Source organism: Pleurodeles waltl, chromosome 7 (genome assembly GCF_031143425.1).
Source record: "Pleurodeles waltl isolate 20211129_DDA chromosome 7, aPleWal1.hap1.20221129, whole genome shotgun sequence".
Classification (NCBI taxonomy): Eukaryota; Metazoa; Chordata; class Amphibia; order Caudata; family Salamandridae; genus Pleurodeles; species Pleurodeles waltl.
The window spans coordinates 23412341-23556519 of NC_090446.1; the positions used below are offsets into that span (position 1 = coordinate 23412341).

Genomic DNA, 144179 nt, shown 5'->3' on the forward strand with positions numbered 1-144179 from the left:
TGCACCTAACCTTCACCAAGTGAGGGTTAGGCATATAGGTGACTTATAAGTTACTTATGTGCAGTGAAAAATGGCTGTGAAATAACGTGGACGTTATTTCACTCAGGCTGCAGCGGCAGTCCTGTGTAAGAATTGTCTGAGCTCCATATGGGTAGCAAAAGAAATGATGCAGCCCATAGGGATCTCCTGGAACCCCAATACCCTGGGTACGTAGGTTCCATATACAAGAGAATTATAAGGGTGATCCAGTGTGCCAATGAGAATTGGTAAAATTAGTCACTAGCCTGCAGTGACAATTTTAAAAGCAGAGAGAGCATAAACACTGAGTGTCTGGTTAGCAGAGCCTCAGTGATACAGTTAAACACCACACAGGGAACACATACAGGGCATACATTATGAGCACTGGGGTCCTGCCTAGCAGGATCCCAGTGACACATAGGCAAAAACAAACATAGATTAAGTAAAAATGGGGGTAACATGCCAGGCAAGATGGTACTTTCCTACACAACCCCCCCCCCCCCCCAAACGAAGGACAATAAGGCTAACCTTGCCCAGATGAGTCTTCATTGTCTAAGTGGAAATATCTGGAGAGTCCATCTGCATTGGAGTGGGTACTCCCAGGTCTATGTTCCACTGTATAGTCCATTCCCTATAGGGATATGGAACACCTCAATAATTTAGGGTTTTCACCTTTCATTTGTTTTAGCCAAAGTAGAGGTTTGTGGTCTGTTTGAACAATAAAGTGAGTACCAAACAGGTATGGTCTCAACTTTTTTAGTGCCCAGACCACAGCAAAGGCCTCCCTCTCTATGGCAGACCAACGCTTTTCTCTAGGGGTCAACCTCCTGCTGATAAAAGCAACAGGTTGATCCTGGCCCTCAGTATTCAGCTGTCATAGCACTGCCCCAACCCCTAAATCAGAAGCATCAGTTTGTACAATGAATTTCTTGGAGTAACAAGGGCTTTTTAGCGCAGGTGAAGAGCACATGGCCTGTTTGAGCTCCTCAAAAGCTTTTTGACAGCTAGCTATCCACAATACCTTCTCAGGCATCTTTTTGCTAGTGAGATCATTAAGAGGGGCTGCAATGGAGCCATCATTCTTGATGAATCTCCTATAGTACCCTGTGAGGCCTAAAAAGGCTCTCATCTGGGTTTGAGTTGTAGGGGGAGCCCAGTCCATAATAGTCTGGATCTTCCCCTGTAGTGGTGCAATCTGCTCCCCACCTACCAGGTGGCCCAGATAAACCACTTTTCCCTGCCCTATCTGGCACTTTGAGGCCGTTTGTTAGAATATGCTCTCTCAGGATCAGATTATACAGGCTTTCATAGTCAGTCACCTTACTGCCATGTAACCAACCCTCCAAGGCCTTCACTGAACAGTCAACAAAATCTATCCATTCTTGAGAGGACTCTTTTCTGGTGTCTCTGAACTTAATCCTGTAATGTTCAGTGGTTAAGCCAAATCCATCCAAAAGTGCATCCTTCAAAACTTTGTAGTTATTGGCATCACTTTCTCTGACAGTAAGGAGCCAGTGAAAGATAGCCACAAGATAGCAGCCCACTGCCTTTGAGGGACCAACTGTACCATACAGGCCCTCTCAAGTGCAGCAAACCACTTGTTAATGTCATCCCCCTCCTTGTAAGGGGGGAATGTCTTATGCAGGTTTCTGGAATCTTGCTCTCTAACAGGATTACTATCTGAAACACTGCTGCTGCCACTATGGGGAACTAACCCCATTCTCTGTCTTTCCCTCTCTATATCCAGGGATTCCCTGTCTAAGGCCAGCTGCTGCTGTTTAAGCTTCAGTCTGGTCTCTTCCAGCTTCCTGAGTTCCCTTTCCATTACGTTATCCTCAGGGTGGGAGGCTTTGGAATGTTTAGATACAGAGGAAATGTGGGAATTGGCAGAGAGAGACCTGTCCCTATCTGGCTGGACCCTAGTAACCTGGCCTTTAGGAGTGAAAGATGCCCTACTAATGTGTGAACCTCTCCCACTGCCAGTGTCACTAGGTGGCCTGCTAGATATCAGGTCTTTGTAAGAACCCTCCCAAATCTCTTCAGGGAACTCCTCTGAGTCTGACTGGGTACCTTCCCCTCCTACCTCCTCTTCCTGAGATGGGCCAGACTGGTTCTGGTCACTTTGTTAGAGCAGCTTAAAGAGAAACTCTTTTGTAGGATTCTTACCAATACTTAAACCTCTTTCCAGGCAGAGACCCCTCAAACTTTTACAGTTTAAACTTTCATAAGTTGCTTGAAAAAAATTGGGAGTAGGCTCTACTGCAGACATGATAGAAAAGGTTTAAGACAAAGAGAGAAAAAGTTTTAGAACTTTTGAAAGCACAGAGAAAAACGTTTTCAAACTTTTTGAAAAGTTTTTAAAGTTTTCATAACTTTTCAGAAACTTAGTAGAAAGTTTTAGAGCAGAACAGTAAACTGTTTTGGTTCAATGTACATATATTGAAATACTTGGTATATGTTTTTCTTACAAAAGGCACCAAATGACAAAGTGGTAAAGCAGTTACAAGTACTTATCCCACCGCTGCCACCAATGTAGGAGGCTGGCCTGGCTTATAGTGGGTTCCTTGTGTTACTTACACCTTGAGCCAGGTCCAGTTATCCCTTATTAGTAGATCAGAGGTGTTCTAGCAGCTTAGACTGATAGAGGTAGCTATAGCAGAGCTGCTTAGGCTGAACTAGGAGACAAGCAAAGCTCCTACTATACCACTTATATCATTTAGCCCTATATCATAAGAAAACACAATCCTCGGAGTTACTAAAAATAAAGGTGCTTTATTTTAGTGACAATATGCCAAAAGTATCTCAGAGGATACCCTCACTTAGGAGGTAAGTAATATACACAAATTATATGTACACAAACCAAAAACAGGTGAGTAACAGTTAGAAAAGTAGTGCAAACAATGTAGAATCACAATAGAATGCAATAGGTAGAAATAGGCCTAGGGGCAACACAAACCATATACTCCAAAAGTGGAATGCGAATCACGAAAGGACCCCAGGCCTATGGTAGGTTGTAGAGGGTTGCTGGGGCTGTTAGAAAACACTAAGGGTGTCCAAGATACCCAACCCCAAGACACTGAAAAGTAGGAGTAAAGTTTCCCTACTACCCAGAAAGACAGTATAGTTGAGATAGGGGATTCTGCAAGAACAACAACTGCCAGCAAAACACTGAAGAAGGATTCCTGGACCTGAGATCCTGTAAAGGAAGGGGACCACATCCAAGAGTCACGCAAGTGTCCGGGGGCAGAAGCCCACTAAACCCAGAATGAAGGTGCAAAAGGGCTGCATCCGGGTGGAAGAAGCCAAAGATTCTGCAACAACGGAAGGTGCCAGGAACTTTTCTTTTGGTCAGAAGATGTCCCCCGGCATGCTGGAGGATGCAGACTTGTTTCCACACAGAAAGATCACAAACAAGCCTTGCTACCTGCAACAGTCGCAGTTGAGGATTTTGGGAGCTGCCGGGGCCCAGGAAGGACCAGGAGGTCGCCCCCTTGGAGGAGGAAACATAGGGGGCACTCAGCAACTCAGAGATTCCCCGCAGAAGCAGGCAGCACCCGCAGAAGTACCGGAAAAGGCACTTATAAGATCTGAGGACAGCGGTCAACTCAGAGCCACAAAGGAGGGTCCCACGATGTCGGAGTCAAACTCAGTTAGTTGAGCAACGCAGGACGGAGTGCTGGGGACCTAGGCTAGGCTGTGCACAAAGGAAGTCTTGGAAAAGTACACAGAAGCCCGAGCAGCTGCAGATCACGCAGTACACAAGATTACTGTCTGGCGTGGGGAGGCAAGGACTTACCTCCACCAAATTTGGACAGAAGGGCCACTGGACTGTGGGAGACACTTGGACCCAGCTCCTGTGTTCCAGGGACCACGCTCGTCAGGATGAGAGGGGACCCAGAGGACCAGTGATGCAGAAGTTTGGTGCCTGCGTTAGCAGGGGAAAGATTCCTTCGACCCACAGGAGATTTCTTCTTGGCTTCCAGTGCAGGGTGAAGGCAGACAGCCCTCAGAGCATTCTCCATCAGGAAACAGTCGAGAAAGCCGGCAGGATGAGGCGCTACAATGTTGCTGGTAGTCGTCTTGCTGCTTTGTTGCGGTTTTGCAGGCGTCCTGGAGCAGTCAGCGTTGATCCTTGGCAGAAGTCGAAGAGGGAAGTGGAGAGGAACTCTGGTGAGCTCTTGCATTCATTATCTGAGGAATAGCCCAGAGGAGAGACCCTAAATAACCCACAGAGGAGGATTGCCTACTGAAAGAGGTAAGCACCTATCAGGAGGGGTCTCTGATGTCACCTGCTGGCACTGGCCACTCAGAGCTGTCCCTTGTGCCCCAACACCTCTGTATCCAAGATGGCAGAGGTCTGGGACACACTGGGGGAGCTCTGGGCACCTCCCCTGGGAGGTGCTGGTCAGGGGAGTGGTCACTCCCCTTTCCTTTGTCCAGTTTCACGCCAGAGCAGGGCTGGGGGATCCCTGAACCGGTGTACACTGGCTTATGCAGAGAGGGGCACCATCTGTGCCCATCAAAGCATTTCCAGAGGCTGGGGGAGGCTACTCCTCCCCAGCCCTTCACACCTATTTCCAAAGGGAGAGGAGGTAACACCCTCTCTCAGAGGAAATCCTTTGTTCTGCCTTCCTGGGACCAGGCTGCCCAGGCCCCAGGGGGGCAGAAACCTGTCTGAGGGGTTGGCAGCAGCAGTTGCTGCAGTGGATTCCCCTGAAAGCAAGTTTGGCAGTACCCGGGTTCTGTGCTAGAGACTCGGGGATGCATGGAATTTTCCCCCCAATACCAGAATGATATTGGGGGGACAATTCCATGATCCTAGACATGTTACATGGCCATGTTCGGAGTTACCATGGTGACGCTACATATAAGTTTTGACCTATATGTAGTGCACACGTGTAATGGTGTCCCCGCACTCACAAAGTCTGGGGAATTTGCCCTGAACAATGTGGGGGCACCTTGGCTAGTGCCAGGGTGCCCACACACTAAGTAACTTTGCACCTAACCTTCACCAAGTGAGGGTTATACATATAGGTGACTTATAAGTTACTTATGTGCAGTGAAAAATGGCTGTGAAATAACATGGACGTTATTTCACTCAGGCTGCAGTGGCAGTCCTGTGTAAGAATTGTCTGACCTCCCTATGGGTAGCAAAATAAATGCTGCAGCTCATAGGGATCTCCTGGAACCCCAATAACCTGGGTACCTAGGTACCATATACAAGGGAATTATAAGGGTGTTCCAGTGTGCCAATGAGAATTGCTAAAATTAGTCACTAGCCTGCAGTGACAATTTTAAAAGCAGAGAGAGCATAAACACTGAGGTTCTGGTTAGCAGAGCCTCAGTGATACAGTTAGGCACCACACAGGGAACACATACAGGGCATACATTATCAGCACTGGGGTCCTGTCTAGCAGGATCCCAGTTACACAGGCAAAAACAAACATACAGACAGTAAAAATGGGGGTAACATGCCAGGCAAGATGGTACTTTCCTACAGTACCTCACAGTACCTATCAATTTAAAGAACTCTCTGTGCAGAAACATGTTATGTAGCACCAAGAGACCACAGTTGGGTCCAAATTTAAGGATGGCCATGCGCCATCTAATGCCACCTTAGTGTCATTTTTCTGACGATAATTTGGCGTTAGATTGCCAAGCGTGCAGAGCCATATCTACAAAGTGGTGCAATGCATGCATTGTGCCACTATGCGTCCTTTTGCACCACATTATGCATGCGCCATGCAGAATATAAGGAGGCCTGCAAAAATGACACAATTAAATTTACAAGATTTCATTGTGCCATTTTTGGTGTTATTTTTAACCCCTGCTGAAAGCAGGGGTTAAAAGGATGCACCCATTGAAATCAATGGGCCTCCTTGCACTTTTTTCCACTAGCGTCACAATTTTTGATGCTAGTGGAAAAATATTAGACTCCTTTGTTCCTAATACCACCATGGTGGGCCGTATCTTATATATGGTGCATGCATGGTGGTGTTAGGGGGATGCATGGGTGCACAAGAAAAATGGTGCTGCATTGGATGCAGCGCCACTTTTCTTAAATTCAGCCCTTGGTATATATTCCTTTTGTAGTGAGAAGGCAGGGCTTGCTATACAGTGCTTCTTTATTATGTTGCTTCCATGTCACAAGGAAGAAGTATAATGTAGTTAGGTCAGTAGGACATCCCTCAAGTAGCAAGTACATGTCTGCTTAGCCCAAATATCTCTCAGAACAAGCATTCCACGCTGATCAATCACAACGTTCCACTCACGCATCGCAAAATTCTACTAACGCTTCGTCACTTAGGGAGGCTGAGATGTGACACATGGCATGGAGTACACAACCCATTTACATATAAGGTCAATGTAAGTGCCAACGTAGCACATCCCCTTCACGTATAAGGACAACATACGTGGACAACAAGCACTGGTAACACACACAACCACCTGTTCAGCAACCAATAAAATCAAGAGTAAACAATCTCTAATTTTGCACAGCTAACTGGGACTGACTGGTTGGATTTCTCACTTGCCTATCTTCACAGATGACAATACTAGAACAAATACATTCTCACCTTTCTCATCACTTTTCATGGTTCCTTTGAACTGCAGGGCGGTGTAAGAGTCAGAGTCTTCCATCTGTCTACCTGTAATGGATTTTGTATTGAACAAAATTATCCTCCAGGCTTCGCAGCAGACACTCACCACACACGAAGAGGAGGAGACACGTGACATAACGTGAAACAAACAAGGTCACTCTCACACATCGGGGCTGCGTTTTGGTCAGGTTCTTGCCATAAAGGGAAGTAAGACCTGTGTTCTGGACTGTAAATGCATTCATTTACCATGCTTTGGTTGGAAGAGATGGAGCAGGTTACTCACCAAACAGTCAACAGTGTCTAGGCACTTGAGTTTGTGTCTCTTTCTGCAAATGCTGCAAACATGTCAATGAAGGGTGGCAGCTTGTAGCCCTGGCTAGCAATTTACTACACCTACTAACACCTTTGCTCATTTTAGTCTCAAGGTAATGCAGGCATCAGCAGGAACATGATGCAAACTGGGCTCTCAGAGGCCTGTTTACCTACTTGATTCTTAATACAGCTCCTTGAAAACCCTGAGCAAAGGGTGTCAGGGCTTCACAGCAAGTGAAGCCAGCTGCACATACCTCCAATGAGTGAAGTGGGATGTTCTGACTTATTACACATTCTTCAACTGATATCCAAATATACATAGAACACAGGTACATTATATGAAAGCAATTACACCTATTTCCAAAGGGAGAGCGTGTAACACCCTCTCTCAGAGGAAATCCTTTGTTCTGCCTTCCTGGGACTAGGCTGCCCAGGCCCCAGGGGGGCAGAAACCTGTCTGAGGGGTTGGCACCAGCAGTTGATGCAGTGGAGACCCCGGAAAGCAAGTTTGGCAGTACCTGGGTTCTGTGCTAGAGACCTGGGGATGCATGGAATTGTCCCCCCAATACCAGGATGGTATTGGGGTGACAATTCCATGATCCTAGACATGTTACATGGCCATGTTCGGAGTTACCATGGTGGGGCTACATATAGGTATTGACCTATATGTAGAGCACGCGTGTTATGGTGTCCCCGCACTCACAAAGTCTAGGGAATTTGCCCTGAACAATGTGGGGACACCTTGGCTGGTGCCAGGGTGCCCACACACTAAGTAACTTTGCACCTAACCTTCACCAAGTGAGGATTAGGCATATAGGTGACTTATAAATTACTTATGTGCAGTGAAAAATGGCTGTGAAATAACATGGACGTTATTTCACTCAGGCTGCAGTGGCAGTCCTGTGTAAGAATTGTCTGAGTTCCCTATGGGTGGCAAAATAAATGCTGCAGCCCATAGGGATCTCCTGGAACCGCAATACCCTGGGTACGTAGGTACCATATACAAGGGAATTATAAGGGTGATCCAGTGTGCCAATGAGAATTGGTAAAATTAGTCACTAGCCTGCAGTGACAATTTTAAAAGCAGAGAGAGCATAAACACTGAGTTTCTGGTTAGCAGAGCCTCAGTGATACAGTTAGGCACCACACAGGGAACACATACAGGGCATACATTATGAGCACTGGGGTCCTGTTTAGCAGGAACCCAGTTACACAGGCAAAAACAAACATACAGACAGTAAAAATGGGGGTAACATGCCAAGCAAGATGGTACTTTCCTACAGTACCTATCAATTTAAAGAACTCTCTGTGCAGAAACATGTTATGTAGCACCAAGAGACCACAGTTGGGTCCAAATTTAAGGATGGCCATGCGCCATCTAATGCCACCTTAGTGTAATTTTTCTGACCCTAATTTGGCGTTAGATTGCCAAGCGTGCAGAGCCATACCTACAAAGTGGTGCAATGCATGCATTGTGCCACTATGCGTCCTTTTGCACCACATTATGCATGCGCCATGCATAATGTAAGGAGGCCTGCAAAAATGGCACAATTAAATTTACAAGATTTCATTGTGCCATTTTTGGTGTTATTTTTAACCCCTGCTGAAAGCAGGGGTTAAAAAGATGCACCCATTGAAATCAATGGGCCTCCTTGCACTTTTTTCCACTAGGGTCACAATTTTTGATGCTAGTGGAAAAATATTAGACTCCTTTGTTCCTAATACCACCATGGTGGGCCGTATCTTAAATATGGCGCATGCATGGTGGTGTTAGGGGGATGCATGGGTGCACAAGAAAAATGGTGCTGCATTGGATGCAGCACCACTTTTCTTAAATTCAGCCCTTGGTATATATTCCTTTTGTAGTGAGAAGGCAGGGCTTGCTATACAGTGCTTCTTTATTATGTTGCTTCCATGTCACAAGGAAGAAGTATAATGTAGTTAGGTCAGTAGGACATCCCACAAGTAGCAAGTACGTGTCTGCTTAGCCCAAATATCTCTCAGAACAAGCATTCCACGCTGACCAATCACAACGCTCCACTCACGTATCGCAAAATTCTACTAACGCTTCGTCACTTAGGGAGGCTGAGATGTGACACATGGCATGGGGTACACATCCCATTTACATATCAAGTCAATGTAATTGCCAACGTAGCACATCCCCTTCACGTATAAGGACAACATACGTGGACAACAAGAACTGGTAACACACACAACCACCTGTTCAGCAACCAGTAAAATCAAGAGTAAACAATCTCTAATTTTGCACAGCTAACTGGGACTGACTGGTTGGCTTTCTCACTTGCTTATCTTCACAGATGACAATACTAGAACAAATAAATTCTCACCTTTCTCATCACTTTTCATGCTTCCTTTGAACTGCAGAGTGGTGTAAGAGTCTTCCATCTGTCTACCTGTAATGGATTTTGTATTGAACAAAATTATCCTCCAGGCTTCGCAGCAGAGACTCACCACACACGAACAGGAAGAGACACGTGACATAACGTGAAACAAACAAGGTCACTCTCACGCATCAGGCTGCGGTTTGGTCAGGTTCTTGCCTTAAAGGGAAGAAAGACCTGTGTCCTTGACTGTAAATGCATTCATTTACCATGCTGTGGTTAGAAGTGGTGGAGTAGGTTACTCACCATACAGTCAACAGTGTCTAGGAACGTGAGTTTGTGTCTCTTTCTGCAAATGCTGCAAACATGTCAATGAAGGGTGGCAGCTTGTAGCCCTGGCTAGCAATTTACTACACCTACTAACACCTTTGCTCATTTTACTCTCAAGGTAATGCAGGCATCAGCAGGAACATGATGCAAACTGGGCTCTCAGAGGCCTGCTTACCTACTTGATTCTTAATACAGCTCCTTGAAAACCCTGAGCAAAGGGTGTCAGGGCTTCACAGCAAGTGAAGCCAGCTGCACATACCTCCGATGAGTGAAGTGGGATGTTCTGACTTATTACACATTCTTCAACTGATATCCAAATATACATAGAACACAGGTACATTATATGAAAGCAATTACACCTATTTACAAAGGGAGAGGGTGTAACACCCTCTCTCAGAGGAAATGCTTTGTTCTGCCTTCCTGGGACCAGGCTGCCCATGCCCCAGGGGGGCAGAAACCCGTCTGAGGGGTTGGCACCAGCAGTAGCTGCAGTGGAGACACCGGAAAGCAAGTTTGGCAGTACCGGGGTTCTGTGCTAGAGACCTGGGGATGCATGGAATTGTCCCCCCAATACCAGGATGGTATTGGGGTGACAATTCCATGATCCTAGACATGTTACATGGCCATGTTCGGAGTTGCCATGGTGACGCTACATATAGGTATTGACCTATATGTAGTGCACGCGTGTAATGGTGTCCCCGCACTCACAATGTCCGGGGAATTTGCCCTGAACAATGTGGGGACACCTCGGCTAGTGCCAGGGTGCCCACACACTAAGTAACTTTGCACCTAACCTTCACCAAGTGAGGGTTAGACATATAGGTGACTTATAACTTACTTTTGTGCAGTGAAAAATGGCTGTGAAATAACGTGGACGTTATTTCACTCAGGCTGCAGCGGCAGTCCTGTGTAAGAATTGTCTGAGCTCCCTATGGGTAGCAAAAGAAATGATGCAGCCCATAGGGACCTCCTGGAACCCCAATACCCTGGGTACCTAGGTACCGTGTACAAGGGAATTATAAGGGTGTTCCAGTGTGCCAATGAGAATTGGTAAAATTAGTCACTAGCCTGAAGTGACAATTTGAAAAGCAGAGAGAGCATAAACACTGAGGTTCTGGTTAGCAGAGCCTCAGTGATACAGTTAGGCACCACACAGGGAACACATACAGGGCATACATTATGAGCACTGGGGTCCTGCCTAGCAGGATCCCAGTGACACATAGGCAAAAACAAGCATAAATACAGTAAAAATGGGGGTAACATGCCCGACAAGATGGTACTTTCCTACACAACCCCCCCCCCCCCAAACGATGGACAATAAGGTTAACCTTGCCCAGATGAGTCTTCATTGTCTAAGTGGAAATATCTGGAGAGTCCATCTGCATTAGAGTGGGTACTCCCGGGTCTATGTTCCACTGTATAGTCCATTCCCTGTAGGGATATGGACCACCTCAACAATTTAGGGTTTTCACCTTTCATTTGTTTTAGCCAAAGTAGAGGTTTGTGGTCTGTTTGAACAATAAAGTGAGTACCAAACAGGTATGGTCTCAACTTTTTTAGTCCCCAGACCACAGCAAAGGCCTCCCTCTCTATGGCAGACCAACTCTTTTCTCTAGGGGTCAACCTCCTGCTGATAAAAGCAACAGGTTGATCCTGGCCCTCAGTATTCAGCTGTCATAGCACTGCCCCAACCCCTAATTCAGAAGCATCAGTTTTTACAATGAATTTCTTGGAGTAACAAGGGCTTTTTAGCGCAGGTGCAGAGCACATAGCCTGTTTGAGCTCCTCAAAAACATTTTGAGAGCTAGCTGTCTACAATACCTTCTAAGGCATCTTTTTGCTAGCGAGATCATTAAGAGGGGCTGCAATGGAGCCATAATTCTTGATGAATCTCCTGTAGTACCCTGTGAGGCCTAAAAAGGCTCTCAACCTGGGTTTGAGTTGTAGGGGTAGCCCAGTCCATAATAGTCTGGATCTTCCCCTGTAGTGTTGCAATCTGTTCCCCACCTACCAGGTGGCCCAGATAAACCACTTTCCCGTGCCCTATCTGGCACTTTGAGGCCTTGATAGTGAGGCCTGCTTTTTGCGGGGCCTCCAAAACTTTCCATAGGTGGACCAGCTGATCATCCAAGGTTGAGCTAAATACAGCAATATCATCTAGATATGCTGCACTAAAAGCTTCCAACCATTGCAGGACTGTGTTCACCAACCTTTGAAAAGTGGAAGGTGCATTTTTCAAACAACATGGCATTACTGTGAATGAATAATGCCCTCCAATGGTTAAAAATGCAGTCTTGGGTTTAGCATCTTCTGATAACCTAATCTGCCAAAACCCTGCAGTTAGATCAAAAGTGCTTAGATACTTGGCAGAAGTCAGTGTATCTATGAGCTCATCTGCCCTGGGTATAGGGAGAGCATCTGTCTTGGTTACTTGGTTGAGCCCTCTATAATCCACACAAAACCTCATCTCTCTTTTCCCATCTTTAGTGTGAGGTTCTGGGACAAGTACAACTGGGCTAGCCCAGGGGCTTTCTGAAGGCTTAATCACCCCTAAGTCCAACATTTTCTGTACCTCTTGTTTAATTCATTCCCTGACATGGTCAGGCTGCCCATAAATCTTACTTTTGACAGGCAAGCTGTCTCTAGTATCAACAGTATGTTCACACCAAGTAGTAGTACCTGGTATAAGTGAAACGAGTTCAGAAAACTGACTTAAGAGATTGACACAGTTGTCTTTCTGTTCAGCAGTAAGACAATCTGCTAAGACCACTCCCTCCATTAAGTCATCAGCTTCAGTGGTGGAGAAGAGATCAGGGAGAGGGTCACTCTCTTCTTCCTGTCCATTATCTGCTGCCATGAGCAGGGTGAGATCAGCCCTGTCATGGTAGGGTTTTAGGCGATTGACATGGATCACCCTAAGGGGACTCCTAGCAGTGCCAAGGTCTACCAAATAGGTAACCTCACCCTTCTTTTCAACACTTAGATGGTGTCCACTCCATTTGTCCTGGAGTGCTCTTGGGGCCACAGGCTCCAATACCCACACCTTCTGTCCTCTGTGGTACTGAGTCAGGCCAGCCTTCTGGTCATGCCATTGCTTTTGCAGCTCATGGCTGGCATGAAGGTTTTTACTGGCCTTTTTCGTATACTCAGCCATTCTTGATATTAGGCCAAGTACATAGTCCACTATGTCCTGTTTAGGAGCTTTTAAAGGTTGTTCCCAACCCTCCTTCACAAGAGCAAGGGGACCTCTTACAGGGTACCCAATGAGGAGTTCAAAGGGGCTGAAGCCGACTCCTTTTTGGGGTACCGCCCTGTAAGCAAAAAGGAGCCAAGGTAACAGGACATCCCATCTCCTTCTGAGTTTTTCAGGGAGTCCCATTATCATACCTTTGGGAGTTTTATTAAACCTCTCAACCAGACCATTTGTTTGTGGATGGTAAGGAGTTGTGAACTTGTAAGTTACACCACACTCCTTCTACATTGCTTTGAGGTATGGAGACATGAAGTTAGTACCTCTGTCTGACACCACTTCCTTAGGGAAACCCACCCTCGAAAAGATTCCCAGGAGTGCCTTTGCCACTGCAGGAGCTGTAGTGGTCCTTAAGGGGATGGCTTCAGAATACCTAGTGGCACGGTCCACTACCACAAGGATGAATCTATTGCCTGAAGCTGTTGGAGGGTCAAGGGGGCTAACTATATCAACCCCTACCCTTTCAAAGGGCACCCCAACCACTGGAAGTGGAATTAAGGGGGCCTTTGGAGTGCCACCAGTCTTGCCACTGGCTTGGAAGGTCACACAAGAGCGACAAAATTATTTAGTGTCCTCTGACATATGAGGCCAGTGAAACAGGGGGACAAGTCTCTACCAAGTTTTCTTCTGGCCCAAATGCCCAGCCAAAGGAATGTCATGTACCAAGGTAAGAAGAAACTCACTGTACTGCAAGAGAATGACCAATCTCCTGGCAGCTCCAGCTTTAGGGTTCCTTGACTCAGTCTACAAGAGGTTATCTTCCCAATATACCTTATGGCTATCACTGACATCCCAATTCTGCTGTTTGACAGCTTGCTGTCTTAGACCCTCTATTGTGGGACAGGTCTGCTTTGCCACACTCAGCTCTTCCCTAGCAGGCCCCCCTGCAACCAAAAGCTCAGCAGTGTCTGCTGCCAGCTCCTCTGGTGTAAGTTCTGCACAGGGAGAGGATTCCTCTTCCTCAAAAAGGGAATCTTCTGTAGACGGAGGGATAGTGGGCAGGGATTTATCCTTTCTACCCCTAGCTTTTGGGAGCACTTGGTCAATTGTTCCAGGATCCAAGTTTCCCTGTCCTTTTTGCTTCTTGGCCTGAGCCCTTGTCAAAGCAAAAATATGCCCAGGAATGCCCAGTATTGCTGCATGAGCCTCCCACTCCACTTCTGCCCGAGCTGATGTTTCCAAATCATTGCCCAGTAAGCAATCTACAGGTAATTCAGTGGCTGCCACAACTTTCTGTGGACCAGTAACCCCATCCCCCAGTTGAGATTCACAACAGCCATGGGGTGGCTAGGAGTGTTGTAATGAGCATCAGTCACTTGGTACTGTTGACCAAGTAGGTGTTGATCAGGGTGGACCAGTTTCTCTATCACCATATTTACACTGGCTCCTGTGTCCCTGTAGGCCTCAACCTCCACACCGTTGATTAAGGGTAGTTGCTTGTACTTACCCATATTAAGGGGACAAGCAACCAAGGTGGCAAAGTCAATACCACCATCAGAGACTAAAACATTCTCTGTGTTCTCCCTAACAAGACCAACCCCAACTACACTGCCAATAGTGAGCCCAGCTACACACTTGGATTGGCTATTAGTAGTAGACTTCCCACCACCACTGCTATTACTAGGGGCACTAGAGGTTCCAGTTGGGGTTGTGGTGGTGGGAGGTTTGGTGTTTTTCTTTGGACAAGTGGAATCACTTGCCCAATGGCCTTTTACTTTACATAAATAACACCAAGGCTTTTTTTGATTGTTTGAAGAGGATTTGGACCCGCCACCCCCAGAGGATTTTTGTAGGCCTGATGAAGACTCAGAATGTTTTTTTATCTCTGTCCCCACCATTGTCAGAAGACTTACCATCCTTCTTCTTGCCATCCTTGTCACCCCTGTATGAACTTTTCTGTTCACTCTTGTTCTGACCCATTTGTCTGCCTTCTTTCCCAATGCTTTGGGAGAGGTCAGATCTGAGTCTACCAAGTACTGCTGCAACAAATCAGACACACAATTGTTAAGAATATGCTCTCTCAGGATCAGATTAGCATCACTTTCTCTGACAGTAAGGAGCCTATCCCTACCTTTTCCAGTGAAAGATAGCCACAAGATAGCAGCCCACTGCCTTTAAGGGACCAACTGTACCATACAGGCCCTCTCAAGTGCAGCAAACCACTTGTTAATGACATCCCCCTCTTTGTAAGGGGGGACTGTCTTATGCAGGTTTCTTGAATCTTGCTCTCTAACAGGATTACTATCTGAAACACTGCTGCTGCCACCATGGGGAACTAACCCCATTCTCTGTCTTTTCCTCTCTATATCCAGGGATTCCCTGTCTAAGACCAGCTGCTGCTGTTTAAGCTTCAGTCTTGTCTCTTCTAGCTTTCTGAGTTCCCTTTCCATTAATTTATCCTCAGGGTTGGAGGCTTGGGAATGTTTAGATACAGAGAAAATGTGGGAATTGGCAGAGAGAGACCTGTCCCTAACTGGCTGGACCCTAGTAACCTGGCCTTTAGGAGTGAAAGATGCCCTACTAATGTGTGAACCTCTCCCACTACCAGTGTTACTAGGTGGCCTGCTAGATATCAGGTCTTTGTAAGAACCCTCCCCAATCTCTTCAGGGAACTCCTCTGAGTCTGACTGGGTCCCTTCCCCCCCTCCTACCTCCTCTTCCTGAGATGGGCCAGACTGGTTCTGGTCACTTTCTAGGAGCAGCTTAAAGAGAAACTCTTTTGTAGGATTCTTACCAATACTTAAACCTCTTTCCAGGCAGAGACCCCTAAAACATTTACAGTTTAAACTTTCATAGGTTGCTTGAACAATTTTGGGAGTAGGCTCTACTGCAGACATGATAGAAAAGGTTTAAGACAGAGAGAGAAAAAGTTTTAGAACTTTTGAAAGCACAGAGAAAAACGTTTTCAAACTTTTTGAAAAGTTTTGAAAGTTTTCAGAACTTTTCAGAAACTTAGTAGAAAGTTTTAGAGCAGAACAGTAAACTGTTTTGGTTCAATGTACATATATTGAAATATTTGATATATGTTTTTCTTACGAAAAGCACCAAATGACAAAGTGGTAAAGCAGTTACAAGTACTTATCCCACCGCTGCCACCAATGTAGGAGGCTGGCCTGGCTTATAGTGGGTACCTTGTGGCACTTACACCTTGAGCCAGGTCCAGTTATCCCTTATTAGTAGAATAGAGGTGGTCTAGCAGCTTAGGCTGATAGAGGTAGCTATAGAAGAGCAGCTTAGGCTGAACTAGGAGACAGGCAAAGCTCCTACTATACCACTTATATCATATAGCCCTATATCATAAGAAAACACAATACTCACAGTTACTAAAAATAAAGGTGCTTTATTTTAGTGACAATATGCCAAAAGTATCTCAGAGGATACCCTCACTTAGGAGGTAAGTAAGATACACAAATTATATGTACACAAACCAAAAACAGGTGAGTAACAGTTAGAAAAGTAGTGCAAACAATGTAGAATCACAATAGAATGCAATAGGTAGAAATAGGCCTAGGGGCAACACAAACCATATACTCCAAAAGTGGAATGCGAATCACGAAAGGACCCCAGGCCTATGGTAGGTTGTAGAGGGTTGCTGGGGCTGTTAGAAAACACTAAGGGTGTCCAAGATACCCAACCCCAAGACACTGAAAAGTAGGAGTAAAGTTACCCTACTACCCCAGAAAGACAGTATAGTCGAGATAGGGGATTCTGCAAGAACAACAACTGCCAGCAAAACACTGAAGACAGATTCCTGGACCGGAGATCCTGTAAAGGAAGAGGACCAAGTCCAAGAGTCACGCAAGTGTCCGGGGGGGGGGGGGGCGCTGGAGCCCACTAAACCCGGGATGAAGGTGCAAAAGGGCTGCATCTGGGTGGAAGAAGCCAAAGATTCTGCAACAACGGAAGGTGCCAGGAACTTCTCTTTTGGACAGAAAATGTCCCACGGTGTGCTGGAGGATGCAGAGTTATTTCTACACAGAAAGGCTGCAAACAAGCCTTGCTAGCTGCAAGAGTCGCGGTTGACGATTTTGTGTGCTGCCGGGGCCCAGGAAGGATCAGGAGGTCGCCCCTTGGAGGAGGAGACATAGGGGCCACTCAGCAACTCAGAGAGCCCCCACAGAAGCAGGCAGCACCCGCAGAAGTACTGGAAAAGGCACTTAGAAGATCTGAGGACAGCGATCAACTCAGAGCCACAAAGGAGGGTCCCACAACATCAGAGTCAAATCAAATCAAATCATTAGCATTTATAAAGCACGCTACTCACCCGTGCGGTTCTCAAGGCTCTAGGGACAAAGGGGGTGGTTATCGCTGCTCGAACAGCCAGGTCTTTAGGAGTCTCTGGAAAGCGGAGTGGTCCTGGGTGGTCCTGAGGCTGGTGGGGAGGGAGTTCCAGGTCTTGGCCGCCAGGAAGGAGAAAGATCTCCCACCCGCCGTGGAGCGTCGGATGCGAGGGACGGCGGCGAGTGCGAGGCCAGAGGAGCGGAGGGGGCGGGTGGGGACGTAGAAGTTGAGGCGTCTGTTGAGGTAATCCGGTCCCTTGTCGTGGAGGGCTTTGTGTGCGTGGGTGAGAAGTCGGAAGGTGATCCTTTTGCTGACTGGGAGCCAATGCAGGTGTCTCAGGTGTGCGGAGATGTGGCTGTTGCGGGGTACGTCGAGGATGAGGCGGGCTGAGGCGTTTTGAATGCGTTGCAGGCGATTTTGGAGTTTGGCGGTGGTCCCAGCGTAGAGGGTGTTGCCATAGTCCAGGCGGCTCGTGACGAGGGCGTGGGTCACGGTTTTTCTGGTGTCGGCGGGGATCCAGCGGAAGATCTTGCGGAGCATGCGGAGGGTGAGGAAGCAGGCGGAGGACACGGCGTTGACTTGCTTGGTCATGGTGAGAAGGGGGTCCAAGATGAAGCCGAGGTTGCGGGTGTGGTCTGCGGGGGTCGGTGCGGTGCCGAGGGCCGTGGGCCACCAGGAGTCGTCCCAGGCGGACGGGGTGTTGCCGAGGATGAGGACTTCAGTTTTTTCAGAGTTCAGCTTTAGGCGGCTGAGCCTCATCCAATCTGCGACGTCCTTCATACCCTCTTGTAGGTTGGTCTTGGCGCTGGCGGGGTCCTTGGTGAGGGAGAGTATAAGTTGGGTGTCGTCGGCGTAGGAGGTGATGATGATGTCGTGCTTGCGTACGATGTTAGCGAGGGGGCTCATGTAGACATTGAAGAGTGTCGGGCTGAGTGATGAGCCTTGAGGTACGCCGCAGATGATCTCAGTGGGTTCTGAGCGAAACGGAGGGAGGTAGACTCTTTGGGAGCGGTTTACGAGGAAGGAGGCGATCCAGTCCAGGGCCTGGTCTTGGATCCTGGTGGAGCGGAGGCGGGTGATTAGGGTGCGGTGACAGACGGTGTCAAAGGCAGCCGAGAGGTCGAGAAGAATGAGGGCGACTGTTTCACCGTTGTCCATCAGGGTTCTGATGTCGTCTGTGACTGAGATGAGGGCGGTTTCAGTGTTGTGGTTGGTTCGGAATCCGGTCTGTGAGGGGTCGAGCAGGTTGTTGTCTTCCAGGAAGGTGGTCAGCTGTTTGTTGACGGTCTTCTCTATTACTTTGGCTGGGAAAGGCAGAAGGGAGATGGGGCGGAAGTTTTTCAGTCCAACTCAGTGAGTTGGGCAATGCAGGACAGAGTGCAGGGGACCTGGGCTAGGCTGCGCACAAAGGAAGTCTTGGAAAAGTGCACAGAAGCCCGAGCAGCTGCAGATCACGCAGTACACAGGATTACTGTCTAGCGTGGGGAGGCAAGGACTTACCTCCACCAAATTTGGAAAGAAAGGCCACTGGACTGTGGGAGACACGTGGACCCAGCTCCTGTGTTCCAGCGACCATGCTTGTCAGGATGAGAGGGGACCCAGAGGACTGTTGATGCAGACGTTTGGTGCCTGCGTTAGCAGGGGGAAGATTCCGTCGACCCACAGGAGATTTCTTCTTGGCTTCCAGTGCAGGGTGAAGGCAGATAGCCCTCAGAGCATGCACCTCCAGGAAACAGTTGAGAAAGCCGGCAGGAGGAGGCGCTACAATGTTGCTGGTAGTCGTCTTGCTACTTTGTTGCGGTTTTGCAGGCCTCCTGGAGCAGTCAGCATTGATCCTTGGCAGAAGTCGAAGAGGGAAGTGTGGTGAGCTCTTGCATTCGTTATCTGAGGAATAGCCCAGAGGAGAGACCCTAAATAACCCACAGAGGAGGACTGGCTACTGAGAGAGGTAAGCACCTATCAGGAGGGGTCTCTGATGTCACCTGCTGGCACTGGCCACTCAGAGCTGTCCACTGTGCCCCAGCACCTCTGTATCCAAGATGGCAGAGGTCTGGGACACACTGGAGGAGCTCTGGGCACCTCCCCTGGGAGGTGCTGGTCATGGGAGTGGTCACTCCTCTTTCCTTTGTCCAGTTTCGCGCCAGAGCAGGGCTGGGGGATCCCTGAACCGGTGTACACTGGCTTATGCAGAGAGGGGCACCATCTGTGCCAATCAAAGCATTTCCAGAGGCTGGGGGAGGCTACTCCTCCCCAGCCCTTCACACCTATTTCCAAAGGGAGAAGGTGTAACACCCTCTCTCAGAGGAAATCCTTTGTTCTGCCTTCCTGGGACCAGGCTGCCCAGGCCCCAGGGGGGCAGAAACCTGTCTAAGGGGTTGGCAGCAGCAGTTGCTGCAGTGGAGACCCCGGAAAGCAATTTTGGCAGTACCCGGGTTCTGTGCTAGAGACCCGGGGATGCATGGAATTGTCTCCCCAATATCAGAATGGTATTGGGGTGACAATTCCATGACCCTAGACATGTTACATGGCCATGTTCGGAGATACCATGGTGACGCTACATTTAGGTATTGACCTATATGTGGTGCACGCGTGTAATGGTGTCCCCGCACTCACAAAGTCTGGGGAATTTGCCCTGAACAATGTGGGGGCACCTTGGCTAGTGCCAGGGTACCCACACACTAAGTAACTTTGCACCTAACCTTCACCAAGGGAGGGTTAGACATATAGGTGACTTATAAGTTACTTATGTGCAGTGAAAATCGCTGTGAAATAACATGGGGGTTATTTCACTCAGGCTGCAGTGGCAGTCCTGTGTAAGAATTGTCTGAGCTCCCTATGGGTGGCAAAAGAAATGCTGCAGCCCATAGGGATCTCCTGGAACCCCAATACCCTGGGTACCTAGGTACCATATACAAGGGAATTATTAGGGTGTTCCAGTGTACCAATGAGAATTGGTAAAATTAGTCACTAGCCTGCAGTGACAATTTTAAAAGCAGAGAGAGCATAAACACTGAGGTTCTGGTTAGCAGAGCCTCAGTGATACAGTTAGGCACCACACAGGGAGCACAGACAGGGCATACATTATGAGCACTGTGGTCCTGTCTAGCAGGATCCCAGTGCCGCAGGCAAAAACAAACATACATACTGTAAAAATGGGGGTAACATGCCAGGCAAGATGGTACGTTCCTACAGTACCTCACATTACCTATCAATTTAAAGTACTCTCTGTGCAGAAACATGTTATGTAGCACCAAGAGACCACATTTGGGTCCAAATTTAAGGATGGTCATGCACCATCTAAAGCCACCTTATTGTCATTTTTCTGATGCTAATGTGGCATTAGATTGCCAAGTGTGCAGCACCATATCTACAAAGTGGTGCAATGCATGCATTGTGCCACTATGCGTCCTTTTGCACCACATTATTCATGCGCCATGCATAATGTAAGGAGGCCTGCAAAAATGGCACAATTAAATTTACAAGATTTAATTGTGCCATTTTTGGTGTTTGTTTTAACCCCTGCTGAAAGCAGGGGTTAAAAAGATGCACCCATTGAAATCAATGGGCGTCCTTGCACTTTTCTCCACTAGCGTCAGAATTTTTGATGCTAGTGGAAAAATATTTGACTCCTTTGTTCCTAATACCACCATGGTGGGCCGTATCTTAAACATGGCGCATGCATGGTGGTGTTAGGGGGATGCATGGGTGCACAAGAAAAATGGTGCTGCATTGGATGCAGCGCCACTTTTCTTAAATTCAGCCCTTGGTATATATTCCTTTTGTAGTGAGAAGGCAGGGCTTGCTGTACAGTGCGTCTTTATTATGTTGCTTCCATGTCACAAGGAAGAAGTATAATGTAGTTAGGTCAGTAGGACATCCCACAAGTAGCAAGTACTTGTCTGCTTTTCCCAAATATCTCTCAGAACAAGCATTCCACGCTGACCAATCACAACGTTCCACTCACGCATCACAAAATTCTACTAACGCTTCGTCACCTAGGAAGGCTGAGATGTGACACATGGCATGGAGTACACATCCCATTTACATATAAGGTCAATGTAAGTGCCAACGTAGCACATCCCCTTCACGTATAAGGACCACATACGTGGACAACAAGCACTGGTAACACACACAACCACCTGTTCAGCAACCAGTAAAATCAAGAGTAAACAATCTCTAATTTTGCACAGCTAACTGGGACTGACTGGTTGGCTTTCTCACTTGCCTATCTTCACAGATGACATCAAATACTAGAACAAATAAATTCTCACCTTTCTCATCACTTTTCATCCTTCCTTTGAACTGCAATGCTGTGTAAGAGTCAGAGACTTCAATCTGTCTACCTTTAATGGATTTTGTATTGAACAAAATGATGCTCCAGGCTTCGCAGCAGAGACTCACCACACAGGAAGAGGAGGAGACATGTGACATAACGTGAAACAAACAAGGTCACTCTCACGCGTCGGGCTGCGGTTTGGTCAGCTTCTTGCCTTAAAGGGAAGTAAGACCTGTGTCCTGGACTGTAAATGCATTCATTTACCATGCTGTGGTTGGAAGAGATGGAGCAGGTTACTCACCATACAGTCAACTGTGTCTAGGCACTTGAGTTTGTGTCTCTTTCTGCAAATGCTGAAAACATGTTAATGAAGGGTGGCAGCTTCTAGCCCAGGCTAGCAATTTACTACACCTACTAACACCTTTGCTCATTTTAGTCTCAAGGTAATGAAGGCATCAGCAGGAACATGATGCCAACTGTGCTCTCGGAGGCTTGATTACCTACTTGATTATTAATACAGCTCCTTGAAAAACCTGAGCAAAGGGTGTCAGGGCTTCACAACAAGTGAAGCCAGCTGCACATACCACCATTGAGTGAAGTGGGACGTTCTGACTTATTACACATTCTTCAACTGATATCCAAATATACATAGAACACAGGTACATTATATGAAAGCAATTTAAACTTTATGATAGATTATAGAAGGTGTAGGGTCTCTACCTTTTGTGCATGGTCACCCCAAACCTTTAGCCTTTTGCTGGACTCCATACGTTTGCTGGATTTAGACCTATGTGCTGCTAACTAGTAGTAAAGTGCTTGTGCTCCCTCTTTAAAAATTGAGAATTTGGTTCATCTCTCATTTAGGTATTTAACTTTTATATATTGTCACAGTATATGTAGTGGAGATACACCCTGAGCATGAAAAATTAACTGTCGCCTTTAGACAGCACCACTTATTTTGCTATCCGTATGTGCAATCGGTTAAAATAACCCTTTTTGACAGGCAAAATGCTCCCTTTTAAGTATTAGTAAGACACCCCTCTGTAAGCCTTGTAGTCCACAAGATAGGGTGCTTGTTATTTAAAAGTGGAACATGTAGAAAATTAATATTGCCATAACTATACGGTGACAATACCCAAAAATGTATTTTAACTGTGGCAGGCCTAATTGTCCTATGTTGAAAAACAAAGTGCACCCTAAAATACTAATGCTGGTAACTCAAGAAAAGGACCAGCTATAAAAATATTTAAACCACTATTTTTATTAGCTATTAAAAATACCCAGTGGTGAAGTTGTATGTTATATATATATATATTAAAGTATAGTTAACTTTAAAAAAATTACCTTTTTCCTGCATGAAGTATTTGAGGGCTAATTTGCATTAACTTGTCAGCCTCCTCCAGCCTGTGCTCAACCTTGAATAGGTGTGACCAAGGTGTGAATTGCCTCAAAGGAGCAAACGGTAAGTTGGCTTGAATGAGCAGAAATGGCTCATCTGAACTCCGTAGAATATTCAGGGTGCGGGCTATGGGCATCCTGAGACATTGTTCAGCACTCCGTCCAGCATCCTTTTGTATTGCTAAAGTTGCCCTAAGTGAGAAGGGTATGCCCAGACGTGGGTCCCTTGCTCACTGTGCCACTGGATGCAAGCTAGCCTGGCTGATGCAGGGTGATACCCTGAAACCGGTCCCAGCATGCTTGTTTCCGGTCCAGGGAGGACCTGGCCTGGCAGTTTGGGCTGGACTGTTCCCATGAGGAACAGGGTCAAGACTGATTTGCATACGGCTGGGTCCAAACTGGGGTGGCATGGTGAGCAAAAGAATGGTGGATTAAATCCAGATCTGTGACTGGGGGTGAGTGTTTGCATTGTTCAGCACTCCGTCCATCATCCTTTTGTGTTGCATCCTGGACACCACACTGTCAAATCCTGCTTGATAGGTCTGTTGAACCAAATGCAACACTTGAGGTGCACTTGAAAGGGAGAGAACAGGAAGCTAAGACAGGTCTTCTGGATCTCATGTCTGGTTGCTTAAGGACCCTGCTTTTGTCCTAATAAACCTCTGGTCTTTGAGTTTGTTGAGGATACAGTGCATGCCCAAGACACTCCCCAGACCTCAAAGCCCAAGTTTAATGTGGCCAAAGATTTCCACCACCTTGAAAATGCCTTGACACATGGCATTTTAAGTAAGGCAAACAGGATCTATCAAAACAGTGGGTAGAGTTGTCCCTGTAAAAGTAAACACCATTGGTTAGGAAGTGCCTCCTAAAAGTTGGTGTCAGGAATTAGTGTGGCTCCCTAGAGCACCCTCGTCAGAACACTTTATGAACCTGCCGAATATCAGAAGAGAAATGGATCTGCAGTCTGTGAGAGAGAATCTCTCCCTTCTATACCCAGGACTCAAAGAAGGAGCCCTGGCCTTTAAGTGCTGCCCCAGGGAACCTCAGATGTGATCTAGAGGACCTGGTCCAGAACCCTAGAATGTAAGAAATTAAAAAATTAAGTCAGAAAGTAGAATTGTTGACAAACCTAGTTGTCATATCCAACCTGTGCACCATTACAATGAGCCTGAAATTGCACCTAGGTCGTGGTCCACTGTGACCATAGATTATCATTGATGCTTAACTTTTCCTTGGTGCTATTTCTACTTAAAACCTCCAATTTCATGTTTCCTGGAATGGATTTTTGTCATTTTGTTGTCATTTTGTTTATTACATTTTTTTCTACATTCAGTTTTGGATAGAACTAAAAAGAAAAACCAAGAGGTGCATAATTTTGTAGGCATGTGCTTGATTGAGCAAAGTGGCTAAAAACCATTGGCAACACCAATAAGTCGCAAAGGCAAGACCTATTGGCTTTGACAATGCTTTGTTTTGTTACAGTCAGTGCTAATTACAGGCAAGACATTTGAAGCCTTGCTCTGCTCTCTCCTCATACCCTCTTTCCTTCTCCCTTTCTTGGTTTTCTCTTGTCATCTCCTGCCCCTTGCCCATCTCACAGACTTCTCTGTCTTACTTTGTACATTCTTTACCTATTTTCTGTTTCTTTCACTCCTCCTTCTATTCCCACTTTTCTCTAGCTCAGGCACCCTTTAACCTCTGGATTTCTTTTCAGTGTCACAGTTCGGTCATCGCCCCGTGTTCTTTCTGCCACTCCCTTTTGTCCCTCCTCTTTCAGGCTATTTCCTTTCATCCATCTCTAATCCTCTCCTCTCAGAGGTTTGCTGAGCTACAGACCCCTCAGGAGAGGACTGAGAGGGAGGTGATCTGATGTGTGCTGCATCAGTCTGTGCTGGTCCTGTGGCTGCGCATCTTCACTGGAGGCTCATGATGGTTCGTATGACACAATATATGTAAATCTTCCTTTAGGTTTGTCCCGACATGTTACAGCCCGTCCAAGAGTTGTAGGCTGCTCTGCAGATTTGTAAAAATAGGTGATCATGGAAGCCTTCAAATTTCCGATTTATTTTGTACACGTTTACACACATTATGTGGACAATTCATAAAAAGCACTTTAAGGCACATTCTTTAAAAATCAGATATGAAATAAATGATGAACTGTAAAGTAAACACAACATTTTAGATGCTATTTCACAAGGTGGGATATGGAAATCATGACTGAGAGAGAGCAAGATAAATGAGATTGAACTTAAAGACTGGATTATAGACAGAAGAGAGAAAGATAGCAAGAAAGAGTGAGAGAGAATTATGATACTTGATGAATTAGAGAAAATAAGTGAAAATGAACATAAACACATACATAGGCTCAAAACTGCTGTAAAAAGGGAAGATCATGCACAATTATAAAACCTTTAGGTAACAAAACAAACAACATAGGGAAGTGTAACATCAAAGGTAAATAACTTGAAGGAAAATGTTTACAATAAAGGAGAACATAAAGAGCAAAGACTGCAAAGTGTGCCCTATAAATGGAACAGAGAGTGACAGTTAGTATGGAAGGTACAGAAGGGCAGGTCGGCCTTTAGCTGAACATGCCAAAGAGTCATAAGGTGAGAACAGGGAAGGAATGTTATTGATCACTCATTAAACAGAACTTTGTAAAAATCCAAAGAGCAAAACTGGATGTCAAAGTAGAGGATGTAGTGAAAAATGTGTAAGGTGGACAAGAAGGGTAGATTCAAGGAGGAATGGACACCATTTAGGGCCTGAAAAGCTTATATAAAGATTAAAGCCTTGGAGATACTTAAAAATGAATAAGAGGAAGAAAGAATAGGAGGTAGCTGTGTAGTCACAAGTGAAGGGCTGAAAGGATAATGTATGTGTGTCATCTTTGCAGAAGTCACATATGGTGGCAGTGGGGTGGGGGGACTGACACAGGGGGCCGAGAGCAGAACCTCAGGGAATAGAGTAAAGACATGACACCAAATGTTGTAACACCGGGAAATATAATACTGTGCTAATGTTTAAAGCAATGCTAGAAAAGAGCTACTAAAGAACAGCATAAGATTCGTCTAGTGAGAAAAGACTGGTGACTAACCTGTTAATAGTCAGTCTGCTACAACATCCAAAGCTAGAGAAGGTTCCACTAACCCATAACAAATGCCATTCTGATGAGTAAAAATGTCATTTGAAGAGCCAAAGGAGGGGATTTAGTACAGTTAACCATATGAAAACTGAATGGCAGAGGGGATATTAGAGAACAGCAATCAAACAAGCATTGGTTAAGCCAATAGGACTGGCTACTTTACATGTGAAAGTGCTTCTCCATTTACTGGTGAGTCAGTGTGTTTGTTATGTGGTTGTGTAATAAGATGATTGTGAAAATAAGTCAGTGGTTAGTGAGTGCATGGATGACTGGATGGATGAATGAGTGTGTGACATGGCGTTGTGACTGCGTGCATGTATGTTTGTGTAATGAATGCACAGATGGAGGGGAAGATAGATGCAAGGGTAAATGAGTAAATGGATGGATGCAGACATGTTACAACAATCTTATAGGCTGAACCTTTAGAGAGGAGTAATGAAGTGAGAGGCAACCCTGGCTCAACCTGTGTCATCACTGCACCCGACCATATTGTGTGCCTGTAACTCAGTTACTCTATGTGTGAACCATGGACCTCACTTAAGAATAACCAGAAATGGTCTAAAACAATGTACATCACTGAACAGTGAGCAGAAACATGCCAACAGAACAATGAAGGTTTAAGAAGATACAGCACTACACAGAACCATACTTACAAACCTTGCGCACACACAGGGTGCTTAGCACATGGTGCATTGGTGTGTGACTGCTCTAGCTTAGGTTCTGTTCTGAAAGTGCATCCTTCCAGTACAAACGTCTATGCCTAGACCATTTCAAAAACATTTCACACATTGGTGGTGTGCTTTACACATCTAATGCACACATGCAATGTGTGAAATTCTGGGAAAAAAAAGATTTTTCTGCAACATTTCACCTATCTCAGGCATGTATTGTTTACGTAAAGCCCGGTCTGCAATTCTAATAGACAGGACTTTGAATAATAATAAAAAATATGTATTTTTGCTGGAATGCCAAAGTACCACCCGTGTAATGCCCCAATGATGCAAAGTGGTGCAGAGCAGTGCAAAGCACTAACAACCAGATTTAAGAAAAGTGTCTTGCACCCCTCAGCTCCCCCCTAATACCACTATGTATGCGCTGTATCTAAGATATGGTGCAAGATGTTGGTAGTTTGGGAACTAGCATCAGAAATGTTTACGCTCTTTCAGAGCATTGCAGGATTAGAGTGAAAAATGTTGACTCTAATCCTGCAAAGCCCATTGAGGCCCATTGTAAACAATGGTGCGCCTCCTAAAGGTGCCTAGAAACATGATGAGAGGATACCTGTTAGACTTCTTTGTGCTGTTTTTTCAGCCCCTCTAATGGGTAATGTCCCCCTTGCATACACTATGCCTGGTGCAGGCATAATGTGGCACAAAGGGTTACAAAGTGGTGCAATGCATGCATTCTGCCACTGTAAATCTGGCACGGCGATTTTGACTTCTTTGGGCCATATTAGCATAATAAATGATGCTAAAGTGGAGCAAGGAGTCGCTAGGCTCCCTTAAATCTGCCCCTAAAAGAGGCAGTTATCCAGCTCGAAAAAAGGTTTGCACTGAAAGGTAAATACCCCTTTTTTGACATTTTGAAGCCACTTTACGTCACTTTGTGTGACTTTGCAAATAGCACATATACATATTGAGGCATCTATAATCTAATGATCCGTGAGCACCCTTTGTCTCACACCAAAAGTTACAGATTAAAAAATATCTGCAGCAAATTGCAGGGAGGCTGAAACTCAAACTCAGCATCATTAAAATGTATGCCCTGAGCTTTACTGGAGCTGCTGTTTGACGTCATGCTGCATTCTCAGATGATGGACTCCTCCAATAAATTTGCCAGTTTCTTTAAGATAGTAAGGCCCATATTTATACTTTTTAGCGCCGCATGTGCTTCAATTTTTTAAGTGAGCGCCGATTTTGCATCAAAAAATTACGCAAATGCAGCGCTAAAAAAGTATAAATATGGGCCTAAGTATGCCCTAGTTTCTGTGCAAACCTGGCCACAACAAGTAAGAGTAGGCAGCCCTGTAGTACTAATTCTCCAAGTATTAGATTGCTGCCCAATTGCTACATGCAAAATACAGATGAGTGTTGGATTATCAAAGAAGTCATATGGGATGATTGACTAGATTCGTTTGTATGTTCAGACTCATAGCTACCCTAATTATAAATGGATGGAAACCCACTCCACGACTACTGTTTTAAAATAGCATCGACCATTCATTGCACCATGGAACTTCTCTTTACTTTTGGGCCTATCAACAGTTTCTGGTTCGACTGTAATGCTTTAAAAGGCACAATCCCTTTTTGTTATTATTTACTAGGGATTTATTTGCAGCTGGTGCAGAGCGTCTCATTGTTGTAATGGGAGAAGACAAAGCCATTTTACAGACTGTGCCACTGAAGCGTCTATGAAGTTGTTTATATTTTTGCTTAAGCTGCTCTTCCTTCTTCTTTTGTGCATTTATGTTCATGGTTTTGGCCTGTAAAACAGGAATATTACAGTTTGAAAATATGCATCTAAAACAATGGCCCATATTTATACTTTTTTAGTGCTGCATTTGCGTGATTTTTTGATGCAAAAACGGCGCAAACTTACAAAATTCCATTATATTTTGCAAGTTTGCGCCGGTTTTGCGTCACAAAATGACGCAAATGCGGCGCTAAAAAAGTATAAATATGGGCCTATGGGCCATATGTACAAACACTTTTTCCCATAGACACAGAATGGGGAAAAACCTTTGCTACATCTGGCCTTATGTGTTTTGTAACTATGCAGACGTATCATGAAGCTGCAATTAAACAAAACGCCGGTGGGTGACACTGTGGCCATACAAAGAGAAACAAAGCTAAATGGAAAATGCCAATTAAGGAAGGGTGTGATGAAAAGAGAAAGAAACATGGGAGTGATGTCAGTTAAAGACTATCATTCCAAGACCAACTCCAACAAGAGCATACATGGTGGACCCTAGCAAATTAAATAGGAGTAAAGCGGGAAGTGCTCAGATATTGGGCATGCTTCTTGACTTTGTTGTAAAAATAATGACACCTTCTCCAAATGGTGTGCTGGTATCCCTTTAATGGACCTGCCAGATGGTGACCTTTGCCCTAGCCAGTGTAACACCAACTAACACCAGGGATTTGATAGCAAACATTCTTCCCTGCCTTTGGAACCAAGGCAACATAGAACCTTAGAACAAAGGGTCTACTTCCCCCCTTCATATATGAATCACAAAGCATTCTATTAATGGGTTACAATGGAAACTAAAATTGTAAAGCATGCATACAGAATAAAGATGTAATAATGAAATAAAAGTACACCCTTTCATGACCTGGTCTGAATAAATGTAAATGTAGAAGAATACCAATTAGAGCTTCTAATAACAACCAAGGGTTAACATAGATCACTCCACCAGGATACTAAAATGTTCAAGCTCAGGCTGATTCTTTTATATAGTCCTTCAGATATGAGAGTGGTTTTCTTTCTCTCCTCCCTCTACGTCATCCTCTCTCATCCAGAATCCTGATACACTTTCATCAACAACACTTCTTCTTACCTCACTAACTGGATCGGCTTCTGACAAGCTATCTATTGGTTCAGCTACCTTATTCCCAGTCAACATGAACCCACTACATCCTTCTTCCTCCTTCACATCCATTTACAATTCCTCGCAACTTCCTCCTCTCTGATAAAATGCAACTCTGCCTTTGATCCACTTGGTCCCATTCATCAACACTACATACAAAACACTCACTTAGATGACTTTGAACAAACCACAAAATGCGAACCATCCTCTTCCCACACATCCATCCTTTACCTTCACCCAGTCCCCAGTACGAGTGTCTGAACCTCTGCACTCTTGTAAAACCTTTTCTATACTGTTACCATCTGCCAACCAACTTGGAACTAGCTTTTTTCTGACTTTGCGCCCCCTCACTATTTCAAAAGGTGATTTGACAACAACTTTAAGTACCATAGTACGGTGGTCCCAGACAGCTTCTGGAAATGCTTCCTTTATATTGGTGCCACATTTCACAGCCAACTGAATAGTCCCTATAACCGTGCAGTTTATTCTTTCCAAAAAGCCACTGGCCTGTGGGTTATAAAGGGTCGTACGATGATGTTTAATCTTATGCAATGTCAAACATTCCCTCATTTCAACACAAGTCAATTGTGTCCCGTTGTCTATAATTACTCTTTGAGGAAAATCTTCCTTTCCAAAAAGTCCGCTCAAATTAGTAATGGTGTTTCTTGTGGACACCTCTTTCATAAACATGACTTCTATCCATTTTGAATCCACATCGACCAACACCGTGCAAAACCTACAACCCAAACGCACTCCTGACAAAGGCCCAATAAATTCCACAAAGATAGTCTGCCACACCACCGGATCGTTAATGATTCCCATCACGACTTCATTCCTACTTTCAACCTTTTTTTGCTCTCTTTACATTTTATACAATTCTGCACCCATTGAGCAGTTTGTGTGTCAACGATAGGCCACCAAAAGTTCTCTTTCACTTTCCTTTGAGTTAGCTTTTGGCCCAGATGCCCTTCATGCGCCAATTGTATGTTCTGTCTTCTTAAATTCTCTGGCAGTATACCTCTGTCCCCTCTCATCATTACACACCTATCACTGATTGACAACTCTTCAAATATTTTTATGTATAATCTCACAGACAAGGCAACTGCACTTTCTCCCCTTCCACCTTTAGCAATCCTTTAATCACACTCTGCACAACTTTATCTTCTGCCATCTCTTGTACCCACTCTTCTTTTGCAAAGACACCCAGACCGTGGTGCACCACATCTGCCAACCATGCTACAAACGTTTCCTTTTCTTTGTTTATGTCTTACACCAACTGACACCAGGGATTTGATTACAAACATTCTTCTCTGCCTTTGGAACTAGAAACAACATAGAACCTTAGAACAAAGGTTCTACTTATGACAGACTTCAACAGAACGACCTAGCAGAAGTAAATGAGGAGGGTAAACATATGGAACCACAGTTCACAATTTGGAAAGGAAGGGCGCAAACATAGTAACCATAAAGAACAATTGACAAATTGATACAAGGCTAATACATTAAATGGTCAACATTTAACAATATTTAAGAAATAAACGGAATTCAACTCTATCCCATTATTGATCCCAGAATCTCATACATAAAAACCTTAAGTCTTCTATTGCATGATAGCCTATTCCATTAGGATTATGGGACAGAAGTACTGTATGAGTGTTTGCTGACAGCAGTTTGCGTGTGTGAATGACCTGGTACGGACTGGCAGGCCTGCACGAAAAGAAATGTTAAAATTGTGTTCATAAACATTAACAATAATGAGTTACAACAACAGAACATGTTGTCCTAAACCTCTGGCTTTAGGAGGGCCTTCTTTTATGGCGGATGTGCACATGTACAGAAGGCAAAGGGAGTCACTCACAGTGAGGCGAGTCAATGACAGAAGTGGGCTGACCCTCTGTCCCATGCTGTATACTGTGGTGGGCAGAAACAGATTTGAGTGACAATTTAAAAGACCAGTAGGTGAAGAATATGGGCTAAAGCCCATATAAGAATGTATTTTTTTTTATTATTGAAAAAAACACAAAAGGTCTTGGGTAAATCCAAACCGAAAAATGTCGGAAATTGGCTCTGGAATGAGTGTCTGCTGGGTTTGAGAAAAAAAATCCAAAGTGAGAATAAGTAACATATTGAGGTGAAACAATGAAGTGAAATAATTACATTTTTTTATCTAAACAAAAACAATATAGGTAGATTTTAAAGTACTGGTGTCAAAAGAAGGTATTGAGGGAAGACAGACAAAATGAAAGGTCCCCAAAGAAGAAAAATGGAACAAGATATAGGGACATACAAAACTGGCCATCTCTGTCATCAATAATAACCTGGAAGTGGAAAGTCCACACATACTGCTTTTTACTCATTAAAACTCTTGTTCACACATGAGACAGATATTTTCAAACATTTTTACAGGTGTGGAATTAGAGGTTTTATACAGAAATACCATACTGAGCACAAGATTTAAACATATATTTAAAGTAACAGGTAAAACACAAAGGAAGATGTTAAATGGAGAAAAAATAATGGGGCAAACTGGAAATTCCTATTTTAATGGGATTTTTCAAGTACATTGTAACATTGAAACATGCAACTTAAATTCGGAGATTGAGCAGAGTTTGTCATAAGAGAAAACATAACATTGAAATAATCAAGAATGATTGCTGACAATTTTGTAAAACAAAAATTTAAGCAATATCCTGCCTATGGGGAGAAGATAAAAGAGAGGAGCAGAGAAGGACAACACTGAAATTCTATATGCACAAGATATTAGTATTTATCAAGGATGAATGCAGGAAGCTGTGAATCTCATGTGTGCTGATGGGTTTGGAGTTGAACCAATAGGTCCTGGCATATTCTAGATTGATAATGGTACATGTGGCAAAGAGCAGGGAGAGATGCAGACAGAAAATAATAATCTCACACCATACCAAGCAGTATCCTGACCCCTCCCTTGCATGGATGGATATTTATGTTAAGAAGAGTAAGCAGAATGTGTGATGCTCTGTAATAAACATGGGCTTTCTTTTCCAGCCACAATTTAACATCCCTGCATGGCCAACTCAATCTCTCAGTTGTGTTACAGATGCTTTGCAGTGTTCACGTGTTCTCTACGTTTAAAGGTCTCCCAATTCCAACAAAGATCTAACAAATGGATTGCTCGTGGAAACATTCAATGTTTAGTTTGAAGGTCTTCTGCGGGAGAGTTTCTACACAGGGAAGGCTTCAGAATTCAAACTGGAAGGCTTTCTTCACACATATCCATTGGTTCAAGGATAAACAGGAGGTGCGGTGGATCTCTCTCTTTCTGTAGGCACCACAGCTGTGTTTCTGGTTCGATGAGTTACCATTTTGTATCTTTATCCTGGTGGAAGTCAGAGAGCAGAAAACAGGAAGACTCAGTGTTAATTCAACAGATGTCTGTGTGGTGGTTGTGGGGGGTGTATGTGTGCAAATTCACATGTTCCTGTGTGTGTTGATATGAGTGCAATCATGTATGCTCTGTGGTATAAGTGTTTGTCATTTCAGTTCTGAACTTTTGTGTCCATCTCTCTTGAACTGGCATAACAGCCTGTGCACCAGATTGGTCTCAGTACACCTAATCTTCCATCTCTACCTCTACCTGTGAGTTTTGAGTAGAAAAACTAAGAACTATTTGGGCATGAGTACAGAATACACATCTTCTCAAAGCTTCCAGTACATAAAGAGGCTCCTAGCTGTGAGACAAAGAATCCAAACACATAAGTCAGAAAACTATGATTTCCCAAGAGTGAAATAAAAATCACAAGCATGTCCTGGGGATTGAGTGTACTTCCCTTACCCTTGCAATGAAACCTCAAGATTGAAGGATTGATTCTGGTGTGGACAATGAGTAGAATTTGGCATTTTGGTGATGTACTACCATTAGTTGTGCACAAAATGAATGGGGATGTAGACTAAATCTCATCTCCCTCAGCTGAGGTTATGCACATATTTCTCACTGTCTAGTAACCGTCCATTCAGTGAGATGATAAATATTTAGAAACTGTTTCTAAGCACTTCATTCTTATTATTCATTGATCATCATGTATGTCATTAAACAGTCTCAAAGCACTCCTTTCATATTATCTAATGAGCATAATATTATAAGGTTCAGTGCTAATTGATAAACCTGTATTAATTCATGGACGATGATTCATGAAAGCACGGACCAAGATTTGTTGAGATTGTTGGGCAATCTTGACTATAGCAGTGTCCCCACAGAGATACAAAGCACTGACAGACCACACATGATGTTTGCATATAATCTCCTTCCCAAATGAAGATCTTTTTAAAGAGAAGTTTATAGGTCAAGAGAAAAGAAAACTCCTTTGAGAAATTAGATTGTCTCATGAAGGGGATGAGAGCTGTTGTACTAATGAACATCAACGCCACCAATATTGTAGTACAAGAGTTTCAAAGGCAAATATTGAAGAACAAAATATTGAACAATAAGTGTAGGAAAGTCATTCTTTTTGGCATGGTCACTCTCACTTTTTGCCTGCTATCAGTATGCGTAGAATGTTTTCACTGGGAGCCTGCTAACCAGGACCCCAGTGATTGTGCTCTCTCCCTCTAAATTTGGTTGCCTAGCACTTTGCACACCCCACAATTGGCACACTGGTGCCTCCTTATAAGTCTCTAGTATATTGTACTTAGGTACCCAGGGCATTGGGGCACCAGGGCTTCCCCATGGGCTGCAGCAATTGTGCACCCACCCACTGGAGCCCATGAAAATGTGTCTGCAGGTCTGCCATTGCAGCCTTCATGAAAAGGTGCATGCACCCTTTCCCTTCAGGTCGCTGTAAGTCAACCCTAAGGTAGGCCCTACTAGCTCAGAAGACAGGGTGCAGGTTCCTGTGTGTGAGGGCACCCCTAAGTGCCCCTACAAACTCCTGCTCCATTACACTGGACTACGTAAGTGTGGGGAAGCCATGTTATCCATTTACTGGACACAGGTCACTACCTATGTCCAGCTACATAATGATAACTCTGAACCTGGGCATGTTTGGTATCAAACATGTTGGAACCATATGTCAATACTGTTGCCAGTATTGATTGTATGATTCAGTTCACTCTGGTGCCTCCTTTCAGTTCCCTCCCCACAGTATTGCTCCTACCAGTCTTCTATGGTTTTATGGGCAGCCCATGCTGCTGCCACCCCTCAGACATGTTTCTGCCTCCCTTCTGCTTGACCATCTCAGGCAGGGGAAGGCCGAACAAAGGATTTCCTGTGGGAGAGGGAATCAACACCCTCTCCCTTGGAAATAGGTGTTACAAGGCTTGGGAGGGGTAGCCTCCCCAAGCCATCGGTTTGCTTTAAAGGGTACATTTGGTGCCCTCCTTGCCTAAACTGATTTGCACCAGTACAAGGATCCCCGGTCCTTGCTCTGGCACGAAACTGGACAAAGGAAAGGGGAGTGATCACTCCCCTGTCCATCACCACCCCAGGGGTGGTGCCCAGAGCTCCTCCAGGTGGTCACTTGATTCTGCCATCTTGAAACTAAGATGTGCAGATGCCCCTGGGAGCATCTGAATGGCAAGGTCAGGCAGGTGATGTCACAGTCCCCTCCTGACAGATGGTCACCTTACTAGGTGACCATACCCCCTTTTGGGGCTATTTAGGGACTTCCATGAGGGTGGATCACCAGATTCGACATGCAAGATTCCACCTGGACTCCTCTGCATTGTTTACATCTTCTGGCTACTGGAACCACAACTGGACTCTTCAGGAACCGACAAAGCTGCAACTCCGGTGATGACCTCACTTTGCAACATTGTTTCTCCGGTTCCTTCCATCAACTGCAACATTTCCCCTGCTGTGCATCTTCTAGGGTCAACAAGGCTTCAGCCTACACCAAGAAGCAAGAATCTCCCTTGGAGTGAATGAGTCACTCCCCTCCATCTGCAGGCACCACCTGCAAAGACGTCCAGCTGCATTGCTCTGCTCTCCATTGGAACTGCATGGATCGTGCATCACAGGTGGTGGTCTGGAGTGGGCCTCTTGGTCCTCTCTCCCAGCTGTTCAACTGGGGATACAATGAGCCCTTGCACCTCCTTGCAGGACAGTACCCCTGTGCACTGCGACTCTTGCAGCTACCAAAGCTTGTTGTCCCCTGCTCCAAGGAATCTTCAGGATCGTAGTAGCCCTGGCCCCCTGCACTTCTTCCTGCCAAGCACAGTCTCCTCTCTGCTGCTCCAGTGACGTGGAACTCCTCTTTATTTGTGCCAACTGGGCCTCACTCTGACTTACTGTGCCTGCTGCCAGTGGATGCTGTGACTGCTTATGTTGGCTTTCCTGGCTGCCGAGAGTCACCCCGGACTCCCCTCCAAGGGTCGAGTCCCCTGGGCCTTGCTGGTCCTCTTCAGCCTTGAAACTCTTCTTCTGCGCCTCTTGCGTTTGCCAAGGTTTGTTGGTGGTTCTCCAACAATGCATCTGTGACTGGGGGTGAGTGTTTGCATTGTTCAGCACTCCAGCCATCATCCTTTTGCGTTGCTAATGTTCTCCAACAATACCAATTATCTGCAACCCAAGGACCAATGTGGGACACCATCTGCACCACTCCAGGGACTCCTTTTCAGCTACTGGGCTCCACAGCTGGTCTTCTTCTTCCCCCGTCAGCCTGGTCCTTCATTCATAGAAGGCTGGACTGGACTCTGTCCCCTTCTTTTCAGGTCCTCTTCAACCAGAATCCACTGTTGGTTTCTTCTAGTCTGGTCCTATTCTTGTACAATATTTTTTTCAAGTCCTCCTTTTAGTCTTTGGAGAGACGAGGCACTTACCTCTGCTCTCCTGGTACTCACCTCTTGGGGGTCTCTAGTTCTTCCAGCTCCCCTCTAACAACTCCACATCCTGTGGTGGGGGACTGTATCTTGCATTCCACTTTTAGTATATGGTTTGGCACTCCCCTAGGGCCCTATCTATTTTTACTCAGTATTGCCAATGCTTGTTGTTTCTATGCTAATTGCTGATTGCTATTGTGTATATAATTAGTGTGTACTAGCCTCCAGTTGGGGGGAACTGCCTATATGTATTCTAGTTTTGTTTTACTATAAAGTACCTTTAATTTTGTAACACTGTGGGGTTCTTTCATGTGAGATAAGTTGATGTGTGACTATAGTGGTATTGCAAGAGCTTTGCATGTCTCCTAGATAAGTTTTGGCTGCTCAGCTACAGCTACCCCTAGAGAGCCCTGGCTTCCTAGACACTGCCTACGTTTCACTAATAAGGGATAGCTTGACCTGGTATAAGGTGTAAGTACCATAGGTACCCACCACATACCAGGCCAGCGTTCTACAATAAGTGCATGTAGGGCAGTATAGGTTTACTGTTTCTAACTCCATATCTACGTAACGTGCTTGCATATCTGTATGTGGAGTTTTCTATGAAACATCTAGTCTTCCTTACCTGGCAATATTTGTCCCCAGTATTTTCCACCAATATAGTGAGTTTGATATTCAGGGTCTGAAAAACACCTCTTGTTCTGCACTAACTGTGATTACTTTAAAAGAGGTCAATGTGAAGAACAGTTTAACAATGAGCTTAGTTTATGACCACAAATCTATGGTTATTCTTGTATAAGTGCATCCGTTTTGTAATGTGTTTTTTTACTTCACAAACTTTGTGAAGTTGGGGAATGTGTATACAAAAGGTGCTGGTGAAAAATCCCACAAAATATTTTCTTTTCTGAGAAAATCACCACTACCTACTTGTAATTAGTGAATTACAACACAGGATATTTTAGCTGAAAAAAATGTGTCAACACTAAAGTTTTAGGAGTAGGTTTCTCCTCAAATGTTTTCCTGTTTGGAATTTTGTGCAAAATCAACATGCTTTGCATCCTTTGGTAACGTCTGTTAATTTGTCTCATGGCCACATAATGCTCCCACCAAAAAGAAATAAACAATGAAAAGAAATATGGCATTCTATCGATAAGACAAAACTCTTTTGAAATATAGTTTGTGCAAACAGGTTCTAAAGGTTGGCATTCCCTCTCATCCCTTCACATTCCATGCATCGGTGAAGGAAGAGCCCTTACCAATATCTGACAGATGAGAGTGTTTACACTCGCAACCCCTGGTTTCTAAAGATGGACATCCTTGCCTACAGTGTAAATCCTGTCTAACATGCTGAGGGCCTGTGCCCCTCAGAGTAATGTTTAACGTGATCAAATGACCGTGACCAGTTCTGCTTTCTTTATTACTAACCTGGAGGGAAATGTGGCCCACCACCAACACCTCTGTTTCCATACATCACAAGTGCACTCAGCAGGTTTAAAATAAATACCTCCAGTGGAGGGGTGGAGGAAAGGGGGGTAGTAAAGAAACTTTACAATAGTGCACACAAAGGCTAATCATTCTGCAATCATTTTATTTCTTGTATAATTGTCAAGGATGTTAGTGTTAAAATTAACTACTGTTTCTCTTGCCAAAATGTGATTTGGAAACTAAATCCACCTATATGAAGAAATTAGGGTGTTTCAATTCTGTGACACAAATATCAAAAATATGATGTATAACTGCATTTCAAATAGAATGATATGTACATTTTCTGGCACCGTTATTGATGAATAAGAAGTGCGGATGACACACGTCATATGCCACCAAATGATAGCTTACTATCCATAATATCAAGCTTGAGCGTCTGATTGTTTGCTTGTTAGATCCTCACACTCGCTGGTGGTATCATGCTTCATCATTGGGTCTCATCTTGATCCCTAAAAACCAGGATGGGCTCAACCATATTCCAGGGAGCACTTTGAATATTTTCCTGCCAGGGTCTTAAAAATAAAAATATCTCAGACCACCTTGGTACCCCTTTATTATTAGTGTTCCTGGTATAATTAAAAACTGTAGACGGGATGCCTATGAAGGTATTGGTCGTACACCCTACATAAAAGTTGACATGTTTCAGCCCTAACGGATATTGGCTATAGAGGCCAGAGCTGTAATCAGTACTAGGGGTACTGTATGCCCCGGTACAATGTCATGCAGAAATGTCAGTCAATCTAAAACCCTTTCCCATGATGTTCTCATTCTGGGTCCCTAAATTTTCAGGATGTTATGCTTCATGGGAGAAGTGGGGGGATATGCTCCTGTAGTCACACATTCATCAAGGGTGTTGTTACCTGTATCACCTATTCGGACTCTGTTTCCTCCCCGATGACATACCTCAGCCATGCTCATTTATTCAAAACAAAGTCTCGACCAGGATCACTGCTGAGATCAAAAATGGTAGAGGGAAAGAAACCTCATTTGCCATTCATTGATTAGAATTTTTAGGAATATTATTGTTGCCTTTACAGACCCAATCACTACTACCGGCCTGTAAGAATAAATAGATACTTTGTTTCTCTACTTAGTTAGTTAGTTACTGGTTACTAGTTTTCAGGTGATGGTTCTCTAGTCATTGTGTGTGATTACTCGGCTGGATTATAATATTCTGTACACTTTATTAATAAAATAGTAACAAGCTTGGCAATCTCATATGTGCAGAAAAATCTGTTGTTAATAATTTTTAAATATAGCATGGTGAAGATTATTAGTGAAGACTAATTTATCCCAATAAGAATTTGCGATTAATTTGTAAAGATTACACCATTGAGTGTGCTTGCTTTGAAACATATGGTATGAACAATAATATTGTTCTCAAGTGAGCTCTAGGAGTTGTTATAGATATCAACATAGCACGCATGCGGTGCATCTGATTTGGTTCTTGGTTATTTCCTCTTTTTCTCAAGATTCGTCTTGACGGTGTCAAATGTAGATGGTGCGTCATATGACACATAACACTGTTGTTTTATGTTATTACAATCTCTCAACCTAAAACTGTGATTTGACTAACTTGGTGAATATTATTGACTGCAATTGTATGTATGTATTACCCATAGGGAAATTGTATCCGTTACTTTGCTGTCTTTTAATTTATTTTGTTTTAATTTTGCACCTTATGCCTCGCTATTTGTCACTGGGGATATGGTGGAGGAATTTGCATATTATCTCAAAAGAGGTTGCAATTTAATGTACTATATTTCTAGTCCTGAAGAAGTCAACTGGGATATAAATATCCAGAGGCGAAACACCTGACCGCTGAAAGATTTGCTGATGCTCACCTTTAGTTGAGAATAAAGGATACGAGAAGATAACTCGCAAAGGAGTGGATTCCGAGTACTGTTGCAGTGCTCGAGATTATTGTTTACTTTCATGGACATTGTCCTTCTAAAGAAAGCTTTATGGATTTTCTTCACCTTTTGAGCAGCCAGTGAAAGTACTTGATAATATCTAAAACACATGTAGTTGGAATATCTGTAACTAAGTGTCTGTGCTCCGAAATTGCCCAGTGTCCATTTCCTCTCCACTTCTACTAGTACCTAGGTTTGTTCTTTACTGGTCACAAAAATACTGGTCACAATTTGGGACCATATTCTCCTACATCTGGCCCACAATTCTTAATTGTCTAAACTTCTCTCACTAAGTCCATTTCTCCTCAGCTATGTCTTTTATTGGATGCAGCCAGTTGTGCTCAGGAATAATCTATACTATTTGCTTTTCCATTTGCTCTCATATCTTCAATTTCAGCAATGCAAGACTTTGGCAGTTAGTTGTTCTTGACTCACCAGAGCTATGACCTGCTGTGATGGAATCATTCAGGATCTTGATAGATTTTTGATTGCTGTGGAAAGAATTGGTACCAAAGAAGGACAGTGTAAACCTTGTCTCTGTGTCGCAGATGGCTAGCAGAAGTGTCACAACAAAAGTGTGGTTGGTATCTTGTGTGCCAAGTGTGAGCAGAGCCTGGCACACCAAAGCCCTCATTACGAGATCGGTGTTTTTTGGGCACACCCGCCACCAGACCGCCGCATTACGAGTCACAAAGTGAAAATGCCGTAAAACAGGCCAAAATTCGATACCGCCAGGCCAAACAAGGGCGTGAGACAGGCGGTTCCACCACTAGCACCGCCACTACGTCACAACTCCGCCCACCATATTACAATGCACTTTTGTGCACGGTGGTACCTGCATGGCAGTGAACCCTTGGCGGTTCGCACCACCGTGCATCATCCAATAGGATTGCGTTGCTGCATTGGGGGACTGGGGCCCATGATGATCGTCGCTGGCTGTAAGGTCAGGTACGCAGGGGCTGTCACCACAGACATCGACCCCCTCCTAGACGACCCCCTCAATGTGGACTGCAGTGTGGCTCAGTCAGGTAGGTGGGTCGACTGTAATGGGAGAGTGGAGGGTGCCTGTGTGTGAGGTGTGCATGTGTGTGTGCATGCATATGTGTGTGTATATGGGTGTGTGGACATGTGGGGGTGTATGTAGGGGCGACAGGAATGTTTATTCCTGCCGCCGGGTGCATTACCACCAGGGTTTTCATGGTGGGGCAACCACAGGAAAACCCTGGAGGTAAGCACCCTCATAATACGATCAGCAGTGTGGGGCATGCTGCTGGCCCTGAGGAGGCCCCCACTGGCTGCAGCGGTCCGCCCGCACTGGCAGGCCTGCTCCTAATACAGCGGTCTACACTGCCAGGCCCAAAGTGGTGAGACCACCCTCTCCACTGCTGTGGTCCTCAGACCGCCTTAGTCGTAATGAGGGCCCAAGTGTGAGCATCCCAGATACTAAACATGCTTTGTGTATAAAGCTGGCTCAGGCTCTTCTAGAATGGAACATGTCTCACATCAGCCAAGTTTCCAATCCAAACAGTGTTTGGGCCCAAGTGCATCAGGAGGCAAGAACAATCCACACTCCTGTGACATGAGGTTTGTTCTAAATTTTGTGTAATGGGCGGTGATCTGAATGCTTGGTGTGTTTTGGATGAAGGAAAGATACACACAACAGGCAGCATATCCTTTTAGTAGTGCACAGTAACACTACTCCCCGTAACAGGATAGACTGAATTTGCAGGCAGCATTCAAATATATCTGATAGGTAATTCAATTCAATAAATATTGCCATTTTGGGCTGCGCTGCTACCCATACTTTGCATTCAACACATTTCTATAGATGTAATTTTAATGCACACTATATCCATGTTTGGTGCCACACTAGCAGTGCTGATGGGGTCTTGTTGGGCTCAATTGCAATTGGTTACCCTCTCTACTGTAACATTTACAGCGTTTTTTAAGAAAGGTAAGGGCACAAGAAAAATGTTGCTGAGTGTGCATGTTGGAAAATGGGTTATTGGTAAGGGCAGGTAAGTACCTACACTTAGCAATAGGACACCAACCTCCACTTAGGTGCAGTTAGGTCTCAGTAAATTAAACCCAGCTCAACCCTTGGTAACTTGGCAATGAGCGACAAGACTTAACTTAGGAGACAAAGCATAAAGCATTAAAATATCACAAAACAGTAATTAAATAAAACACAGTAAACAGTTCAAAAATCCGACACCAAAATGAATAAAATCGGATAAGGAAAACCAGAGATATGATTTTTTTAAAGAATGAATGCTTTCTAGCGCATAGAAGCAACTAGAGCTCAAAGGGTTAAAAAGGTCACACTGGAAAGGAACAAAGTCCTGAGTTCAGGCCACCCATGAGGTAAGACTGTCAAACTTACTTTCAGAAGTGTTTGATTCAGGAAAGTGGTCCACAGCACCAGCCAAGGGTTCAGAGGCTCTGGTGTGCCTCTTGGGGTCTGGCACTACAACTCCCAAAATGCACCTCTTCAACTTATGGAGTTGCTCCAAACGTCTCCAAACTTCTGGATCTTCTTCCAGAGGTTCTTTTTGTGTCCTTGAAGTGTCCACAACTTGATCCAAGGTTCCAGGAGCTCTGAGTTGCTCCTAGGGAGTTGGGACTACAATTCCCAGAATGCACCTGGTCAGAATCCTCAAATGGCCACTGGACGCTGGACAGCTGGGCTCTGCTTGCAGGACTTGATGCACGGGACTCAGGGCAGCTCCTTTGTACCTGTAGCAAACAGGGAGTCCCTTCTTGAAGCAGTAGAAGACAGGTAAAGTCCTTTCAGTGGTGAAGCCCAAGTGTGCATCTGGTGCAGTCCTCCAGAGAGCAGTGTCCAGGTGCAGGTCAGGGGTCCAGCAAGGCAGTCCTTCTTCTCCTGCAGTTCTTCCTTGTGGGAATCTGATAGGGATCTGAAGTGTGGGTGCAGGTCTGCCAGTTTTATCCTTGCTCCTGGGTAAAAAACAGGGGGGGTCCGAGTTCTCCAGTCAGGGGCAGGGTTCTTCCCCCTGTGATGACCACCTCCTGGGAAGTTTGGCAAAAATCAATCCCAGGGAGCAACATTCCTCAAAAATCCATCATGGCTGAAAGTGATTTTTGGAGGTTACATCTGCATGAGCCCACCCACTGGTGTGGTTAAAAATCCTAAACATACCCCTCTCCTGCCCTCTCCTAATTTAATCAATGGGGCACCTAATTGTCTGGGTTTGCAGGATGTGAGGGTGTTGCTGGGTTGCTCCAATGCCCTTCTCTGCCTTTAAAAACCAGTTTGGCAGCCCTCGCCCATTACTGCTTCACCATCTGCTGAGGTGAGATCTCCTCCCACAGGCACATCTCTTTGTGTGGAGCCAGGCCATTTCACACCTTATCAAGGCAGCCTGGCCGCATTTGGCTGATGTGCTTAGGGTTCGATCCTGAGGCAAGGCTCCCTTCCAGGTGGGAGAAACTCGTATTTATCGCCACTGTGGTTGCTAGATCTCTTTTGTTAAGAAACTGGCGATCTGAGCTGTCTCCCATTTGTCAACAATGGCGGAACAAAATGACGCAAGTCAAGAATCAGGAAATGCGATATACTAATAGAGTAGGAAGCGGTAAAAAGATTTCACTGATTTGGGGTGAATGTTTTTTAGATAAGCCTGGGTGAATCTGCCTATGGTTAAATTCACTATTTATTACTGAAAGAGCATGCATAGGTATTTATTTTCATTGTAAGTGGCAATGTATTATTTTTGTTACTAATTTGATCGATCCTGAAATCATTTTTTTTTAAAAAAAGGCAGGCTGGCCAGGCTGCCAGAGGCTGACCAATCAGAGCACAGCAGCAAAAACACTGCAGGGCTGAAGTTGGCAACTTTTTAGGTAAAGATTAAAACTCTTTAACAGAACAAGTTATATTAAATCCAACAACTGGAAGTTGTGGGATTTATTATAACAATTAATTTGATACCAAACTTCTGGTATCTGTTACTTAAGGGGACTTTTAAAATTAAAATAAAGTCTCCCCATTCTAGCCTATGGAGGCCATTCACTACAATGAGGAAAAAACGAATTTGGCTGTTTTACCTCACCAGGGCTTATAAAACTATTTGTATAAGGTCCCTGCTTATAGTTACATGGCACCCAGCCCTAGTAGTGCATAGGGCACACCTTAGGGGTGACTTATACATAAAAATAAGGTAGTTTAAGACTTTGGAACTACGTTTAATTCCAAAGTCGAATTTGCATGTAACTTTAATTTAAAAGCAGCCAGCAAGGCAGGCCTGCCTTTAAAATGACACTTGTGACCTATGGGTGCACTACCTATGCTGGGGTCCCTAAACCTACATGCCTTACCATATACTAGGGACTTATAGGTAGGTTGACTTAGCCAATTATAATTAGCCTAATTTGCATACTGATTTTACACAGAGCACAGGCCCTGGGGCTGGTTAGCAGTACCCAGGGCACCATCAGAGTCAGGAAAACACCAGCAAAAAGTGGAAAATGGGGACAAAACGTTAGGGGGGCTCTGCAATCAGCCCTGTTCTCTCACAGTGCACATATTCATTTTCATTTATGTGACAACACTGAGTTTGCCTTTAATCTACTCTTTAAAGGGGTGCATGGGTGTCCCCATCAAATTTTGTATGACCTTCAGAACATATTTAGGTGTCATGGATGGTTCTTGTTTAAGGCCAGAAAGAAAACATGATGCTTTCAATGTACCATTTGGGCACCTAGGCTCAGGTGAACAGGCTGGCGGTGCTCCCATGGGCATTCTGACCGCGGCTGTAGATACGGGAAACCGGCGGTGTCCCGCCGGTTTCCCGCTGCCCAAGGGAATCCTCCATGGCGGCGCTGCAAGCAGCGCCGCCATGGGGATTCCGACCCCCTTCCCGCCAGCCTGGTTCTGGCGGTTTTGACCGCCAGAACCTGGCTGGCGGTAACGGGTGTCGCGGGGCCCCTGGGGGCCCCTGCAGTGCCCATGCCACTGGCATGGGCACTGCAGGGGCCCCCTAACAGGGCCCCACCAAGATTTTCAGTGTCTGCCAAGCAGACACTGAAAATCGCGACGGGTGCAACTGCACCCGTCGCACCCCTTCCACTCCGCCGGCTCTATTCGGAGCCGGCATCCTCATGGAAGGGGGTTTCCCGCTGGGCTGGCGGGCGGCCTTCTGGCGGTCGCCCGCCAGCCCAGCGGGAAACTCAGAATAACCGCAGCGGTCTTTTGACCGCGCAGCGGTATTCTGGCGGTTCCCGCTTGGCGGGCGGCTCCCGCCGCCCGCCAAGCTCAGAATGACCCCCATAGTGTGGTGTAATGTCAGTAATGCTTCCAAACTTGAAGTGGGGGGGGGGGTTCTCAACACCAGGTTGTGGGGACTCGTTTATGAGTCAACAGTAACATGTTGAGAATGCACAGATGCAGTGTGGACCGAGCAACATGTTGAGACCGCACAAATGCAGTGGGGACCCAGCAACAATATGTTGAGACTGCACAGATGCAGTGGGGAGCCAGCAACAGCATCTTAAGACTGCACAGATGCAATGTGGACACAGCAACAACATGTTGTGACTACACAGATGCAGTGGGGAGTCAGGAACAACATGTTGAGACTGGACAGATCTAGTGTGGAGCCAGCAACAACATATTGAGACTTCACAGATGCAGTGTGGATCAAGGAACAACATGCTGAGACTGCACAGATGCAGTGTGGACCCAGCAGCAACATATTGAGACTGTACAGCTGCTGTGTGGACCCAGCAACAACATGTTTACACCGCACAGATGCAGTGTGGACCCAGCAGCAACATGTTGAGACTGCACAGATGCTGTGTGACCCCAGCATCTGTGCAGATGCACAGATGCAATAGGGAGCCAGCAACAACATGCTGAGACTGCACAGATGGTGTGTGGAGTCAGCAACAACATGCTGAGACTGCACAGATGGTGTGTGGACTCAGCAACAACATGCTGAGACTGAAGAGATACAGTGGGGAGCTAGCAACAAGTTGAGACTGCACAGATGCAGTGGGGGGCAGAAACAGCATGTTGAGTGTGGTGCTGACCCTTTTGGAGGTGATATATATGTGGTGAGGAGGAGGTTAGAAGGCACAGACATAATTTCTTGAGCCCTACACATCCTAAAGACATTGGACGTTTTACTTCCTGACTGCAGAGTTTTCTTTCTCTACTTTAATTATAGATTTTGATTATCTTGCTGTCTTAATTTGTAATGTTTTATCCTTTTGTAAATCAAGTACCTAATGACAGGTGACTGGTGCCTTCCAGTCTCTGCTTGTCTAGAGTGTGGAATCTTCTCAGTTCTGGGGTGAATTTTAACCTCTAACCTTCTGACACTGGGACATGATTCTAGTGCCAGGCTGCCCATTCTGCCCCTTGGCACTTCCCAGTCAAGCTCCATGCCAAGGGGTTCCTTTCCCACCCCTCTGCTCAATCATTGTTGATTTCACAACCATAGAACATTGTCATAAAAGTGCAACACAATCACTGCAGTTTCAACTGCTCATCACAACTTCTAGTAACAGTGCTACAAACAACAATCACACTCGACCTCTTAAACTGCTGCCATCTGTGTGGTCAGTTTCACCACAAGACTCCACCCTCCTGATAATACTGAACACATCTGAGAGTGTGGGTGTTATAGTGGCAAGCCCATGCTGATAAGCAACTAATACATACTTGTATGTTGGACTGGTGGATGCATCTGGCCATGTCCACCTCTTCTGCGTCTCGTTGTATTGATATCCTGTCCAGATGAAGTCCGCGCCATCACCCATTCTGTCCAGTAAGTCCTGCAAGTGAAGAACACACACTGTGTCAGCTGGACTGGCAACTCTGAACAAGCATTTGCAGTGCAATGGGTCTCGCATGTGCTCGAGTTAGAGCTATTAGTGTTGTAAACTCCAAACCGAACTTTTCTTGCCACATAAACTGAAAATGAAAAGTAAAACAGTTTCACATAAGGTAGCCGACGGCCACCATGAGCGTGAAACCTATCAGCAAAAGTGGATTTATCCATGTAACCAGCAAAGTGCAATTATTTATGTTACAGGCAAAAGTGCAACTATCCATGTGGCAGGGTCAATGTTATGCAAAGCGCTCGACTACTGCCCAGCAGGATCGCGCTGCGTAGGAAATAAAAATAAAAAGTAGTCCAGAAGCCATGCAGAAAACCAAGAGCCTCGTATGTTTTCAGCAGTTTACCGGTGCTCTCGAGGAGGGCTAAACACCGTAAAAGGCATGACTTGTGCATGCCTTCCACTATTGAAAACAAGCACATTTTAAAAGCCAAGCCTACGAACCAACCACACTGATGGGTGTGACATGGGCGTGGTTAAAAGCCCCCAGAGAGATTACAACAGGGGCCAGAGCACTTGCGCACTTGACCCTAAAAACTGGTGCACCCAAAGCAAGAGGGAGGAGAAGAAAAACAGCCCTGGGGACAGGCACTGGAAAAGCAAACGCTGGACACACGAATCAAACATTGGTAAACAAAGTGGAGGCCTTATAACTGAAAAATAATAATAATAAGATTAAATGTTGTCATTATACATTTGTGTAGGTTCAGGGCAACTTATCCTCAGCCACGTAGCTGAGAGAGCGAGGCCCGACTTCCTGTTTTACCATTACAGCACCAATTGGAAACAAACTTTGACAAAGCCACTAAGTCTGCCTTGGCAAGCTGGGGCATTTTTAGCAGCTTTACATAGCACAAACATGACCCGGAGACATTGAAGTGCTTCTTAGGAGAACCAGATCATATTTTGCATAGTTTGGGCACAGGAAGATTAAGCAATTGGGCCAGAATCGCAAGTTGGTGAGCCGAGGCCAGTACACAGTGCCCAAGTCTGCAACTCCAGCTATTAGGGCACGACTTCTAGCTAATTACTTACAAATATATAAATATTGTAAGCATGTGCCACAAAATTTAAGAAATTAAATAAAATAACCATTACAAAGTAGGTTCTTCCTAGATGGATGCTGTACTTGGAATAGTTATTGAAACCATTTTGATTTGCAATGCACCTCAGAGGAAAATTTTAGTCTTATTTATGCAAAGAAAATATGCCATTGCATTTGAATTACTTTGACCTGAAGACATAGTTTAAACACACAGGGATGACTGACAAATGAAAAAAGACTTTGAAATAAAAAGCATAGAGTAACGCATTGGCCCTTCAGCTACGGCATTGAAGGGCACTTCTTTTAAGTCAGAAGTGCTGGCCTGATTTTGAGTCATACATTCACCTGGAGAGTGCTGCTTTTTCAGTTTAGAAGAATATAGTTACTCAAAGAAGCATTCAGTCTAGAATGCCTTGTGAGTCATCAAGGAAGGGAAAGCTCTGCCTTGACTCGGCAGCTATTTTCTAGTGTTATCAGGGATGTGCCATCTGAAGGCAATCACCAGAGGAGTGGAATGTGGGTTTTTTAAGAGAGAAGATGGCACTGTTCAACAGTGGAGTAGACGACTGATGGCAACATCCAACAAGGGAGTAGACGGCTGATAGTAGGGTCTAACAAGGGTGCAGGTGGCTGATGGCAGCATCTAACAAGGGACAAAGTGGCTGATGGCAGCATCCAACAAGGGTGTACACCACTAATGGCAGCATCCAACGAGGGTGTAGATGGCTGATGGCACAGTGCAACAAAGGAGCAGGTGGCTGATGGCAGTCTCTGGCAGGGGAGTAGATGGCTGATGGCAGCATCCAACATCGGTGTAGACAGCTGATGGCAGTGTCCAACAATGGAGTAGATGGCTGATGGAAGCATCCAAGTGTCTAGATGGCTGATGGCAGCATCTAACAAGGGAGTTGGCGACTGATGGCAGCATCCAACAAGCGTGTAGACCGCTGATAGCAGTATCCAATAAGGGGGTAGACAGCTGATGGCACTGTTCAACAAGGGAGTAGGCGGCTGATGGCCGTGTCTAACACAGGAGTAGAGATCTGATGGCAGCGTTAAACAAGGAATTAGATGGCTGATGTCTGTGTCCAACAAGGGTTTAGAAGGCTGATGGCAACATCCAACAAGGGAGTAGAAGGCTGATGGCAGCATCTAATAAGGGAGTAGATGGTTGATGGCAGTCTCCAACAAGGGTGTAGATTGCTGATGGTAGTGTCCAAAAAGGGTGTAGACAACCCATGGCATCATGGAACAAGGGAGTAGAGGGCTCATGGCAACGTCCAACAAGGGAATAGAGTGCTGATGGCAGCATGCAGCAGGGGAATAGATGACTGATGGTAGCATCCAACAAAGGTGTAGATGGCTGATGGCAGTGTCTAACAAGTGAGTAATGGTCTGATGGCAGCGTCTAACAAGGGAGTAGATGGCTGACGGCAGCGTCCAAAAAGTGCTTAGACGGCTGATGGCAGCATCCAACAAGGGTGTAGATGGCTGATGGCAGTGTCCAACAAGGGAGTAGAGGGCTGATGGCAGCATCTAACAAGGGAATAGATGGCTGAAGGCAGTGCCAAGAAGGGTGTAGACGGCTGATGGCAGTGTCCAACAAGGAAGTAGAGGTCTGATGGCAGCATCCAACAAGGGTAGAGGTGGCTGATGGCAGTGTCCACCAAGGGTGTAGACTGCTCATGGCAGTGTCCAACAAGGGAGCATAGGGCTGATGGCATCATCCAACAAGAGAATAGAGGGCTCATGGCAGCATCCAATCAAGAACTAGAGGGCTCATGGCAGCACCATAAAACCAACAGATCTATATGGCCGAGCTTTGGCAGGAAAGATGTACTCACCAATGAAGTCCATCACGAAGATGGCAGATGACTGAGAATACCAAATCCAATCACAAAAGGAACATTGAGTGACTAACATTCAAGTCGCCATAGTCTTGTCATTCAGCAAAATTCATCTGTGTAAATATTTGCATCCTATCAATTTGAATTGTTTAAACATGCCAGAAAGGCTAAAGCAAGTGCAGAATGATAGTGTAGTTAAAAATGATCTGTACACACATTTCATTAATTTGATTAATGTTCACAAGAAGTGCAATGGGCTTCTTTTGTGGAGTGAACTGGAAATAAAAAGAAATGTTACTTTGCTGAACACTTACTTTTCTTGGCTATAAATTCAATTAGTAGTTCATTGCTCTCAGAAATGTAGGGAAAAATGTACACAGGGGATCAATAAGGAGAGCACTGGGACTTCATGATGCTTTGCTGGATTCTCAGTCTTTTTAAAAAAAAAAAATCCCTTGGAACTAGGTTAATTAGCACCCAAGCTGAAACCTCCCACTTCCAACCACCCGTCAAAATAAAAAACCGTGACCTATCAAGCCCAGCAGACTACAGGCCCATGTCAAATGGACCATACTTAAGAAAAATATTTGAAAGAGCAGTATTCAGCCAACTTTAAAAATTTACAGAAGGAAATTACTTAATGTCAGACCAGCAGTGGTGCTTCGGACCAAGAAGAAGGATAAAGTCGGCCATCATATCTATTTGGGATAACCTACAACTCACAGTAGATGAAAATGAAGTGGCTGCCCCATTACCTCTGAATTTATCACCAGCATTTGACACTTTCATGACCACACCCTACTAAAAAACAATCATTTTGCAAAACTTGAAAATGCTCTAAAATGGATTGCTTATTACTTCAAATATAGTATACCTACCACCTTTCACATCAGCTCCTCACACCCAACACTGTGGCATTCCTCAGGGGTCCATCATATCCACTCCATTATTCAAAATCTACCTAACCCCTCTCAAATTTAATTAAACCATGGTTGGTGGTTTCATCATTCCACAGTATGATGATAACCGCACACTAACAAAATGAGGCAGGCGTCATCTGTTTCAATTTGTTATTTATTGATTTAAAATGTTGGACACCACTTGGATCCGCAAACACTACTTAAAGTTTTTTTTAGCAGAAAGTGCAAATTTAATAAAAAGTCTAAGATGGCAAGGGCAGTAAATGGGCATTTAGGGAGAGCATACAAAGGAGACAAGGAAAGAGGTGGGAAACACATGCACCCTCTTGGAGTAGTTAACCAAAAAGAAAAATGAGCTTCCTAAAAGTGACATATGGAACAACAGAAGCCAGCCAATCAAAGAGATGTTAAGGGGGCTATGCTGTATAGAAGGGACAAACACAATTTTCAAGTTGGGACATGGAACGCCTATTATTTTGTCATCATTTTTCCTTTGTTATTTTTCTCTCTCATTCTTACTTTTTCAGCATTAATATTTCTTTGTTTCCTTCACTATGCATATAAGCTTACAATCCACACCCCCCTGCCATGGTGTTGGACCTGACATCCTTAGTGTGGCCTTCCCCCAAACTATTTGCTTCACCCCTCCTGTTTTCTGAAATAGGTTCTATTTTTATTCGGACTCTGTGCACTTTACCACTGCTAACCAGTGATAAGATACTTGTACTTGCTCTCTACAACATGGTAAAATTGGTGTATATCTGATTGACACATTTAATTTACGTATGGCTCATATGATACTACATGTACCCAGGCCCTGTAAATGAAATGATGCTAGTGGACCTGTAGCATGTATGTGCCATCCATTAAAGTAGTCCTTTAGAACATGTCACAGGCCTGCCATTGCAGCTTGTAGTGAAGTTTTAAACTGCCAATTCGACCTGGCAAAATAAAGCTTTGCTAGGCCTAAGTCTTCCTTTTTAATACATATATTTCACCCCTAAGGAAGGCCCTAAAAAACCCATAGAACAGGGTTCATTGTATTTAAAATGTAGCACATATGTGTTTAAGGTTCACATGTCCTGGTAGTGAAGAACTCATGAATTTGTTTTTGATAACTATCTCTCCCATCGGATAACATTGTGTTGCCTTATTACATTTATTAAGTTTTAACTTTTGATCAGGAGAAGGTAGAAATTTAGTGTTTGGGCTCAAAGGAAGTGTATAATTCTCTTTAATGATAAAATCAGATTGTAAGTCACAATTCTGAAAATGCCACTTTTAGAAAACTGGCACTTTTTGCCCAACCATTTGATGCCTGCTGCCAGAGTCCTGAGTCATATGACTGTGAATGGCTCTGCTTTTGGGCTTTTTATATTCTTCCCACACTGTGAGACAAAAGGGGACTAGGTGTTGGTAGGATGGACCATCCTACAAGGGCGGCTGTGGGCAGGGCTGTTCCCTTCTTCACTTACACTTCACAGGGCTCTCCTCCACCATGCACAAAGGAACCTGACACTAGTCTTTTGTCACCCTGGACTTCTTGAACCTTTGGCAGGGGAAGGGAAGAACTTTTCAGAACCAGATGTGTGAGTAGAATAGGGAACCCCCCACTTCAAGGATTGCACTAGGGATGAATATTGGACCCTCAGAGCAACTTTTCAGTACACTCTGGGCCCTGTGGCAAAATTCAGAAGGACAAGCTGGACCCCCAGAGCATTACCCTGCTGCTACCAGTGAAATGCGCTGCTGCTTGAAGGCCTTCTTTGCTGCTTCAAATAGAACTGGAGCATCTCCTTAAACCCAGGACCACTGAAGTGACTACAGGGGCTAGCAGGATGTCCTACTGTGTAAGATACAGGGACAGAACAAGCTCCTGAAGCCTTGAACCCTGCTGCTAGCCTATGCTGGAGAGAGTTCTAACTCCCCACATGGTCTTCCACGGTCCTGGACCCTTGGTAGTGGTGCTGGTGGTACTTCTACCAAATCTGGGACTTAAATATTTTTTAAAGAAAGCTTCCTGGAGAGCTTACAGAAGACCGGGACCCACCGACCCACCAGCTGAGCTGCCCAAGATGTACCAATGGTCGAGCTGACTTCACAGTAGCTCACATTATTTTAATCTCTACAGCACCATATACTGTTCATCAAGACCTCTAGGCAAAGGTACCCGGCCTCATAAAGTCCTAAATAGCTAGAGCCTGCAGCTTTGTCCTGCTGGAGATCTTCGACTTCCAAAATGTTGTCTAAGTCTGAAGGAAGAAATCTTCAACACAACCCCATCCAGTGTCTCGCCAACGATGAGGCCTCCTCCTAGGACACAGCCTCCTGCCTTGCCACTCTGAACTCTATCTTCTCCTGGACTTTTCTTTAAGACACATTCTAAGTCTGAAGGTAAGCCGTGAGTGGGTCATATGCACCCCTTGTATCTACTCACTCTCCATCCGTCTGCCTTCATTTTTGATTGTCTCATACTCAAGGTTGGCGCTTTCATTTTTTACATGGCTATTTCATGTTAATTTAATAGATTAAAGTGCTTTCTATGCTAAGGCGTCTGATTTCAGTGAGTTAAGCATTTTATGGGACTGCAAATTCAATTTGCAATCTGTGCATCATAAGCTTCAGATGTAGAATCCTGATTTACATAAACCAGGTCATTTTCTAGGAGCAGTTACCACCTGCTAGAGTTCTGTTGGACCTGGCCCTCTCTGCAGGCTCATCCCCAAACTATTGTGCCTTCCTCCTCTTTTTGCTGAATTCGTTTTTGTTGGCTTTTAGGATTCTGGGCACTTTACCACTGTTGACCGGTGCTAAAGTGCAGGTTCCCTGCCCTCTAAACATGGTAGCACTGACTTCTCCACAACTGGCATACTTAATTTACTTGTAAGTCCCTAGAAAAGTGCACTATATGTGTTTAGGGCCTGTAAATTAAATGCTACTTGTGGGCCTGCAACACTGATTGTGCCACCCACTACAACAGCCTTTCAAACATGTCTCAGGCCTGCCACTGCAGAGCCTGTGTGTGCAGTTTTAAATGGTCACTTCGACCTCGCAAATGCACCCACTTGCCAGGCCAAAACCTTCCTTTTTACTACATATACAGTAGGTCACCCCTAACATAGGCCCTAGTTAGCCCCAAGGGCAGGGTGCAGTGTATTTAAAAAGTTGGACATGTGCTTTTAAGTTTAACATGTCCTAGTACTGAAAAACTGCTACATTTGTTTTTCACTGCTGCAAGGCATATCTCTCCCACAGGTTAACATTGGGGTTACCGTGAAGCATCCGTTAAGTGTAATTTTCAATTTGGAAAAGATAGAAATATGGAGTTCAGTGTCTCTGGACTCAGAGTTTAAAATCACAACTTATGGTGAAGTCGGATTTTAAATTGCAAGTCTGAAAATGCCACTTTTAGAAAGTTGTCATTTTTATACTTTAACCATTCTGTGCCTGACTCGGAAAACACATCTGGTGTTGGTGACAGCTGGGTTTTGTGCATTCCCTCTAGACAGTCACACACATTGGGACCCTAGGTGTGACTTAATTGGCCTTACTATGCCATTAACTGGCTTGATTGAGGGCAGAGCTTAGCTCTGTCTCACTTACACTGGAATAGAGCATTGCCTCTCCCCACACAAAAGGGATACATTAACCCCTGTAGAGTGTCTTGAGCCAGGGAAGGAAGGGCAGGGACTTTGTGATCTTCAAAGACCTCTTTGTTGTCTCCCCACTTCAAAGGCACATTTGGGTACAAGGGGTGGCTCCCAAATCCCACCAAATCAGAATTCTACTGGAACCAAGGCCATTCTGCCGGGAAGAAGGACTGCTGTGCTGCCAGGAGGGACTGCCACTCTGAAACTGCATTGCTGTGTTGGCCTACTGCTTGCTGTCTGGTGTAGAAGGGACTGCCACTTTGATACTTGCTTTACTGTGTTGTCCTGCTGCCTGCTGTTTCTTGCCTGGAGTGAGAAGGACTGGACCTGTTCTCTACATCATTGAAACCCAAATTCTCCACGGGCTTTATGGCTTGCCCTCTGTTCTCCACAGTGTCAGGGACATCAAAGACTGACTGCAACTCTCCTGGTGCTACTGGACTCCGACATCTGTGAGTCCTGCCTTGCCTGAAATGCCCCCTTAAGTTCAGGGCCTCAGAAGTGGGCTCTGAGTCTTATTTCTGAAAAAAGGATGCATTGTGCCCTCAACATCAATTCTTTGGTACTGTTTCAGTGACCTTGTGTGAGTTCTGTAGCTGGCCCATACTCCATCACGGTTCGCCTAAACTTTGGATTTGCACAGGTCCCCTGTGACCTCCAGTAACTTTTTACCCGCCAGTGACTTCTAAGCACTATTTTCACATTTATTCTTTAAAAATTCATATCTCAAATTTTACTTATTTGATTTTGTTTCATTTTGGTCTTGTTTAGCTCAGATAAATATTATCTATTTTTTCTAAACTGGTGTAGAGTCTTTTGTGGTGTCTTTCATTGTGTTAATGTAATTACGTGTTACACAAATACTTTACATGTTGCCTCTTAAGTAAAGTCTGACTGTTCTGCGACAAGCTACCAGAGAGTGATCACAAGTTAATTTAGGGTGTGTATCTGACTTACCCTGACTTGGACTGTGGTCCTACTTGGACAGGGTGCATACCTCTGCCAACTAGAGACACAATTTTTAACAAATCCTTTGAAACAGCACGTGCAAAAACTGCAGCAGGCATCTTTGCATTTAGCTTCTATTGGAAAATATGTTAAAATGAGCCAAATGATACCTATACTCATGTAAGTACTTGCTCACAAGATTTAGTAAACCTGTATGTGAGTGTAAATGAGGAACGGTGTCACTAAATCAGCACCACCATAATGAGTCCTGTGGGAGAAGTGACTGTTTCCTGAAACTAAAAAAAGACAAAACTAAAACTTGACACCCTTTTTTTTTTAACCTGACAGCACCGCCTGTATTTTTTTTTTATGCTTGAATGGACTTCTTTGATAATGTGGGCTACCACATAGGGCTGCTGCACTTAAGTAGCCAGCCTGCAGGAAGGCTTCATGTGTAACTGGCACACTGCCAGTAACCACTGGCTGACCAACCTTCTTCATCTAAGATAGCATTATTAGCAATTCATGTGCAGTTGAAGGATTGCCCAACGTCCGTGCAGGAATGCAGAAGGCATGCCTGGCAGTGGAAGACAACTCAATACACATTCAGACAAGATCTGCCTTTTCAGCAATTAAAAAATGCACAAAGATGGTTGGTCAAAATAAACTGGCAAATAAATTGTCATACAGTTGATTTCCTTTGATCTTGTGAGACTTCTAACAAAGTAGTGATGTTATGACATCACTTGACAGATCCAGGCTTCGCAATCAACGTATAACTCTGATTTTGTGCATCAAGTGCCCTCGCAGCTTGCCCTGTACAGCCTACACAACATTGTTTTGTTTTCCATTTTCTTCGGATGTCCTTTTCAGAGACTAAAGGCCTGGTTTAGAGATGCGTAAATGGGTCATCTGCTGAAAATTAGCTTAAGTCCTCCGTGCCCAGGTCAGGGATAAAGCTTCATCAGCAAGATTGGGGGAGTATAAGCGTCAGATTTCCCCAACAATCAATTTGGCACATAATGTTAAAATACATTATACAACAATCAGGGTATACGAGAAGGTCTTAAGGGGCAGCGAAAAGGGAGAGGACTGCGGATTGTTAGGTGTATTAAGTGGGAGAAATCACATTATTTTGTGCAATAACCAACATTTTTGAAGTTGTTCCAAACAGAGAGAGGGTGACACAGCACCTTACCCATCTGACATCACCTGTACCCAACTATTTATCACAAAATACTTTTATTGGTGGGGTGTAGCACCGCAAACACTCCCCCTGAAGTTACGCCCCTGGTCGCAGTTCACCCACCTCAGCTAGAGGTGATGGACAGCTGTGATCATGACAAGGACGCATCAGGAGTCACTTCAATCCAGGCCTGCCGCATAGAACCAATGGTTCCTTTGACTTCAGAACGCCCGCCATACTTAGAAAGGCCTTCCGACGCCATGTCGTTTATGTCCGAATCTGTCCGCTTCTTCCATGCACACATGGGCAGTCCAGGGCAGAAAAAAACATGTTAGTGTCTCCCAAGCTGTATTAGAAAGCTGTTACAGGGTGAAAGATGAAATTTGAATATTTATCAAAAACAAATTGACACTCTTAAGATTGGTATTTGACAAATGTAAAAATTGCTGGCCGATGCTTCCTGTCACCACAGGCATTTTATTCAAAATTGTCCCCTTCTAATTGGTGGAACACAATATAGAGCAAAGATCACATCAGAATTGGGATTTCCATTACCCAATAGCTTTGCAGCCCCTTCTTTGGGCTCTTAATTAAGAGTATGCATGAGCCTCTCAGCCTATTATAAGTGCCTGTTTCTCTCGAGGTACAATTGTTCTAAGTCTCCCGTTTCAAACACTCTATGCAGGGCCGGCTTTAGGGCGGTGCGAGCGATGCAGCCACACCTGGTGCTGGCCTGGATTGGGGGGCGCTGACCTCAGTGGGGCGCTGGGTTTGCCAATAACTTACAAAACTTGTGATTTAAGAGCACCTGCTGAAAAGTTCCTTGTGCGTCCCGCCTTTAGGAAACAATTCAAATGTCAAGATACCGCTTGTGTTCCTGCTAGGAAGAGAGAAGGGAGTTTTGTCTAGCGGCAGCTTTGACTCACCATAAAGTAGCTCAGAGAGTTATATGCCTGCTGCAGAGAATAGAACTATATTTTATGTGGATAGCTGAGTGGATTAGTAAAGCCAGCCTATACCAGCCCTCCAAAACAAATGAATGTATGAGAAAGGGGGGCTATGGAGAGATGAGGGGCACTTTTGCTGGGTGGTAGTGAGTGAATCCAAGGAGGTGGTCATTGGGTGGAGGGCGCCAAAAAAGACTGTTGCACAGGGGGCAACCAGCGCTAAAGCCAGCCCTGACTCTATGCATCATCATTCATTGGAAAGGTAAAATGCAAAAGTATCAGACATATAGAAGGCGGGTCTTGTTCCACAACAGGTATTCATTTAAATCATAATTATTAGCTTCTTATTTATAAATAAGGCTCCCCAATGTTCGGTTTTATTTATTTTTTGCATTTATTGCATTTATTTTTAGAGATAGATAAATAGAGAACTTGGCAAATGTATCATCTTTTAAAGTCTCTCTGCAGTCTGTCATAGCCGGCAGCCAGATACAATACATATAGACAGCATAGGGTTTAAAAAAATGAAAAATCCATAACGAAACTTCAGTAGCTGAGGATACTCACACATACTAGTGTTAGAATGCTAATGATTTAAGGTGTGCTACTGTCTTACAGTGTCGGCCTGTTCAGCACACTAAAACATTATGTTCACTGAAGTATGGGTGTACATTTACCCCGTCCATAAATGTATGAATGTGCAGTAGTGTACCGGGCAATGGAGCCCTGTAGGTGATGTCACTTACTTAACAGCTAGAAACACTCAAACTGTGCACTCATACCCAAAAGACCACACAGATCTGTTCAAGTACCTTACAGTTGCTAAGATAACACACATGTATAGATTTAATGTGCTAACACATGCAAACACAGGCATGCACAAACACTCACAGACTATTTGTGCTGTGTCTCCCAGCAACCTGCCTCTTTCTGTGCCCTCCATGTCTGTGCCCTATTTGGGATTCCCCAGGCTTTGTACCAGCACAGCATACTTAGTGAATAAACAACAGCAGTACTGAAAACATGGGGAATGAAAAATTGACGATGTAGCTTCAGTGAGTACTGTGAAGTTTGTGCATCACATGGTAAGCCCAATACAAGGCAGGATGTCAGGTTCTATTTCACCTGCATTCGGCTAACCACAGGTCTCGGCCAGCCCATGTAAATGGTTGCATGACAAAATGTGGAAACAAAACTATTGTGGCACAACAAAAATGTGTGTTTAAAACACCAACCACTAAAATGTTAAATGTGCATGCACGTAATGTAGAGAATAACAATGATGAGTACTAAAATATTCTGGTCCAAAATATTGACATTTCAAAAGCAGATGTATAGGTATAACTAACATTAATAAAATAAAATAAAAAATTTATTATTTTTTTGAAACAGCACTAAGGGGCTGATTATGAGTTTGGAGAACGGTAACAACCATTTGTTAAACTCCTGATGGGGAGGTCACCACGATGCTGGCGGCCTCCCTGCCGGCCCCATTACAACTTGAGTTCAGCGCCGCCCTGGCTTATTACAATCAGGACTGCCGTCAGCCCGTCGGGATCACTGATGGCAGTAGGTTGACGGGTCTGTCCGCTTACCTTGTAATGTGGCAGTAGTACCACCACAGCCGCGGCAGTCAGACGCCCAGCCTCATAATAAGGCCCGATATGTCATATATATCTATATTTATATGATAAAACATATGAAATTCAATAAACTTCAAATAAAATACATGTTGAAAATATACATAACTTTAAAAATATATAAATAAATAAAATTAATTGTAGGACAATAAATATTAAGAAATTCATTCAAATTCATCATACAAATAAAACCAGTCTTTAAATCAAATATATTAGTAATTTATATTAATGAAGAAAACACAACATAAACATATATAAGTATTATTCATTTAAAACATGTTTAATTTAGTCAACCATTACAAACAAAAAGAGAAAAAAAAATTTAATATTAAAGGTATGGGAATAAAAGTAAAAACAAAACACAATAAAGTTATTTTAAAATGTAGGTTCTTTTAAATAACATGTGTTAAATACAATTCAGACTAAAGTAACATGTAAGTACCTAGCTCCAATCCAAAATGATTACAAAAGAAGGCAATATGGTAGTCTAACCTCAATCCTACAAACATTGTGGAAAATGCACAAATTCCACGGCAGGTCAAATTTACTATTCTACCTTCAATCTAACAAACAAACAGGAAAAGGCATACATTTGGCATGGTCAGATTTACTTTTCTGACTCCATTCCAAAATAATCATTAGAGTAAAGGTATATTTCAGGGAGGAAGGAGGGGGATACAGTCTAGCTCCAGTCCGACAAGCATTGGAGAAATACATGAGGACCAGGTTGGATTTACTATTCTTACTCCAGTCTATCAAACACGGGAGAATGTGTGCATTCATTAGGGGAATCAGAGTTATTATTCTAAGTGCAGCCCACAAAATATTGTGGGAAATTAAATGTATGCACTGGCCATGGTCAGATTTACTATTCTATTTCCAGTCTGATAAATACTGGGAAAAGTGCACACATTACGGTGGATGTACAGATTTACTATTTTAACTATTTTCTAACAAACAGTGGCAAAAATGTATATTGGAGTGGGGGCAAATTAACATTGTAACTCCAGTCCAACAAACAGAGGAGAAAGTGCCTTCAGATTACACAGATTCACAGTATTTTCATTTAATATTAATTTCATATTCAAATCCTTTACTTCATTCCCTCGATCTACTCCATTTACAAAAATAAAAATAAATTGTTGTGAAATAATTAAATTAAATAAATAACTAAATAAATGGCAATGCCCAACATTAGAAATGTCAAATATTAAATGATTAGTACCAATTTATATACAATTTAAAAATACAAAACCCAACCAAACCAAAATATGCCACAAAATCCATAAAACAAGTAAACAAATGCATATAATAAATGTTTAAAGGCTTAAACAAATATAAATAAATATATATATATATATATATATATATATATACAATTTCAAAGTATATTTAAGCATAACAAACCCAATAAACTAGTACACTGGTTCTTAACCTTTTTGACTTCTGTGGATCCACGCTTAATCATTACTATAACCCGGAGCCCCCAGTTAATTATTACTGGAATTCAGGGACCCACACTGAGTCATTTAAGGCCTGAGTCATACTTTTTAGTACCTCATTTGTGTCATATTTTGATGCAAAAGCGGTGCTAAAAAAGTATAAATCAGGCCCTTAATCTTTTCCTGCAACCCTAGACCCCCATCCTAAGCATTTTTGATGATTTGATACACAAAACAATACACAAAAAGAGAAACAAGCACTCATCAAATAAGTACACAAACAGTGAAATATTTTATTTAATTCACAAACAAATTAAAAATAAAAATTTGAATGGGAAGGTTGGAGACTTTCTAAATTCAACTGTGGCCACTCATCGTTCTTTGTCTGATGCGCTTGCACTTCTGCCGCAACTTTATCTGAGGAAACTAACTTAAAATTGTTCTCAAATTTCAAATTCCTTAACATTTACAGAACGTTATAAACATTTCAACTTTACATTTTGCTTCTTTATATACTCCTTATTAATCTGTTAATGTTATTTATTTTTTAACCAGTTTCAAATCCCCTGAGTGGCTTGACAGACCCCGCAGGGGTCCCTGAATCAAAGGTAAAGAATTACTGCCCTAGTGAACTCTAGAACACAAAATTAAAATTAAAAAAATCAAACATACTAATCAACTAACATTATTTAAATGTATTTGTTAAAAAACACTAACCAATCAAACCCCAACTAAACCTCAAAACCTGAAATATAAATTTATTAAACAATTTAAACCTTTAAACACATTAAAAAATAAATTACAAATACAAAAATGACAAAATAATCAACTCAGAAATTAATAAATACATGACTATAACATTATTGAAAGATAATTACCCTTTTAGGTCTTTTCCCCCAATGCTAAGCCTATTTTATGGCTATTTGGGGTCATTTGCACTAGGGGTTCCATAACTTTTTGTCTACATAGGCTATCATGCCAAATTTGTGCTCTTTTTCCCAACATTCTGGGTTATTTCTGGGTGTCCCAGGGTTTGTGGAATCTCCTGGAAGGGACCAAGAAAATATACAAAATATAGCTAACTGAGTTTTTGGGGAAAAATAGGAAAAAGTGCTCTGGATAAAAGTGTCTGTGTTTTTACATAAAATGTCACCAATGAATGGTTTAATGTGTTAAAGTCACCACACTTTTTGGCATTTGTCAAAGAGGTAGACATTTTTCATTTGTTTCTGTGCTTTCAACCTAATTCCAGTGTGCAGTGCAAATCAGTATGAGACCCATGGATGATCCAGAAAATCTACATATTTGTGAAGATCTCTCAAGGTTTTCCTAAATAAATTAACTGTTGACATAAAGAAATATTGAAAATGAGTAGGAAAAAACAGACATTTGTAACTTTTTGTCACAATGGCCAATTTACAAAAGCAATATACCATGCCGTTCTCTGGACCCTTTTGGTTGTGCGGCTATATGGGGTTTATAGGTTTTTCAAGAACCTGAGGTACCAAAAGCCAACACCTGAGCTACACCACACAATGGCTTTTCATTGTGTACTGAGTAAAGACCAGTTTGGTGGAGGGGTTAATCTGTCACAAACGTGATGGATATTCCGTCTGCCATTTTACAATTCCATTATGTCCTATGGGAATCGCAATATGGTGACCCCAATTCATACAGTGAAATATGTCAAATGAAGTTTAGGAGCAGTGGTTATTTGTACTTCTCTGAATTTGTGAGTACCCGTTCGATGATTTAGAAGGCATTTTCAAAAACAACTTCTTTTTTTACAAACTGCCTTACATTTGTATGGGACAAGTGCAGCGAAATCCTATTGGTAATAATAAATATCTGACTATTCTATGTTCCCACGTGTCTTTTGAAAGGAAAAGTACCTAGTGCCTGTGACAGGAAACTGCCCAAAATACAACATGGATACATCATATTTTTCACTCAAAACTGAACTTTTTTTTGCAAAGTGGGTAGCAGTGAATGTTGGGCCCTAGCTCAGCCTGCACCTAGGGGAACCTAGCAAGCCTGTACATTTTTAAAAACTAGACACCTAGGGGAATATAGGGCGTGGTGACTTGCATGGCTCTCATCAGGTTGTTTTACCCAGAATCACTTGCAAACCTCAAACTTTGACTAAAAAACACATTTTCCTTACATTTCTGTGATGGAAAGTTCTGGACTCTGCAGGGGACCACAAACTAATTTCCACCAGGTTTTCCCAGAAGACTTCTGATAAAAATGATACCTCACTTCTGTGGGTAGGCCCAGTGCCCGCAACAAGAAACTGCCCAAAATGCAAGATGTTAACATTACATTTTTCCACTCAAAACCGACCCATTTTTTGTAAAGTGGGTAGATGTGGATTTTGGGGACTAGCTAAGCCGGCACCTAGGTGACTTGCCTGGCTCTCATCAGGATGTTATACCCAGAATCCCATGCATACCTTAAACTTTGACTAAACAAAAAACACATTTTCCTCACATTTGTATGATGGAAAGTTCTGGAATCAACAGGGAGCAACAAATGTCATTCCATCCACCATTTCTCTAAGTCTTCTGATAAAAATGATACCTCACTTGTGTGGGTAGGCCTGGTGCATGCAACAGGAAAGGCCCCAAATACAATGTGGAGACATAACATTTCCTCTCACAAAAATGATCTGCTTTGGCAATGGGGGTAGCAACGTTTTTTTGGTGGGGATCAACGACCTCCCTGGGAAACCTGCCAAACCCAGACAGTTCTGAAAACTAGACACCCCACAGAGTTCAGGGTGATATGCCTCAGTGGATTCCACATAGTTTTCAAACTCACAATGCCAATCAAACCTCAAACTGTGCCTAAAATTACATATTCCCTTACATTTCTGTGACAAAAACTTCCAAAGGAATTCACAAAAGTCTAACGACCCAGCGTTTTCCCACTTGTCCTGATAAAACTCCTACCTCACTTGTTTTTCTGGGCCTGGTGCACGTGAAAGGCAAGCATCAAACCAAGGTCAATGTGAGACTCATTGAGCGACTCTCGTTGACCCTGGTCTGATTTGCCCCTGTTGAGGGCACTAGGCCTTCAATACTTTTTTGTCCACAGAATCAGGATATTTTCACTACATAATATAACCGCACAACATTTCTGAGTGATTTTTAGGTGGAACACCCAAGTAAGTAGTGTTTCCATAATCCAAGTGTGAAAATGCACACTTGTGGTACGTTAGGGGCAACAAATGTAAGATTTTCCTGAAGAGCATGGGAATATGAAAAAAGGATGAGGCACTTTTATTCAACTGAGAAATAAAATAGAGTTTATGGTCAAAGAAAATGTCTATATTGCAAGTTTGGTCTTCAAGATCCAGAGGAAAGCCCAGTGAACATGACTTTCAAGTATAAGACCAGAGAGAATATAAACCACTGAAAATAAGTATCTCTGTGTTGTCTGAGTTTACCTTGAGATGACTTGCCTGCATCCAGAGAGGCATCTCATGAAGGCACAATTCAAACTGAAGATTACAGATGCTTAAGGACTGATGGGCTTGCTGGACAAGCTGTGCTCAATCTTCATAAGAGAACTAGAAACAATGGTTGCTAATTATATGGACATGTGGAGTCATACATAGATTGAAAAATGTCAGGCACAAGGAGTAGCTCTGCAGAACGCCACAAGGGAATGTTTGAAAGTCAGAACACAAAGGGGACACAAGAAATGCGCACTGCTAGAAAGAAAGGAACTTATTCAACATAAGACACTGTCAGTCACAGCCACCTATAAAAGAATGATAGTAAAAGAGATGATGTATAATTCAGTGGACAAACCTAGGAGGACCAGTGCAGCTGCATCAATGATAATGTGATGGTTGATGCAATAAATAGTCATTTAGTTCTAGGTGCTAAATGAAAGCCTGCCTAGACTGGACCAAGAAGAGAATGATGGCCAGCGGACAAGGAAGGCAGGTCCCTGGTCTCTAAAGGAGAGCTGAATAGTCCTGCTCAAATCATTCCAAATACTGCTCTCATAAACTTTACTGAAAGTCTGATATTCTGTATTTTAAGAACAGCGTTGGATGTGGTTGGGCTGGGCTTACAGGAAACACACAGCTTCTTGGTGAATGACATGCAGCATGGGGCCGGCAGAACATCCATGTAGCCAAGGGCTTTGAGAAGAGGCTGGCAGGAAGGCAGTGCTAGGGGCTACAGGGGGGCCCATGCACTGCCCCCAAGCATGTCATGGGAAGTGCATGGGATCCTCCTGTATGCAGACAGTGTGCATTCCGAGGGTGCTGTGTGCGACGGAATTGCCCTTGGCTCCCTAATGGAACTGAAGCCAATACCACCACACTGTTGCCATCATGCCGACGAGTAAAAATGTCATAATAAGATGGTTTCTGCCGCTCAACCCGATGGAAACATTGTAATATGGCAAAGGTGAGGCCACCAGCTTGACGGCTGCCTCACCACCACTGTATTCAATTGTGGAGGTTCAACCGCCCAACTCCTAATCGGGCCCTTAAACTTGACAACTATGTTACTTTTTCTCCTGAAAGTGCTAACATTTTACCTTTGACCAGAAAATTATAAAATGCACTGTTAAAAAAGAGAGCGTTTTCATTGTGTTCCTCATATGTAGTTGTCAAAATAGTTTCCCAACGTATCTCTCTCATACAAGAGGTACTGAAGATGCTCCGCATCTAACATCATATTATTCAGGAAGGCGGGGCTGCAGCACGCTGCAGGTAGAAAGGATTGAATTGGAGCAGACTACCACAGCTCTGGACAACAACAAACACGAGGGATAGAGGTTCCCATTTTTGCTTGAAATTAGGACTTTTTATTCATAGCAGCTCAGGATTCACTTTGCTTGATTGACATTTTCAAGTCTGAAGTGTGCTTTTGTGCCACTATTCCTCAAATCTGAGGATACTCCAGATGCTTGTGTTGAGCAAGATGAGTTATTTTGCAGTTTGGTTAGGCACAGAAGTCCAGCTGTGCAGAAAGGCAGCTCTGACTCTGTTTACAGTGATGACATGGATTACAAACTAGCGCGGGAGGCTTGTGCAGCTCCGCCCACTTTTGAGTGTCATTGAAACGTCACAATTTCACTAGTCAAATTGTCTTAAGTAATTATATTCATTGTAACTGACATGCACTCCAATATTTCAATATTACCACTTTAGAAAAAAACTTTTAAACCTGTGCTGTAAAGTGCATTGTGTTTGACTCTATTTTTAAACATTTTCTCAGGGAACAGGTGTACCCCTTCCCAAAACACCTTTGCTCATTCACCATGTGGCATTCAGGACAGACATTTATGCCCCACCAGTTTTAAATGTCACCAGCTGCCACTGATGGTGGCCCAGGAAGTTGGAGGGCTGAGTATTTACAACTGATTTGGTGACATTAGACTTTTGGTTTCTGTGCTGTGTTATGTAAAAAAACAATAACTTTTCAAATTCCTCCCATTTACAGCCATTATTGAGAGGTGTTAAGGTAATGTACATACCATGTGTCTGTGGCAGCTTTTATCCAATAGAGGGATGAAGCAGAAATAACTACTGCCATGCGAAAGCGAGTGGCGAGAACAAAGTTACCACCAGTTATTAACCCTCTTTACTAAACACTTTCGAGATCAATCTGTAGTGGTTGCCGGTATTACTTAAATGGTCACATCCTATACCACTGTGTCTTACGGATTCTTACTCGATCAGAGCATTATCAGCTCATGTGGTGACTGTGTTGCAGCTTTTATCCAGTATAGGGAAGAAGCAGAAATAACCACTGGGATGCAAAAGAGCATAAGTGAGTGGCAAGAACAAAGCTACCACCAGCTTTTAACCTTCTTTACTAAAAACTTTTGAAATAAACATAACCCTCTGTGATTTAGCAATTTTGTGACTTAAAAACAAATTGCTAAATTAGGACTTTTGTGAAACTCCCAAGGTTTTTATAAAACGCCTGCTAAATCTTTAAAAAAAGATTTGGAAACGTATGTGGCTTATGTGGCCCTCCATTTATTGATCCTGCTCTGCAGCACTTGGTCAATAAAAGGAGTGTGAGCGGGAGAGGTGTTTTCATTCGCTTGCTCCTCCTCCTCTGCGATGCCACTATGAGCTTCTTGGATGAAGAACCCACCTCAAAGAACCACAAAGCAAGCTGCACCAGGCCTGCACAAACTCACCAAAGGCTGCTGAAGATCGTGACGCACCAGGTATTCGAGGGGTATCCTTGAGTAGACTTTAGGCATGAGTACACTCTGGGTGATGGGTTACTCCGTCAAAAACATGATGGATACCCCGTCCGCCAAATTACTATTCTGTTATATCCTATCAAACTCTTAATAAGGTGGACGGAATATCTGTTGCATTTGTGACGGGGTGTTCCATCCGCCAAGATCCTAATCAGGGCCTTTTCCTTTTCAGCGCCGTGAAACACATGCTGCTGCAGGGAGGTGTTGCAGGACCAACCTTCTCACTCCTTTCATTAAAATGGGAGGAGAGTGCAGAGGGCCCAGTCACAGCTTTCTCAAGCAGCATGTGTCACTCTGTGAAGGAACGGCTTGGTGCCAGAGAGACTGCAAACTTTAAACTGCACTTTCTCTGGCATCTGACATTCTGTTCCATAGCATACAATTGTTATACATTTCTGGTTTTCTGGCTGGGCCACAGTATGTTTGTGACAGGGACATATTGTGCCTTTTGCAAAAATGTCACAAATGTTGCATTTTTTGGTGGCAATTTTCATGTTTTGCACCCTCAAAGTTTGCTAAATTAGGTCATAATGTGCTTGGGGGTCTGAGAGCTAAAGACGCCACAACAGAGTACTTCCCACCTAAAAGGATTGTAAATGTGTGCAATTGGTTAATCGGCTAACTTGAAGGCTGTTTGGTAGCTAGTATAGGCTTTAATTGATGGAGTCACTTGAACCTTCATGGTTTATTGTTTTGAGAGGTGGTACCAGCTATGTTCTCGAATGTGCCTTTTTAATGGACACTTATAAAAAAGTTTGTTCCAGGTGCAGGCTGATTGAGCATTACTAAAGTATATATTTTGAAAGCATTTGTTTTAATGGCACTATGGGCCATATGTATGAAAGTTCCATTTTGCGATTCATAAATAGTGAACTTTAGGTAATCGCTATTTAGGAAATGTAAAATGGTATCTAACAAAATACCAATTCCCTAATAGCGATTTCTACAGAGTCACAATCACTATTTGGGAATCGCTATTAAGAAATGCAAGTACGTCCGTTCCAATGGGTCTAAAGGCCCATAGGTGCGAATGGTTTTGCATTTCCTAATTTGCAGTTTCCTATTAGGTAATCGCAAATTAGGAAATGCAAAACCAAGGGTGCCTCGGGTGCTTTTGTAAACAGCACATGGTTACCATTGACTTGGAATCAATGGTAATATCTTGTTACCAGTATGTAAGTCATTGTTTCAAAAGTTCATTACACAAAATATAAGAAAGACTCTCGCAAAATGTGCAAAAAGATTTAGGGCCATATGTATCGAACCATTTTGCATTCACAAATGGTGTGAATCGCTTAATTTGACCGTTTTCAAATGCAAAATAGCCTTTCCAAATGTATGAAAGGCATCGGCAGTCCGAGTTTAGGGAGTCGCAATTTTTTCCAATGTCCTAAAATTACAACTCCACATAGGGAATCGCAATTTGCGATTCACCAAATAGGGAATCACAAATAGGAATTTCTTATTTGACATTCCCTAAGCACATGTACCAAGCATTTTATAAATGTGAAATGGGCATGTAGAAAAAGCTAAACACACAAGTCAATGTTCTCTAATGCAGTGGTTCCCAACTTGTAGTCCAGGGATCCCTGGGGGTCAGTGAAGCCTCCTCAGGGGTCCGCGACTGCTTAGAAAATTAAATAATATTAACAGATGAGGTCCCCAGCTTTTAGTAATGACTCACTGGGGGATCCCTGGAATCCAACAAAGATTCAGTGGGGGTCCCTGGGCTCCAGTAATAATAAAGTGGGGGTCCACAGAAGTCAAAAGGTTGGGAACCACTGCTCTAATGTACCAACCAGGATGGAATTCTGTGCCTCGGTGGTTACCTGCATAGACACCTGCAGTGATTGATTGCAATCACTCACTGAGGTTTCCTAACGAATCCCACCAATTAGTTTACCCTGCATTTATTTTTTAGGTCAAGCATTCGAGACCTCTTGTATACACTTTAGTGTACTGTATACTTCTTTGTGGGGTCTCTGATTTTTCACTGGTTTGTTTCAGTGTCCTTAAAAAATCCTTGTTTGCTAGTGGTCAATCTTTGCTCTTTGTCCCACCTTTTCCACAGTTGTACACTCCCCTGGAGCATGGCCCTAGTACTTGTACCCTTCCACTTGTGCCTATGTAGCATGTGATTAGGAATTAATTTTTTCTTAGGCTAATAGCATTTGACCTGAGCGCTGGATGTTTCAGTGGACCAGTCTGTTTCTGTTAACAGGGCTCTTGTCAACCGGATCACTGCTCCAGGCTCCCCTATAAACAAGCTTGTGAAGATTGTCCTTTTCTCCTCAAATCTGCTTTAAGTTGCCCAGGGCATGCTATAAATCCAGCAGAGAGTTAACACTGACAGCTGCTGCAGAGCACTCCACAGGGGACATCCTGCAGTCTTGTCTCTGCGGAAGGGTCGCCAATGTATTTTAATTTTATCGGGTTTTTCTTTTCAGTGGAAGCAGCAGCCTCAGGAAAGGCAGCAGCGCATGGAAGTAATTTTAATTTTGGACGAAGGAATAGTTCATAGGTCTTCTGCAGGCCGCTATCGCTGTAAAACTGCTCCTCGCGCACCCCTCGCCCCCAACCTCTCTCCTCCGCACATAAATCACACAAGGCTTTCCCTGACCTGGCCACGTCTGCAGGCAGATATTATCTTTTATTGTATACACTCCTTAACTGGCGTTATTCCATGCATCTCACACGGAATATCGGCTGTTTATAACCCGTCAGCACATTATAAATAAAGAAGGAGGGTGGCACCTGGCTGGGAGAGAGGCCTGACCTCTGGGCAGTTGTACATTTGGACCAGCACGAACACACCCAGACAAGGGTACTGCTGCACATATCGCACTGGGATGGGCTCGCGCGCGCTTGTGTGAATCTGGACAATGAGGGATTCACACCCCAGCGAATCCCCCTCAGCTCCCCGCCCCAGACACCTGATGAATGTTGGACCCCTAACTTCTAAAACAGAGGTGTAACAAACCCTTTCAACCCTCTTTACTGTCAGAAGGACTAAAGTGAAGCGTGAGAGTTTGTGGTTCCAACTGCGTCCGGCTGTCTCCAGCCCATTACCTGACTGCACAAGCCACTACACAGTCTGACACTTAAGTGTGGACTGATCGACAGTGCACAAATGTTTGCAAAGCACGGTACACCGAAACAACTATGTTGCAGCACTTTTCAGAGTAGACACCCTACAAAGAAAATGTGTGTGTGTGTGTGTGCCCCCTAAAAAGAATGCGGTCCGCAGCGTGTCAGGCTGCTGCGGCCGCGTGTGAAGAACATGGTGCCATCGGGCACCGAGAATAAAGAAAAGGGGCCGTCTACCTTTTATTTTCCATTTAAAGTGGCGCTGTCGCGCGCCGTGCGCAGTGAAGAGATCACCCCTGTTCATTTTAATTCATGGTGCCCTCGCGCACCGAAAAAAATATGCCCAGGGCCGCCCCCACCCCAAAAATGCCACCAAGACGGCCCGCAGCACAAAGGAAGGCTGCCGCGGCCAAAACAAAAATGAAAGCACAAGGTGCAGACACGCTCCGAAGAGCCGCGCCCCCACCTCCCAGAAATCAATAAAGAAGTGAGGTGCTCACACGCACCTAGAAAGAGAAAAAAAAACAGTACCCGGAGCCCCCACCCCCTCACTAAAATTCGTGCCATCTGCACGCCTCTTCAAACGAGGCTGTGCAGTTTTAGAAGAAAAAAAGTGGACAGAAGAAGAAAAAAAAAAAACACGGAGAGAAAAGGGAAGAAGAAGACCGCAGCTGTCCCAGCCAAGCTGCAAAAGTGGGAAACGGACGCAAGTGCCACGTGAGGTACGAAGAGAGCGCGCATGGTCTGCGCAGCCTCTGACGGCCGTCCGCCGCCACCGACGAGAGAACGCCACATGCCCCAGCAGTGATGGACATCACCGCAGGACAAGAAAGGGACATGCCAGGCGTTGCCACAGGACGCCCAGAAAAAAAAGAGACTGACACGTGTGCAGCGTGCACAGAGAGCTGCACCAGAGAATGTGACGACATGGGTAAAAGTGAAGATGGAGAGAGTACCCGAGAGCGTGACGTAACGCACAGGACAAGAGGCCATGTCAGCTGGCCACGCAACGACGGAAGATGGCCACTGTTGGCCCATCACTGAGCAGGTCACCAGAGCAGATGGCAGGAGTGAGCGCCGAAACAGCGCAGCTTCGAGGAGCAAGAGTGCCGCCCTCGAGTGAAGAGAAGGAGGAAGAGAGCGGGGACCCTCCTGCCAGAGAGAGGTCCACCAAGAGGATCTGGGAACGGACCAGACCGGGAGAGGTCTGCCTGAAGAGCAGATCATGTCCTACCCGCAGGACTCAGCCTGTGAGAGGCTGCGACCGAGAAAGATGCACCAGAGGAGGTGCAGTGATAGGTCCATGTGACGCAGCATGCGACCTGTGGCACAATGCCACATCGAGGACGAAGAGGAAGATGCACCAGCGAAGGTGCAGTGATAGGTCCGTGTGAAGCAGCATGCGACCCGTGGCACCACGCCACGTCGAGGACAAAGAGGAAGATGTACCAGCAGAGGTGCAGCGCAAGGTCCATGTGCCACAACATGTGACCTGTGGCACGAAGCCACACCAAGAAGAAGAGAGAGTGGCACGATGCCAACAAGAAATGAGAGGAATGTGACAGACCTGTCACACCACAGATCAACTCCATCGCAGGTGTGAAAGTGGAAGGAAGTAGAGTGACACAACTGAGGACTCGTGCGAGCAGATGAGGAGGCACCCATCAGTGCAAGACAGTCACCGGGGTGAGCAGATGTCACTGAAGACAGCGATGCGGGTGGTCCCCCACGCTTCCCAGTACGACCTTCCTGTCACCTGTCACCGGCTGCTTGGCTGTGATGGCATCCCTGACGCCAACTGCACAGGCCACACAAGAACCGCCGTGGCCACTACGTCCGTAAAGTGGTCCTTCCGCCGACGAAGCCGCCGCCACCTGTTTGATCTGCAAAACGATGAAAAAAAAAAACATCATCATCATGAAGAGGTGCATCGCCCAATCATCGAAGGAGGAGCACAGCACCACCTGTGTGGAGACAGTCAGCAACAAGAACCGATGCTGACAAGGCATGTCTGGCAACATAGAAACTTATCATCTGAACACTTGCCATGAGCTCTGTGAACCAGACACCTGCCGGTGAGAGCAGACCAGATCATTTGGACCATCCACCCTTGGGGTTGCACAAGACTAGGACGTGGCCCTGTTGGGAGTTCAGAGAGACTCCTTTGGCGTGGCCTACGTTGGCCCGCACAGCCCACGCAGTCCCGCCGCAATCCAGGGACAAGGGCCTCCAATAAATTCCTGTGAGAGCGGAATATCGCTGAGAGAGAATGCATCTGAGACAGCTCCACGTCAGGCATCAGGAAGCACGGAGGTCTATTATCGAGAGACTAGTCACCTGAAGACTTTGCACTATGGCCAGAGCACCTGAATCCGGATGGCGCGAGCAAGCGGACCCTGCATCAACAACCCTTGTGGCTCCATGCAAGACTAGGATGTGGTCCTGTAGGCTGGTCCTCTGAGACGTCTTTGCTGGGCCTGAGATAGGCAAGCACAGTCCACACAGTCCTGTGGAAGCCCGCGAAAGGGCCTCGAGGAGACTCCTGCTTGATGGAGGTCTGGCACGAGAGGGAAGACTGCCGCTGCTCTGCCGCTGGACTTCCAGGCGCCCCAGGCCGTCACGTCATCTGCAGTCTTAGGAGGTAGACAATCTCCAGAGTCAGAATGCCGTCCAGAACTGTGTACAGTGGACTCCCCACTGCTCCAGATGCACCCGCATCAGAAACTGTAAATAGACTTTGACCACATGAGCCCAGGCAGGACCCGATCAACAATATCCAGCAAACTGTGAGGTCGTGGACAAGCAGCTGAAGTATCTGGACTTCATCCACACCGTGTTCGTGCCCAGATGTACCTGGTTAAATTATGGACTCGTGCGGAGGTGTCTGGGTGCTCCCAGCTGCACCATGTCCACTGCAATTCTGCAGTCTGCCTTTTCGAGGCCGAGAGACTGATTGTGGTGCTTTGTTATTGTTTCTTTTACAGGTTGGACTTTTGTTTGGTTCCTCAATAAAGTTTGGGAGGGATGTAGAGTCCAGCTGGACTCATTCTAGTGTTTCTGCCAGCCACTCTGCTGAGGGCTGGTCTTACTTGTGTAACCCACACCCACCCAACACAGGCGTCACCAGTCAGGTGACCCTGCCAATAAAAGGGGCCGGGCGCACGTGCCTGAGGCCAGTTCAGTACCACCCTACCACCGTGTCTGCGTCACCTTCCTTACAAGCATGAGGGCCTAGGGCCCCCTCATTACACTTGCGAGAGGTTACAAAATTATTTCAGATGTAACTCATTGGTTTGTGTCTATAATGAAATGTCATCAAAAATGAATGTAATGCTTTTTACTTCATTTCAGGGTGTGCGATGGAGCAAACATTATGTGAAAGCCTTTGGAAATGTTTAAGGTTTCCGTGAAAATAGAATCACAAAGTTATCGGTGTCCACGGAGACGGGTAAACATTACCTAAACCCACTGCAGATGCCTAGGACTGGGAGGCATCTTTAGTCAAAACCTGGGCATCTTCATGCAAGGCTTTGGAAACATTTATCTCCTTCCTTGTTTTGAAGGCCTATGGCTCAAGGCAGGTGATGCCAGCTGCTCCCAATGCCAGAGATGCCTGCTGCCCCTAGTGCCAGTGATGCCAGCTGCTCCCAGTGCCAGTGATGCCAGCTGCTCCCAGTGCCAATGATGCCAGCTGCTCTCAGTGATGCCAGCTGCTCCCAGTGCCAGTGGTGCCAGCTGCTCCCAGTGCCAGCGATGCCAGCTGTTCCCAGTGCCAGCGATGCCTGCTGCTCCCAGATGCCTGCTGCTCCCAGTGCCAGTGATGCCAGCTGCTCCCACGGTCACCCCTGACCACCATTAATCATGCACAGAGACTGTCAGCTTGTGTTCTTCCTACATACCCCCATCCTGGGCAGTCTCAGGTGTGCATGGCTGCTTTTCCTGCTCTCTCTGCCACTAAATATAGTTTATCCTTCACGTTAAATCTTTTCCCCAGCCATGGTCATGTGCAGCAAGCAATATTCAGGTGTGAAGTTTGACAATTAACTATTTTAATAGAGGTCGGTGCAGATCCAGAGAGAAACAACTTTAAAAGGCCTGGGACTCTTGAAGGGGAGTAAGAGTTAGGACAGCTAGGAAAAAGCTGGAGACTATGTGGGATCGTTCAGTTGTGCACGAGGTGGTAGCATATTAGAAGGAACCGCTGTCTGATGGAGGTGCACCTGAGATTACTGAGATGTACAGTGTCAGACAGCGGTCCTCCCTACATCTGTGATGCACAAGGCATCCTCCCTGTGTTGCCTCAGTATTTTCCAAATTCTACTCTAGCCTTGTGTGCTTAAAGCGGGTCTATAGGGGCTCGAGTGACATGGTGGCACTTTATAAGGCACATATGAAGGATTTCACATGGGGGGTTCAAAAGTGGCCAAGTGAGGAGAGCTACTTCCTATGTATGTTTATGTGACATTATTCCCTACACGCATACACTGACTCACACTATCTCTCTCCTTTGCACACACAGCACATTTTCTACAGCAACTGACCAAAAAAATAACAAAACATGTAAGAATACAATTGGTTGTTACAAACACGGATGAATGCTTTGCTTCTGCTTCCTCTTTATTTCCATTACTCTTCCATTACTGCCTCTTGTCTTCCTCTTCCAAGTACTTACTTAGAAGGCTGTTGCTCGGTGGCTAGACCATGGTTCTCTTTTTCTTTTTTATCAAAACATACAGTGTAGCCCACCGATGCCCCACTTCAGTCCCAAACAATCTACCCCACTCCAATCTGCCCCACTCCAATCCCAAATATTCTACCTCCCACAATTGGCGCCCCACCTTAGTACACCACTGTGAAAAAGTAGCCTCTTTCTAGCATGGTTACCCTCACTTTTGGCCTGTTTGTGAGTGTGTGTCACTGTGTTTTACTGTGTCACTGGGACCCTGTGCTCATAGTTTGTAGCCTAATGTGTGTGTTGTCAGTAGTGCTTGACTGTGACACTGAGGCTCTGCTAACCAGAACCTCAGTGCTATGCTCTCTCTGCTTTTAAATTTGGCACTGTAGGCTAGTGACTTCATTTACCAATTTTAATTGGCACACTGGACACCCCTTATAAGTCCCTAGTATATGGTATCTAGGTACTCAGGGCATTGGTGTTCCAGGAGATCCTTATGGGCTGCAGCATTTCTTTTGCCACCCATAAGGAGCTCAGACAATTCTTACACAGGACTGCCACTGCAGCCTGCGTGATATAATGCACACACTATTTCACAGCCATTTTCACTGCACTTAAGTAACTTATAAGTCACCTATATGTCTAACCTTCACTTGCTGAAGGTTAGGTGCAAAGTTACTAAGTGTGAGGGCACCCTTGCACTAGCAAAGGTACCCCCACATAGTTCAGGGCCATTTCCTAGGACTTTGTGAGTGTGTGGATGCCATTACACACTTGCACTACATGTAGGTCAATACCTATGTGTAACTTTACAATGGTAACTTCGAACATGGCCATGTAACATGTCTAATTCCAAATCTGACATTGGGGAGCCAATTCCATGCATCCTGGGGGCTCCACCGTCGACCCCCAGTACTGCCAAACCAGCTCTCTGAGCTTGCACTGCAGCTACTGCTGCTGCCATCTCACAGACAGGGTAGCAGCTCAGTCCCAGGAAGGCAGAACAAAGCATTTCCTTTGTGAGAAAGGTGTTACACCCTCTCCCTTTGGAAATAGGTGTTACAGGCTGGGGAGGGGTAGTCTCCCCCAGCCTCTGGAAATGCTTTGAAGGGCAAAGATGGTGCCCTCCTTGCATAAGCCAGTCTACACCAGTTCAGGGACCTCTTATCCCCTGCTCTGGTGCGAAACTGGACAAAGGAAAGGGGAGTGACTACTCCCCTGTCCATCCCCACCCCTAGGGGTGGTGCCCAGAGCTCCTTCAGTGCTTCCCGGACTTCAGCCACCTTGCTTTGCAAGGTGTGGGGGCACTCTGGAGGGCTCTGAGTGGCCAGTGCCAGCAGGTGACGTCAGAGACCCCTCCTGAAAGGTCCTTACCTGATAAGGTAGCCAATCCCCCTCTCAGGGCTATTTAGGGCCACTTCTGTGGGTTCTCTTCAGATTCTACTTACAAGTTTCCAGCAGGAATCCTCTACAACTACTACTTCATCCTCTGACCTCGGATCAACCGCATCCTGCTCCAGGAACTGCTGCAACAGCAACAAAGTATACACAAGGGATACTTTTCTTGTGCAACTGCAGCTCTTGCCAGCAACTGCAACAGATTCCATGGAATGCACGCTCTGAGGACTCCCTGTCTTCACCCTGCACCAGATGGACCGAAGAAATCTCCCGTGGGGTGACGGAGTCACTCCCCTGCTCACGCAGGCAACTTCTAAGTCAACGACCGGTTCTCTTGAACTCCTCTCACAGTGACGAGTGTGCTCCTTGGAACAGAGAGGGTGGACCCCATCAACACAGACTGTCCTGAGGTCCTGCTGTCGCAATTTGGAGGAGGTAAGACCTTGCCTTCCCTCAGAACTATAGTACCCTGTGCACCGCATCTTCTTCACCTTGTGAGGCCTCTGTGCACTATTTGCAAAATCCCTTCATGCACAGCCTGGCCCACATCCCCAGCACTCTATCCTGTGACGCTCAACTTGCTGAGTTGATCTCCGGCGGCGTGGGACCTTCCTTTGTAGTGCTGCCCCACCGCACTTTGCACCTCCTTTGTCCCCATGTCCTGGAACACCCGTGGGTGCTATCTGGTGCTCTGAGGGCTCTCTGAAGTGCTGAGAGCCCCTTCTTCCTACTCAAACAGAGTTGAGGCCCCCAGGTCCCTCCTGGGTCCACATAGCCTCTAGTTGACGCAAAATGTGACTTTGCCGGAACCAAGGCTTGTTGGAGGAATCTAGCGCCAAAACTGGCCTGCATCCAACTTCACGACGTGGGCAATCCTTTACATCATGCAGGAACCTGCTGGCATCTTCCTAGGGTGCATTTCTGCAGTCTTCGTCCAACCAGGGACTCTTCTTTTGCACCCTCATCTGGGTTGGCAGGGGCTCCTGTCCTTCCTGGAACTTCTTTCAACTCCTGGACTTGGTCTCCTTCTTTTGCAGGTCTTCAGGTCCAAGAATCCACTGTTTGTTGTTTGCAGACTTGCTTAGTTCTTGCAATAATTCCAATAAAGAGGTGTAGTGTGTCCTAAGGAAACATTCAGTACTTTACTCCTGCTTTTCTGGGCTCTGAGTTGGGGTAATTTACTTACTGTTACTGTATTCTTACTCTCCCAGTGATTCTGCACATACTACACTTATCTAGGGGGGAATTTGTGATTCGCATTCCACTTTGTTAGTATATGGTTTGTGTTGCCCCAATACCTATTTTCTCCCATTGCGTTCTATAGCATTTCCTATTGTTTGCACTATCCTATATCTAATTACTTGCCCTATTTTTGTGTCTATTGTATATACTGTGTATAATACTTACCTCCAGAAGGAGTATTGTCTTTAAGATATTTTTGGCACTGTGTCATCCAAATAAATACCTTTATTTTTGGTAACACTGAGTATTGTATTCACTTGTGTATAAGTATTTTGTAACTATACGTGGTATTGCAGGAGCTTTGCATGTCTCCTAGTCCTTGACAGAGGAGCAGTGGGTCGGGGCTGACCCCCGATTTGTTGTTGCCCTGCACTGTCAGAGTGTCTGGGGGGGTCTCTTCACCACCTGGCAAGAGCACTCGCCTTTATAGCACCCAGCAGCAGGGCGCTGGGATGACCAAGGTACTTTATGGGCACAAACTGTTACGACTCGGTCGTCCCATTTCCAGGGGGCGCTGTAAGGGGACTGTCAGAAGCCTGGGAATCACCTTGAACACCTATCTAGAGTCCCTTGCTGACTCCTGTTTGTTTCTCTTTTCTCCATGGTACACTTGTGTAGGACTACATTTGCTTCTTGGGACTGCAAATCCCATAATGCACAGCTTGGTAGTCAGGAAAACCCGGATTCTGTTTCCCATTGTTTTCAATGGGAGAAGTCCAGTTGCTCCTTTTCACTGGATCCTCTCCTCCAGGACTTGCAAGTGTCCGAAACCACACACACCTGAAACCTCTCCTGTGCAGCCCAGCTTGGAACTGCTTATAAGCAGCCATTTCCTCAAGCTCCCCGTCGTGCATCGGACTTCAATTCCTTTGTGTTACAGACCCCTTGTCGGATGGTGTTCCAGTTTTGTTTCTGTTCTGTTCCAGCCTGATCCTGTTTCCTGCTTCTCTGCCCTGCTCCTGATTGTTCCAGCCAGAGTCTGCTCCCTACTTCTTAGCCTTGTACCTGTTTGTTTCTTCCAAAGCCTGCTTCTCTGCCCTGCTCCTGCCTTGTTTCAGCCTGAACCTTCTCTCTGTTTCCCAGTCCTGTTTACTGCTCATTTCCTACTCCCTGTATTCCAGTCCTGTCCTTGCCTGTTCCAGCCAGAGCCTGTTCTCAGTTTCCCAGTCCTGTCTCTGTCTGTCCCAGCCAGAAGTTTGCGCCCTGTTTTCAAGTCCTAGTCCCGCCTTTGCTTCAGCCTGAGCCTGTTCCTAGTTCTTGCCTCTGCCTCTTTGTTTGTTCCCTTCTGTTTCTGTTTCTTCTTGGTTCTTTGTGTCTGGTAAGTGTTCTATCAGTCTTCACCAGTGTATACGTGTCCTCCTGTGTACTGGGGTTGGCTCCTGGTTTCCAGGAGGCAATTCCAGCCCCCATCCTTGTCCAGTGTTATACGTTGTATTTTGTGCCTAACAGTGACAGTGTGCTATTGCTGTTTTCTCAGGAATCGCCACTGTGTTTCCAGCTGGACCCACAAGAGCGTGTCCTGTGTATGTAAGTACTATCCTTGTTTGTGCTCTAGGGTCCAGAGACAGAATCACTTCTGCTGCCTCCTTTCTATGGGGCTGGCAGGGTGACTATCTGTAAGAGCAAACTGCACAGAGGCATTGAGATTCCCTGTCACTGTGGGAGGTTCTGCGCCTTACTCTGTGTACAACCCCAGCGTGTTTGTCCACTGGTAATCCGTTTCCTGTTTGTTCACACAAGGGTTGCTCTGCTTTTACTTTCCTGTTTCCTGTGCCTATCCATAGCTGTCCTTTCCGTGTATGCCTTTAGCTGCTCTTCTGCCCCAGTACACTACCTCTGTAGGATATTCGGTGACCTCAAGGGGTGTCCCAACCAAAGTCCTGATCAGCCCTGCCCGAAACCGTGACAGAATGCACGACCCAAACATTTCAAGCTCCCCTGGCAGTAAAGGCACACACAAACCTAAAGGGCTTTCCTATCATGTTAAGACACCCCTTTCTAAGCCTAAACATTCTCTGAAATCCTCTAAAAAAGACCTTAGTTTAAAGGATAGACTTGTTAAAGAAAACCATAACTTGCAAGTTCAGTACTATACTGAGTGGCTTGCTAATCTTTCAATGATAGACTATTATGTTATTTGTGGCTATGACCCCCAGTCCCTGTCTGTAGAAGAATTACAAGGACGTAATGAGTTTTTGCAATATCTATTAGCTGAAGCCAGTAAGAATGTTCGTAACCGTGGAAGTGCTTTTGCTACCTCTGCACAAGACACTCACACTCAAGAAAAACTGGTTAATTCCTTGCCTCATGCTAGCGCATCCCAAATTCACTTCCAGCACTCTGCCAAAACAAAGAACCCTGACACTGTTCAAGAAGCCACACTAGGGATTCCCTTGTTTTCTGTTGAGTGCTTCAGCCCATCTAGGCCAGTTTCTCAGAATTCAAAGTGCAGTGCTGACTCTTATAAAGACCTTTCAGTCCCTCAGAGCTTTCAAGTCAGCAGGCTAGACCCTGTATCAAATGGATCAGTAAAGACTGTGGGATTCCTTAGTTCCACTCATAAGGCTTGTGCTCTTCCCAAACTAGATGATAATACACCAGTCTCAATCCCTAAAAGCTCTGCTAAACCCTTTTTTATTCTGAGTGGGTTTGATAACAATATGGACATACACACACTAAAAGAGCAGTTTTGGCAGATTAAAAGGCAAATATTGGACTTCTATGATGAATATGTTATAACATACACTAGAAATCTTGCCCGTGGGCTCTTCATCAATGCATATTTCACTGTTGCCAGAACCAGACATTCTGTTTATCTGTAAGGTAGAAGAAGTAACAGAGCAGCTGATGGAAACTACTGCAAGGCAATTTGAAAACCTGAAAAAAGAAAATGATCACCAGCTTTGGCTTAAAGAACAGTATGCTACTTTGTGCGCCTCTCCAAAGACTTCTATAGAGCAGATTTTCCCTGCTATGAATGAATGTCAAGAGACTGCTCCAGTTATAAATATATCAGCCTCTTCTTCAGACTCTCTCTCAGCTTGTAGTTTTCCAGAGAATATCCCTGTGCAGTTGACTGAATCTCTGACATCTCTGAGAGATTTGACACCTCTTGATTCAAAGGATAGATCAGAGTCTTCAGAAGGAAGTGTCTCAGCCCCTCTATCAGAACAAATAAAGCCAAAGGAAGAAGAGAGTTCTGATGCAGACTCCAATAGCTGCACCTTAAGAAACCAAGATATGACTTTACTGGAGATTTATGGCAAGTTGTGCAACAGTGTTGAAGAATCTGAATCTAGTGATGACAGTGGTTCCTGCCTTGCCGTGAACAAGCCTGCAGATAGTGCTGTTCAAATGGCGCACATACCACAATTTTCAGATTGTGGGAATACTCCTGCCCTTTCAAACAATATCATAGAATTTTCAGATAATGAAGAGACAGTTCCTGTTTCAAGTGAACTAATGGATTTTTCTGACCGTGAAGAAATACCCGCAGTTACTAAGATTGTAATGGACTTCTCAGAAAGTTTAAAAATCTCTTCTGTGTCAAAGCAAACCGTGGAGATTTCCGAAAAGGAAGAAAGCCAGCAATCTGAAACTAAACAGCATGTCATAAGAAATGAGAGCCTTCTCCTAGAACTGAACACAGTTGCAGCCTCAACCACTGATCCTGACCTGCTGATCCCTGCCAATGTGTATCCTGTTTTCAGCTCCACAATTAGTGAAGAACAGATCTCTGAGCTACCGGTATCTGATCTTGATGTAAAATCAGCCACACCAACGTCACCTGCTGTGTCCCTGAAATTAAAGACTCCTGAAAACCAGCAATCTGAAACCGAAGCTCAAGTACTGAAAGATATAATATGTCCCACTAAAACTAAAGACTTGAATTTGAATCTTGTATTCGAAGATCTGATGATAAGTACTGTTCTTAGTGTTTTATTGCAAGAAACCATCATCAATTCAAAGGCTAAAGCTGAAGCTTTAGATAACAATGTAGAGGCGATTTCTGAAGAGACTCCAGTTCTATTTCAATTCAAAGAACAACCTTTCAGTGTTAACAGAGCTGAAGATCAACTACCTGTAGTAGAAACGCCTTGCAAAGAAACCATTTCTGATACCACGAATACACCACAGAGCACTTGCAATGAAGAAATCTCAGTCTTGTCAGAAGATCACCCTAAAGAATTAGTTTGTGGAACTTCTACATTTTCAGATGTTAATCCAGTTTCTAAAGACATGAAAACTCTTGTTCCTCCTGAATTTGATACTCCGAAGTCATCCAAGATGAAAGAAAATTCTGACTTTTTCATGTTTACCTTGAGAACACCAGTTACCCATGTCTCCCAAGTCTCTATGCTTTGCAAGCCTCAGACCACAATCGATGCAAATACTGCTGCAGAAACAGACAAATCCTGCTTGTCAGAAGGTGTTACAGACCTGACAGTTACTAATACACCAATCAGCTCCTCCAAAGAGGAAAGTATTGAACAGGAAACTAATGTCATAAAGATAACTGCCCGTAATGCCATTCCAGATCTCCTTGCTCCTGAATCTACTTCACCAGAAACCAACTCCATGCACTCCTCCCATATCAATCGAACAATAGAGAGGAAAGACATCGGAGCCCATATGGGTATTAATACATGCTTTGCTCATTGGAAGTTTCACCTATGGCAGGACTGTAAACTTATCCACCAAGGTTGGTGTTGGATTTTCTTGCTGTGGCTGTTCCTCTTCAACTTTTTTCAGCCAAAGGATCGCCTTCTCTTCTTGAGCAGACTGGTGGGAGGGGGTATACTGTTACGACTCGGTCGTCCCATTTCCAGGGGGCGCTGTAAGGGGACTGTCAGAAGCCTGGGAATCACCTTGAACACCTATCTAGAGTCCCTTGCTGACTCCTGTTTGTTTCTCTTTTCTCCATGGTACACTTGTGTAGGACTACATTTGCTTCTTGGGACTGCAAATCCCATAATGCACAGCTTGGTAGTCAGGAAAACCCGGATTCTGTTTCCCATTGTTTTCAATGGGAGAAGTCCAGTTGCTCCTTTTCACTGGATCCTCTCCTCCAGGACTTGCAAGTGTCCGAAACCACACACACCTGAAACCTCTCCTGAGCAGCCCAGCTTGGAACTGCTTATAAGCAGCCATTTCCTCAAGCTCCCCGTCGTGCATCGGACTTCAATTCCTTTGTGTTACAGACCCCTTGTCGGATGGTGTTCCAGTTTTGTTCCTGTTCTGTTCCAGCCTGATCCTGTTTCCTGTTTCTCTGCCCTGCTCCTGATTGTTCCAGCCAGAGTCTGCTCCCTACTTCTTAGCCTTGTACCTGTTTGTTTCTTCCAAAGCCTGCTCCCTGTTTCTCTGCCCTGCTCCTGCCTTGTTTCAGCCTGAACCTTCTCTCTGTTTCCCAGTCCTGTTTACTGCTCATTTCCTACTCCCTGTATTCCAGTCCTGTCCTTGCCTGTTCCAGCCAGAGCCTGTTCTCAGTTTCCCAGTCCTGTCTCTGTCTGTCCCAGCCAGAAGTTTGCGCCCTGTTTTCAAGTCCTAGTCCCGCCTTTGCTTCAGCCTGAGCCTGTTCCTAGTTCTTGCCTCTGCCTCTTTGTTTGTTCCCTTCTGTTTCTGTTTCTTCTTGGTTCTTTGTGTCTGGTAAGTGTTCTATCAGTCTTCACCAGTGTATACGTGTCCTCCTGTGTACTGGGGTTGGCTCCTGGTTTCCAGGAGGCAATTCCAGCCCCCATCCTTGTCCAGTGTTATACGTTGTATTTTGTGCCTAACAGTGACAGTGTGCTATTGCTGTTTTCTCAGGAATCGCCACTGTGTTTCCAGCTGGACCCACAAGAGCGTGTCCTGTGTATGTAAGTACTATCCTTGTTTGTGCTCTAGGGTCCAGAGACAGAATCACTTCTGCTGCCTCCTTTCTATGGGGCTGGCAGGGTGACTATCTGTAAGAGCAAACTGCACAGAGGCATTGAGATTCCCTGTCACTGTGGGAGGTTCTGCGCCTTACTCTGTGTACAACCCCAGCGTGTTTGTCCACTGGTAATCCGTTTCCTGTTTGTTCACACAAGGGTTGCTCTGCTTTTACTTTCCTGTTTCCTGTGCCTATCCATAGCTGTCCTTTCTGTGTATGCCTTTAGCTGCTCTTCTGCCCCAGTACACTACCTCTGTAGGATATTCGGTGACCTCAAGGGGTGTCCCAACCAAAGTCCTGATCAGCCCTGCCCGAAACCGTGACACAAACAGATGAAAAGCAGGAAATACAAAGTCAGCGCAAAAGCCCCGGAGGAAATCAGCTGTTTCGTTTGTAGTTAGTGGCTGGGCAATCTCTGCTGCAGCCGCGGAAGAAGACTTCCAAAGCTGCTAGAAGACAAGAACCTTTAGGAAAAAACTAAAAAGCGTCATAAAGGGAGAAAGTAAAAAGTTACAGGATGAGGTGAAGGGGCAGGGGTGGCCGTAAATGGATTGAAGGGGGCCGAGATGGTTTCAGGATTACGCTGCTTCAGTATTCAGTGCTGGCAGATTTAATTATAGCAGCCTAGTGTTTAAGAGAAGGGCTCTGAGCACCGGCACCTCTTTATTTACAAATTAAGCACTGGTTCACGCTTTTCACCAGACAATGAACAGGGTTTACTTCAAACGGGGATTCACACAGGTGATTCAACGGGTCTTTAAATATGTGGCGAGTGATAAGTGACACCTCAAGCTCTTTGTTTTGAAAGATACACATTTTGTGACACTTTATCAAGCACAGGTTTGGGATAACTTACAGGTGAGCGCATTACTATCCTGAGTAATTGCATGTTGCCGGTGTTTGTGCTGCTTTAGTCACTCTGAAAATTCCACTTCTGGGAAAAATGTTTGCGTGGCTAGATAGTGTTACCGGGCAGCCCATGCATTGTAATATGTAAGTTGTGTGCCTTGCACTGCAGACAAGCTAGCACATGTGCCTCCGAGTATGTTTACAAGTAAACATCATATCAAAGCTCTGTGCTTGCGAGAGGTTACAAAATTATTTCAGATGTAACTCATTGGTTTGTGTCTATAATGAAATGTCATCAAAGCTTAATGTAATGCTTTTTACTTCATTTCAGGGTGTGCGATGGAGCAAACATTATGTGAAAGCCTTTGGAAATGTTTAAGGTTTCCGTGAAAATAGAATCACAAAGTTATCGGTGTCCACGGAGACGGGTAAACATTACCTAAACCCACTGCAGATGCCTAGGACTGGGAGGCATCTTTAGTCAAAACCTGGGCATCTTCATGCAAGGCTTTGGAAACATTTATCTCCTTCCTTGTTTTGAAGGCCTATGGCTCAAGGCCAGTGATGCCAGCTGCTCCCAGTGCCAGCGATGCCTGCTGCCCCTAGTGCCAGTAATGCCAGCTGCTCCCAGTGCCAATGATGCCAGCTGCTCCCAGTGCCAGTGATGCCAGCTGCTCTCAGTGATGCCAGCTGCTCCCAGTGCCAGCGATGCCAGCTGCTCCCAGTGCCAGCGATGCCAGCTGTTCCCAGTGCCAGCGATGCCTGCTGCTCCCAGATGCCTGCTGCTCCCAGTGCCAGTGATGCCAGCTGCTCCCAGTGCCAGTGATGCCAGCTGCTCCCACGGTCACCCCTGACCGCCATTAATCATGCACAGAGACTGTCAGCTTGTGTTCTTCCTACATACCCCCATCCTGGGCAGTCTCAGGTGTGCATGGCTGCCTTTCCTGCTCTCTCTGCCACTAAATATAGTTTATCCTTCACGTTAAATCTTTTCCCCAGCCATGGTCATGTGCAGCAAGCAATATTCAGGTGTGAAGTTTGACAATTAACTATTTTAATAGAGGTCGGTGCAGATCCAGAGAGAAACAACTTTAAAAGGCCTGGGACTCTTGAAGGGGAGTAAGAGTTAGGACAGCTAGGAAAAAGCTGGAGACTATGTGGGATCGTTCAGTTGTGCACGAGGTGGTAGCATATTAGAAGGAACCGCTGTCTGATGGAGGTGCACCTGAGATTACTGAGATGTACAGTGTCAGACAGCGGTCCTCCCTACATCTGTGATGCACAAGGCATCCTCCCTGTGTTGCCTCAGTATTTTCCAAATTCTACTCTAGCCTTGTGTGCTTAAAGCGGGTCTATAGGGGCTCGAGTGACATGGTGGCACTTTATAAGGCACATATGAAGGATTTCACATGGGGGGTTCAAAAGTGGCCAAGTGAGGAGAGCTACTTCCTATGTATGTTTATGTGACATTATTCCCTACACGCATACACTGACTCACACTATCTCTCTCCTTTGCACACACAGCACATTTTCTACAGCAAGTGACCAAAAACATAACAAAACATGTAAGAATACAATTGGTTGTTACAAACACGGATGAATGCTTTGCTTCTGCTTCCTCTTTATTTCCATTACTCTTCCATTACTGCCTCTTGTCTTCCTCTTCCAAGTACTTACTTAGAAGGCTGTTGCTCGGTGGCTAGACCATGGTTCTCTTTTTCTTTTTTATAAAAACATACAGTGTAGCCCACCGATGCCCCACTTCAGTCCCAAACAATCTACCCCACTCCAATCTGCCCCACTCCAATCCCAAATATTCTACCTCCCACAATTGGCACCACACCTTAGTACACCACTGTGAAAAAGTAGCCTCTTTCTAGCATGGTTACCCCCACTTTTGGCCTGTTTGTGAGTGTGTGTCACTGTGTTTTACTGTGTCACTGGGACCCTGTGCTCATAGTTTGTAGCCTAATGTGTGTGTTGTCAGTAGTGCTTGACTGTGACACTGAGGCTCTGCTAAGCAGAACCTCAGTGCTATGCTCTCTCTGCTTTCAAATTTGGCACTGTAGGCTAGTGACTTCATTTACCAATTTTAATTGGCACACTGGACACCCCTTATAAGTCCCTAGTATATGGTATCTAGGTACCCAGGGCATTGGTGTTCCAGCAGATCCTTGTGGGCTGCAGCATTTCTTTTGCCACCCATAAGGAGCTCAGACAATTCTTACTCAGGACTGCCACTGCAGCCTGCGTGATATAATGCACACACTATTTCACAGCCATTTTCACTGCACTTAAGTAACTTATAAGTCACCTATATGTCTAACCTTCACTTGCTGAAGGTTAGGTGCAAAGTTACTAAGTGTGAGGGCACCCTTGCACTAGCAAAGGTGCCCCCACATAGTTCAGGGCCATTTCCTAGGACTTTGTGAGTGTGTGGATGCCATTACACACTTGCACTACATGTAGGTCAATACCTATGTGTAACTTTACAATGGTAACTTCGAACATGGCCATGTAACATGTCTAATTCCAAATCTGGCATTGGGGAGCCAATTCCATGCATCCTGGGGGCTCCACCGTCGACCCCCAGTACTGCCAAACCAGCTCTCTGAGCTTGCACTGCAGCTGCTGCCATCTCACAGACAGGGTAGCAGCTCAGTCCCAGGAAGGCAGAACAAAGCATTTCCTTTGTGAGAAAGGTGTTACACCCTCTCCCTTTGGAAATAGGTGTTACAGGCTGGGGAGGGGTAGTCTCCCCCAGCCGCTGGAAATGCTATGAGGGGCAAAGATGGTGCCCTCCTTGCATAAGCCAGTCTACACCAGTTCAGGGACCTCTTATCCCCTGCTCTGGTGCGAAACTGGACAAAGGAAAGGGGAGTGACTACTCCTCTGTCCATTCCCATCCCTAGGGGTGGTGCCCAGAGCTCCTTCAGTGCTTCCCAGACTTCAGCCATCTTGCTTTGCAAGGTGTGGGGGCACTCTGGAGGGCTCTGAGTGGCCAGTGCCAGCAGGTGACGTCAGAGACCCCTCCTGAAAAGTCCTTACCTGATAAGGTAGCCAATCCCCCTCTCAGGGCTATTTAGGGCCTCTTCTGTGGGTTCTCTTCAGATTCTACTTACAAGTTTCCAGCAGGAATCCTCTATAACTACTACTTCATCCTCTGACCTCGGATCAACCGCATCCTGCTCCAGGAACTGCTGCAACAGCAACAAAGTATACACAAGGGATACTTTTCTTGTGCAACTGCAGCTCTAGCCAGCAACTGCAACAGATTCCATGGAATGCACGCTCTGAGGACTCCCTGTCTTCACCCTGCACCAGATGGACCGAAGAAATCTCCCGTGGGGTGACGGAGTCACTCCCCTGCTCACGCAGGCAACTTCTAAGTCAACGACCGGTTCTCTTGGACTCCTCTCACAGTGACGAGTGTGCTCCTTGGAACAGAGAGGGTGGACCCCATCAACACAGACTGTCCTGAGGTCCTGCTGTCGCAATTTGGAGGAGGTAAGACCTTGCCTTCCCTCAGAACTATAGTACCCTGTGCACCGCATCTTCTTCACCTTGCGAGGCCTCTGTGCACTATTTGCAAAATCCCTTCATGCACAGCCTGGCCCACATCCCCAGCACTCTATCCTGCAACGCTCAACTTGCTAAGTTGATCTCCGGCGGCGTGGGACCTTCCTTTGTAGTGCTGCCCCCACCGCACTTTGCACCTCCTTTGTCCCCATGTCCTGGGACACCCGTGGGTGCTATCTGGTGCTCTGAGGGCTCTCTGAAGTGCTGAGAGCCCCTTCTTCCTACTCAAACAGAGTTGAGGCCCCCAGGTCCCTCCTGGGTCCACATAGCCTCTAGTTGACGCAAAATGTGACTTTGCCGGAACCAAGGCTTGTTGGAGGAATCCAGCGCCAAAACTGGCCTGCATCCAACTTCACAACGTGGGCAATCCTTTACATCATGCAGGAACCTGCTGGCATCTTCCTAGGGTGCATTTCTGCAGTCTTCGTCCAACCAGGGACTCTTCTTTTGCACCCTCATCTGGGTTGGCAGGGGCTCCTGTCCTTCCTGGAACTTCTTTCAACTTCTTGACTTGGTCTCCTTCTTTTGCAGGTCTTCAGGTCCAAGAATCCACTGTTTGTTGTTTGCAGACTTGCATAGTTCTTGCAATAATTCCAATAAAGAGGTGTAGTGTGTCCTAAGGAAACATTCAGTACTTTACTCCTGCTTTTCTGGGCTCTGAGTTGGGGTAATTTACTTACCGTTACTGTATTCTTACTCTCCCAGTGATTCTGCACATACTACACTTATCTAGGGGGGAATTTGTGATTCGCATTCCACTTTGTTAGTATATGGTTTGTGTTGCCCCAATACCTATTTTCTTCCATTGCATTCTATAGCATTTCCTATTGTTTGCACTATCCTATATCTAATTACTTGCCCTATTTTTGTGTCTATTGTATATACTGTGTATAATACTTACCTCCAGAAGGAGTATTGTCTTTAAGATATTTTTGGCACTGTGTCATCCAAATAAATACCTTTATTTTTGGTAACACTGAGTATTGTATTCACTTGTGTATAAGTATTTTGTAACTATACGTGGTATTGCAGGAGCTTTGCATGTCTCCTAGTTCAGCCTATGCTGCTCTGCTATAGCTACCTCTATCAGCCTAAGCTGCTAGAACACTACTACATTCCACTAATAAGGGATAACTGGACCTGGTGTAAGGTGTAAGTACCCACCAAAAACCAGGCCAGCCTCCTACAACCACCATACAAGAAAGAATATGACCCATATTTATACTTTTTTTAGCACCGCATTTGCGCCATTTTTTTACGCAAAATGGTGCAAATTTGCAAAATACAATTGTATTTTGGGGTTTGCGCCGTTTTTGCGTCAAAAAGCGGCACAAATGCGGCGCTAAAAAAGTATAAATATGGGCCTATAGGTGGTACATCCTTCTTCGTTCAAGCAGCCAAACTATGGAAGTCATTACCCCCAAATATAAGATCCATGGATAACTATCTTGTCTTCAGAAGACTACTCAAGAGTTGGCTCTTTCCTTCATAACCACCATATTCAAACAGCAATGAACAGTGTATGTCTGTGTTGATAAATATTCTTAATCTGAATGTGTGTATATTCTAGATATGTATAGCTCTTTAGCAAATATGTATCGCTACTATGTCATAACAATAAATTACACACATACTCTTTAAACCTGTTTACAAAATGTATATTTACTCACAATTAAAAATGTATATGCATGCATTTACTCTCTTGTAAGCTTTACTTTGTCTACCCATCACCATATGTCATGTCTCTATCCACCTATCCTCCATCCCCGCTCTGACTCATCCCAAACCCATTCTACTACTTTCATCTCCAAAATAACCCTGCCTAAGCGCTTCCCTCCTCTTCCACATCTAGTTCACCTAAACCTCACTTTACTACCATGATCTTCCAAACACTCCTAATAAATTCTCCCTCATTTATCTCACCTTTGACTCATCCAAATCCTCTTCTGCTACTATGATCCCCCTGACCCTTTCCACAGACTCTTCCCTCCTCCATCTCTCCTTTACTCATCCCAAGCCTCATCCTATTGCTATGAACTCCCAATTTACACTTCTGGATTCTTCCCTCCTAAATCCCTCCATTACTCTAGTCCATTCAACTAACAAACTCTTCCCTTCTCTATCACTCCATTTCTCCAGTAAATCCAACTAAAAAACTCACATATCGTCTGCTAAAATGAACTCATAAAACAAAAAAAATACTAAAACTTAACTCATATTTCCCTATACTAATCCACCACTAATTCCTCTTGGGTTCCGGAGTAGCGTGCTACTCCTTGAAAAGCGCTTTGATGCCTCATCAGGGGTAGAATGCACTATATAAATGCAATTACAATTACCCTACTCTAATCTGGCCAACTCCAATCCAAAACAATCTCCCCCACTCCAATCTGCCCGGCTCCAATCTGCCCAACTCCAATCCAAAACAATCTGCCCTACTCCAATCTCCTCCACTCAAATCACAAACAATCTGCTCCACTGCAATCTCCCCCACTCCAATCTTCCTCCCTCCAATCTGCCCCACTCGAGTATGCCCCACTCGAGTATGCCCCACTCCCATCCAAAACAATCAGCCCCACTACAATCTGCACCACTCCAACACTCCCCACTCCAATCCAAAACAATCTTCCCCACTCCAATACACAACAATCTGCCCCACTCCAATACACAACAATCTACCCCACTCCAATCCTGCCCCAAATAAGAGAAAAAACATAGCCCAAACGTTTACCTCATTCAGTTCTCCCACAGTTAAAGTATGCGGTAAGGCACCCCCTAAAGATCAATTAGGAAAATAAAACCAGCTCAAACAAGTAACAAGGACCATTCAATAATTCTTTAAAATATACTCGCCTCCTTCAATTGGCTGCACTGTGTATCATGGCAGCTACTATGCAGTGCTAACATTGTTAAGTATGAGGGATCTATTGCTAATTTCAAAAACACAAAGAATCAGCACTCTTTAATTTATTTCCCTCATGGATATATTGAAAAGAGAAAGCAATCTTGTTTTTTTGTTTAGTTTGATTTTTTTTTTTCACAGCAGCTCACGTTTCACTAAATTCTTTATTCAGAACTCCAAATGCAAGCATGACCTATTGGCTTTGTCTGTGTTTGTTTATAACTAGCTACTATTAAGTTCTAAAGGGAGACCTATTGGCTATGCCAATGCTTGTTTATTTAAGGCGTGCACCTTACTTTAAACACCGCCTCCTGATAGCGAAAACCCAGTGCAATAGTTACAGAATGTGTTTTAACATTTTAGCAGCTCTTTAGTCCGGCCCGCACGCTCATGACCCCTCCTCCGTTGCTCTCAAGCTGCTGATGACATATGTATTGCCTCAGCCCACCACTTCCGGTGCCGAAAATAGAAGAAACGAACTTGCTGTTTCAAGCAGCAGCGCTTTCGCTGCAAGAAAAGGAAGGTACTTTACTGGTACTTTCCGGGCTCATGGCCTCAGGGGAGGCCAGGCAGGCAGCCAAGGGTCTGTTTGCTTTAGCCGAGCATGTAATGCTGTGTCCGAGGGCGAGAGGTTCTCAGGACCGGGATTATTTGTATTCATGTGTCCGTGTGGGGGTGTACTTCCCGTTTCGAGGCTTGTGATTTACAAAATGTCACTTTGGCTCAGTAATGTTCACCCCTGTTAGTACATGCTCACTTCAAACGAGTGTTTGCCTCCCTTTTATTTTATTTATGCAAAAATGTATGGGAATGTCTCAAATTATTCATCAGTGAGCATTGTCATTCATCCAGGAGGCGCCCTGCTCAAAAACCTGCCCCTCACTCTGCAGGTTAAACCTCTCCAGGGGTCTTATCACGAAGGGCTTTTCTGGCACAGCCCAGAGCCCAGCGCATGTTTCATGCGCCAGCAGCATGTAAAGTGAGCTCATTTCACTCCTCGAGTCATATCACAATCAGTGGCTGGCCTGAGGGAGCCCCCTGGAGCTCGGGGCGCCCCGGCACCACAGAGGCCTTTGTTGCGCCACTGATCACAATGGGCTTTTCTAGCCCAGTGCAGAGCCGGCCTTTTTTATGCGCCTGCGGCATGTAAAGTGAGTTAATTTTGCTCCTCAAGTCATATCACAATCAGTGGCTGGTTTAACTTAAGAAACTAACTATAACTACTTAGTGGCCCCCGCCACTTGATACTATATATATTAAATCCGGCATTCCCGGTTGCTTCCACCATGACGGGGTCGGTGCAAGTCAAATAAATATTCAGAACACGGCGTCATACCCTGAATTAGGGACACCAAAGTACTCGCACTCCACAGCTAGTTTGCGCAAAAGTTTATGGGAGTCCCATAAACTTTTCTGCAAACAAACTAGCCGTGGAGTGCGAGTACTTTGGTGTCCGTAATTCAGGGTATGACGCCGTGTACGCAAAAAAAAAAAAAAAAACACACACACACATTTTTTCGTTAGGACCTCTGTGCATCCTCACCATTGTGCTTTATCCTCAGTCTTTCCTACAGACTTTTTAAATCTGTCTCGTACCCATTGTTCTTCCTCTTCTATTTTCACATAAAATGAATTTACAAAGATAATACGCCTGACTTTAATGAGCTGACACATGCAAGTACAAGAATGCTCAAATGCTATTTTAGTGAGTATATCTACGGAAGATCTATCGGCGTTGCCAATGCTTGTTTCATACGTGTGGTGGAGTTTGCCTGAACAAACAAAGCTATTGCATGTTATCTGGCCTAGCCAAAGGTCAGTGTAGCAGACAGAGCTATTCCTATTTGCCTTTGCAAAGATGTGTTTCACAACTTGCTGCAGGGAATCCTAAAGGCTGCTGCCAAAGAAAAGTTGAGCTCTGTGCACCAGCATCATTTCTGGCCTCAGACCTGTTCACTGGTGCCAGGTTTTTAGGGTGTCATCTTTAGGGAAAGGTGAATGACACCTCAAACAATCTATGGAAATGGCCCAATCTCATGACCAAGCATGTCGTTGCACCTCCTGTTATTTGGGTAGGTTCTTCTTACGGGGTGTGTTATTTTGACCTAAAAATCAATATTTGTTGTGAAATTATAATTGGATTTATAATAAATACGACCCATTGTAGATTACGGTCATCATATCTTCTGTCTCCGGTTCACTGTGTTGGTTCTTGGTTGGTGCTCCTGGGCTCAAGGACGCTGTAATATTGATCTATGTAATAATATATGTGTTTTTCACCCTTTACAGATGTTCATTTAATGTTGTACTGTTTCTTTAACGTTATACTGTGTCGTTAATGTTATACTGTTGCTTTAATGCTTTGCAATCTGTTAGAATGTTTATGGTATTTCAGAGCTTTGGTATGTTGAGATAAAGTTGCTCTTGGAACTGATCAGATCTGTCCACTGTTGTGGGTGGTTCGTTTGGAAATACATTTTATTCCACGTTTTAATGCTGGATGTTACCATTTGTGTAGTGGTATCCTGTTTACCCCAATACTATACGTGCCCCCTCTTCTTTACGCTCTAAGCAGAGCTCTGATGCTGTGCTACCCATAATGATATCAGTGACACCTATTGGCATTCTATGGAAAGGTCCCTTCAATGATGGATCGCAGTCCTTTCTTTGTGTTGATGGATGCTTATCCAATCAATTCGAATCCACATAAAACTTCCTGGAAAAGTAACAGAAGTTCACACAGGGTGCCTTCTAAATCCACAGAGTAGCAGATGTTTTCACTTTTGTGAGGCAGCTGGAGGCACAAGGCAGAATCCCTTGTTACAGTACAGGAACCGTGCACCTCAGTACACTATTAGTATGGTGCAGTGAGCCACTCATACTGCTTAAATGAAGTTACAACTAAACCTGCCCCTCTCTTTCCAGCCTTTGCACTTTGACATGGAGGCCTGAGCCAATGTCTGAGCCAAGAAGAGAAAAGTTATGTACATTCTGTTTACTACTTACAGGCAGACCAGCTTTACACACCAAAAACGATATGTTGACCAAAATGTGGAATTCCAACATTACCATGTCGTTTTCATGCTGAACAGTGAGAAGGTCCGCCTCCTTCTTCCGGCAGTGGTCCTGGCTGGCATCCCAGGGCCACTGGGCTTGGGAAAAGAAGTAACATCTCCCTCTGGTCAGCAGCCACCCACTGGGGCAAAGCTTGCATGCCGGCGCCCCTGGGGAACAGAGAGAGAGAGATCAGAGGGTGTGTGGGTCATGGGTGGGACAACTCTTCTAAAGGCTACCACATGGGCCCCATTCGTAAACGTATATATTCACATGAATATTTACGCATGCGTATAGTTACTACTACACCTAGGCACAAGTATACACTTTCAGAATGTTCACCATTTCCAAATGTAAATTTACATCTAGGTGTACACTTAAATGTCTCCACACCATCACATAAAGGGGTGGTGCCACCTACAACAGAATTCAAGTGTTAGGTTATTACTAGTAACGGTGGCATAGATCTTCCTTTCGCAAAGTATGAGGAGAATCATTAAAGCTTATTAATCATTAAAAAATTAAGAAAAATAAATGTTTACAATAAATGTGAATAGTTTAGAAAGACGTATTTTTAACGTAGAACTAGTGAATTAAACGTTACAGTGCAACTCAAATTAAATGTGTATTAAATCATTAACTTTAAAACATTAATTTATACATAGTTGTTTAAAAAAAGATCCCACCCTACCTAACATTTTTTATTTTTCATTAATATTTAGTACACTTTGTTTAAAAGGTATAAACCTAGTTTAAATTATTTTTCAATTTTTAATAAACGTGTAAAAGTTTAATGTATTTTTTTATAAATCACGTTTAATATTAGAATTTAAAATAATTTGATTTATTTTACCAAATACACACTCTACTGGACATTATTTTGATTTCTATGGGAGTATGTTGTAGTACGAGTGTGGTGTACTACGAGTGTGTAGCCATGTGTGCTGCTTAAGATAAGGCGGGGCTGGGGTACATTTGAGCCTGTTATGTCACCTTTACAGCTGTATTAACTTTGGAAATGGAGTTTGTGAATGGTAGTGTTCTTAGTCTTTTGTGGGTGTGTGCTTCTGTTTGCATGTATCTTCATAAACCCTTGCTTGAACTTCAGTAAACCCCTCCCAGTCTAGTATATATTCCGCATCCTCCCATTCCTGCTGACTACTTCTACATTGTAGGAGGCTGGTCTGGCTTATAGTGGGTACCCAGTGGTACTTACACCTTGTGCCAGGTCCAGTTATCCCTCATTAGTAGATTAGTAGTGTTCTAGCAGCTTAGGCTGATAGAGGTAGCTATAGCAGAGCAGCTTAGGCTGAACTAGGAGACATGCAAAGCTCCTACTATACCACTTATATCATATAGCACTATATCATAAGGAACACAATACTCAGAGTTACTAAAAATAAAGGTACTTTATTTTAGTGACAATATGCCAAAAGTATCTCAGAGGATATACTCCCTTAGGAGGTAAGTAATATACACAAAATATATAGACACAAAAAACAAAATCAGGTAAGTAACAGTTAGAAAAGTAGTGTAAACAATGTACAATCGCAACCGAATGCAATAGGGAGAAATAGGCCTAGGGGCAACACAAACCATATACTCCAAAAGTGGAATACGAACCACGAATGGACCCCAGGCCTAGTGTAGTGTGTAGGGGATCTCTGGGAGTGTAGGAAAACACTAAGGGTGTCCAAGATACCCCACCCCAAGACCCTGAAAAGTAGGAGTAAAGTTACCCTACTACCCCAGGAAGACAATAAAGTCGAGATAGGGTATTCTGCAAGGACAACAACTGACTGCAAAACACTGAAGACGGATTCCTGGACCTGAGGACCTGTAAAGGAAGGGGACCAAGTCCAAAAGTCACGCAAGTGTCCGGGGGGGGCAGGATCCCACTAAACCCAGGATGAAGGTGCAAAAGGGCTGCCTCCGGTTGGAAGAAGCCGAAGATTCTGCAACAACGGAAGGTGCCAGGAACTTCTCCTTTGGTCAGAAGATGTCCCACAGCGTGTTGGAGGATACAGAGTTCTTCCCATGCAGAAAGACCGCAAACAAGCCTTGCTAGCTGCAAGAGTCGTGGTTGAGGATTTTGGGTGCTGCTGGGGCCCAGGAAGAACCAGGAGGCGCCCCTTGGAGGAGGAGACAGAGGGGTCGCTCAGCAACTCAGAGAGCCCTCGCAGAAGGAGGCAGCACCCGCAGAAGCACCTGAACAGGCACTTAGAAATCTGAGGACAGCAGTCGACTCAGAGTCACAAAGGGGGTGTCCCACGACGTCGGAGTCCAACCCAGCGAGTTGGGCAATGCAGGACTGAGTGCTGAGGACCTGGGCTAGGCTGTGCATGAAGAAAGTCTTGCAAAAGTGCACAGAAGCCCGAGCATCTGCAGTTCACGCAGTACACAGGATTATTGTCTGGCGTGGGGAGGCAAGGACTTACCTCCACCAAATGTGGACAGAAGGGCCACTGGACTGTCAAAGACACTCGGACCCAGCTCCTGTGTTCCAGGGACCACGCTCGTCAGCATGAGAGGGGACCCAGAGGACCGGTGATGCAGAAGTTTAGTGCCTGCATTAGCAGGGGGAAGATTCCGTCGACCCACAGGAGATTTCTTCTTGGCTTCCAGTGCAGGGTGAAGGCAGACAGCCCTCAGAGCATGCACCACCTGGAAACAGTCGAAAAAGCCAGCAGGATGAGGCGCAACAATGTTGCTGGTAGTCTTCTTGCTACTTTGTTGCGGTTATGCAGGTGTCCAGGAGCAGTCAGCGCTCGATCCTTGTCAGAAGTCGAAGAGGGAAGCGCAGAGGAACTCTGGTGAGCTCTTGCATTCGTTATCTGGTGAGATGCCTACAGGAGAGATCCTTAATAGCGCACAGAGGAGGATTGGCTACTGAGAAAGGTAAGCACCTATCAGGAGGGGTCTCTGACGTCACCTGCTGGCACTGGCCACTCAGAGCTGTCCATTGTGCCCTCACACCTCTGCATCCAAGATGGCAGAGGTCTGGGACACACTGGAGGAGCTCCTCTTTCCTTTGTCCAATTTAGTTTCGTGCCAGAGCAGGGCTGGGGGATCCCTGAACCTGTGTAGACTGGCTTAGGCAGAGAGGGCACCATTTGTGCCCTTCAAAGCATTTCCAGAGGCGAGGAGAGGCTACTCCTCCAAGGCCCTTCACACCTATTTCCAAAGGGAGAGGGTGTAACACCCTCTCCCAGAGGAAATCCTTTGTTCGGCCTTCCTGGGACCAGGCTGCTCAGGCCCCAGGGGGGCAGAAACCTGTCTGAGAGGTTGGCAGCAGCAGTAGTTGCAGCGGCGACCCCGGAAAGTTAGTTTGGCAGTACCCGGGCTCAGTGCTGGAGACCCGGGGATGCATGGAATTGTCCCCCCAATACCAGAATGGTATTGGGGTGACAATTCCATGATCCTAGACATGTTACATGGCCATGTTCGGAGTTACCATGGTGAAGCTACATATAGGTATTGACCTATATGTAGTGCACGCGTGTAAGGGTGTCCCGCACTCACAGAGTCCGGGGAATTTGCCCTGAACAATGTGGGGGCACCTTGGCTAGTGCCAGGGTGCCCACACACTAAGTAACTTTGCACTTAACCTTCACCAAGTGAGGGTTAGACATATAGGTGACTTATAAGTTACTTATGTGCAGTGTAAAATGCCTGTGAAATAACGTGGATGTTATTTCACTCAGGCTGCAGTGGCAGTCCTGTGTAAGAATTGTCTGTGCTCCCTATGGGTGGCAAAAGAAATGCTGCAGCCCATAGGGATCTCCTGGAACCCCAATACCCTGGGTACCTACGTACCATATACAAGGGAATTATAAGGGTGTTCCAGTGTGCCGCTGAGAATTGGTAAAATTAGTCACTAGCCTGCAGTGACAATTTTAAAAGGAGAGAGAGCATAAACACCGGGAACACACAGGGAACACATACAGGGCATACTAGCAGGATCCCAGTGACACATAGGCAAAAACAAATACACATACAGTAAAAATGGGGGTAACATGCCAGGCAAGATGGAACTTTCCTACATACATTTACTGCTAAAATGTGTGCCTACGTTTGTGATCCCCACCACCTTCATAGAGGTCTCCACACAGGATAGATAGGGGAAGAGTAAGCTGAGGTTTGTAAGTATCACTTTGTAGTCTGTGAGTAGGACTCCTGTATAGTGCTACTATAAAAGAATACAAACTACACTTTCAGAATAGGCCCCTATGCCTCCTCATGGAAAGTGGGCTTTGGTTGAGATGTTTGCCCCAACAAAATCCATATCGAACTCACTCTACTGAGGTTGGTAGAAGCATCTTCCTGATAAAGAAGACCAGGTGGCCGCATTACAGAAAGTTCCCTGGGGGTGCAACGGGCAGGTTTGCTCATTTACTGTGCCGACCACTTTGGTATTTGTCCCTTTCTGTAACACATGTATCGCCATCGCTATCAGTAGAGGTGGTCTCTCATTTGCATCGTGGTGTGACCCCATTTAAAAGAGGGAATCACTTTGCCTCTGCACCCCACTGAATTATGGATGTGAGTGCAGAAGCAAACAAGCCTTTAGAAGGCGCACTTTCACAAAAAGGTGGCACACCAGTGCGCCTCCTAAAGGCAGCCCTCTGGAGGGGGGTAAAAGGGGTTCCATGGACCCCCCCCCCCAAACATCCCTTTGCGGACGGGCCAGTCACTCACTGAACCTGCCTGCAAATAAGGTGGAACAGGACCATAACAGACCATGAGCATTGCCTTCTTTATCAAATTAAGATTAGACTCCAACTCGACCTCCTACAGGTCTGTTGTGAGACAAGAAGCATGAACAGTTAAACATCCTGGCTTTGGGCAGGTGAATGCTGGTTGGTTCACCAGGGACGGACCCACCATTAACTTAGCGGTCACTTAAATGCCGAGCTGCCTTAAAGGCCCTGGGGCCACTGTGCTGCTAGGGCAAGGCCATCCCCCCAGGTGGTCACATGCCCCTCCTTATTAGCATCTCTAAAGGTCTAAACCTGTGTTGAGTAGGACACTTTCTGGGCTGCGACCCTCCCTCCTATTAGCTTGTAAACAAATGTGGGCCCCAGACAGGCCCCTTGAGTACACCCCAGGGGTTACCATCTCCTTACATCCTTCCCAGCTTGCTCTGGTCCCCAGACAGCATCTACGCCTGGCCGCGCAAATGAGCATAGCGCTTAAACCTGTTTGACTAAGTATATTTTACCCATGGTTCTAATTATGTATTGTATATGCATATGTGTGTGTATTCATGTGTGTTCGTATGTGTGTTTGTATGTGTGTATGTATATATATATATATATATATATATATATATATATGTATGCATGTGTATATGTTGTTTCTGTGCTTGGCATGTTCGTGGGTCATTGCGTGGCTCCTGGGTGGGTTGTTATACTAGATATCTATGAATTCCTGCTCTCATCTTATCACACATATCTATCCATCATCATATGTCATGTCTCTATCAAACTATCCTCCATTCTCACTCTGACTCATCCCAAATCCTTTCTACTACTTTCATCTCCTAAATAACTCTGCCTAAGCTCTTCCCTCCGCTTCCACATCTAACTCACCAAACCTCACTCTACTACCGTGACCTCCCACACAGCCCTACTAAATTCTCCCGCATTTATCTCACCCTGCTTCTATGCTCTCCCTAACCCTTCCACATACTCTTCCCTCCTCCATCCCCCTTTACTCATCCCAAGCCTTTGGGTTGAGTAAATTAAGGATATACTCCCAATTAACACTTCGGGATTTCTTTCCTCCTCCACCCCTCCATTACTCCAGTCAATCTAATTAACAAACTCTCATATCTGCGGCTCAAATTAACTCATAATAATACTAAAACTGTACTCATTATTTCCCGATACTAATCCATCACTAATTCTTGTTGGGTTCCAGAGTAGCGTGCTACTCAACAAAAATCGCTTTAACGCCTCGTCAGGGATAGTAAGCGCTATATAAATATGATTACAATACAATACAATACCCCACCACTTGGGAGCCGAGCACTTTAAAACAGTGACCGCTTTCACCAGGAGAGAGGGGACGAGAGCACTGATTGCGGTCAGTAGAAGAACTCAGGGCTTTTTTGGGCAGGTAACATAAGCTACCATAAGCTGGTCCATGGCTCCAGAAGGGGGTTCCCTTCTAGTTTAGGGAGCCCTCGGATGAAGATATGGTCCTCAGACATTACTATCCCAGCTGTGGGCCTTGGAGTTTCAGAAATAGCTAGAGAAGGCACACACAGAGACAGTGGGGGAGGGAACCCCCACTTAAACAGCTCAAGGGGGGCTTCTAGTGGGATCCAGGGGGTGATGACCTGTGTCCCACTGAACATTAATTAGTGGTTTATGGGTCTCTTCATTCTGCAGGTCTGCAGAGACAAATCATAATCATAATAATAATAATAATAATAATAATAACAATAATAATGATGATGATGATGATGTCAGGAAATGCCAGGGTGCAGGAGTGTGTTAGTAGCTAATATGTACAGCAATGAAATGCAGAATAAGAAATTATAAAAATAAAGCAAAACAAACAGATAAAAAAGTGAGCATGAGAGAAATGCAATGAAAAACTAAAGATGAGAGGAGAAGATGATCAGGTAAAGAAAGAACGGAGGAGAAATGAAGGAGACAAGTGAGGAAAGGTGAAAGGTGGGATGGACGAGTGAAAGTATTTAAAGGACGAATGATGGGTGTAAGGATGAAGAATGCACAGATGGGATAGGTGAAAGGATGGACAGGTGGATGAAAGGATGGATAGGTGGATATATTGATGAAAGTGTGAAGGGATGATGTATATATATGAAAGGAAGGATAGATGGATACATGGATATGTGAAAGGATGGATAGGTGGATATATTGATGGGTGGATGTGTGAAGGGATGGATGTATATATGTGAAAGGATGGATAGCTGGATATATTGAAGGGTGGATGTGTGAAGGGATGGATGTATATATATGAAAGGATGGATAGGTGGATACGTGGATATATTGATGGGTGGATGTGTGAAGGGATGGATGTATATATATGAAAGGAAGGATAGATGGATACATGGATATCTTGTTGGGTGAATGTGTAAAGGAATGTATATATATATATATATATATATATATATATATATATATATATATATATATATATATATATGGATACATTAATATATAGATTGGTGGATGTGTGAAGGGATGGATGTATATATATATATACTGTATATACATATATATATATATAAGGATGGGTACATGGCTACATGGATATAATGATGGGTGTATATGTGAAGGGATGGATATATATATATATATATATATATATATAAGGATGGATAGATGGATACATGGATATATTGATGGGTGGATCTGTGAAGGGATTGGTGTAAATATTTGAAAGGATAGATGTATGTTCAAGGGGTGAATGTAACTCGGACGGGTTTGCACGCTTTGCGTGTTCAGATATATACATCAAGTGGCCGGGGTCTTTTAATTCTCTGTCTACTCCTTTCGACAGAGATGGACAGCAGCTTCCCTTCCAGTTCATGATCGGTAAACACCTGGCGTCTCTCCTGCACATGGGCGCTGCCCTCTAAAAGGATACTTTCTTGCTGTCCTCATTGATAAATTCACGTTTTTGTACCAGGCAGAATGATGGACACACGGATTCTTGAAATACGTACTTCACACACCTTGCCTAAAATATAGGCCTGGGTGGAGTTTACAGAGTCCGAATCAATAGAATTCCATGGAGCTAAAAAAAAAAATGTGTGGAATTCCATGGAGGTGGAGTTCCGTGACCCGTGGAGCCCTGAATGCGCCCGATCTCGGAAGCGCTATGCGGGGTCAGCCTGGTCAGCTAGGCCCGACCCTGCTTAGCGCCTCCGAGATCTGGTGCATTCAGGAGAAGGCCTTGCCAGAGAAAGCTGCCTTTTCAGGCCTTTTGAGTCCCGGCCTGTCCCGTGTGCACTGGCGCATGCCAGCACACAAGAGGCCTGAAACTGCAGCTTTCTTCTGAATTCAGGCCAGGGCCATAGGCAGAAACAGCTACCTTTCCGGTCCCTGTTTGCGCACCAGCAACAATAAAAAAGAAGTGAGGACTTACCTGTCCATCACCCACTGACCTGGAAAACGTGGCAGGGCCGTCGGAGCTCACTCAAGATCCTTTTTGAGCCCAGTTCCATCTCCACTAGCCACGCCCACTTCCGTCTGTCATTGCAAGTCTTCACGCTCTTAGAAGTTGTGCCTTACCTACATCCGCCGCATCACCAACCAAGCTTGTTTACTGTGATAAAGTGCGTGACGCTGGCGCATTTAAGCTCACTGGAGTTTAAACTGCTGAGCATGGGCGTAGGAAGTGTGGGGGATGCGGGAAATGTATCCCCCCCAGATTTTGGAGGGTGGGGGAGACGGGGGACGAAGGTGGGGGGGACAAGGGGACAAAATTATTTCTCCTCTCACATCTATTATTCAGAGGGCCATTAGCGCACAAAAGCGCTAATTATAATAGCCCTGTACGGACCATCCTCCAATCTGATGGGAACAGAATGAAGTTGAGTCCAGAGGCCCACCGCGCCCTCTGCCCTTTTGTTTGTTCTGTTCACAGCTGTGGACATTAAGGGTGCTCATAAGAACAAAGGGCACAAGGAGGAGAAAGGAGTTTTGGATGATTACTGTCTGCATCACCTGCTGCCGCCTTGAAGAGGAGCACTGCGGGACGCCTTCAAGAGGAGCTGCAAGACAATGAAGAAGATTTAAAGAGGAAACAGAGTCCATGCACACTGATGCCTGCAGGCTAGAAAGGAGACTCAGTGAAACACAATTTTTGTATTTGCCTAAGATCACACCAGTTGGTGAAACAGTGAAGTCGAGATTGAGCCCAGATTTTACCTTTTCACACAGCAATTTAGCTTTTAGAAGGGTATATTTTTCTAACATTTATGTTTAACATTTTGTTATCTAGGTAATGAAGGGCTTGATTACAGCGTGGCTAACAGGGAGAAGCCATATTTCATTTTGGGCCGTTATGCCTAGTTATTATTTATGTTGTTGTTATTTTTACATACTTCAGCATATTGAAGAATATTATCTTTTCTCTATCTTTTCTTCACTCTTCTCTGAAACAATCTACCCTATGCCACTGCACCCTACACCACTTTTCTCCACTCTGTGCTACTCTACGCCACTGAAATCTATGCTGTACCACTCCACTCTACTCTGCAGCACTCTACACTACGCCACTGCAATCTATGCTTTCTACTCTAACCATTGTACACTACACACCCCTGCACTCTGCCAGTGCACTCTTCACCACTTTACTCAAAACCAATGCATTCTATGCCACTGCACTCTATGCCAATCTACTCTGCACCACAGCACTCTATTCCACTGCTTTTAATGCCACTATACTCTGCGCCACAGCACTCTATGCCACTGCACTCTATGCCACTCTACAATACACCACTGTACTTTACAACCCTCTGATCTGCAACATTGCATTCTCTGCCACTGAACTCCACGCCACTCTACTCTGCACTCAATGCCACTGTACTCTGTTCCACTGCACTCTCTTCTGCACCACTGCACTCTAATCTACTCTACACCACTCCACTGTAGGACACTTCACCATACTTTAAAATCATCTCCTCTATGCCACTGCTATCTACGCAACTCCACTCTATGCTATGCCAGTCCAATCTACCATGCACCACTCCATGCTACTGCACTCTACATCACTATGCTCCACTCTGCAACAATCTACTCTTCACCACTATACTGTACCCTCCAGCAATCTACTCTATGCCACTGCACTCTATGCAACTCTATTCTACTCTGCAACACTGTATTCTAAGCCACTCTTCTCTACTCTGCATCACTCTACATCACTGCACTCTACACCAATGCATTCTATGCCACTCTACACCACTGCCCTTTATGACACTCTACTCTGCAACACTGCACTCAGCCACTGAACTATCCTCCTCTCTACTCTGCACCACAGCACTCTACTCTGCATCACTCTACACCAATGCATTCTATGCCACCCTACTCTACACCACTGCCCTTTGTGACACTCTACTTTGTAACACTGCACTCTGCCACTGAACTATACTCCTCTCTACTCTGCACCACAGCACTCTACTCTGCACCGCTCAACTATATGCCACTCTACACCAATGCACTCTATGCCACTGCACTCTATGCCAATCTACTCTGCACCACAGCACTCTATTCCACTGCTTTCAATGCAACTGTACTCTGCGCCACAGCATTCTGTGCCACTCTACAATACACCACTGTACTCTGCGACCTTCTAATCTGCAACATTGCACTCTCTTCCACTGAACTCCACGCCCCTCTACTCTGCACCACTGCACTCAATGCCACTTTACTCTACACCACTCCACTGTAGAGCACTTCACTCTACTTTGAAATCATCTCCTCTATGCCACTGCAATCTACGCAACTCCGCTCTATGCTATGCCAGTCTAATCTACCCTGCACCACTCCAATGTACCCTGCTCCACTCCAATCTGCTCTGCACCGCTCTATGCTACTGCACTCTACATCACTATGCTCCACTCTGCAACAATCTACTCTTCACCACTATACTGTACTCTGCAGCAATCTACTCTATGCCACGGCACTCTATGCAACTCTATTCTACTCTGCACCACTGTACTCTAAGCCACTCTTCTCTACTCTGCATCACTCTACATCACTGCACTCTACACCAATGCATTCTATGCCACTCTACACCACTGCCCTTTATGACACTCTACTCTGCAACACTGCACTCTGCCACTGAACTATACTCTGCTCTACTCTGCACCACGGCACTCTACTCTGCACCGCTCCACTATATGCCACTCTACTGCACTCTACACCAATGTACTATATGCCACTACACTCTATGCCACTCTGCATCACTGCACTCCACCACTGCACTCTACACCAGTCTACTCTACCTTGCACCACTCCACTCTTCCATGCACCAAATCACTCTATGACACAGCACTCTGCCCCACTGCACTCCGCACCACTGCAATCTATGATGTGCCACTCCACTCTGCTCCCCTCTACTCTTCGCCACTCTACGCTACTGCACTGTACGCTAAACCAGTGCAGTCTTCGCCAATGCACTCTACACTACTTTACTCAAAACCAATGCACTCTATACCACTACACTCTACACCAATCTATTTTGCACCACTGTACTCTATGCCACTTCACTCTAGACCACCCAACTGCACTCTGACACTTCACTCTGACTTTACACTCCATGATACTAGACTCTGACACTCTATTCCATTAAACTCTAACACTTTCTCCACTCTGTAACTCCCTACACAACTCCCTATATGCCACTCCATTCCACTTTAGTCCACTCTATGCCACTCCACACCACTCTATGCCACTTCAATCTACGATACTCTACTCAATGCCACTGCACAACCCTCTATGCCACTCCACTATACAACTATTTACTATGCTCAACAACACTCTACCCAACTTTCTCTATGTTAGTTCACGTTACTTTATTTCACTCTACTCCAGTACACTCTTCTTTATGCCTTTCCACTCTACGACACTCTTCCACTCCACTCTATTACACTGTGACACTACTCCACTCTACTACTACTACTTTATGGCATTGGCGCTTGATTAGATATTCAGATCTCCATTGATTGCCTTCTCACTCAAGAGACGTGGGTCAGATTTAACTTCACTGTTTTGGTTACAAGCACTCTGTAACCCTTTTAACTCAAGCTTAACAAAGGCTTAGGATGATCCTGATACTTGTCTAGGGGATCGAAATATCGTCGGCCTAAGTACCTTGACTTGAATTTGTGATATTGTACATAAGTTGGCATAAGCATAGGTACTATGAGCTAATTACTTCTTGATTCACTATTTGAGTCATTCTTGTAAAAGTCGGTGTATAAGAGCTTGCAAATCATTATTGTGGATGCTAACCTTGTAGGAAAGTAGCCTCTTTCTAGCTCTCTTAACCCCACATTTGGCTTGTTTGCCAGTGTGTTTGAGTGTGTCTACTGGGATCCTGCTAATCAGGACCCCAGTAGTTATACTCTTTCCCTTAAATTATGGTTGTTGCATACTGGTAACCCAGTATTTCACCCCAAATTTGCATACTGGTGCCCCCTTATAAGTCCCTAGTATATGGTACTTAGGTACCCAGGGCATTGGGGTTCAAGGAGATCCATATGGGCTGCAGCATTTCCTTTGCCACCCATAGGGAGCCCATGCAAAGGCTTCTCTAGGACTGCCATTGCAGCCTGCGTGAAAAGGTGCATGCACCCTTTCACTGCCAGTTACACTGCACCAGGTCACTTATAAGTCACCCCTATGGCAGGCCCTCCAGCTCTGAGGGCAAGGTGCAGAGTACCTGTGTGTGAGGGCACCCCTGCACTAGCAGAGGTGCCCCACGACCTCCAGGACCATTTTCCCAGACTTCATGAGTGCGGGGATGCCATTTTACACGTGTACTGGAAATAGGTCACTACCTATTCCCAGCTACATAATGGTAACTCCGAACATAGGTATGTTTGGTATCAAAAATGTTTGAATCATACCCCAAGGCTTTTGCAAGCATTGGTTGTATGTTTTCATGCACTCTGGGGGCTCTTTAGAGGACCCCCAGTATTGCCATTCCAGCCTTCTGAGGTTTTCCAGGCAGCCCCAGCTGCTGCCACCTCTCAGACAGGTTTCTGCCCTCCTGTTGCTTGAGAAGCTCAAGCCCAGGAAGGCAGAACAAAGCATTTCCTTTGGGAGAGGAGTATTACACCCTCTCCCTTTGGAAATAGCTGTTACAGGCTTGGAAGGGGTAGCTTCCTTCCCCAGGCCACTGGAAATGCTTTGAAGGGCACATTTGGTGCCCTCCTGGCATAATCCAGTCTACACCAGTTCAGGTACCCCCAGTCCCTGCTCTGGCACGAAACTGGACAAAGGAAAGAGGAGTGAGCACTCCCCTGTCCATCACCACCCCAAGGGTAGTGCTCAGAGCTCCTCCAGAGGGTCCCTGGGTTTCGCCATCTTGGATTCCAAGTTGGCAGCGAACTCTGGGAGCATCTGACTGGCCAGTGCCAGCAGGTGGAGTCAGAGCCCTCCCCTGATAGGTGCTTATCGGTTTAGCTGACCAATCCCCTTTTCAGGGCTATTGAGGGTTTGTCCTTTGGGAGGTTCTTCAGATTCAGATTGCAAGACTCCAGCAGGAATCCTCTGCATCCTTTACTTCACCTTCTCACCGATGAAACTGCATCTGGACCCTCCAGGAACTCCACAAACTGCAACAACGAAGCAAAGACGACTTCTGCAACATTGTATCTTCAGCTCTTGCCAGCAAATGCAACTGTTTCCCAGTCGTGCATCATCAGAGGACAGCCTGTCTTCAGCCTGCACCAGAAGAATGAACGAATCTCCCTTGGACTGAAGGAGTCACTCCCCTGCTTCAGCAGGCACCTCTCTCCAACTACGACCATCTGCGTGGGTCCCCTCTCCTGCCGAGTTGCATGGATCCTGCATCACGGGTGGTGGACTGAAGTGGTCCCAATGGTCTTGACGTCCTACTGTCCAACTTTGGTGGAGGTAAGAGCTTGCCTTCCCACGTAAGACAGTACCTCTGTGCACCACATGTTTTTCAGTTGCCAAGGCTTGTTGGCATCCTTCTATGAAATTCTTTGTGCACAATGTAGCTCCGGCCCCCAGCACTCCTTCCTGCGATGCACAGCTTTCTGAGTGGTTCTCTGGCAGCGTGGGATCCTTTGTTTTTGTACTGCGTGGGCCTCTTTTTGCAACTCCTTTGTCCCCGTGCTGGGGGCCTGCTGTGTGCGCTGGCTGGTCTTCTGTGGGCTCTCTGAGTTGCTGAGAGCCCCCTCTGACGCCTCCTCCTGGGTAGAGTCCACCAGGTCCCTCCTGGTCCCGGGCAGTGCCATTTTCCGCTAACCGTGAGCTTTGCGTGTGCCAAGGCTTGTTGGTAGAATCCAGCGATGCAAACCAGACTGCAGTCATCCATCCGGTGTGGGATATCATCTGCACCAACCAGGAACCTGCATCCGTCTTCTTGGGTGCAGTACTGACTGTAGTTCTTCACCAGAGGTTCTTCTTTTGCACCTTGATTCGGGTTAGCAGGGGCTCCTGTCCTCCCTGGACTCTTCTGAGCTTCTTGGACTTGGTCCCATTCTTCCACAGGTCTTTAGGTCCAGAAATCCACCCTTTGTGTCTTGAAGTATCTTCTGGTTCTTTCCTTATCTTCTTTCTCGTGTTCTTGTGTGTTCTAGAAAAGTTACTTTGATTTACACCTGCTTTCCTGGGCTCTGAGGTGGGTTCTATTACTTACCTTTAGTGTTTTCTAATACTCCCAGCGACCCTCTACACACCACACTTGCCCAGGTGGGAAACTGACATTCGCATTCCACTTTCTTAGTATATGGTTTGTGTTTCCCCCAGGCCCATTTCCAACTATTGTGATTTTCACTAATTGCACTGTTTTCTAACTGTTTTTATGCCTATTTCTGCATACTAGTATATATAATTTGTGTATTACTTACCTCCTAAGGGAGTATAGTCTCTATGGTATTTTTGGCATTTGTGTCACTAAAATAAAGTACCTTTATTTTTGTAACACTGAGTATTTTCTTCATTGTGTGTGAGTACTGTGTTACTACAGTGGTATTGCATGAGCTTTGCATGTCTCCTAGTTAGGCCTTGGCTGCTCATCCACACTACCCCTAGAGAGCCTGGCTTCTAGACACTGCCTACATTTCAGTAATACAGGATAACTGGACCTGGTATAAGGTGTACGTACCATAGGTACCCACCACAAACCAGGCCAGCCTCCTCCAAACCACTGTACTATATAGGTTACTTTTTACATTTTTCTTGTTATTGGTGACATTGGGTCATCCAGATAACTTGTGTAATGCTCGAATACCAGTCTTTCTTGATTTCCCTTGTTGATGTTTTTCCACTACATTTTATCTTTTATATTTTGATTGAATAAATGCATGAAGCATTCCATTTGCAAACTACTTTAATATAATTGTTTATGGGAGTGGTGTTGCATTTTATTCAAGGGACCCCTGTTCCTTTAAAGTTAGCTTACTGCTCCACTCTAGGACACTCTACTTACTCCATGACACTACGCCACACCAGTCAATGACACATCATTCTCCTTTATGCCATTAACTTTGAGCCATGCTGAATAGTAGTCATACTAGTGTACAGCATGGCTAAAACACATTGGCAAAGGCAACAGAACTTGCATAGGCGAGACCTATTGGCTTTGCCAATGCTTGTTTATAAGGTATGAACTTCAAGGTGACTTGCAATATCCTTATGTACGCAGGGGGTATTTTACCCCATATAATACATGGTCACACCATCAACTTTCCCACAAACCACTTAAACCCTTAGTGCATAGCTTCAGTCATTCCAAGCTATTAAAGTAGAGCAGAAGAAAGAAAAGCAACATTCCATTTGTTGCTTTAAACAGCTGCATTAATTATGCTCTGTGACCTGATCTGCCTTCTACCTTGGCTGCTGGCTCTGGCAGAAGGCACTGTAATGTCAGAACTCAACTGTAATATCCCTATCATAGTCATTTTCTGATGTCTTTTCTTTATAATCAGTGAATGTCTTTATATGCAGTGACTTGGTGCATCACAAACAGCCGATTCTAAAGAAATTAGTGACTGCAGTTTATACAGAGATTAGACAATCCATGTTTATAAAGCCTGTAACTCCAAGAGCGTCTTCAGTTGAAATGCTTCTAGTTATGACTGATGTGGAGCTGAGCTGCCCAAGATCACACACAGGAGTAGAAGTGTTATTAGAACTCTGGTTTCCGAGCACAGTTTACAACTGTTGTACCTAATCGCTTTTGATATCTCCAGTGCGGTTCCAATTGGCATGAGGCGAGGGGCATGATGGGTGTGGGGCGCAAAGGGTATGTTCTTCCTTTTTACCCTCCTACCTTGATTTGCTTGGTGCATGAAGATGCAAGGTTAATCAACATGTTATTTGAGCTAATTACTTTGTGAATGTTAATAACAATAAAAGATACTTTCAGACTGTGAAAACATGCCTTCCTTTCTCCCTATTTCACTTCCAATATATATGATTGTGTATATTTATCGGAGCCTGCAGTTCATAAACAACAAGCAATTTGTATAGGGTTGATTGAAAGTCCCCAAGGCTGTCCCTGTCCCCCCCAGAAATGTATTGTCTCCTATGCCCCTGCTGCTGAGTGAAGATTTACAAAGGGCCAGCTGAACATCTGGAAGCTTACATTCCCGGTCTCATTTTCAAGATCCTTTACAGGGTCAGACTGGGACAAAAAATTGTCCCAGGGTCGAAAATAAAAGTTGCCTACATTAGCTAAATAGCTTTAAAAAAGTGGCCACATTTACAAATCGGGGCAATTTTCAACTTGCAAATTATGCCGTATAAGTAAGTGTGTTTGCAAAGTATGGGGGGCTGCACACATGCGAAGGGCAAAGTTTGTGGAAATATCAGGGAAATTAATAGTTAAAAACATCCCCTCAGGTGCTAAGAGGCCCACAGCTCCCACAAAATCGGCTCACGCACTGACTCCGCCCCAGCCCTTCTCGCACTGCCGTATAGGCCAGTCAGACCCGGCCCTCTGTCGTCCTTCTAGTGGGAAAGTCTGCTGTGCAGGTTTCGGTTTCCTCCCCGTGTACTATGCTTTGAAGAAAATGTTTAGCAAGTCTATGGAAAATGTGCGGTAAATTGGGAAAGTATTCGCGTGAGATGTCACCGACGCTTTGCGTGGACATGTCAGACTAGGGTGGTCATTCTGACCTCGGCGGTAAAAGGCGCCTACCGCCGTTCAGAAATCCTCCATAATCCCGCCGCGGTCGCGGAAACCCACCACGGTCATTCTGACCCGCAGAAGGCAAACCTCCGAAAATCCGACCGCCACAACAGACCGCCAGACCAGCGGTCGGCGGAAAGGTGGAGGTGACAAAACCTCCACCGTCACGCCAACAGAAATACGCCCATGCCATTACGACCCACGAATCCACGCGGCGGTCATTCAAACGCGGTATTCCATTGGCGGGACACACCGGCGCGGTCAGAATACACACAAACGAACAAAACTCAGCCACATTGGACGATTTGAATCCCACACACCTGATACACATACACACACCACTCCCACACACACAATACAATATAAAACACACACCCACATCACCCACAAACCCCTACGCTAAAAAATTCGTAAAGAAGGCAAGAGCGAGACACCAGCATCCAAAAAATAACAGCCACAGCCACTCAACACCATCACCCACACACTATCCACACACAAAACAACACACACCACCACACTCAACTCACTTAAATACACATACTCCACCCCACACATCATACACACCACCCCATGGCACCCCAAAGACAACCCCGCTTCACAGACGAAGAACTCAGGGTCATGGTGGAGAAAATCGTTCGGGTAGAGCCCCAGCTGTTCGGCACACAGATACAATACACCAGCATTGCCCGGAGGACGGAGCTATGGCAGAGGATTGTCGACAGGGTGAACGCAGTGGGACAGCACCCCAGAAATCGGGAAGACATCAGGAAGCGATGGAACGACCTACGGGGGAAGGTGCGTTCCATGGTATCCAGGCACAACATCGCTGTGCAGAAGACTGGCGGAGGACCCCCACCTCAACCCCCACAATTCACATCATGGGAGGAGGAAGTCTTGAACATCCTGCATCCTGACGGCCTCGCAGGAGTCGGCGGAGGAATGGATACTGGTAAGTTGAAGCATCAATACTGCTTCCCCCCCACCTGCATGCCAAATCAGACCCCAACCCTCACCCCCATCCTCGAACCCCACCCTCACCCCCACCCCCATCCTCACCCCCACCCTCACCCCCACCACCATCCTCACCCCCACCACCATCCTCACCCCCAGCACACCTATTCCCCGCCAATGTCTCACCATCACAACCCACACATCCCAAAACCTAGGCCTGCATGCGTCCACTAAGCATGGACACCCATCACCAAAGCATGCCCAATGCATATACACATCCCCCCCACAAGCCACCCTCACCAAAGCCCCCACACACGAATGCCAGCACTTGGGGACACGAGAACCCACAGATACACCCATATGCCACTCATTGAAACTATAACCATACCTCTATACCCCTGCAGGACCCAACCGTCAACACACCGCGGCGGAGGGGCCAGAATTCTCCACACCCCCCACCCAAGAGGCCGTCAGCGATGACAGCAGCTCTGTCGACCTGGACACCGATGACCAGCCCGGACCATCGGGGACCTCTGGACAGTCGGTTCCCCTCACACAGGCCCAGGCCACTACACACCCTAACCCCTCTGGGAACACCAGCACAGCTCCCACCCAGCGGGCCCATGCCTCTGTCTCCAGGGCGCGTCAATCTGTGGTGTGTCTACCACTACAGGGCACCCAGGATAACCCACCACCCCAACAACAACAGGGACCTGGGGGCAGTGGTAGTGGGCACACCGGCCAGGGGGCAGAGGCCCAGGGAAACAGGGGAACTCGGAGGGCAGCTGTGCGACAGGGGGGGGAGGAGAGGCCCAGGGAACCCACTCTCCACGAGGTCCTCACCACCATCATGGGAGCATACAACCGCTCCCAGGAGACGATGGCGACGGTACTGGCCCGGTTCCAGGAGATCCAGGCACTGCAGGAGGAACACTATCGGGGGTACAGGGAGGACATCAGAGCCATCAACACCACCCTGGTTACCATGGTAGGGCTGCTGCAGGACCTCGTAAACACCAGGGCGGACACTCAACAACACCCAAGGGCCCCTGCCACTAGCCTGGACCAAGAACAGCCAACCACCTCCGCCGGCGCTAGTGGACAGGAGGCCCCCGCACAGCAGCAGCCCACCAGACCCCCACCTCCTGCAGGAGAAGAACCACCCCGCAAGAGGGCCCTGAGATCTCGCAAGAAGACAGAGTAGGATGTCAAGACCCCCGCCAGCAATGGATACCACCTGATGTCATCCCACTGTCCCACATTGTCACCCTGTCCATCCTTGAACTGCCCATGCTCCATCTCTCCACAGGCCTCTGGACAATGCACCTGTGTGACTGTTACTCTGGACTCTGCCATGGACATTCCTTCACCATAGCCCCCACCCACTTGAAACCACCCATCCCATTTTGAGCACTTCAATAAACACCTATTTTGCACCAAAATATCTGGAGTCTGGCTGTGATTTCAATATATTGTAATTGACATGACAGTGCAAATATGTCCTTGTACATGGTGAAGTCAACAAACAGCTGCCACAAAGCTGTAGTCCATGGGGAAACGAAGCACAGGACTCGTAGTGGGGACCCCAGATCTGAAATAGGGAGGGAAAAGCCAAAACTCAGTCATCATACACTGGGGCAAATAGACAGGCAGCAGAGATGCAGGAGAGTAGTTAACATTTACTAAATTATCTTTGAAATGTTACCTGTGTCCTATTGGAAGTACTGTTCAATGATTCTGTCCCTGTTGTCTGTTTCAGCCCCGTCGTCTTCCTCCTCGTCACTCTCCTCAGGTTCCACCGCTGCCACAACACCACCGTCTCGACCATCCTCCTGCAGGAAAGGCACCTGGCGGCGCAAAGCCAGGTTGTGAAGCATGCAGCAGGCCACGATGATGTGACACACCTTCTTAGGTGAGTACATTAGGGATCCACCTGTCATATGCAGGCACCTAAACCTGGCCTTTAGGAGGCCAAAGGTGCGTTCGATCACCCTCCTAGTACGCCCATGGGCCTCATTGTACCGTTCCTCTGCCCTGGTCCGGGGATTCCTTACTGGGGTCAGTAGCCACGACAGGTTGGGGTACCCAGAGTCCCCCACTAGCCATACACGGTGTCTCTGTAGCTGTTCCATCACGTAAGGGATGCTGCTATTTCTGAGGATGTAGGCGTCATGCACTGACCCTGGGAATTTGGCATTTACATGCGAGATGTACTGGTCAGCCAAACACACCACCTGGATGTTCATTGAATGGTAATTTTTTCTGTTCCTGTACACCTGCTCCCTGTCTCTTGGGGGAACCAAAGCCACATGGGTCCCATCAATGGCACCAATTACGTTGGGAATATGTCCAAGGGCGTAGAAATCACCCTTCACTGTAGCCAATTCGCCCACCTCAGGGAAAATGATGTAGCTCCTCACGGATTTCATCAGGGCAGACAACACTCTGGATAACACCTTCGAAAACATGGGCTGAGACATCCCAGAACCAATTCCCACGGTTGTCTGAAATGACCCACTTGCCAAGAAATGGAGTACTGACATGACCTGCACCAGAGGGGGAATCCCTGTGGGTTGGCGGATGGGGGACATCAGGTCGGGCTCCAGCTGGGCACACAGTTCATGGATAGTGGCACGGTTAAGACGGTAGGTCAGGATAATGTGGCGTTCTTCCATTGTCGACAGGTCCACCAGCGGTCGGTACACGGGAGGATTCATCCGTCTCCTCGCCCAACCCAGCGGACGGTGCCTAGGAAGGACAACATGGAGCACACAGTCAAGCAACCCACAGGTACGTACTCACAGCTAGCACAGTAAACGATTCTCTATGCAGTGAATGGCGTGTCTGAGTGGCTATGCAAGGCCTAGGCCTGTGTGACGCAGTTGAAATTGAGCCATGTGGGCCCTGGAAATGGCGGCTGCCTGACCTGTGAAGTGTGACAATGGGATGTGAGGTCAATGCGCTGGCGTGGCACACCGCGGCGGGCGGCGGGCCAAGACCGCGGCGCCAAGCCGCATTGGTTAACATTGAAGCCTATGGGTTTCAGGAGCCAATGGCGAAGGGCGCCGGCGGTGGCGGCACGCACCGCCGCGGTACGCACCGCCGCGGACGTGACCGCCGCGGACGTGACCGCCATTTTCTATCTACTTATCCACTTGCGACTTGAACTTTCACAGGAGAGGACCTATACTGCAAGTGTTGCTGTGACCTCGGTCTGGAAGGGACAATGGCTGCTACGCCTGGGGAAAGGGCCCCTGCCTTCACTGGAGAGGAGTTGGAGAAACTTGTGGATGGGGTCCTCCCCCAGTATGCGCTACTCTACGGTCCTCCAGACCAACAAGTGAGTTTAATTCAATCTGGATTTGGGGCCACGGGCTGGCTTGGGGGCCTGGCGGGGGGCCTGGCGGGGATGGGGGGCATGTTGGGCCTGGCGGGGGGCATGGCGGGGGGCCTGGCGGGGATGGGGGGCATGTTGGGTCTGGCGGGGGGCATGGCGGGGGGCCTGGCGGGGATGGGGGGCATGTTGGGCCTGGCGGGGGGCATGGCGGGGGGCCTGGCGGGGATGGGGGGCATGTTGGGCCTGGCGGGGGGCATGGCGGGGGGCCTGGCGGGGATGGGGGGCATGTTGGGTCTGGCGGGGGGCATGGCGGGGGGCCTGGCGGGGATGGGGGGCATGTTGGGCCTGGCGGGGGGCCTGGCGGGGATGGGGGGCGTTGGGCCACTGGAAAGGAAAATGCTGACAAACTTGAATGTGGTATTTCTCCCTCCCTGTACGTGTCACATAGGTCCGCGCCCATGAGAAGATCGGGATTTGGCGTGCCATCGCCAAGGAAGTCCGGACCCTGGGGGTCCACCATCGACGGGGCACCCACTGCCGCAAGAGGTGGGAGGACATCCGCCGCGGGACCAAGAAGACCGCCGAGTCTCTGCTGGGGATGGCCTCCCAACGTAGGCGGGGTGCCTGCCGTCAACTGAGCCCCCTGATGTTCCGGATCCTGGCGGTGGCCTACCCTGAATTGGATGGGCGCGTGAGGGCAGCACAGCAGACACAAGGGGGTGAGTACAAGCATTATCTACTCTGTTGTCGCGCAGTGGAGGTGTCTGGTTGGGGGAGGAGGGCTGGGGGTCCCCCTAGGCCAGGGCGATATCTGTAGGCTGGGCACCCCCGTAAGCCCCTGTGTCCCCAGCCACCACCCTCAGTAGTTTGTCAGTACAGCCATCCCTGGGCCGTGTCATCCATGGGTGCAGTTGTCAACTCTAGGCGTGTAGGGCATGTTCCACGGAATGCGTAGCGGACCCCAAGTGCGCAACTTAGTGCAGGGGGCATCTGTGTCTGTCATGTCCGCTAACTGTACCGGAGATCCATGTACTCAATATCCCTTTATTTCTCTCTCCCCCCCCCCTTTTTGTTTGTCTTTCTGTGCTTGTGTGCATCAGCATCATCAGGCGGAGGAGAAGTGGCATCGGGGCAGGAGGGAGCTGCATCTCACATGGCCCAGGAGGGCCATGCCACAGAGTCAGACTGGACCAGTGAGACGGAGGGCGAGGGGAGCTCCACGACGGGGACGACTGGACCCTGCAGCGACACGGACACGTCCTCGGAAGGGGGCTCCCTTGCGGGGGTGGCACCATCCGTGCCCCCCGCCATTACAGGTACAGCCGCCACCCAGCGCACCATCTCCGCCCTCCCAGCAGCCCCTCAGCGTTCGCCCCGTGCCCGCTCTGCCAGGAAGCCGGGCATCTCCTTCGCCCCAGGCACCTCAGGCCCTGCCCCTGTTATCCCCGCTGCCCTCAGTGAGGAGGTCATTGACCTCCTCCGAACGCTCATTGTTGGGCAGACTACCCTTTTGAATGCCATCCAGGGGGTGGAGAGGGAGGTTCATCGCAGCAATGCGTACCTGGAGGGCATTAATTCGGGTCAGGCTGCCCATCAGCGATCGTTCCAGGCTCTGGCCTCAGCACTGACGGCAGCCATTGTCCCTGTCTCCTGCCTGCCTCTACTAACTCCCTCCTCCCAGTCTCCTGTTCCTCTGCCTGTCCCACCCACACCATCAGACCAGCCTGCACACACCTCAACACCCAAGAGAAGCTCATCCAAACATAAGCACCACAGATCACGCAGACATTCACACACGCAACATTCCGATGCAGACATGCCAACAGTCACTACCACCTCTGTGACCCCCACCTCCTCGTCTCCCTCCTCCCTCCCTGTGACGTCTACACTCACACCTCCATTCACCTCACCATCAGCCAGTGTTTCCATCACCAGCACACCCTCCACTCCAGTCCGCACACGTGCAGTCACCACCCCCACTGCCATTTACACGTCCCCTGTGTCCTCTCCCACTGTGTCTGTCACCCCCTCTTCCACACCACACAAACGCAGCCACCCACCCACCCAACAGCCATCCACCTCACGACAGCCTATCCCTCCTGCACCTGCACCCAAAGACAGCAAACGTGACTCACCTACAACCACATCCTCTCCCTCCACTCCCATTCCCACTGTACCTACCACTCTCCATTGTCCCAAGAAGCTCTTCCTCGCCACTACTAACTTCTTTCCTGACCCTGAGCCCCCCCCTCCTTCTCGTCGGGGTAAGAAGAGCACCTCAGCCACCACCAGCCCTGCAGCCCCCTTGACAAGGGTGCAGGGGTATTGGAGCCCGCCAGCCCGCATGTCTGGATCTTCGCCCAGCAGCAAGGGGACAGCCAGCCCACCCCCTGGGAAGAGGAGCAGAAGGCGGAAGGGGCGCCGCAGGAGCCCGCCTTCTACATCCCCCCCGGACACCACCCAGAGACAGTCACCAGCCACAGCTCCAAAGGGAGGAAAGGGCCACAGGCCCACGACTAAGGAGGGCAAGGGCAGCAAGTCGGAGAGGTCAGGCAGCAGGCCTGCTGCCCAGGAGGAGCCCACAACCCCCATAGCCGCTGCCCCGGGAGGAACCGGCACAGCTGCCCCGGGAGAGCCCACCACCCCCATAGCCGCTGCCCAGGGAGGACCCAGCCCAGCTGGCCAGGAGGGCCCCACCACCCACAGCCCAGGTGGGCATTGAAGGAGCACCATCCCTGCTGCCCAGGAGGGCACCACCAGGCAATGAGCAGTTGGCCATAGACCGGCCGCCGTCTCCAGAACCGCTGAACTGGGCCCCGCCGTCTCAAGCACCGCTCCGCTGGGCCCCGCCGTCTCAAGAACCGCTGAACTGGGCCCTTCAAGGCAAGGAGCGCTGGACTGGGCCCCGCCGTCTCCAGAACCGCTGAACTGGGCCCCGCCGTCTCAAGAACCGCTCCGCTGGGCCCCGCCGTCTCAAGAACCGCTGAACTGGGCCCTTCAAGGCAAGGAGCGCTGAACTGGGCCCCGCCGTCTCAAGAACCGCTGAACTGGGCCCCGCCGTCTCATGAACCGCTCCGCTGGGCCCCGCCGTCTCAAGAACCGCTGAACTGGGCCCCGCCGTCTCAAGAACCGCTCCGCTGGGCCCCGCCGTCTCAAGAACCGCTCCGCTGGGCCCCGCCGTCTCACGCACCGCTCCGCTGGGCCCCGCCGTCTCAAGAACCGCTGAACTGGGCCCCGCCGTCTCAGGAACCGCTGAACTGGGCCCTTCAAGGCAAGAACCGCTGGCCCTTTGGCAGACGTGGCAGGGCAGGATCTATCTCGGGCAGGGCTGCAGGATGTCCTCTGGCCAACTTGCCTCCTCCAGTGGCAGTGGGGTCTGTTATGGACTGTATGGACTGTGGCTTTGCTCTCCCCAGGATGGCCCAGTGGGCAGGCCACCCACTGTATGGACTGTTTGGACTGTGGCTTTGCTCTCCCCAGGATGGCCCAGTGGGCAGGCCACCCACTGTATGGACTGTTTGGACTGTGGCTTTGCTCTCCCCAGGATGGCCCAGTGGGCAGGCCACCCACTGTATGGACTGTTTGGACTGTGGCTTTGCTCTCCCCAGGATGGCCCAGTGGGCAGGCCACCCACTGTATGGACTGTATGGACTGTGGCTTTGCTCTCCCTAGGATGGCCCAGTGGGCAGGCCACCCACTGTATGGACTGTTTGGACTGTGGCTTTGCTCTCCCCAGGATGGCCCAGTGGGCAGGCCACCCACTGTATGGACTGTATGGACTGTGGCTTTGCTCTCCCCAGGATGGCCCAGAGGGCAGGCCACCCACTGTATGGACTGTTTGGACTGTGGCTTTGCTCTCCCCAGGATGGGCCAGTGGTCATGGAGTCCCCTCGTGGATCTGGCGTCGTGTACTCAAGTGGCTGAGGTGCCCCCCCTTCCCTTCCCCCTGAGGTGCCTGTCCTATTTTCTTTCTGATGCCCCTGCAGTGTTCTCTCCGTGGAGTTCTTGTCGTGGGACTGGGCCTTGCCCCTTTGCACAGGACCCCTGTGATCCACGGACAGTGGTTGGACTACATTTAGTAGCTGTATATATTTTGTACATAGTTTATTTATTTATTGGGATTACTGGTGTACATATTTCAATATATCTGCCCGTTTATGATCTCTTCTTTTGGTCTTTGCATTATTTCGGAGGGGGGTGGTTTGTGGGTTGTGACAGTGATCTGTGGGAATGCATTGATGTGTGTGTTGTAGTGGGTGTGGGTGGGTGGGTGTGTGCCGGTAATCTTTTCCCTCCCCTGTGTCGTAGGTGCAGTACTCACCGATGTCTTCCGCGCCGCCGGGCGTGCTCCTGGTATATGAGCAGGAATAGGAGTGCGGGGATGACCTGCAACTCTGGTTCCATACTGCCGGAATCTCGCGTGGAGTGCGTAGAGGTAAGCGTTTTCCCGTTCGTAGTCTGTTTCCGCCGTGTTCTTATCGGCGGTGCTCCCGCCCCGGAAAAGGTGGCAGATTGGTGGGTCGTAATAGGGTGGGCGGTACATTGTCTGCCGCCTGGCTGTTGGCGGGAACCGCCGCGCTGTTTGTTTGTACCGCTGTGGCGGGCGGAGTGTTAAGTTGGCGGGCTGTGTTGGCGGTTCCCGCCAGGGTCAGAATTGCATATTTTAGACCGCCGGCCTGTTGGCGGCTTGGCCGCCGCTTTATCACCGACCGCCAGGGTCAGAATGAGGGCCTAGAATTGTTTTGCAGAAGAAACTTGTGAGCAGCCGGCCGAGGCCAGACAGGGTGGAAGGAAACAAGCACTGCCTCACACCAGGATACCCCCAGGGTGGAAGGAAACAAGCACTGGCTCACACCAGGCTGCCCCCAGGGTGGAGGGAAACAAGCACTGGCTCACACCAGGCTACCCCCAGGGTGGAGGGAAACAAGCACTGGCTCACACCAGGATGCCCCCAGGGTGGAGGGAAGCAAGCACTGGCTCACACCAGGCTGCCCCCAGGGTGGAGGAAAAAAGCACTGGCTCACACCAGGATGCCCCCAGGGTGGAGGGAAACAAGCACTGGCTCACACCAGGCTACGCCCAGGGTGCAGGGAAACAAGCACTGGCTCACGCCAGGCTGCCCCCAGGGCAGAGGGAATCAAGCACTGGCTCACGCCAGGATACCCCCAGGGTGCAGGGAAACAAGCACTGGCTCACGCCAGGCTGCCCCCAGGGCGGAGGGAAACAAGCACTGGCTCACGCCAGGCTGCCCCCAGGGTGGAGGGAAACAAGCACTGGCTCACGCCAGGCTATCCCCAGGGTGGAAGGAAACAAGCACTGGCTCACGCCAGGATACCCCCAGGGTGGAGGGAAACAAGCACTGGCTCACGCCAGGCTGCCCCCAGGGTGGAGCGAAACAAGCACTGGCTCACACCAGGCTGCCCCCAGGGTGCAGGGAAACAAGCACTGGCTCACACCAGGCTGCCCCCAGGGCGGAGGGAAACAAGCACTGGCTCACACCAGGCTGCCCCCAGGGCGGAGGGAAACAAGCACTGGCTCACACCAGGCTGCCCCCAGGGTGCAGGGAAACAAGCACTGGCTCACACCAGGCTACCCCCAAGCACTGGCTCACACCAGGATACCCCCAGGGTGGAAGGAAACAAGCACTGGCTCACACCAGGCTGCCCCCAGGGTGGAAGGAAACAAGCACTGGCTCACACCAGGCTGCCCCCAGGGTGGAGGGAAACAAGCACTGGCTCACACCAGGATACCCCCAGGGTGGAGGGAAACAAGCACTGGCTCACACCAGGCTGCCCCCAGGGTGGAAGGAAACAAGCACTGGCTCACACCAGGCTGCCCCCAGGGTGGAAGGAAACAAGCACTGGCTCACACCAGGATACCCCCAGGGTGGAGGGAAACAAGCACTGGCTCACACCAGGCTGCCCCCAGGGTAGAGGGAAACAAGCACTGGCTCACACCAGGCTGCCCCCAGGGTGGAGGGAAACAAGCACTGTCTCACACCAGGATACCCCCAGGGTGCAGGGAAACAAGCACTGGCTCACACCAGGATGCCCCCAGGGCGGAGGGAAACAAGCACTGGCTCACACCAGGCTGCCCCCAGGGTGCAGGGAAACAAGCACTGGCTCACACCAGGCTGCCCCCAGGGTGGAGGGAAACAAGCACTGGCTCACACCAGGATGCCCCCAGGGTGGAGGGAAACAAGCACTGGCTCACACCAGGATACCCCCAGGGCGGAGGGAAACAAGCACTGGCTCACACCAGGCTGCCCCCAGGGTGCAGGGAAACAAGCACTGCCTCACACCAGGATACCCCCAGGGCGGAGGGAAACAAGCACTGGCTCACACCAGGATGCCCCCAGGGTGGAGGGAAACAAGCACTGGCTCACACCAGGATACCCCCAGGGCGGAGGGAAACAAGCACTAGCTCACACCAGGCTGCCCCCAGGGTGCAGGGAAACAAGCACTGCCTCACACCAGGCTACCCCCAAGCACTGGCTCACACCAGGATACCCCCAGGGTGGAAGGAAACAAGCACTGGCTCACACCAGGCTGCCCCCAGGGTGGAGGGAAACAAGCACTGACTCACACCAGGATACCCCCAGGGTGGAGGGAAACAAGCACTGGCTCACACCAGGCTGCCCCCAGGGTGGAAGGAAACAAGCACTGGCTCACACCAGGCTGCCCCCAGGGTGGAGGGAAACAAGCACTGGCTCACACCAGGATACCCCCAGGGTGGAGGGAAACAAGCACTGGCTCACACCAGGCTGCCCCCAGGGTAGAGGGAAACAAGCACTGGCTCACACCAGGCTGCCCCCAGGGTGGAGGGAAACAAGCACTGTCTCACACCAGGATACCCCCAGGGTGCAGGGAAACAAGCACTGGCTCACACCAGGCTGCCCCCAGGGTGGAAGGAAACAAGCACTGGCTCACACCAGGCTGCCCCCAGGGTGGAGGGAAACAAGCACTGGCTCACACCAGGATACCCCCAGGGTGGAGGGAAACAAGCACTGGCTCACACCAGGCTGCCCCCAGGGTGGAAGGAAACAAGCACTGGCTCACACCAGGCTGCCCCCAGGGTGGAGGGAAACAAGCACTGGCTCACACCAGGATACCCCCAGGGTGGAGGGAAACAAGCACTGGCTCACACCAGGCTGCCCCCAGGGTAGAGGGAAACAAGCACTGGCTCACACCAGGCTGCCCCCAGGGTGGAGGGAATAAGCACTGGCTCACACCAGGATACCCCCAGGGTGCAGGGAAACAAGCACTGGCTCACACCAGGATACCCCCAGGGCGGAGGGAAACAAGCACTGGCTCACACCAGGTTGCCCCCAGGGTGCAGGGAAACAAGCACTGGCTCACACCAGGCTGCCCCCAGGGTGGAGGGAAACAAGCACTGGCTCACACCAGGATGCCCCGAGGGTGGAGGGAAACAAGCACTGGCTCACACCAGGATACCCCCAGGGCGGAGGGAAACAAGCACTGGCTCACACCAGGCTGCCCCCAGGGTGCAGGGAAACAAGCACTGCCTCACACCAGGATACCCCCAGGGCGGAGGGAAACAAGCACTGGCTCACACCAGGATGCCCCCAGGGTGGAGGGAAACAAGCACTGGCTCACACCAGGATACCCCCAGGGCGGAGGGAAACAAGCACTGGCTCACACCAGGCTGCCCCCAGGGTGCAGGGAAACAAGCACTGGCTCACACCAGGCTACCCCCAAGCACTGGCTCACACCAGGATACCCCCAGGGTGGAAGGAAACAAGCACTGGCTCACACCAGGCTGCCCCCAGGGTGGAAGGAAACAAGCACTGGCTCACACCAGGATACCCCCAGGGTGGAGGGAAACAAGCACTGGCTCACACCAGGCTGCCCCCAGGGTAGAGGGAAACAAGCACTGGCTCACACCAGGCTGCCCCCAGGGTGGAGGGAAACAAGCACTGGCTCACACCAGGATACCCCCAGGGCGGAGGGAAAGAAGCACTGGCTCACACCAGGCTGCCCCCAGGGTGCAGGGAAACAAGCACTGGCTCACACCAGGCTGCCCCCAGGGTGCAGGGAAACAAGCACTGGCTCACACCAGGCTGCCCCCAGGGTGGAGGGAAACAAGCACTGGCTCACACCAGGATGCCCCCAGGGTGGAGGGAAACAAGCACTGGCTCACACCAGGATACCCCCAGGGCGGAGGGAAACAAGCACTGGCTCACACCAGGCTGCCCCCAGGGTGCAGGGAAACAAGCACTGGCTCACACCAGGATACCCCCAGGGCGGAGGGAAACAAGCACTGGCTCACACCAGGCTGCCCCCAGGGTGCAGGGAAACAAGCACTGGCTCACACCAGGCTACCCCCAAGCACTGGCTCACACCAGGATACCCCCAGGGTGGAAGGAAACAAGCACTGGCTCACACCAGGCTGCCCCCAGGCTCGCCCGGGCACGTGACGGCTGTGAAGGGGCCGGGCCTGACGGTAAGTGGAGGTAACCAGAGGATACAGCAGTGACGCGCAGCTGGCCAGGTGTTTCATCGCTGACACGTTTCTGTCACCAACACTGCAGGCAGCATCCTGCTCGGCATGGGAGTTATAATGAGAAGAATTCAAAGAATGTAAAGACTACAGACCTCAGAATGGAAACTACGGCATGAAATAACCCGCAAACACTGCTTGGCAAAGTGTGCACCACCCAAAAAAAAAAAATACTGCCTCAAACATTGTTGCTGCCATCAAACCCACAAACATTTGTGGTGGGGGCGGTTTGGGGGAATTCGGTGCTGAAGTACAACCACTGCAACGGTGTGACTGTGATCCTGAACATCAAAGGCAGGACAATACCGGGGCACAATATCCTTCCAAGGATATCGGGGGACAAAATATCGAAGAGGGAAGGATTTACTAAACTCAACATCTACATACATTGAAAAAAAAACAGATAGATAGACAGACAGACAGACAGACAGACAGATAGATAGATAGATAGATAGATAGATAGATAGATAGATAGATAGATAGACAGACAGACAGACAGACAGACAGACAGACAGACAGACAGACAGACAAACAGATAGATAGATTAGACAGACTGACAGACAGATAGATTAGACAGACAGACAGACAGACAGACAGACAGACAGACAGACAGACAGACAGACAGACAGATAGATAGATAGATAGATAGAAGTCTCCCAAAAGTCTCCTTACTGCAAGAATCACCGCAGCACTCCAGGAGCTTCAAAATTAAGGGGCTTTTTTACAAGCCCCGTTCGCCAATGGGGTATCACTTTTTGTGACGCACCAGCAGCTCACATTGCAGACACATATCTACAAGGCCACGCAAAGCCACTTTGCTTGGCTTTTCATGGCCTCAAAAATATGGAGTAAGACAAGCCAGGGCAATTCACTGTGTTTCCTTACACTGCCAGGGAGGCATACCATGGGTGTTGTGGTGGATTTTCCACGCAACACCCATGGGATCTGATGCAATCCCATATTTACAAGAATTAGTAAACCTGGGAATGCGTCAAAACTGCACGCCTCCCCAGGGCAGGCGCAATGAGGAGAAATATATTTATTTCTCCTCGGTATTTCCACTTTCCATCCGTGCTGCATTCTGCAGCACACATAGAAAGAGGAAACAGCCGCCTAGGATTGTTTTTGTGCAGAAAGGTGCCCGTTCCTGCACAAAACAATGCTGCTAATAATGCGGACACCCTGGCACCGTGGTGCAAGGGTGACCGCATTAATGCATGGCAGCAATCTGTGCTCCAAAGCAGGGGGAAAGGATAGAAATGTACCATATCTTGTAAATACAGAGCAATTCTGCCCTTTCCGTGTGGTGCAGGGCAGCGCAGCAAGGTTACCTGCTGTGCTGGCCTGCGCCAGGCGCTTGTAAATATTCCCAAGAGTACCTAATGGGGCTACTGCCACGGGCCTGTGAACATTTCAGCCTTCGGACTTAGGGCCTGATTTCTAACTCATCAGACAGGTTGCTCCATCTCAGTGGTGACGGATATCCCATCCACTGAAATCTAAATCCCATTATACCCAATGGGATTTAGATTTCAGCTGACGGGATATCCATCACGGTTGTGATGGAGTACCCTATCTGCCGAGTTCTAAATCAGGCCCTTAGACTCTTTTCTGGAAGTCAGATTCCTTCAGTGGGGCAAGGCTGTAGGATGAGGCCAAAGAGGGTTTGACATCTTTGGATGCCAGCTGGCATTGGCCCCACTTAATCAGATGTGCTGCTGCAGAGAAGAATGTAGTGGAAGCAATTGCGAAATCAGGCCTGCTGGTGATGCAACCTTGGCCTACCGGCATGGCATGTTGGCCCTGTTCTTCTGTCGGTGTTCCAGGCAAAAGGTTTTGAAACATTTCCTAAATTCCAGGTTTTAGGTTTAGGCAGAAAGAGTACACTTTGACACCAGCCAAGGGCTACAAAACTACAGGACCCCAGGAACAGCATTTGGTGTCAGGGGTCACTCCAACAGAAGCAACAAGCAGGGTCCAGACACAGTCCAGGTGAAACTGGTCTGCTGGGCTCTTCCATGAGAATGGGCTTCTTGCAGCTTTTTTGTCCCTGTAGTATAACAGGAGTTCAGTCAACTTACTCCTGAAGCCCATTTCTTAGTCCTGGGTACTAGTGGTAGTAGGTCCAGTCCGTAGGGTTCTCCTCACAGTCTCAACAGCCGGTGCAGTCTTCTTCTGTCTTCCTCAAGTCCAATAGTGATAGGAAGAAGGTGTCCAGGGTTGGCCAGTGTCATGAGTAAACCCTTCCCTGTGGTCACTGAAAACCAGTTCTGAGGGCAGCTTCTCTCACACTGGAGTTGGGGCCAGGCTAGCCAGGAATACAGTAAGACAGGCAGGCCCAGGTGTGAGATACATCTGCCAGTGGCTTGGTAGGCAGTCTTTAATGACTGGCACAAGGCCATCCTGTCAGGGGAAGATCATTGTTTCAGCTCTTGGAGACAACTCACACCTCATCAAGGGGCTATATACCGTCTGTGTGACAGGTGGAAGCTCACGTAAATGGGCATCTAGATGCTATAGGCAGATAAAAGGTAACATTTTAAAAATACATGTTGTAAAAAAACGTTCTTAACTTTAATAATGTATCCCAATGCTTTCCTATGTAACGGGTAACCCTGCTACAGTGAAAGTAGCTTTCAGAGCCTTGTCACTGTAAGGACATCCTTATCATTGAACATTGACATGGCCTACTTTTAAACACCATTCACTCTGTCTTATGGGCACTTAAGGCCTACTTAGGGGTGACTTATTAGCAGTGGCAGTTCAATGATTTGATTGGGGAGGATCAGCACCCCACCTTTTTCTGCACCCTAGTTGTTTGATACTTCTACTACCAGAAACAAAATGCTGCTGACAAACCGCCCCTGCCTGTCTGTCACACAGACCGTGGCTTCAGGCACCATTCATAAGTCAGGGTTATGGCAGGCACAAATTCTTGAACTCCCAGCATACAGCCGCAATCTAACATTTCCTGGGCTGAAAAGCTCACAGCCCTGTGGCTAGTGACATCATCATCCTGGCAAAGTCCTTGCCTTAATCGTTGAAGAACCTCCCCCACCTATAAAGTTAGTTGTTGTCGCTGTACGCTTAAGCCCTGCAGTGGCCGGGGTTACATGTCAATCACAGATCAGCAAGCCTTGCTTTTAACATCACCCAACCCTGCCCGGTGAAGAACCAAACAAGGGTGGGGTAAAGTTAAAAGAAAGATGCGTCTGGCTTCCTCGCACCCTAGGTGAGGGAAATGAAAACTTGCCCTATTTCATCTCTCAGCCAGCCATAAGATGCAATTGGCAGAATTTAACCGTGAATTGGATAAGGTAGCTCAGAGTGTTCGTGCTCTGCTGCCAGAGAATAGTTTGCAATCCGTGGCTCACAGGTTAGCATCATGAAGAGTGTGATTGCTTTTTGCAACCTTATCGAGTAGTAAACTGTGTAGCATTTAGTTTCGGAATTAGATCAGCCAAATTGAAAGAACACATGAAAAGGTTTATTTTGAGGTGTACGCTATGCACAATTTTTAATATATAATATTTATCATAACTTAGACTGGACGTCAGAGCCCAGCGTTCTCATGCAGCTGCTGCAGAGCTCAGGGTGCAAGTTGCAGGTGGAACATAGGAAGTCAGCCTGCCAACAGTACATGGGGCCAATTTTAACCAACGGTGTGCCCCCTTTTAACACCTACTCTGAGCAGGTGTTGAAAATGGCAAAAATAATTGAGCAAAGATATCTTTTCGATTTCTTTGCGCCATTTTTTCAGCCCCCTTCACAGGGGGATGCCCCATCCGTACATGGAGGAGGCAGAATGTGGCGCAAGGGGTTACAAAGTGGCACAATGCATGCATTGTGCTACATTGTAAATCTGGAGTGGCATTTTTTGCCATCTAACGTGACATTAGCGTCAAAAAATTACACTAATGTGTCATTAGATGGCGCCAGGCCATTTTAAATCTGGGCCCAAATCTTTAAGATAAGTATTCACGTTTTGTAGATGAAATCTGGTTGCCAAACATTAAGATCAGATTTAAGAAAAGTGGCGCGGCACCCAGTGCACCCAGTGTAGCCAGTGCCCAGTGCAGTGCCACCTTCCTTGTGCCCCTTAGCGTCCCACTACCGCCACATGTGTGCACTGTACTTAAAATACAGCGTGCCATGGCGTATGGTAGGGGGCAATAGCATCATCATTTCTGATGCTATTGGTGTACTGTTCAGGGTTAGCACCAAAATGTTGGCGTTTACACTGAGTAGTACATAGGGGCCCATTAAAAGAGGGCACACCATTATTATAACGCCTGCTCTCAGCAGGCGCTAAAAATATCCCCAAAAATGACACAAGGAAAACGTTTAGATTATAGATTTCTTTGCGCCATTTTTTCATCCCCCCTGATGGGGGAATGCCCCTCCTTGTGTACATTATGCTTGGCGCAGGCATAATGTGGCGCAAGGGGTTACAAAGTGCATGCATTGTGCCACTTTGTAAATATGGTGTGGTGTTTTTGGCCATCAAATGCCACATTAGCATAAAAAAATGATGCTAATGCATTAGTAGATGGCTATTAGTAGATGGCACTAGGCCCTCTTAAATCTGGGCCTAATATTTGACCTCCTTCTCAAAGGAGGTGATTAAACATTTGCAAATGGGGAGGTGTCCAGCTGGGACCCCTTCCCCTTTGTCAATGTCCACAACCCATGAGACCACTACATGCTTATAAGAAAGGTTTGTGCAGTTTTTTTTTAATGCATCCCATTTTCCTTTAAGGAAAACAGGACACATTTTTAAAAAACAAAGATTGCTTTATTTAAAAGTAATCACAGACAAGGCATTCCCCAGTAGGCCGCCATGCCTGTGAATGTAACCAATGGTAGTGGGTCACAATGTACCTCATGCATATTAATGAGGTAGGTCAAACTGCGACCCATTACGATTCTGTATCTTGGGAATCAACAAATTAGTACATAGGTCAGTTCGCAAAATACAATTGCATTCAGTAAAAGTCGGCGTGCTTTTAACAAATCCATTTGTGTACATTCCTGTTAAGGAATCCGAAAGTGCAAATCGTTCAATGTCACATTATATGATACCTTAAAAGAAACCTTTGTACATAAGGGCTGGAGGCTGGTGTGAGAAAGATGTGATAAAGAGAGAGCTAAAAAACAGCAGTGAAGAGGGAGACATGAAAGATGCATCTAGAGAAAGAGGAGATGGATGACAGGTAGAGAGAAAGAGGCAGAAGGGGAATACAGGTGAGAGGCAGGGGTAATGAAGAAACAAAGAGGATGGAATAAAGAGGGATTAGTAAATGGATGCATGGGCATCCTTTAGAGGTCACCAGAATGTGTAGCGGCTGCCCTGTGGTATCTGCTTTTATGGCCCCTGGCCTCAGAGGTGGCAAAATCAACACCAAGACCACTGGTCTCTTTCATTACTGCCCCTTTCCTATAATACTAATAATGAATGACAGTCTATAATCATTCACTGTAAGTGTAATACATCTGGAGCTCCAACACTACATTTGCTGACAGCTGAGGTAAGTAAAATAAACTTTCAAATGTCTCTTGTGTCTGTGTGTGCAGGTGAGAGTGTGTTTGTGTGAAGTGAAAGTGTGTCTATGTGTGAGCATGTGCCTGCATATCTGTGTGTCTTTCTGTGCGGGTGAAGATGAGAGGATGCGATTGAGTGACAAAAAAGTGATAATGAATGTCAGTTGGTGAGTACAGTTGAGGCAGAGGTGGTGAGAGAATGACTAACTGGAAGTTAGTTAGCATGATTCAGAATGAATGAGTACAAATGAGTGTGAGGTGTGTGAGGGAGCATGAGTGAAAATGAGAGCGAATGAGTGACTGAGCTTAACTGAGAGCGAATAAGTCAGTCATAGTAAGTGGGAATAAGTGAGAATTGGAATAAGAGTGAGTACATGCAAGTGAGACCGCATGGGTGAGAAAGAATAAAAGTGTTTGTAAATAAGAGTAAGTGCAAATAAGTGAATCTGAGTGAGTGAGATGTGAGACTGAAAAAGAATGTGTGAGTGAGAGCAAGAGTGAGTGCAAGTGAGTGTGAGTGCCAAAGTATGTGTGAAAGAGTGCAAGTGAGTGAGACTGAATGAGCATGAGTGAGTGAATGTGTCACAGCCTTGCCTACTGCTAGCGCACACCAAGTGTGCTTGTCTTGTGCAGTCAGTTTGGTACATTGGATCCCTGAAGTCCCCATGCTTATTCAGGCTTCTGCGGCGTGTGAGACTGGTGGCTTTCCTGCAGTCCCTCACACCTGTTTGGGCCACTAAGGCTTGTCCCTTCCTTGGCCTCAGCAGTCTAACTGTACCCAACAAAAAACACCTCAGTTTCTCCCATGTTCCAGGCCCCCTTGTACAAAACATGCCTCAGGTTGTGAAGGTAGACACAAAGCACCTACCAGGCATGCCTTTGTACTAATTCCAGAGTTTTTAGTAGATCAGCTACCTTTCTTACACATGGCTACATGTCTTCGAGCATGTGTTCAAGATCTTGCGGGATCTCGACCCGCACATGCCCGGTGACCATCATGGGCTCGCAGCTGTAAGTACTGCACCCCAAGCATGAGGCCTTGCTTGCCTTCATCTTTTGGAACCAGGAGGATCATGTGAGACAACTCCTCTGGAGGACAAGATCTCCAGAAGAAGCAGGCCTACCTGTGAGATTACCGCGAGCCTGGATCTTTGAGTCGAAAATACCTGCAAGGGGAAAAACCAGCATTAATAAAAGGTATTTGGTTGGGGTAACACACAGGTGGTGCAACCCTATGGGGCCTCGGGACTTTGTTTAACAATCTACTGAGAGTGGAGACTTGGTTTCAGATAGTATAAAGAACTGCGATTTCAGTTGGGATCAGGTGGTAAATATTTGTATTTACTTGTTATTGCACAACACTTGCAGTCTCTTACTGCGCGGTACTGGTGAGTACAGGTGCAGAGTTAGCCTCCTCCCCCAGTGCCATGCAACTCATACTCATGCTGTAAATGTCTCCACGTCTAGCGATTTATCTCTATCTGTTCATCTTTCTAGCTGTCTGCCTTTCCATCACCTGTCTTTCCATCTACCTAACTTCCTATCTAGCTAGTCTATGTATCTAGCAACTATTCGTCCGTCCCTCTATCTATCTATCCATCCATCCATCCATTAAACTGCTTGTCTACCTTTCTTCACGTGACTATTTGTCTATCTACCTGTTAATCTATTGATTTACCCTTTCACCTGTTGAGCTACCTGATTGTATATAGTGCTCTCTATGCATCAATGCTTGGCCTTTGAGTCTAGGTTCTTACTTAAGCCTGGTGACCAGGATCATCATTGGGCCTCATTATACTGGCTGCCTGGAAGACTGCAGCATGTCATGTGGAGAACATCAAATCCCTGTAGGTCTTCAGATACCACAGGTAGTGTCCACTTCTGGGGGCACCCAATGCCTTACCTTGGGTTTGTGGCTCCGTACTCCCACACAGATGTTCCTTGAGTTTCTCCAGCATCAGCGAGGAGCTGTGGTCATCCAAGGTGACGTTGAGGCAGAGCGGAGTCATGTCGGTCCTGTTTATGGTACATCGTGCTGGGGAGACACAAAGCAGAGTTGTGGGGCACTAGGCCTGGTCTTTGACAAAGAAAAATCCCACCTATATGAGGCTTAAAAATCATTTCTCAGGTGCCCCTTGTCAGACCCCTTATCACTTCATCAGGAACCACTGCTTACCTTATACAGTATATACAACTTATAAGTAAATGTAGTGGGCAATTGTGTTCACAATTAGTGCACGTGCTCTTGAAAGTCTCCTCAAACATGAGCCCTCATTAGGTAGTGTTTATCATTTCGTTGTATTCAAAGGGAGCAATCTATTTGGTTAATAGGGGTGTGCATTGCAACTTAGAATTCTCTCCTTTCTGTAGGAATAAAACCTACATTTGGAATCAAGGGGCATGTTCCAAGTCAATAATGTTTTCATTTTCAGATTTTATATTGCAAAAGTCTGGCCCAAATGTCGATAGAGCTGGGAGAATGTGCATCCTATACGCAAGGTGAGGGATGTTTAGTGCCAGTGGGACATGTAGCGCTAACCTTGAGGGAGGCATTGGTGACTGAGGGCCTGACTTAGATATTGGCTGACAGGTTACTCCGTGACAATGGTGACGGATATCCCGCCGACCGAAATCTAAATCTCATTATTACCTATGGGATTTAGATTTGGACTGATGAGATATCCGTCACAGTTGTGACTGAGTAACCCATCCGCCGACGTCTAAATCCAGCCTTTAGGCTCTGAAGCCCTAAAAGCACAGCTTGTACCAGTAGTACAGGCCATTGTCCTGATGTAACGTAGACACAAAGAGTTTGACGAAGTTAATTGCCAGGACACTCATGCTACATATGTTGGGTCCAATACTTCTAGACCAGTGGGGGTTATCCTTGGGTGCTGCACGGCCCATCGCTTATGGACTAATATTGACCAAATACCCCAAAGTGAGCCAGACGTTCAAGTCACACATGGACCACTGGATGCCGAGAAGGCTTTTGACTCCCTAGAGGGGAGGTTCTTATGTGTGGTGACCACGGAGATGATTGCTTTAGCTGGGCGTCTGAATAATAATGTGTCACATGCAGTAGAAAAGACCAGGGTACCAAGAGTGCCTTTTATAACAATAGAGGATTGCTCTGTGAGCAGACGGAGTTGTGGGGGTAATTGCATACCGGCATCTCATTCTGCAGATAAGAACCTGGCCCCAGTCATCTGAGACACTATTAGGCTCTGAGGATAGTGTGTCCCTGCATCAACTGGGAAAATAAGTGAAACGACTCCATAGTCACCTATAATGTCAAGAATGACTCTCTGTTCTCCCCCGTCCGCACGACCACAGTGTGTGCGACCAGGAACAGATACTCAACAACCCTGCGTTCAGTGTTTAAAAGGATACACTGTCTGGGTGCACCAAGGTGGGGGCTCCAGTGGCTGCTCTTTCATTGGCTGCTTCCTCCACGTGTGTTTTGTGACGTCTGACTCCTCCTGGGGCCTCTTCTGCCACAAGCTATGGCCGGAAAGGTGGGTGAACCGACCTGGTGTCAATCAACAGCCTGAGCACAAGGAGGGAGCCAGTGGCCATTGACCTGACCGCGTGGGAGACTTCCTCCTGGCCTTCAGGGTGTGCTCCTTCCCTGGCCTGCAGGGCGGGCTCCTTCCTCCTGGCCTGCAGGGTGGGCTCCTTCCTCCACATGTGTTTTGAGAGACATATTTCTAGTCGACTTTAAAATCCCCACCTTCTGCCTCCATATTACATCCAACATCACAGACACACCAGCGCTCTGCTCTCACTGTGAGGGTGAGCTGAGAGGCAGCAAATATGTCCACCTATCTACCAAAAACGGTTGTGTAAAATCTGTGATCCAAAGCACACCAGACCTTTTCAGGCCTGGGATCCTGCTGCAACTTACTGCATTGGTACAGATGGAAACACTGAGATGCAGGTGCTCCCTCTTTAGAGTGCCTTCGTGTTCCTGACAAGTGCCGGCACTGGCACATTGAATGTACTGCAGTAGTACTGAGAAGTGCAGGTACTTTCCAGAAGTGCTGAGAAGTGCAGATATCCCCCCATTAAATGTACTGAGGCAGTGTTGAGAAGTGCAGGTACTATCCCATTAAATGTACTGAGGCAGTGCTGAGAAGTGCAGATATTCCCCCATTAAATGTACTGAGGCAGTGTTGAGAAGTGCAGGTACTCTCCCATTAAATGTACTGAGGTAGAGCTGAGAAGTGCAGGTACTCTCCCATTAAATCTACTACAGCAGTGCTTAGATGTGCAGGTACTATCCCATTAATTGTACTGTAGCAGTAATGAGAAGTGTAGGTACTCTCCCTTTAAATGTATTGAAGCAGTGCTGAGAAGTGCAGGTACTCTACCATTAAATGTTATGCACTAGTGCAGAGAAGTGCAGGTACTCGCCTATTAAATGTACTGCAGCAGTGCTGAGAAGTGCAGCACAGTCCATTTCAAATGAAAGAAGTGCAGGTACTCAGTCCCAGACAGTGCCTGCCCATTCAAAGCACTGTCTCTTCCCTCAAGGGGCAGACAGTGTGAGCACACACTATGCTTACAGCTGTGGCAGATTCATAGCCACACACTGTAGCAGAGGAGGAGCATAGACACCAGGTGAGCTGGGATAAGCAGACTGACGACAACCTTTACTGGCCTTTCTGTGAGGGTGCCTGTATGTCTATTGATCTCCCGAAATGGAGGGCTGCATGTGCCTTGGTGTGCGAGCATGCATCAAGGCGCTTTATCTCCACAGGTGCCCAAATGATGGCTTCCTTCTTGCGCACACACTGTACAAAACCCAAACCTGTTGAATTACCCAATACTTGTTTTGTTTCTTTACTTGATTATATAGGATGCACACTTTCTGTTAGTTTACATTATTTTAGTGTATGAAGATTTACACCAACTTGGGTTTTCTCTTCTAAGTCAGTCCTAGATTAATTGTCATTCATTTACAAACACTCTACTTCCCAGGAACATGGGTTATTTGGAGCAATATATTTACCCTTCAAACTTCACTCTTTGGGTGAACACTCATATTCCCTCCTCTGCACCCAAAAGCTGAAGATTCAATGCAGATGCAGCTGAAGGTTGACCTGCACTGAGAGGTGAAAATGATTTTGTTTGAATGAAATACCCCTGGATGCCAAAAATATATCCACTTCCTTGCCACAAATGTGTGGGTGTTGTGTGGTCTGCAGACATTCATGTCTCACTAGTCAGTGTGCATGACCCATCTATCATTGTTTACACCATGTATCCTCTTGGACAAGGGTAGATAAGGATGAACATTGCAGTGACCTGTAACCTACGTAGGAGGAAAGTTGGTGCACGGTTGGCTTGTGATATAAAAGTGTGCAATCTTTGTTCACACACGCCTCCTATTGAAGTTCATGCAGGGTTCCCTTGCCTTTGCTCATGATCTTGAGTGACTTAAGCATGCTAAATCAGGGCCCTGATTTATACTTGTTGGTGCAAAACTGCACTAACACAGTTTTGCACCAAAATGGTTAGCACCAGCTTGCACCATTTCTGTTCACCAGCCAGGCACCATATTTATGGAATGGTGTAAGCCGGAGCAAAGGGAAGGCTAGCGTAAAAAAGAAATGACGTTAGACGGGTGGGGCTGGCGGTATGGCAGAAGGGGGTTTGACCAAAAAATTGCATTAGGCAGGTTAGAGTAAAAAAAAATGACTCTAACCTGCCTAGAGTAATTTTCTGTCACAAACCCATCCATACCACATGACTCCTCTCTTAGAAAAGACAGGAGTCATGCCCACCACTCCAATGGCCAGCACAGGGGACCAGGGTCCCCTGGGCATGGGCATTGCATCCAGTGCCATGTAGGGGGGCCCATTTCAGGGCCCCCAATGGCACTTTTTTTTTTTTTTTTTACTTACCTTTACTTACCTATACTTACCTTGGATGTGGTCCCCCATCCTCCGCTGTCCCTCTGGTGTAGGTGGGGGTGTCCATGGGGCCTGGGGAGGGCACCTGTGGGCTTATTCCATGGTGTTCCACCATGGAAATAGACCCACAGGTCCCCTAAAGCCTGCCCTGAGCAAGCAAGCTCAGAGCAGGCGTTAGGGTAAGCTTTGCACCATTTTATTACCCCTCCTCCCACCAAGTGTGATTTTTGCACGAGAGGATAAATGAGGCGCTAGGGCCTTAAAGTCATCTCATTGATGCAAGGTAGTTTTCCGCAAGCAAAAAATGACTTTAACTTCAATATTTTGGCGCTAGACATGTCTAGCCCCAAAATATAAATATGGAGTTAAGTTTGAGCCAGATTTGCGTAAAACAAAATGATGCAAATTCTGCGCAAACAGAATATAAATATGCCCCAGGTATTTTATTGTAAGAGGAAGGGCCTAAGCAGGAGGTTCCTGGTGCTGGGGTTAATCCTAGACAAACGAAGGGAGGCCGTTCATTGGCTATCTCCAACCCCTCTTGGGGTGCGAGAATGGATGAAAGACATGTCTGAAAGGGCAGAGGCAGAGGAGAGCTGCATGCATAAATGCCAGATGATTACTAAGTTAGCTGATGACTTACAGGCCTGGGCCACCACCCTTGCTGAACTAGTTGAGCCTGCGGACGCTAGACCACCCTAGAGAGATTGGTTGCATTGGCAGATGGTAATGTCGGTTTATTAGAGAGTATGAGTACTTAGGCCCATATTTATACTTTTATACGCAAAACTGCACTAGGCAGTTTTGCGTGAAAAAGTTTACCACCTGCTAGCGCCATTCCAAGACACCAGCAGTGCGTCTTATTTATGGAATGGCGCAAGCGGGCACAAAGGGTGGGCTGACGTAATGGAAAATGACATTAGCCGGTGGAGGTGGCGGTATAGGAGATGGGTGTTTAGCACCAAAAAATGGTTAGGCTAGTTAGAGTAAAAAAAGATGACTCTAACCAGATTAGCGCCATTTCTTGGCGCTAAACCTACCACACCACATGACTTCTGTCTTATAAAAAACAGGAGTCATGCCCACCACCCCAATGGCCAGCAAAGGGGACAAGGGTCCCCTGGCAATGCCACTGCACCTAGTGCCATGGAGGGGGGCCCATTTCAGGGCCCCCAATAGCACTTTTAAAAATTTGACAAAAAAAACTTACCTGTTCTTACCTATACTTACCTGGGATGGGGTCTCGCATCCTCCGCTGTCCCCCTGGTGGAGGTGGGGGTGTCCCTGGGGCTTGGGGAGGGCACCTGTAGGCTTTTTCCATGGTGTCCCACCATGGAAATGGGCCCACAGGAACCCTAACGCCTGCCCTGACCCAGGAGTTAAATAATGGCGCTAAGCAGGCTTAGCACCATTATTTAGGCCTGCCTACCTCCTGTGCAACATTTTTGCACGGGAGGATAAATAAGGAGCTAGGGCCTTTGAGTCATTTTCTGTCCAGGAACGTCTACCTTGCATCTCATTGACACAAGGTAGTTTCCAGATAGCAGAAAATTATGTTAACTCCATTATTTTGCCACTACACGGGTCTAGCGTCAAAATATAAATATGGAGTTAAGGTTGAGCTCAATTAGTGTAAAAAAAAAAAATGATGCTAATTCAGCGCAAACAGAGTATAAATATGCCCCTTCGGGTCTCTGACTGGATGCAGGACGCAGGTGCCTTTGGTGTGTGTGCTTATGCTACCTGGAGATGAGTCCGGAGACCCCAATGGGTTGCTGCACAATGCTTTTCCTGCTTTCACACAGTTTCTCTTCCACAAAAGGTCATGCATCAGCTTTGGTAGAATGAGGGGTGGGGCGCAGCAGGATTTGGGGTGCTATGGCTATGCAACTGTTAGCATGTTCCAATTGGTAATATTCACTAATATGCCAATAAAAAACAATGCTAAAAAAATCAGGTGTTTGAGCATTTGTTGCACCAATTCGATCCATTGACTACGTTTATACAACCATTGTGGAATTTCTGCCCTTGTGTCTTTGGGCTTTGCCCTCTACAAATCTCCCTTGTAGTAGTCATTTTCTTACACCAGTCCCAGCCATAATTAAAAGCTGTGATGAAGATGTCCATTGGCTTCCACTTCCAGATACTTACTCAGAATTCCAGCTGCTATCACCATCCCTAGTAGAAGAATGGCCAAAGTCTCCAAGACGGTGGTCAACGACAAGCAGCTCGAAGAAACTGGCGAATCTGTGAATGGAAATAAGCACAGAACAAACTTCTTTAGGTAATTTCACCACCCCTCAGACAACAGCTGGAAATCACCGTGGAGGCTTCCTCCAAGGGATGTACATGGCTAGTGCTGAGCAAATAGGACAGTGAGTAGCAAGTCACAAAGAAGAATGTCTCCAACATGTGTTGGTCAGTCACAAGACTCCTTCTGATCGGCAGAAGGTCCATCTTGGATAGTGTGAGAATAGTGACATGGTGACTGGTGACCTGTGATGGATGGAACACTGCGTAATAGGTTTACAAAGATGCAGAAAGGTAACTATCCATATTTGGAAACTTACATGAGGAGGGGGAAATACACGTTTTACTATGCAGCAATGCCATTGATTTCTGTAATGGCATCTGTTCCACCAAACCCTAGATAAATCCCAGAATATTTTGAAGTCAATTTCACTGCCAAGGTTTTTGATTTTAATGGCTTAGTTTCCAGACAGTTTGGAAGCAACCATCTTGCAAGGGGATACCAGCAGTCAAAGTAGCCAAGGCATTAGTTTATACATAAAAAGTGAAATGACAGAGCCATTGCATACTACTCCAAAATTAGAATCTATTCTTTTGATTGAGAAAGGTGAATCTGATTTTAAACTCGTCTGACAAGAAAGACGAGGTTTGCAGCGATGCGTAGCACACGCTCTCTGGACAGGGGAGAATGAGAAATAGCATCAAAAGATGATAAGTTCAAAACAAGTACTGTACCAACACCATCAGCCTTAGCATTCCACCCAGGTTGTTCCATAATAGACATAGGACCTCATTTGGAAGTGAGTGGGATGGCTACTAAGTATAACGTCTCATCCATGGCCCTTCCACCATAGTCCAAGGTCCTCACCCATGTGACAGAGACTTTGTAACAAAAGAGTGTCCTTCAACATGCCAGGGAATAGAATAGTGAACATACTGTCAGAAGGCTCACCTTGAATAAGGTGGACCTTCTAATGCCATGTCAGCCACCGGACCGCAGCCGTTGCCCAGAAGTGATGGTGCTTCTGAAGGTGGAGCTGGCAGTGACTCGGACATTGGAAATATAGTGGTTGACCCACATCTAAATGAGCCAGTGGAGTGGACAGATTGGTGGATCCAGCATCAGCCAATTTACTGCTAACCTCCAAATGAGGAACATAATCAAGAGCTTGATGGTTTAACTAACGCTTGTGTTAGGTCAAACCAATTATAAATTCCATTTAAAGTCTGAACTTTGATCCAAAGAGGCTTCCTAATCAGTTTGGCACTATAAAGTCAAGTTTATATTGACCTAAAGTTTAATAAATACGTTGGATCATTCCACAGCTTCTTCTGCAGTGTGGTAATGGAAGTATTTTTTAATGCAGCCGGCTTGAGTCCATGCAGACAGAAAAAAGACTGCACAAGTACTTCAGATGGAATGATCTGGCTGCCACTACTGCTAACTGCATGAAGAGTAATGCAGGGGCAGTATCTATAGGGCAGCCACAGTTTTTGTTCTTGCTGGCCATAGTTTTGAGTTCTAGGATCAATAAGGGTTTAAGGTCCAGAGATGAGGCTCACAACTAATGATGTTTGTGCAGATGGTCATTTGATGAGTAGAATGCTAGTGTGCAGAACAGTAATGAGAGAACTGGAAGGAGGTGGGAGGGACATTCTGTAATTTTCAGATCAAGAGTTACCAAAGACTGTCACTATCTAAACAAACTGGTGTTGGGAACAGTGGTACACAGGCTCTGAGAGGGGTGACTACCAACAATGTTACCACTGGGGTTCTGCAGTTCATTCACTGGTCAGAAAACTGTCTTTGACGTTACATTGAAATTCAGGATTAGAATATTCAAGTATATTGTTTCTGCACTAACACATCCCTATTGAATATGATGAGTGATATAGTTTGATTTAAGTTCTTATAGTACTTTCCATCCAGTGTATCAGAAATGCAGTGATGAATCCACCTTAAACTGGAGGCCAGATGGAGGTGCTGGTGAGAAAGTGGAGTAATTGTCACATGTTCCTCAATGAGCACCAAAAGTAAACGTGTTTTCTCTGGACGATTGCTACTGCTCTGGGTAGGCTGAGAGGGAAGGAGGCCTAGTTCTGGTACTTGAGAGTCAACAGGAAATAACTCCATGACCTGAGAAAAGTAAAAGTGTAGGGTTGTGGACAATGAGTGGGTTTAACTTCCAGAGAATCTGATCCAGCGACTGTCCAGAGTTAGAGTCTGTTAAGACTGGTTGGTCTGTCCAAGCACTAAGTCTTCCAACAGAGTAACCGGTTTAAATATTGCAAGCAGTTGAGCTGCAATAACTATCTATACTGATGCAATGGTCTGAGTAAAATAATCTGGAGATCTAGATGAGTAAGAGTTAGTCAATGCAGCAATCAAATATCTTGTTGAAGGATGAGCTCTGAAGGAATAATTTTAGCTAATAGCTCTTCCTTATGAATGGGGTCAAGTGTTCCCCTCAGCCCTGGGAGGAGCCTTTACTAAAGTGATCTAACAGTTTTAGGCTGAACTGGAAATGCCTGAATGCTTTCAAAGACATCTTGGACCAAGTCTTGCCGTCCTGGCAGGCTCTCCCCTGACTGACAGAATTCAATGACAAAAAAAGGGCACAGTAAAGGAACTACCCATCTAGCTGTGTGTGATCTGCTGAGTGCTTTAGCTGTGAGACTTTGGAGAGGAGACATGTTTATAAAAGGTTTTGTAAGCATGTGACCCAGTGGGTTTTTAAAAGCTCGAGGTTAATGATGTAAGGTCTTGTTGGTGGAACTGGAAGCCTAGAGTTCCATAATTAATTTGCAGCACCCGAGCAGTGATTGGTCAGTCACACTGCGTCTTGCCACTGGCCCCTCCCTGTCCCAGGCTATCGGCCACATATTTGCAGGAGAGGGGTTTAGCTCTGCCCAAGCTGAGAGCCAGGAGTACATGTTTTGATTGGGCAGAAGTTGTGTGCTTCCACAAAAAAAGTGTTTGCCCCTTACACATCTGTGATCATTTTGTTTATTTATCCAGCTGTGTGAGCTTGAACTTTAAGGCACACGCATATCCATTGCAATGCCAGTAAAGTGTTTTAGATAACTAGGTAATTTATGGTGTTTTTCTCAAGCAGTAGCACAGGCGGGAGGAGGCAGTCATTAATGTACATGTATTTATAAGTCTGGCTTCACAGTGCATTCACAAGCCAGCACTTTTGGCAATGCCAATGCTTGTTTGTTGCTATGGTGCTCTTGTATTTCATCCACTTTCCCCCAAGTGTGACTTGTTCAGTAAATTCCAAATGTCTGATGTAAAATGTATCATTGCAAACTTAACATAGTTTATGGGAACATCACTGTGACCTAACCGCAGCCCATTACTGGGACCCTGAGACCCCTGTCTCCTATTATACGTAAAGTGCCTACGAGTTGCTTAAAATGTGCAGGTTTAACTGGTAGTCATAACAGAAAGAGAAAGCATACAACATAAAATGGGAGCGTAGAACAGTGGTAATAGTGGAAGAAAGGTGGATGACCTCCTGCTGTAATATTCTTATCTGTACTGGACTCTCCCAACATAAGCAGGAAGATTTTTCATGACTACCCATCTATAAATCAATTAATCACTCTTTACCTTCTAACTGTGTGACATTTGGTGAACTTTTACGAGTCTGTGCACGTTTCCCCTGCTAATCAGTGGTAAAGTGGTTGAGCTGTCCCTTAAAAACAAGGTAAAACTGGCCTACACCTGATTGGTACATTTAATTTACTTGTAAGTCCCTAGTATATGGTACTACATGTGCCCATGGCCTGTAAAATAAATGCTGCTAGTGAGCAGCAGCACCCATTTTACCACCCACTAAAGCAGCTATGTAAAGCGTGTCTCGGGCCTGCCACTGCAGCCTGTAGTGCAGCTTTAAACTGCTGTTTCAATATGGAAAAATAAATCTTTTGCCAGGTCTAAACCTTTCATTTCAATAAGTATAAGTCACTTATAAGGGAGGTCCTAAATGCTCATAGGGCAGTGTGCACAGTATTTAAAAAGCAGGACACGTGGGTTTAAGCTTTACATGCAACGTTCCTAATGTTACTTTTAACTCCAGTAAGGTTATCTCTCCCACCGTGGGTTACCTTATCACATTTAACAAGTGATAACTTCAGTTTGGTACCATATAGAGATATGCTGTTTACACTCAAATGAATTGTAAGTTAAAATCTTCTTTAATGGTAAAGTCAGATTTTATGGAACTATTCTAAAAATGCCACTTTTAGAAATGTGGTATTTTTCTACCTAAAGGAAATGTGGGAAGAACTGACCAGAACCATTTTGGGGAGTAGACAAGGAAATTTCTCCACATAAAGACAGAACCAAATATAAAAGTAGGACCTTCAGAAGCTCTCATCAGAACACTCCTGGACCTGTGGATGATTCAGAAAATGTTATGTCCTTCTGTCTATAGAAGGAAGATTTGACCTACTTGCCTTGAACCCAGACGGGACACCAAGGACCATTTGACTGACCTCCTGCTTGAGCTTCAGGACACATCAAGGTTTCAGGAGCCTTCCGCGTCTGCCCAGCTCACAGGCACAAACTGGATCTGCCAGGTCCTCCTGCTGGCTTCTGCTGGAGTGAGTCCTGGTCCCCCAAGACGTGTCCGAGGCCCTGGACCATGGACTACCATCAGCATGTACTCCAGGTCAACACCCAGATGTTTTGGGCTTCTGATTGAATTGTTGTAGTTTGGTGTAATATTATTTATTAAATTTTTCTAAATTGGTTTGGGATTTTTCTTGTGTTGTCTTCCCTCTTTATTACTATTTGAGTACTGCATAAATACTTTACACATAGCCTCTTAGGTAACCCTGACTGCGTTTGTGCCAAGATACCAGAGGGTTAAGCAGAGGTTTATTTAGTGATTTTTGTGATTCACCCTGACAAGGATGGTGTTTATTATTTGAGTCGGTCTTCCAACCCCCTTCACTAATAACCCAGTTTCTTACAGTATATATCTGCTAACACCACAGGATGTAAGGGAAGACAATTCAATGCTCAGTAAGACAAGTAAAACTATACACACCTGTTACACTCTTTGCATGTGGTTGATTCCTGTCTGTAGTGGCACAGTACGCAAAAGAACATCTGGAGGGAATTCAGTCCAGAGTAACTGGCCATAGCTGAGATTAATTTAAGCATCCTATCCATCAGTTTTTTCAGTGTGTCATCCAAAGTGTAATGGCATTTCAGAGAGCTGGGTCACTCGGTAACTAGAGGTTCAGAGGTAGTTTTTGTAACTGTCTTGAGGAGCCCTGGCCTGTCAGATTGGGCTGGACTCTTCCTATTGGAGCAGGGCCAGGACTGATCTGTGAGTGGCGGGTCTCGCTCTAGAGTAGCATAGTGAGTGACAGAAAGGGTCTGGAATGACGCAGTCTGAGTGTTTGCTAGTGGCTGAGATTAATTCAACCATTCCTCCATCACCTTGTTGTTTGTCACTAGCTCACTATGCGCATACACAAGCAACCTCTCACGGATGAGGCCAAAAACGCATTAATATGTGTGGGTTTCTTCTGTCTCCTTGCAGAGGGAAGTAGTGAAGTTGTTCTGGCTGAAAGGGATTTATGTGGTGAAACCAAGAGCTATTTGGATATGGTTGGGCTCTTTAATGACCAAGTCAGCAATAAAACAGACTGGATGCGATCCACAGTAGTTACCACTGGCTCAATAAATTCAAGTACTCATCCTTCCTTTTATTCTTTTTCAGTGCTCAAGAAAGGCCTCTGTAAACCCTAGACTTTCCCCCATCTTGATTCCTTTTTTTAACCACTTTATGCCAGTAAATCTTGATGGGATTAGTGTCAAGTTTACAGTGGATTTTGCTTGTTCTCGCTGGGAAGTTTGTGGGTAATAATTGCTAACAGTGCATTTAAGAGCATTTTGATCCAGTTACCAAGCGCTGCCAAGCACAGTAGCCATTGCAGCCCTACAAGTGTGACAATTCAGACTGTTCCAGGCCACTCAAAGCTGGGGGGGGGGGGGTCTTCTGTCCGCCAGGGTAAAGGTGGCGGTTTCACCGCCAGCCCACCAAATTATGAGTGTCTCCACTCCACTCATACCGCCAGGGCGGTCGGAACCGCTGGGCCATAGATGAGCATCTCCGACCCAGCGGTCCACAGAAGACCGCAGGCGGTATTACAAATTGCCTTACCACCAGGGTTTCTGCAGCAGCAGCACCACCACGAAAACTGTGGTGGAAATGGTACCGGTGACAGGGAATTTCTTCCCTGTCACCGGTAGATGACTCCCACCCCCCCACCAAGTATATCTATCCCCTTCCTCCCCGCATACATGAACATGCACACAGACACCCACACGCACCACGCATACACTCATTCACCTACACTTACATACATGCATTCACTCACATGCATTCATACTCGCATTCACCTCAGCACTCATGCACGCATTCAACCACACAGGCACACACCCATCCAAACATGCATACTCACACCCATCCAAACACACACACACATGCAAACACGCATTCACCACAAAACTCATTCTCACATACACACACGCATACACACTTACATGCATACACGCACTGACTTCTACATTCAGACACACATACAACCACGCATTCACACATTCATGCACACACGCTGACAACACACACTCACACATGCACACATTCACACACAACATCCCCACCCTCCCACCCCCTCCACTGTCGGACGATCAATTTACCTGGTCCAGGGAGGAGGTCATCTGTCAGGGAATGGTTGCTTCCACCTCCAGCAGCGTCCTGCCATCAGGACATCGCCAGGCTGTATTATTACAGATGGCGGTGTCCTTCTGGTGGGGCAGGGCCGGTGGTAGAACCGCCCCAGCGCCTCTGCAAGCCAGCATGACTACTGCTGGATTTCCACCAAAAGTATGGTGGAAATCCAACAGTACTCGTAATATGGTGGGCGGAAGACCAACAGCACTGGGGGAGGGGTTCTGGCACACGTGGCTTTGGCGGTCTTCGTGGAAGACCGCCAAAGTCATAATGAGGGCCTAAGTACCAGTGCTGAGCACCAGAAACCACCGACTCCAATTAGGCACAGCCAGTTACATTGCCCAAACATTGATAGGACTCAAAGGCATTACACCAGATCACACTACACAAGGTCATGTTTTTATTAGGAGAGGCCATTAAGTGATTTGCCAAGTATCACAGAATGTTGAGTCATTACCGGGACTCCAGCCTTGCTCCTCATTTCCAAGTTTGGGAGCTTAGGCCCATAGGCCATATTTCTTCTCTAGTGACACACTGTAAACCACTTGATTCAGTGCAGTCATCCAAACCTGGTTAGTTATAAAAAAGAAAAAGATCTGAGAATATTTTGGGGTCCCCTAAACTCACACACAAACACCACCCAGCAGATTTTGGGAAACAGCTATAACACACGAGGTATCTAAAATTCAGTCCGTTCTGATTGGTCACAGATCGGTATCAGTTGCGCTCACTAGTTTCCATACAACCAGGGCCACTGGAATTATGCAATTGTGTGGCCGTGGTGATTTTTGCATAATTATAGATTTGCCGCATAACCCACCATCTGCTGCGTAATCTGCAGTCTTTACCAAAATTAATTGTTTCTAACTCAAACGG

The 144179-nt window shown here is 46.4% G+C and overlaps 2 long non-coding RNA genes across 2 annotated transcripts; both read right to left on the bottom strand.

Annotated features, from left to right (window-relative positions):
- Positions 1–6591: 6591 nt before the first annotated feature.
- LOC138247140 (uncharacterized) lies at positions 6592–21491 on the bottom strand. Its single transcript, XR_011194346.1, has 3 exons — positions 21404–21491; positions 14705–14830; positions 6592–6665 (listed from the first exon to the last, which is right to left on the bottom strand). It is a non-coding gene; the product is annotated as an uncharacterized lncRNA (long non-coding RNA).
- A 10752-nt stretch (positions 21492–32243) lies between these two features.
- Positions 32244–93309, bottom strand: LOC138247141 (uncharacterized). Its single transcript, XR_011194347.1, has 3 exons — positions 93172–93309; positions 46413–46525; positions 32244–32892 (listed from the first exon to the last, which is right to left on the bottom strand). It is a non-coding gene; the product is annotated as an uncharacterized lncRNA (long non-coding RNA).
- Positions 93310–144179: the final 50870 nt, after the last annotated feature.